Genomic DNA, 144,179 nt, shown 5'->3' on the forward strand with positions numbered 1-144,179 from the left:
CTGAATTCATGGGCACAGGCTGCAATGGTGGGCACAGTGAGGATGAATTCACAGGCACAGGCTACAATGGTGGGCACAGTGATGCTCCAATCATGGGCAGAGTGAGGACACAATGGTGGGCACAGTGAGGCTGCATTCATGGGCACAGACTGCAATGGGGGGCACAGTGAGGCTGAATTCACGGGCACAGTGAGGCTGCAATGGTGGGCACAGTGGTGCTGCATTCACTGACACAGTGAGGATGCAATGGTGGGCACAGTGATGCTGAATTTATGGGCACAGTGAGGCTGCAATGGTGGGCACAGTGAGGCTGAATTCATAGGCGCAGGCTGCAATGGTGGGCACATTGAGGCTGCATTCACGGGCACAGGCTGCAATGAGGGCACAGTGAGACTGAATTTACGGGCACAGGCTACAATGGTGGGGACAGTGGGGGGGCTGAATTCATGGGCACAGGCTGCAATGGTGAGTGCAGTGAGTCTGCAATCATGGGCACAGACTGGAATGGGGGGGCACAGTGAGGCTGAATTCATGGGCACAGTGAGGCTGCAATGGTGGGCACAGTGGTGCTGCATTCACCGACACAGTGAGGATGCAATGGTGGGCACAGTGATTCTGAATTTATGGGCACAGTGAGGCTGCAATGTTGGGCACAGTGAGGCTGAATTCATGGACGCAGGCTGCAATGGTGGGCACAGTGAGGCTGCATTCACGGGCACAGGCTGCAATGGGGGCACAGTGAGACTGAATTTACGGGCACAGGCTACAATGGTGGGGACAGTGAGGCTGAATTCATGAGCACAGGCTGCAATGGTGGGTGCAGTGAGTCTGCATTTATGAGCACAGGCTGCAATGGTGGGAACAGGTAGGCTGCATTCACAGGCACAGTGAGGCTGAATTCACAGTCACAGTGATGCTGCATTCATGGGCACAGTGAGGCTGCATTCATGGGCACAGTAAAGCTGCATTTGATAAGCACAGTGATGCTGCATTGATGAGCACGGTGAGGCTGCAATGATGGGCACAGTGAGGCTGCATTGATGGGCACAGTGAGGCTGCAATGATGGGCACAATGAGGCTGCATTGATGAGCACAGTGAGGCTGAATTCAGGGGCACAGTAAATCTGCATTTGATGGGCACAGTGATGCTGCACTGATGGGCAGTGCGGCTGCATTCATGGCAGCGAGGCTCTAATAATGGGCACAGTGAGACTGCATTCACAGGCACTGTAAAGCTGTATTTGATAGACAGTGAGGCTGTAATGATGGGCACAGTGAGGCTGCAATTCATGAACACAGGGAGGCTGCATTTGATGGGCACAGTGAGGCTGCAATTGATGCGCACAGTGAGGCTGCACTGGTGGGCACAGGGAGGCTGCATTTGATGGGCACAGTGAGGATGCATTTGATGGGCACAGTGAGGCCGCATTTGATGGGAACTGGTGAGGCTGCATTAATCTTCTGTATCTCAGACCTCTAACCATTTCTTGTAGCATGTCTGCATTCTCTTACCATCTTTGGTATGATGTCCTCAGTCTCTAACCATCTCCTGTATCATGTTCGCAACCTCTGACATCTCCTGTATCATGTCTGCAGTATCTGAGGGAGTCTGGAGAGGAGTCAAGAATGGGAGCACCGCTGGGATGGGGGTCATGGGAGAAGTCAGATGTGTGTGGACTGTGGTGAGGAGATTATAGGATAAAACCAGAGCAACCAAGCTGGAGCCAACTGACTGAGCACTGCATGGTGCACCTGAGAGGAGGTTGTTGACAGCGCCGCTAGGCTAGTCTGAGGGGGTCACTGATGTAAGGGGGGAGTGAATATGATAATGTAAGGGAGTACTGATATAAAGGTTTCCGCCTTATATCAGTAATTCCCCCTACCTTAGTGTATTCTTTCTGCGTAAAGTGGTCCCACGTTTCGAGTTCCTGGTGTCCCCCTTGATGATTGACCACTTTTAACTTGAATTTGCTATATATATATATATATATATATATATATATATAGCCCTATGTTCTTTCATATCTGTCTTATCTATATATAATACACTCTACAAATGTGCTTCAAAATACAACTACGCCAGAGTTACGAACATCCGACTTGCAAACGACTCCTACTTACGAACAGGAGGCGGCATGACGCCTCTGCCAATCTGCGCTTGCGCAGCGACTTTTCAACGGCGGACACTTTCGTCAGGACATCAGAAAACTTGGGGACTTCCTGTACATTGTTTTCCCTTTCATGAACAAGAAAGTTATGCTGTTGGGCTGGTATGAAATTTTTTCCAGGGCTGGTTTTTAGTCCCAGTCCAGCCCTGGATGCAGCTGGATGAGAGCCACAGAGCCCTCCAGTGGTATGTATCCCAATCATGCCCTTGGATAGCAGATGACAGCCCAAGGGAAGGCTTTGGCTATGGCAGCCTGGAACTGTTGTACGTGAAGCTGACAGGGGACCATAACTTTGGGAGTGATTTTGAGTGGTGGTTGGATGAAATCATGGATTTCAGAGAAGAGATACTGAATGTCTCGTAAGTGCACTGGAAGATATAAAGTTTCTGGCTATTCAGGAATGGGAGCTGGAGATCGCTTACAGATGGCTGCTAGACTCAGCGACCGAGCTGGGCTCCCTTTGCCTGGGACTATCAAGACGTAGCAGCCGAAAGTCCTGAAATCTCAGCTGAAGTGTCAGCAATGGATTTAATTGACTTTTCATCAGAGGATGTTATTGATGATAAGTCACCTGCAAAACTTTTAGAAATTCCAGAGACTGGGGATTTAATAGACATTTCTGTAGAGGAGGAACCACCTAGCGAAAACCCAGCAGAAGTGCTGGCAGCAGGACAGGGTACTGCAGACCCCTGCTCTACACACATGGTAGTTTTGGAAGCCCAGGTGAGGAAGTGGTGTTTCTTCTTCCCCAGTGGATTGCAGAGATGCAGAGAGGGGAAGCAGCCAGTCCCCCTCACCAACAAGGATTCATGCACCTGGGAGATGGCACCAGAGAAAGGGCATCCTAGCAGCAGTTTAAGCACTGGCAACTGGACAGAGGGTCCAAGACCTCTGCTCCACACCTGCAGCAGTTCTGGAGGCCCAGGGAAAGTAGTTTGTCATCTTCCCTCCCCAACAGTCAGCCAGAGTGGAAGAAACTGTCTTCCCTCCCCAACAGTTAGCCGGAGCGGATAATGTGATCACTGAAGCGCTAACAGGGCAGAACACTACTGGCCTCTGCACATAACAATCCACTCTGCAGGAGCTCCAGGGAGAGAATTCAATTGGCACCTCACAACTGCAGTTCGATCTTTTGTCAGTGGATGGGACTGCGGTCTCCATCTGTATACCCCAGAGATGCTGGGCAATTGCCCCAGATCCCCAACAGCATGATGGAGTAAGCCCAGCCACCCTGTCTTCTTTTCAACGGTTGAAAGGACTCCAAGGAGAAGGGCCACTGCGTACTTTCCCTCAGCAGCAGGTATGTTCTGTGAGAGAGGCAGAGGTTGGTTGGGTGAGTAATTCTCTGTTTGGAACATTTTCTTAATGTGTGTGTAGAGGCATTGGGGCACTGGAACTACGGACTATCTTTGGAGTCAACCCGTCTGGGATCTCGTCCTGTGTTAGTCTGTTGCCAAAAGGGGAGAGATGTGACGGAAGTCACTTTGGGCAGGGAGGGCTCGTGGAACCCAGAATCCCTTGGAGAGGTTGGGAAACCCTTGTTTCAGCTGCCCATGCGCCTCCTATTTCTAAGTTACCCTGCATCTATTAGGTGCACAGAGTGACCAAGAACCCCAGTCTGATCTGTACTAATGTCTGCCTCGGGAGAAAAGTATTATGGGATGTGTATGTGTTTGCTGTGAGGAGGGAGGGGGGAAATTCCTCCAACAGCTCACCCTGCTGATTGGATAGTCTACTCCGCCCTAAATGCAAAGGGAGGGGGGATTGTCCTGAGTGTTACCTGTGTACCTGTGTTTCAACAAACAGGCCATGTTCAGCAGCCAAAATGAGTACTGCCTAGTTCTTGGCTGTCAGCGGTTGACTGACTATCTATATGCAGACTGGAGGAAGTGGTATATAACGAAAGCACTCAAGCGGAGTGTGGGACGTTACAGTTACAATTTAATTGCCGTTACAATGATGATCATTGTAATAGCAATGTTTTCAACTGTCATGAATGGGTTACATTCATGACAGCTGTGATTACTAGCGATTTGTGATTGGCTACAGCTAATAACAGGGTACAGGGTACAGTGATTGGCCCAGATACCATGTGATAGCTTTGGGCAACTCGCATCATCACTCAGGAAATAGCCGCTTTATTGACATTGTAATCATATGATAGCATGATAGATGATGTGTTAGCCTTCGGCAGCCGAGTACCAGGATATGCAATCTGCTGTGTTCAATGGACACAGTGATCGTGGGCAGTACAGCCAGCCCTCCTTTATTAGGCCTGGGCCCCATCAGTTGAAAAGTAGGGCCCGGGCACGTGTTGAGCAGGAGGTCCGGCTGTACTGTCTTATTGCAAACATAGATTCTCTTCTGCCTGTCCATGCAGCACTGCCAGCGTCTCCTCTTCTTTCCCCCTCCAGCTGTACTGTAGGGATTGGTTATAGCGCATGTGCCCCTTCCATCTGCTGTCCAGGCCCCCCTGTGTGCCCCTTTCCCCCACAGTGCTACCGGCTTCCCTCCTCTCATCCCCCGCTAGCAGCTGCTGCGAGAACACAGGGGGGTGTTTTAAGATGTAGCATGAGGGAATAGGCGGGTAAATATGTAATTTACTGGCCCCTTCTTTTACCAAATGAACACAGTGTGCCATCTGTATCAATTACTTCCAGTCATCACTGAAGCATAGTAAACTGTGTTTATTATGCTTCAGTTTGTGAATGAGCAGAAAGCCTCAGAGCACTTCCTAATCATTCATCTGTACAGCTGAGGCTAAAGAAAAAGAGACTGATAAATCAATTTCCTCAGACTTTTGGATTGGTTAAGGGGGCCATGTCAGGTAGGCTGTATGGAGCCCCATGATTTCTAACAGGATCCCTGGAGGGGCATTTCTCTACAGGCTGAGAATACAGATTTCCCTTCAGAGTGGGGCTTTAACCACTTGCTGACCAGCCGTCATCATTATACTGCGGCAGGTCAGCCCATTCCAGCGAACCGTCATAGCTATATGTCGGCTCCTTTAAGTGGGATAGTAGATGCATGCACCTGCCCGCTGCAGTACAGGGGTGCCGATGCTCGTGACTGGCAGTCTCGATGACGGCTGGCCATGAGCGACAGCGGGCACGAGAGGCAGAACAGGGACGTGTGTATAAAAACACAAATACCTGTTCTGTTCTGAGAGGAGATGCAGATCGTGAGTTCCTAATAGCTAGGAACCACAATCTGTCATCCCCTATAGTCAGTCCCCTCCCCCTAGAGTTAAAACACACAGTCAGGGAACACAGTTAACCCCATGATCGCCCCCTAATGTTAACCCCTTCCCTGGCAGTGACATTTATACAGTAATCAGTGCATTTTTATAGTATTGATCGCTGTATAATTGTCAATCGTCCCAAAAATGTGTCAAAAGTGTCTGATGTGTCTGCCATAATGTCGCAGTCATGATAAAAATCGCAGATCGCCATCATTACTAGTAAAAAAAATAATAATAATAAAAAGTCCATACATCTATCCCCTATTTTGTAAACGCTATAACTTTTGCTCAAACCAATCAATATACGCTTATTGCAATTTATTTTTTATTTTTTACCAAAAATATGTAGAAGAATACATATCGGCCTAAACTGAGAAAAAAAAAAATTAGGGGTATTTATTATAGCAAAAAGTACAAAATGTATTTTTTTTCCAAATTGTCGCTTTTTTTTGTTTATAGCACAAAAAATAAAAACCACAGAGATCTAATACCACCAAAAGAAAGCTCTACTTGTGGGAAAAAAGGGGCGTAAATTTTGTACAGTTTCGGGTACAACATCGCACGACCGAGCAATTGTCAGTTAAAGAGACGCAGTGCTGTATCCCAAAAAATGCTCTGGTCATTGAGCAGCCAAATCGCCCGGGGCTGAAGTGGTAAAAAGCACAGATTGTGAAACAATGATTAAAAATTGTAACGTTTAATAGTGTAAATTTTTATCATTTTTAATCATTGTTTCACAATCTGTGCCTTTAAAGTCCCACCCTGAGGGGAAATCTGTATTCTCATTTAATAAGGGTTGTTGGCCATTTTTTAGCAGATACAACCACCACCTCCAAATTTTTGATATTTCTCTACAGGCTGGATGACATACTTGTACATAATCCAGCCTGCCTGTGCTGGATGCCTGCAGTAAATTTACTGTGGGCAGTCAACAAGTGGTTAAAGTGCAACGTTTTTATTTACAGCATCTCCCAAAAGTGAGTACACCTCTCACATTTTTGGAAATATTTTAATATATCTTTTCATGTGACAACGCTGAAGAAATTACATTTTGCTATAATGTAAAGTAGTGAGTGTACAGCTTGTATAACAGTGTAAATTTGCTGTCCCCTCAAAATAACATACAGCCAATAGGCCTCATGCCCACGGACGTTTATAAAAACGAGCTGTAAAGCTAGTAGTGACGTCTGGAAAAAGCGGTGTTAAAAACACGATTTTTACCGTGTTGTGCATTAGCGTTTATACGTGTTTTTGTGCGTTAGCTTTAAGTAGCGTTTTTTAAGAAAAATACATCTCTCGGCTATAAAGTTACCCACAATGCCAAAACCAAACCCAAAAAAAAAAAAAACGCTGGAGCTCTAAAACGGACAAAAACAGAGATTTTTTGCCGTTTTTTACAGCTCTAGTGCCGTGCCTCAGAACGCCCTGTTTTTTGCAGTTTAAAAACTCCTATGCCATTTACAGCTCAAAAACGCCATGGTGGGCATGAGGCCATAGGCTAACATGGAGAGGCGTTTTTATGCTGCAAAAAACGCTCATAAAAGCGGCTGTAAAAACGTCAGTGGAATTGAGGCCTACGTGTCTAAACCGCTGGCAACAAAAGTGAGTACACCCCTAAGTGAAAATGTCCAAATTGGGTCCAATTAGCCATTTTCCCTCCCCGGTGTCACGTGACTCATTAGTGTTACAAGGTCTCACATGTCAATGGGGAACAGGTGTGTTGAATTTGGTGTTATCTCTCTCAATCGCTCATACTGGTCACTGGAAGTTCAACATGGCACCTTATGGAAAAAACTCTCTGAGGATCCAAAAAAAAGAATTGTTGCTCTACATAAAGATGGCCTAGGGCCTAGGCTATGAGAAGATTGCCAAGACCCTGAACCTGAGCTCCAGCATGGTGGCCAAGACCATACAGCAGTTTAATCGAACAGGTTCCACTCAGAACAGGCCTCACCATGGTCAACCAAAGAAGTTGAGTGCATGTGCTCAGCATCATATCCAGAGGTTGTCTTTGGAAAAATAGACATGAGTGCTGACAGCATTGCTGCAGAGGCTGAAGGGGTAGGGGCCTGTCAGTGATCAGACCATACACTGTCACCCTCATTTAGGATTAGGATTTTTCAGACTGGTTTGTATTTGGTTTACTGGACTAAATTTTAAAATATTAATAGCATTACAGGCATACATAAATTGAGCAACATAATATTTTGTCTGATAACTTGTCCAAACATTCTGAAATATTATTTAAACAAAATTATATAATATTTAACCAGCTACAACAATATGTAACTCAAAGTAGAGGTTCAAGTACTGTATATGTTTTGTGTATGTTTTCAAATAAAACAAAGTGTTCTAGAGTTATAACAGGCAGCTGCCTACAAGGGGTTAATGTCGGCTGTGCTGTTATGCAGCTATCTGTCTCAAGCTGTGCTGTTTCTTCTATCTGTGTTCATGTCTTCAAGTTTACTACACCAGCCAGGTGCAAATTGTTACAAGGTAGACATGTGGTGGATCTGAGGAATTGATTGGCTATTTTCCAGAGAACCACATAAAAGGGTTTCACTGAGATGCCCATGGGGCATTGACTGCGAACCACTATCAGCATGTAGGCCAGGGGTGCCCAACCTTTTGATGAGCGAGGGCCATCGAAGCGACAACCGGTCGCGGGCCAAAATGAGTGTAATGGGCGGATGACAGGTCTGTATCTACGCTGCATATGCAGAAAGGATATGGACACAGCCCATGCTACTCTATGGGCCCTCCAATTGAATCTGATTGGAAGGGGACGGTTCCCTTTCTGTGTTTTATTTTTTTATTTTTTTAGTGTATTGGATTGAAGGTAAGCAGGGGTAAATGGACATAGAGGTGAATGGAGGGTCGGATTGGGTTCTAAGGCTGCTTTCACACTGATGCACCTGTGGCTTTCCTGCAGGTTAGCTGCACTTTGCCATAGACTTCTATTATATCCCAATGGTATAGTGCACGTTCTGAAAGCACACCAAACCCACAGGTAATAACAGTCTATGGCTCAGTACAAGTAACCTGTGGGTGCAGGATTAGTTTAACAGTCTAGTAACCACTGAAGAACAGATATGCCCATATATACACTGATTTCAGTAACAAACACACCTTTAACCACTTCAGCCCCGGACCAATTAACAGCCTAAGGACCAGAGGTCTTTTTACAATTTCGCACTGCACTGCTTTAACTGGTAATTGCTCGGTCATGCAGTGTTGTACCCAAACGAAATTTGCGTCCTTTTCGTCCCACAAATAGAGCTTTCTTTTGATGGTATTTGATTGCCTCTGCGATTTTTATTTTTTGCGATATAAATGGAAAAAGACTGAAAATTTTGAGAAAAAAATTTATTTTCTACTTTTTGTTATAAGAAAAATCGAATAAACTCAATTTTAGTCATACATTTAGGGCAAAATTTATTCAGCCACATGTCTTTAGTAAAAAAAATGTCAATAAGTATATTTATTGGTTTGCGCAAAAGTTATAGCGCCTACAAACTAGAGTACATTTTCTGGAATTTACACAGCTTTTAATTTACGACTGCCTATCTCATTTCTTGAGGTGCTAAAATGGCAGGGCAGTACAAACTCCCCCAAATGACCCCATTTTGGAAAGTAGACACCCCAAGGAAGTTGTGGAGAGGCATGTTGAGCCCATTGAATATTTTTTTTTTTTGTCCCAAGTGATTGAATAATGACACAAAAAAAAAAAAAAAAAAAGTTTACAAAAAGTTGTCACTAAATGATATATTGCTCACACATGCCATAGTTATATGTGGAATTGCACCCCAAAATATATTCTGCTGCTTCTCCTGAGTATGGGGATACCACATATGTGGGACTTTTTGTGAGTCTAGTCGCGTACGGCACCCCGAAAACCAATCACTCCCTTCAGGATTTCTAAGGGTGCAAATTTTTGATTTCACTCCTCACTACCTATCACAGTTTCGAAGGCCATAAAATGCCAAAATAGCACAAACCCCCCCCAAATGACCCAATTTTGGAAAGTAGACACCCCAAGCTATTTACTGAGAGGCATGTTGAGTCCATGAAATATTTTATGTTTTGCCACAAGTTGCAGGAATTTTACAATTTTTTATTTTTTTGCACAAAGTTGTCACTAAATGATATATTGCTCACACATGCTATGGGCATAAGTCAAATTACACCCCAAAATAAATTCTGCTGCTTCTCCCGAGGTATGGGGATACCACATGTGGGGGACTTTTTGGGAGCCTAGCCACGTACGGGACCCCGAAAACCAAGCACTGCCTTCCGGATTTAAATATAAAATGCTACCAAAAAAAACTGTTAGCGATCGCAGGGATCAGGCCTGACTCTGCGATCGCTGCAGTTATGTGTTTAGTGTTTTGTAAGTGACAGTGATCGATCGATACTGCACTTGGGTGGGCTGGGCAGAGGGGCAAAACGCAGGTGCCAGCAGGTATCTGGGCTGATCCCGCTAACAATGCGTTTTTTGGAACCCTAAACTGCTGGGGATGCTAGTATAGATCTGATCAGATCAGATATTGATCTGTTCAGATTCTATACCACTACGGGAGGTTTATGATTTGCATGTGGGTGTTAGCGGTACTGGCACTAACCTAGCGCTGCCTGGGGCGATGCAGACCCTGACCCTAAAACCTAATTGATATCACCCGCCGGGTGATCAGGGGGTTAAACCTTTATTGGGTAATAAATGGTGGGTGCCCTGATGCTATAAAAAGCAAACTAACCAGAGTCACCCGTATCACTTATACAGTGATCACTGGTGAAAGGGTTAACTAGGGGCAATCGGGGGTTTACATTTTTATTAGGTAGTATATGGGGGTCCCTGGCGCTATATAAAAACCTGACGGGGAACCTAAATAACTAACTGGCTAACCAGCGTCTCCAGTGACACTTATACTGTGATCGCTGGTGAAAGGGTTAACTAGGGGCAATCAGGGGGTTAAAACCATTATTGGGTAGTATATGGGGGTACCTAGCGCTATAAAAACATGGCGGTGAACCTAAATAAAAACTAGCTACCTAGCGACACTAGTGACACTAATGCAGCGATCAGAAAAACGGTCGCTTAGTGACACTGGCAAAAGTGGGGGATAAGGGTTAACTAGGGGCAATCAGGGGGTTAAAACCATTATTGGGTAGTATATTAGGGTACCTAGCGCTATAAAAACCTGGCGGTGAACCTAAAAAAAAAACTAGCTACCTAGCGACACTAATGCAGCGATCAGAAAAATGATCGCTTAGTGACACTGGCAAAAGGGGGTGAAAGGGTTAACTAGGGGCAATCAGGGGGTTAAAACCATTATTGGGTAGTATATCGGGGTACCTAGCGCTATAAAAACCTGGCAGTGAACCTAAAAAAATAACTAGCTACCTAGCGACACTAGCGACACTAATGCAGCGATCAGAAAAATGATCGCTTAGTGACACTGGCAAAAGTGGGGGATAAGGGTTAACTAGGGGCAATCAGGGGGTTAAAACCATTATTGGGTAGTATATCGGGGTACCTAGCGCTATAAAAACCTGGCGGTGAACCTAAAAAAATAACTAGCTACTTAGCGACACTAATGCAGCGATCACAAAAATGATCGCTTAGTGACACTGGCAAAAGGGGGTGAAAGGGTTAACTCTAGGGGCAATCAGGGGGTTAAATCTTTATTGGGGGGTGATAGGGGGCTACCCTGGACCTAACACTAACTGCCCTGACAGTTTTTACTTTTACAACTGACACTGAATGCAGTGATCAGTAAATAAATGATCACTGCAATCAGTGACACTGTGACTGGGGGGGGGGGGGGTTTGTGTGCCTGTGTGTGCCTACATGTCAGTGTAGTGTTGGTGCACACTTACTTTCTGTCTTCTCCTCGTAGTCCGGTCAAAAAGACCGCCCCGAGGAGAATGACATCACTTCCTCCTTCCTGTGTATACAATACACAGTGGGAGGAAGCTTCTCATTGGCCAGGAGCGATCGAGAGGGGATGGCCAGAAACCAATGGCCATCCCCTCATCATGGATCGCTCCTGCAGCGAACTGGACCGCCGTATACAGCGGGAGGGTGTCCGATCGGACCCCCCACCCGCTGGAAGGCAGGCACGTACATGTACGCGCTTGTGCCTGCCTGTGCCATTGTAATGACGTACATTGGAAATACGGCGGTCCTTAAGTGGTTAATAACAGTCTTCCATTCAGTTTATCAGGGCTGTTGCTGTCCCAGGCAGAGTGCATTTAGTATTGAATGTGACAGGAGCTGGTGCTATACAGGAAGCATCAGCTTATGCAGCTCTGCTCTGCAGCTTCTTACTATCTCTACCACCAGGTCACAACACTGATGCTCTGGGATGGTGGGTCGGCAACCTGTGATCTGGGCTTGTCAAACCACCATCCCAGAGCAGGAGGTTGCGGGCCACATCAGAGGGCTCCGTGGGCCACATGTGGCCCCCCGGGCCACTGGTTGGGCACCCCTGATGTAGGCTGTCACTCTGTCGGTCTGTACCCTCATGTGGGGGGTGGCAGTTGGAGTTCCCTAAGGGGCTGAGAACTCTATGAACTCTTAACTGCTAGCTGTGGATTATTTGCCTTAAAGGACACTTGCCTCTAAAGGACTATGGACTCTCTGCTGTTATTCAGGATATGACCACTAGAACACCTCTGCACAAGAATGTGTGTGAGAAGCTGCTTTATAAGAACCGTATGTTTGCCTTTCTTTGCTAAAGTTACAGTTAACTGTTAATTGCCTGGCCTGAAGTCTCTCAAACGGGTTCATGTGCAGAATATTTAAAGTGGAGGGCCACCCTGAAAAACAAAAGTACATTAAAATGTTGCAAAAAATCTGACAAAAAAAATGAATTTTTTTTTTTTTTAAACTTGCCAGAAATGCCTGTTGCTAGGCATATCGTCCTAATCTGCCTCTTCATACTCCGCGGTGATCTTCGGTCTTCTCTCCTCCATGCAGCGTCTTCTGGGGAATGGGGCGCTGTGTGTTCTGGGAACTGTGTGTCCCAGAACACAGCACGCCCCATTCACAAAGCACTGCGAGCCTCGCGCATGCGCAGTAGGAAATGGGCAGTGAAGCCGCAAGGCTCCACTGCTTGTTTCCCTTAGTTGGAATGGCAGCGCCGGGACCCGAGAGCCAAGGGACGGATCAGCCTCGGGCGGCAGACATCGTGGGTGCCCTGGACAGGTAAGTCTGCTTATTAAAAGTCAGCAGCTACAGTGTTTGCAGCTGCTGACTTTAAAAAAAAATTTTTTTAAGTTGGCCCTTCCCTTTAAAGAACAGGGCTTATAACAGAACAAATGGACTGAGCTAGATGAAGATACAATACATTGGTCTAACACACAGAGTAATGTCTGGTGGAAATTAATGTGTTGTTGCTAAGGATTACAGTGTTTGTGTCACATTCAGGGCAGCCAATCAGCCAGGAATTGGGTGAGCTGGATTGGTGGAGCCTGGTACAGGTGCAGCGGTACTGGCCTCAAAATGTTGCACACCTAGACGTGATATCCATGTAAGGGAGAGAAAGTAGTTAGAAGTGAGCTGCAATGCCACTGTTAAGGGTCGGTTTACACTGATGCAACATAGGATCCAACTTGTGGGACCCTAAGTTGAATGACATGTGAAATTGTCTATGAGAGCTGTCTTAACTGATACTAGACAAGTCTGTCTGACTTTAATACGACTTCAGTGACACAGCGGCCAAGGTATCATGACCAATCATAGAGCTCACAAGATATTATGTAAGCAAACTGTCATGAATGGCTTTCATTCATAAACAGCTTGCTTACTGTTCGCATGCGGTGATTGGCAGGAAGCACTTTTTTTTTTATTTTTACATACTGTCGCCAGTCAGTATCCCTGATCACCACCACACCAGTCATATGATAATGCTGTACTGCACTGGTGACAGTATGTAAACAAACAAAAAAAAATTTTATTTAATTTCTTCTTTAACAAAATATTGTGACAAAAAATTACAACTTATTACAAAAATTACAACTTCAGAAAACGTGCTATGCCTCTTACTAATTACCAAAAAGGGGTCATTTTGGGAGGGTTGTACTGTCCTGGCATTTTAGGACCTCAAGAAAAGAGGCTGTCAGTACATGAGGATTGATCCATTTTCAATCATACCATAGTTTGTAGACTCTATAACTTTCACGCAGACTCAATAATATACACAGTTTGGTTTATTTTTACAAAACAAATGTTGCAGACTACATTTTGACCTAAATATATGAAGAAAGATTATTTGTTTGCCAAATTGTATAACACAAAATAAGAATACCTTACTGTTTTTTTACATTTATATAGCAAAAAATAAAAAACCCAGGGGTAATTCAATACCACCAAAAGAAAGCTCTAGTTATATGGAAAAAAAAAATTATATACATTTCATTTGTATACAGCGTTGCATGACCGGACACTAGGCAGTTAAAGTAGCACAGTGCTCAATAGCAAAAAATGCCCTGGTCATGAAGGAGGTAAAACCTTCTGGTGTCAATTGTTTAAATGAAGTGCTCCTTTTCTCCTTTTTTATCCCTTGTTGTGTTAATTTCTGCTGAATTCCTGCATCATTTAGGACCTCAAGAAAAGAGGCTGCAACGACCTCCTGTCTACAGGCATTCCAGCGATAGCTGCATGGCATTTTCTAAGATGGGTTACCTGATAGTGACAACAGTAAATCATGCCTCTGTAATGTTTAACTGTCTCTGGTCTAGCCATAGTACATAAACAGCTGGATGGTATATATGTATATATTAGGGCTGTGGAAATTAAAGATTAATTCCTCGATTAATCGATTAATTTTTTTGATCGATCAAAATTCTTTTGATCGGGACTCACCTCTCTGCCGGCTTCCAGGTCTTCAGGGTGTTCTGTTGGAGATCCAGTGATGTCACGGACATAGACGTCACTGGACTCCTCCCCCTTCCCCAAGTGTCTCCGTCTGCTAACCAAGGGAAGGGGGGGAGGAGTCTGGTGACGTTGAAGTTCTGATTGAACGTAATGTGTATGGGGGAGGAGCTACGCATGACGTCATCTGCTGCTGCCCTATGGAACTAACATGATTGTCGACTTTACATGCTGTGTTTTTATCATTTTTATGTGAGTAGTTTGTGTTTGAACACAAAATTCAATCTTATACTTAAGTGGTGAGCACTTAGATCTTTTCTTTCTACCCATGACCTGGCATCCTTGCTGAGATCTAAGGAGACGTGAGAGAAGTTTATGGTCCATGTTAACCCCTTTTGATACCTGCTTGCATGACCACCTGTTTGCACAGGGGTCCATGCCATAAGGTGAGAGTGATTAGTTAGACCAGAGGTTGGAGGGATTGTCATGCTACTGTGAAAAAAATAATTACTTATGTCACTGCTACAGTTGGAATTTAAAATGTATTTGTGTGAACTGTGAAGTTAAGTCCTGGATTGTGGAAACTAACTAGTGTCGGGTGATTGTATATAGTGTATACCACATTTACCACTGACTAAAGCAGAGTTGAAATGCAAGGAGATCAGCTAAAAGTAGTTGGATCTGTATGTGCGTTATAATTAATCAAAATTTGTTGATTAATCGATTTTAAAAAAATGTGATTAATTGAACACGAAAATTTTAATCAGTAACAGCCCTAATATATATATATATATATATATATATATATATATATATATATATATATATATATAGCCCTAATATAAATATATATATATATATATATATATATATATATATATATATATATATATATATATATACACACACACACACACACACGTAATACCCACACCAGTATGCGCTATGATGGACACAAGTGAAGACAATCCATCTCCACTTATGGCCCTGCCAGAGATCCAGAAGCTGACATCTAAGCCCTTGTACACACGGTCGGACATTCCGACGGATAATGTCCGATCAGACCGTGTTGTCGGATAATCCGACTGTGTGTGGGCTCCATCGGACTGTTTCCGTCAGAATATCCGATGGACAAAGTTTTAGAGCTGGGCTATAAAACTTTCCGACAACATGATCCGACCGGACTTTGTCCGATTGTGTGTAGAGAATTCCGATCGGACAAAGTGCCATGCATGCTCAGATCAAATTCCTAGACCAAAGCTATTGGCTACTAGCCTGAACGTAGTCCAGTCGTAATGAAATAACGTCATCACGTTACGTACGATCGGCTTTTCCGACAACTTTGTCCGACCGTGTGCATGCAACACAAGTTTCAGACAAAATCCGACGGATTTTGTTGTCGGAATGTCCGACCGTGTGTATAAGGGCTTACAGTAAACCGAAAAAGGTAAAAGAACTCAATCTTGATGTGTTGCATGAGGAGGACAAAAAAAGGAAATGTGGTCTAGACCAGCCTCAAAATTAATGGCAGGGGGTTACTAGGGGGTAGGAGCGAGGGCAGAGTCTACCTAAACATATGCAGCACAGCTACACTGTTTGCTGGATAGCATGAGCATTTCACAGACTTTATAATTAACAAACAGTAATTTAGCTTATGTAATAACCAATATACACACATATAGACAGTTTATATAAAATTATTTTATATTTTTACAGATAACTGGACAATGCTAAAATGAAGTCAAATAGCTGGAAGTCAAAATGCTGGAAGTTTCTGTCAGCCTTTCTCAGTCGCTTTTTTTTTGGTGTACATGGGATCTTTATGATATCTTGTACTGTGGAAGAGACGAAGAATAACAATTACATGTATCTGCTCTGTATTATTCTCCTCTTGTTCATTGAGATGGCCATCACACTGACATTAACAGAGAAAGGAGAATGGAAATGGTAATACCATATGTAATAGCATATATAATTATAATGCAAAAAAAAAAAAAAAAGACAGCTTAGTTGTCATAAGTTAAACAAATATACATGAATGACTATGCCTCATTAAAAATGTAGTAATATGCAATAATATTTGATAATATGTGAAACATTGATAAAATGTGGCAATTCAAGAATCTATACAGCAAAAATAGACAAATATGCATGAATACCTATCCTTAATTAAAAAAAATACACAAAACAAAAATTGCAGTAATATGTTAATATGTGATAATAAGGTCTCTGTGTGGGGAAGCCCAACCAATATTTTTGAATCAGTGGAGATATATAAAGTTGTCTCAGTTCATTCTAAACCTCCCGCAACCTATTCGCTCTATGAATGAAGCAAAACAAAAAATACCTGCAGCATAGTATTTCTCAATTTTATAAAGCTTTTGTGATCTTGCAGAATGGAGGAGGTAGATTTTACACTCCTTACTAGATGGCACTATACATCAGTATAATTATACGCTATGTACACGTCAAATTTATTGTGTTGGAGAGAATGTGGAAGTCGAGCAACACATGGGCATATATGGTGGTCCTGCCCTAGGATTCATCCGTTATGAGTGTTGAAAGCAATTTCTTTGATACAAGGGGAAGTAATCAGACCTGGACCATTGGCATTCTTATTTCATTGCACAAAAGGTATCAATAGGTCAATATAGGGTGTGCATAACCCCAAATCTTTAATCCCATTTTACTGGAGAAAGCAATCTATACCTACAATTTCCAAACGGCTCCGAAAGGTCTTTGTTTAATGGAAGAATTAACACGTAGGAATAAGGGGCTGATCAGAAATTTTTTAAGACATGGGCAAAAATGGTATGAATCTAAAACTACTTCGCTGTACTATGAAATAATTGCAGATTCCTAAGTAAAGCATGACAAAACGAGATACATTAAATAACCTTTCGTTATTTGGGTTTTTTATCGCAGGGCAACCTATAGTTGGTGAAATTGACTTCTTGTATGCCCGTATAGGGGAGCATTAATATGTTTTCCTCCAACCTTTGGCCTCAAATGGTAAAGAATTTGTGAAGAATAGTAAAGATATCATATCAATGTTACTGGAACAGGTCATAAATGAATCCACACTATTGGTGACAATCAACGTGGAGTCATTGTATGCAAATATTAAGCAGGATGATGCCCTTAATGCATCCAAGTGGGTCTTGCAGGGGCTTACATATCTCAAACAGACACAAATTAGTTTAATATTAGATGGACTCTATATTGCAATGTTTTTGCCAAAATGTAACCAAATAAAAAGGTGTGGCTATGGAAGCTAGATATGTCCCCAGTATAGCCAATATTTTTCTTAATAAATGGGAGGAGGGGGAAGTTTCTCTAAGGTATGGCCTGATTTGAGATGTTATCGTTGACATACCGTTGATAATATCCTGCTTGTATAGGTGGGTTCAGAGGAGAGGCCGATTTCCTTCATAAATGAACTAAATAGGAGTAAGTATAACATCAAACTTACTGCCAATTGGAGTGATAAAGTGGTACAATTTTTGTATTAAGAGATTTCTAAGGTTAACCACTTAACAACTGCCCATAGCCGATTAACGGCTTTTGGGGGCGGTTGTTTAACTCTGAGAGGCCGTTAATCAACGGCTTCCCAGAATTCTGCTCTCGCGCGCCCCCTGGTGCGCGCACACGAGAGCATCCGTGACCCCTGGATCACGGTAAACAGACGCTCGTCGCGGCCGTTTACCAAGTGATCGCTCCGTCAAATGACGGAGCAATCACTTGTAAGCAAACCGGCGTCATAACATGACGCCAGTTCCTCCCTCCCCTCTCTGTACCGATCGGTACAGCGGAGGGGAAAGAGATAGGTGTCAGCAGCGCTGTGGGCTGCATCTGCAGTGCCCACATCGCTGCTCACCGAAATTTAACCCCTCAATTCCCTGCCAATACTCTGCAATACCCTGCCATTACTCTGCAGTACCCCCCAATACTCTGCAGTACCCTGCTATTACTCTGCGATACACGCCAATACTCTGCAATACCCCGCCAATACCCCGCCATAAATTGCCATACCCAGCCATACTTGGAGATACCCTGCAATACCCAGCCATACATGGAGATACCCAGCCATACTCGGTGATACCCTGCAATACCCAGCCATAGACGCTCCCCCACCCCTCACCGCCCTCCGGTGCTTCTACCAACTCGCCAATACGATCAAAGCCAGAATCTTTTTTTATTTTTTTATTTCAGGCTTCCCAGCCTAGAGGTGAGATGTGGGGTCTTATTGACCCCCCAGATTTCACTGTAAAGAGGACCTGTCATCCCATATTCCTATTACAAGGGATGTTTACATTCCTTGTAATAGGAATAAAAGTGATCAAAAATTTATTTTTGGGGAAAAAAATGTCAAACTAAAATAAAGTAAAATGAACAATAATTATTTTTTTTTTTAAAGTGCCTCTGTCCCCATGTGCTCGTATGCAGAAGCGAACGCATACATAAGCCCCGCCCACATATGAAAACTGTGTTCAAACCACACATGTGAGGTATCGCTGCGAACGTTAGAGTGCGAGCAATAATTCTAACCCTAGACCTCCTCTGTAACTTAAAACATGTAACCAGTAAAAAAAATTTAAAGCATCGCCTATGGGGATTTTTAAGTAGCGACGTTTGGCGCCATTCCACGGGCATGTGCAATTTTGAAGAGTGACATGTTCGATATCTATTTACTCAGCATAACTTCATCTTTCACTTTATGCAAACATTGGGCTAACTGTTTTTTTGTTTTTTTTTTTAAGCACAAAAAAAACGCGTTTGAAAAATTGCTGCGCAAATACTGTGCGAGATAAAAATTTGCAAGGACCACCATTGTATTCTCCAGGGTCTTTGCTAAAAAAAAATATATATATATTGTTTTGGGGTTCTATGTAATTTTCTAGCAAATAAATGATGATTTTTACATGTAGGAGAGAAATGTCAAAATTGTCCTGGGTGCTCCAGAACGCCTGATGGCGCTCCCTGCATGTTGGGCCTCTGTATATGGCCACGCTGTGTAAAAATCTCACACATGTGTTATCGCCGTACTCGGGAGTAATAACAGAATGTGTTTTGGGATGTAATTTGTGGTATGCATATGCTGTGTGTGAGAAATAAACTGATAATATGACAATTTTGTGGGAAAAAAAAATCTTGATTTTGCAAAGAATTGTGGGAAAAAATGACAACTTCAAAAAACTCATCATGCCTCTTACTAAATACCTTGGAATGTCTTCTTTCCAAAAAAGGGTAATTTGGGGGGTATTTGTACTTTTCTGGCATGTTAGGGTCTCAAGAATTGAAATAGGCCGTCAGTACTTCAGGTGTGATCAATTTTCAGATGTTGGCACCATAGCTTGGGGACTTTCACAAAGACCAAATAATATCCACCAATTTGTACTTATTTTTACCAAAGATATGTGGTGGTATGAATTCTGGCCAAAATTTATGAAGAAAAATTACTAATCTGCTAAATTTTATAACAGAAACGAAGAAAAATTCATTTTTTCACAGAATTTTTGGTCTTTTTTCTTTTATAGCACAAAAAATAAAAAACTGAGAGGTGATTAAATGCCACCAAAAGAAAGCTCTATTTGTGTGAAAAAAAGGACAAAAATTTCATATAGGTCCAGTGTTAACTGCTCCATTAGCTGGGGGGACAACTGGGATCTTTGGGGTGACAGGATGTTTCCCGTCACAGAAAACACCCGCTCACTCTGCACACTTGGCAGGACAGTAGCTCCTTGGCAATATCTGCGAGGGCAGGCCACTCCTTGCTCTTCTCCTGCCAAAACAAATTGGATCTGTGGTGGGGTGCACTGGTGGGGCTGACAAATAGGACATGACAACCTCCTTTGCTGATATGCGGGTCTCTTGGGCACACTATGCTGGAGGTTTCCATTAGGGTGTCAAGTGCCTCAGCCAAGACAAAAGATGCGCCGCTGGCAGGATCTCTACTCACTTCACCAGATGATGCATGGGAGGGGGGTGTTCAATATCTTCTTCCTCCTCTCCCAGCCTTACCATCTGCCTTTCCCTCTGACGCACCCTGTTGATTAGTCTGTCTCGCCATGTTGTCAGAGCACTACACTACACTGCACAGCCATTTTGCCCTTGATGCGAGGGTCACACATGGCAGCCAGCATCAGTTCTGGGCAAGAGGCGGCCAACTCCTGCGTGCGCCTGCCCAACTCCATCAGAAATGTGTTTAGCAGAGCCAACACATCAGGTTGAGGGCCACCACCAGGCAAAGGTTCCTCAGCCGACTTGAACCGCTCCAATTTGCTCTGAAGGTGGTTGAAGAATGGGAGCACATGACCAATGCTTCCACCTAGTCCCCACATCCTGTTTTAGGCAGTGTTCTGGAAGGCCTGCCTTCCTCTATTCCACCCTGAGGAGGTGGCTGTCCCTCACACTCCGATGGAAGTGTCCAGCCATCTTCCGACAAGAGTCCACCATGTTGGACAGCCTTCCATCGCCACCAGAAATGGCCTCCACCAACCGAAAACTATCAGTTACCACCTGGTGGAGAAGGTGGGCTGAGAAGCGCACACCCACAAAGGTGCCATCCCTTAGAGCCTTGACCATGTTGCGGCCTCCATCAGTGACAACATAGCCAATCTGGTACAAAGAATTACCGCTCTAAGGTAATGACTTCTCCCAAAACAGCTGTCTCCACAATTCCACAGGGTGCTGGCTCTGTTTGCAACAGGAACTGAAGTAGAAAAGATGTAGCTGGATAGCCGCACTCCGAATTATTCAACTTTATTTCAAAAATGTAATTAAAATCATAGCATCTAGGCTGGTAAACAGACTAACAGCACAGCTGCTGACATGTTTCACACCGAACACGGTGCTTAGTCATAGCTGACTCTGACTAAGCACCGTGTTCTGTGTGAAACATGTCAGCGGCTGTGCAGTTAGTCTGTTTACCAGCCTAGATGCTATGATTTTAATTACATTTTTGAAATAAAGTTGAATAATTCGGAGTGCGGCTACATAACCAATCCGGTAGTTGCATTCTACCTGTCCAAACCACTGCAACAACATTTTCTGCAGGGCTTGCAGGATGTTTTGCGCTGTGTGCTTTTCATCAAGCACCTCAGCGTGCAGGAGGAAGGAACGGTGCCCCTGTTTGTCAACTGCTGACGAGAATCCAGATGTTTGAACTACATCATGGGACACCTTGGTCTGCCACCAATGTGCCGTCAGGAACAGGAAGGCATGCTGGGCACTACACGCACTCCACAAGTCAGTGGTCAGGTGCACTGATTGTCCACCTACCCTTCCAATCTCCTCCTTGAGCATTCCAACACAAGACCTGTATAAGGAAGGTCTTGCGTGATGGCACACGGTACTGTGGTGCAACAGCCTGCATTAATTGCTTGAAGGGCTCACCTTCCACCATGTTGAAAGGTGCTCCTCCAACTGCAATAAGCTGGCCAATCAGGAATGTTATTTTATGTACCTGCGTCAAGACATACCCTTACTCAGAAAGCCACCAAAATCTTCCAGGAGGGTGGCCTGGCTGGTATGGATTGGATGCGGGATGGCAACAGCATTCTTTTCTGCCTTATACTGGCTGGTGGTGCTGGCACTCATGGTGGCTGTGGCGGTGCCACTATGGGTTCCCCTTTTGGTGTTTGGAGGAGTGGCCATAATACTTTTCTCCCCTAACAGCACTGTGTGGTGGTGCACGCACGTGCTGGTTCATGCCACTATTAATGAGATGCCCTATGTCTCGGCCCCGGCTGACCTCCCTGCCACAGTGATTACATTTTGCCTTCTGACCAACACCAATTCTTTTAAAATGCTGCCAAATGCTGGAACGTCAGCCACCACCATTGACACTGCCTGATGGAATCTCTTCCACTGCAGTGGTCACACTCTCTTCCTGAGGTTCGGCAGGAGCAAGAGGAAGAGACCTGAACATCCCAGGTATTTTAGGTGCTGTGATGGATTGAGGCCTAATGGTTGCATTGGCCCATTCTGATGCTGGAGGCTTAGAAAGCACTTGGGCGGGGGTCTTTTCAGAAGAAAGAAGTAGTGAGGACTGAGGGGAGATACTTTCTGGGCTGTCGGTGGTGCCAACATGGGTAGAGGGCTGGAAATTAAATTTTTCTACAACAATGTCAGGAAAACCTGCTTCCACCTCGCCAAGGGAACAGTGATCATTAGAAGCAGTAAACTCTGTCTCCTTGCTGATCGCTGCCAAGCTCCCTGTAGTGCTGATGGTGATGGCACTGGCAGCAATGGTGGTGGTGACATCATCATGAGCCTCGGCCTCCTGACATGTTTCCTGCTGCATGGCCAGGATCTCCAGCTTTGGCTGCATAAATGTATGTGCACTGGGAACGCATTTGGCCTGCCCAATCATGGCTCAGGGAGACTAAGTCCATGCTATAAATGGCTGCTTACATAGCATGTGTAGTGTTGTTGGCGTGGACAGAGCGATAGATTGAGCTAGATTAGGCAGGCAATTTGGTTAGTGGCAGTGTGTTTAATATACACACACACACACACACACACACATATACACTACCTCACAAAAGTGAGTACACCCATCATATTTTTGTAAATATTTTATTCTATCTTTTCATGTGACAACACTGAAGAATTTACACATTGCTACAATGTAAAGTAGTGAGTGGTCAGCTAGTATAACAGTGTAAATTTGCTGTCCCCTCAAAATAACTCAACACACAGCCATTAATGTCTAAACTGCTGGCAACAAAAGTAGTACACCCCTAAGTGAAAATGTCCAAATTATCCATTTTCCCTTCCCCGGTGTTATGAGACTCGTTGGTGTTACACGGTCTCAGGTGTGAAAATATGTTAAATTTGGTGTTATTGCTCTCACTCATACTGGTCACTGGAAGGTCAACATGGCACAGAACTCGGAGGATCTGAAAAAAAAATAATTAATTGTTGCTCTACATAAAGATATATATTCACAAAAATCCACAACAAATCCTACTGTGTAAACGTCCTAACCGCTTACATATAATGCATATTGTTATGTTCAAACAGAAATAAAATAAAATACAATCCTGTGCAAAACCTGCAATTCAAAGTGACATTTCTGTGCAAAAAAATCCAACATATATGACTGGTGGATATTGTTGTTGTGAAACTGGGTATAGAAATATGCATATACTGTCCTTAAACCCTGATGTATAAAACAAAAAGTCCAATAAAGTGACAATGTGCTCCTTCAAATTGTTCTGTTTTTCTTGGAAAACAGTGCCCCATAAGAAATGCACTCACCGATATTATTCACCCCACCTGTGAACACAGGACAGGAAGTTTCCTCCCACTCTACAAGCTGCACAGTGGCTAATACTGTGAAGGTGAAATACCTCCTTCTGGGGTGAATAATAGCGGTGAGGGCATTGAGGGCAGTATTCCAACATGATAACAACCCCAAACACACCTCCAAGACGACCATTGCCTTGCTAAAGAAGGCGAGGGTAAAGGTGATGGACTGGCCAAGCATGTCTCCAGACCTAAATCCTATTGAGCATCTGTGGGGCATCCTCTAATGGAAGGTGGAGGAGTACAAGGTCTCTAACATCCACCAGCTCCATGATGTCATCATGGAGGAGTAGAAGAGGACTCCAGTGTCAACCTGTGATGCTCTGGTGAATTCCATGCCCAAGAGGGTTAAGGCAGTGCTGGAAAATAATGGTGGCCACACAAAATATTGACACTTTGGGCCCAATTTGGACATTTTAACTTAAGGGTGTACTCACTTTTGTTGCCAGCAGTTCAGACATTAATGGCTGCGTGTTGAGTTATTTTGAGGGGACAGCAAATGTATACTGTTATACAAGCTGTGCTCTCACTTCTTTACATTGTAGCAAAGTGTAATTTCTTCAGTGTTGTCACATGAAAAGATAGAATAAAATATTTACAAAAATATGGAGGGGTATACTCATTTTTGTGAGATTATATAATATATATATATATATATATATATATATATATATATATATATATATTCATATTCTGCATTCAGTGGCGCCTATATATACAGTGCATTCAGTGGTGTACAGTTTCTAATACACTTCAGGCGGTGTACACAGTATATAATTCAGTGCAGTGGTGTACAGTTTCTAATACAGTGCCGGTGGTATACACAGTATATAATACAGTGTGTACAGTTTCCAATACACTTCAGGTGGTGTACACAATATACAGTTTCTAATACAGTGCAGGTGGTGTACAAAGAAAATAACACCAAAAAAAAACCCATCATGTCCGGAATTCCACCAAGGAGAGGCAGACGCTCACAGACCACTAAAAGAGGGCAAGCAGCCTCTGTCTACAGTAAACAGTGGTGGTTGTGGACAAGGTGCATCCTCTGCAGGTGGCTGTGGGGCACGCTTGTCTTTTTTTTTTGCTGCTGGCTGTGTCATTGAGCCGCAACATGCAGAAGAGTTGGTGAAGATGTCCTCATCCTCCTCATCCTCTGTCACCCAGGCTCATGGTAGTTTGCCTTCCAACGCAGCTGCCAAAGTGGCCTGTTCCACTGACTCCTTGTCCACAGTTACTCCTTCCCGTAACCCCACCATCATGTACGAAGGAGTCACCAGAATTCTTCGACCATAGTGTCGGTTACATGCTGCTGGAGGATGCACAGCAATTTGAAGGCTCCAATGTTGGTTCCCAGGTTGAGGAAGGGAGTAACATGAGCCTAGAGAGAGGGGGTCCCACAGAAGGACAAGAAACTGCAGCATACTGCTAAGTTTGCTCCAGTGATAAGCAGGGAATAGGTGATGAGGTCACTGACTGTACTTGGGTGCCTGAGAGAAGTGAGGAGGAAAGTGAGGAGGGGGAGGAGGCAGAACTCCAATGAGGCAGGATGTCCTCCAGGGGACAGCCACCCTATTCCATCACACCACAGAGCTCCGCAGGTGCTGGGTACTGCTGTCTCCCCAATGACTTGCAAAAGTTTCTTGGTGTGGGCTTTTTTAGCTTGGCCAAATTGCTAGCACTGCAACTGCTGCCTTTTCAGCTGGTAGACGCTGCCCCCTTTCATGAATTTGTGGAATGTGCTGTACCACAGCGGCTGGTTACAAAACTGTATTTCTTTTCACGTAAGGCCGTTTCGGCTTTTTACCACCATGTGGAAGGCAATGTTTTGGCCTCGTTGAACAGGGTGGTCAGCAGCAAAGTTCATATTACCGCTGACTCATGGTCCAGCAGGCATTGGCAGGGTTGTGACCTTTCTTTGACAGCACACTGCGTAAATCTTCTGGCAGCTGGGAAGGATGCAGGGTTCAGTGTTGTTGGAGCTTGTTCCACCACCATGCCTCCAAAAAGCTGGTGGTGATTTTGCCACAGCTCTCTGCTCCACCCCCTCCTTTTCTTCTTCCTCTATGGCCTCTTCTGCAGAATTGTACTCTGAATCAGCAGTGCTCCGTAAGTATTCACGTGGCTACGCAAGTAGTCAGGCTAAAAGATGCCATGCAGTGCTTAAGTTGGTCTGCCTAGGGGACAGGACCTCTGCCCCACACACACTGATGTCAACTACTCCTTGCAGCCAAGATTGGAGATCATGCAGACTGACTATGCGAGTTCACTCTGCCTGACTAACACATGTCCAGACCAGGGGGAGGCCTGGGACCTTGTTAGTCGACTTTTGAGGGGGGAGAAATGTGACAGACCTAGCCGGGACAGAGACTTTTGGAGCGGACTGAATGTTAGCCTCTTGCATTGCGATTATGGGCCCTGGCATTTGAGGGAACGGTGCTCTTTGTGAACTGTATGCCTGGGGACCCCTGAGGTGGTGTTACTTTGGATTCAGAAGCACAGACTCTGGGAACCCTGTATATGCCATATTAGAAATAGTGGCTGATTCATAATGCTGGGACAAATACTGTTAGGAGATGCTGATGTCAACTCCAGCCACCTGTCTGTCTGTTGTCTGCTATAATGTAAATGCATCTAGTATGACTTCTCACAGCTTCTAAGAGTCTTTCACCCATTGTTGTTTGTGCTAATTAACCCTGCAATTGTATGAAGGAGTTTTGTGTTGAGATGTATGATAATGTGTATTGTAGTTAGGGAGTCACATCGGCTGCTTTAAGGGATTAGTTAATTAGCTCATGTTAATTTATGTTTCTAGCTACAGGTGTATTGTTAGATTAGTACGAGCAGGAGGTAGGAACCTCCTCTTTAACTGTATTTAAGACTTGTATTCTTGTTCTAATAAACAGTCTGATGTTTTACCCTACACTGAGCTATGACTAGTGAATGGGAAGGCTAAGGGGTCTTGGATTGTGTGGTACCAGACAGAGGAGTGATACGGTGGACAGACTCATCTTGAGTACGGGGGGTCCGTCACAATTGGCTGGCAGCGGTGGGATGTCTCCTGCAGTCTGGGACATCCAAACCTGCAAGGCATGCGGAAGCAACATCGGTGACCAGTGGCAGAGCACACCATGCTCTGCTGGGGGGGATGTGATCAGCAACTCTGGCAAGAGACGCTAAGCCAGGATTTGCACCATCAGGGGAAGATCCTTCCCTCCTCCACAGAGATGTACCGGACACAGTAACGTGCACGAGAGGTGTTCCTGAGGGAACGACCGTGCGATGAGTGGACCTCCCCGAAGAGGCGTGTGACCTGGAGGAATTGGAGTTCCTGGTTGAGCAGGAATGGGAGCTCTAGGTTGCCTACGAGCGGCTGTTTGGCGGTGATCAGCAGCCCGGAATGTCTCCCGTTGCCTGGGAGTGTCTAGAAGTAATAGCAGACAGTCGCAAAGATGCAGAGCAAATGGGGCAAGGGGTGCCCCTATGTTTTCCTGTCCTAACTGCAATGGAAGAAGCAGCGATGATACAGAGGGCACTGCAAGTGCTAGAATGCACCGGACAGAGGAGCTATACAGTGGACAGACTCATCTTGAGTATGGGGGGGGTCCGTCACACTAGGCCTACAAGATCTCCTGAGGCAGGCCACAAAAGTCTTTGGCAATTTCCGCCAGTCATGCAATGCCAGTGCTTGGCTGGCTCACATTCAATGGGAATGCAACCTGCCCACCAATCGCCTCATTTGTGACTTACCCACCAGGTGTAACTCAACATTGGCAATACTGCAGCAGCTGCACATACAGCAGAGGGCCATCAATGAGTACCTGTGCGGGTATGGCACCACGACAGGATCAGGAGAGCTTCGCTTCTTTTCGCCACGCCACTGTACCAAGGATGCATGTACTGTCCTGTCACCATTTGAAGAAGCCACAAGGATGGTGAGCAACGACAATGCATGCATCAGTGACGCTGTTCCTCTAGTCTTCCTGCTGGAGCACACGCTTTACGGATTCATGGACAGGGCACTTGAGGCAGAACAGCAGGAGGAAGAGGAGGGCTTCCTTTCCGCTCAATGTCCCCTTTCTGCAGATAGCATTCCTCCTGGGCTGCCAAACCCCCAGGAAGAAAAGGAGGAGGAGGAGGATTGTGTCAGCATGGATGTAGAGGATAAATGCAGCAGTCTTCAAGGGATGGTTTTCAGTCCCCAGAAAACCAAGGAGTTGTACGTGCCTGGGAGGAGGTAGTTATGGATAATGTGATCCTTAGTGACCCAGAGTCAAATGTCTCTGAAAATGTATGCTGCATGACCTCCCTGATTCTGGAAAACCTGCAAAAGGACCCTAGGATTTGCGGTATCAAGGAGAGGAATCATTACTGGCTGGCAACCCTTATTGATCTACATTACAAGGGTAAAGTAGCAGAACCCTGGAGGGGGCACCCTCACCATGTTGAGGGCAGGCAGCCTGGTATGGTTGTTTAGGAGGGGGGGGGCTCGCTCGTCCCCCTTTTCCTGGCCTGCCATGGCTGCTTGATCAGATAAGGGTCTGGTATTGATTTTGGAGGAGACCCCCACACCATTTTTTTTTAATGTTGGCATGGAGTTCCCCTTAATATCAGTCTGGTATGGACTTGGGGCAGAACATAGATTTTTATCTATATTGCCGAGATCCGCCAATACATTACAGCCTCGAGCAATTTTAAATTACATTTTTTTCTTTTGGAAATGTAATTTTGCTGCGGCACAACAAAACACATGAGAAACATGCACCACTCTACAGGCATACTAATGCCCCATACACACGATGGTCAAAAGTTCATGGAACTTTTGTGTGACCGTGTGTATGCACGGCAAGCTTGAGCGATCGTGCGCGCGTGTTGGCGCCAGGCGGGCCATTTAACTCAGTCTGTCACATCCAGTTCTTTCTGTCTGATCTACAACGTGCGAGTATCCTGATTCTGAGAATCGGCCTTCTGTGACCCGTTGACCCGGCTTGTCTACCTACCACTCCTGCTATCCGCCTGCATCTGATCCCGGCCTGTCTAACTTCCCCTCTGCTTGATCCTTGGGTACTTCTGCTGCCGGCTTGTCCGACTATCCACCTGCTTGATCCTTGGTACCTTCGCTGACTGCCTGACCTCCGACCCAGCTTGTCTGACTGCTCTGCTGCCAGCCTCTTGTTCCGGTGCCCGTCTGCTGCTCTACCTCCAGTTGTGGTTCCAGCTCCTACCTGAAGTCCTGCTTCCTCCTGAGTTCCTGCATTGCTGTCCCAGGTCCAGCTACCCGACCTGCTGCTCTGCTTCAGCTTCCTGCACCTGCCTGCTGATCCTGTTCCTTCCTGGTCCCAGCCATCCCCTGATCCAGCTGGGGGTCCTGCTATGAGTTCTTCCTGGGCTCCAGACCCCGCTGCTGCTGTTGATCCTGCCAGGCACTCGTGCCACTCCAGACTCTTGTACTACCTGTATACCCTACCAGGGCCCTCGAGTTGGAGCCGCAAGAGAGGTCTCTTCCTGCAGGTCGGGCTCTACCACCAGGTACGTGACAATATTTAAAGGAATATTTCATTTTTGTTTCACTTTAAGCATTTTAAAAACTTTTTTGCATTGATACATGTCCCCTGAGGCATTACCCGGGTCCCCAAACACTTTTCATGGCAATAACTTTCATATAAGCCTTTAAAATGAACACTTTTTATTTTTCACATTCGCGTCCCATAAACTTTAACGGTGTTCACATGTTCGCACAAATTATTTGTCTGTTCGCATGTTCTGGTGCGAACCGAACAAGGGGGGTGTTTGGCTCATCCCTAATCATCAGTGCCCTGATTACAATAAAGCGCCACCAGTGCCAGCAATACGTACCCACAAGTGCCAGCAATCAGTGCCTATTAGTGATGCCAGTCAGGGCTGGCTATCAGTGCGGCCTATGACCGCGCAATTTTCATTCAAAGTGCAACAATGCTGAAAGCTAAAAAAAAAAAAGGAAATGGACAAATTAACCACTTCAGGACCGCCGTATTGCCATTGTACGTCAGCACAATGGCACAGGCAGGCAGAATCACGTACATCTACGTGATTGCCTTCCAGCGGGTGGGGGGTCCCATCGGACCCCCTCCCGCTGGATACGGCAGTCCGATTCGGTCCAGGAGCGCTCCGTGATGAGGGGATGGCCGTTCGTTTTCGGCCACCCCCTCTGGATCGCTCCTGGCCAATGAGAAGCTTCCTCCCCTGTGTATTGTTTACACAGGAAGGAGGAAGTGATGTCATTCTCCTCGGGGCGGTCTTTTTGACCGGACTACGAGGAGAACAGTAAAAGTAAGTGTGCACCAACACTACACTGACATGTAGGTACACACAGGCACACAAACCCCCCCCGATCCCCCCCCGATCGCCCCCCGATCCCCCCCCCGCCCCCCCTCCCCCCCCAGTCACAGTGTCACTGATTGCATTGATCATTTCTTTACTGATCAATGCATTCAGTGTCAGTTGTGACAGTAAAAACTGTCAGGACAGTTAGTGTTAGGTCCAGGGTAGCCCCCTATCACCCCCCAATAAAGATTTAACCCCCTGATTGCCCCTAGAGTTAACCCTTTCACCCCCTTTTGCCAGTGTCACTAAGCGATCATTTTTCTGATCGCTGCATGTGTCGCTAGTGTCGCTAGGTAGCTAGTTATTTTTTTAGGTTCACCGCCAGGTTTTTATATCGCTAGGTACCCCGATATACTACCCAATAATGTTTTTAACCCCCTGATTGCCGCTAGTTAACCCTTTCACCCCCTTTTGCCAGTGTCACTAAGCGATCGTTTTTCTGATCGCTGCATTAGTGTCGCTACAGTCGCTAGGTAGCTAGTTATTTTTTTAGGTTCACCGCCAGGTTTTTATAGCGCTAGGTACCCCGATATACTACCCAATAATGTTTTTAACCCCCTGATTGCCGCTAGTTAACCCTTTCACCCCCTTTTGCCAGTGTCACTAAGCGATCATTTTTCTGATCGCTGCATGTGTCGCTAGGTAGCTAGTTATTTTTTTAGGTTCACCGCCAGGTTTTTATATCGCTAGGTACCCCGATATACTACCCAATAATGTTTTTAACCCCCTGATTGCCGCTAGTTAACCCTTTCACCCCCTTTTGCCAGTGTCACTAAGCGATCGTTTTTCTGATCGCTGCATTAGTGTCGCTACAGTCGCTAGGTAGCTAGTTATTTTTTTAGGTTCACCGCCAGGTTTTTATAGCGCTAGGTACCCCGATATACTACCCAATAATGGTTTTAACCCCCTGATTTCCGCTAGTTAACCCTTTCACCCCCTTTTGCCAGTGTCACTAAGCGATAATTTTTCTGAACGCTGCATCAGTGTCGCTAGTGTCGCTAGGTAGCTAGTTAACTAGGCTCCCAAAAAGTCCCCCACATGTGGTATCCCCGTACTCGGGAGAAGCAGCAGAATTTATTTTGGGGTGTAATTTGACTTCTGCCCATAGCATGTGTGAGCAATATATCATTTAGTGACAACTTTGTGCAAAAAAAAAAAAAGTTTGTAATATTCCCGCAACTTTTGGCAAAATATAAAATATTCCATGGACTCAACATGCCTCTCAGTAAATAGCTTGGGGTGTCTACTTTCCAAAATGGGGTCATTTGGGGGGGTTTTGTGCTATTTTGGCATTTTATGGCCTTCGAAACTGTGATAGGTAGTGAGGAGTTAAATCAAAAATTTGCACCCTTAGAAATCCTGAAGGTGGTGATTGGTTTTCGGGGTGCCGTGCGCGACTAGACTCCCAAAAAGTCCCACACATGTGGTATCCCCGTACTCGGGAGAAGCAGCAGAATGTATTTTGGGGTGTCATTTCACATATAACAATGGCATGTGTGAGCAATATATCATTTAGTGACAACTTTTTGTAAAAAAAAATGTTTATTTTTTTTTTTGTCATTATTCAATCCCTTAGGACAAAAAAAATAAATATTCAATGGGCTCAACATACCCATCAGCAATTTCCTTGGGGTGTCTACTTTCCAAAATGGGGTCATTTGGGGGGGATTTGTACTGCCCTGCCATTTTAGCACCTCAAGAAATGAGATCGGCAGTCATAAATTAAAAGCTGTGTAAATTTCAGAAAATGTACTCTAGTTTGTAGACGCTATAACTTTTGCGCAAACCAAAAAATATACGCTTATTGACATTTTTTTTACTAAAGACATGTGGCTGAATAAATTTTGCCCTCAATGTATGACTAAAATTTAGTTTATTCGATTTTTCTTATAACAAAAAGAAGAAAATATCTTTTTTTTTTCAAAATTTTCGCTCTTTTTTCATTTATATCGCAAAAAAAAAAAATCGCAGAGGCAATCAAATACCATCAAAAGAAAGCTCTATTTGTGGGAAGAAAAGGACGCAAATTTCGTTTGGGTGCAATATTGCATGACCGCGCAATTACCAGTTAAAGCAGCGCAGTGCGAAATTGCAAAAAGACCTCTGGTCCTTAAGGTGTTTATTGGTCCGGAACTGAAGTGGTTAATATAATCATAAATTCAATGTGCATTTTCAATATTTTGTTTAGAATCCTTTACTGGCAATGACTGCCTGAAGTCTGGAGCCCATGTACATTACCATAGACTGGGGCGTGGAGAATAAGGTGCTCTGGATAACAAGGAGTCTTTAACAAAGAGTACATGACTGGCTCTTGAGATGTGGTTAATGCACCACAGCAGCACACTATATAGGGAAGAACAAAGCAGAGAAGAAGGCACTTCTAAGTGCAGTAATAATTTCAGCGCTCTCACACTTTGAATGACAATTACTCAGTCATGCAACACTGTACCCAGCTTTTTCTTGGTGGTATTTAATCACTAGTTTTATTTTTTATGCTATTAATAAAAAAGGAAAATTTTGTGGAAAAAAAAAATGCCTTTTTCTTTGTTTGTCACACCAATTTCCAAATTAGTAATTTTTCTTCATATACATTTGGCCAACATTTATACTGCTACATAGCTTTGGTAAATATAACCTAAATTAGTGTATATTATTTGGTCTTTGTAAAAGTTAGTCTACAAACTATGGTGCCAATCGCTGAAAATTGATCACATCTGATCAGGCCTTCAGTTCATCAGGTGTATCTCATTTCTTGAGACACTAGCAAGTCAGTAAAGTACAAATACCCCCCCCAAATGACCCCTTTTAAGAAAGTAGACATTCCAAGGTATTAAGTAAGTAGCATGGTGAGTTTTTTTTAAGTTGTAATTTTTTCCAACAATTCTTTGCAAAATTAAGATTTTTTTTATTTTTTATAAAATTGTCATATCAGGTTATTTCTCACACACAGCATATGCATACAACTTGCATCCCAAAATACATTCTGCTACTCTTCCACACTTTTCATTGAACAGAGTTTGGATAACACAGGGTTAAATGGAAAGGTCATAAATTAACTGCACATTATCTGGACAGAATGCTTAGGGAGATAGTGATGTGTTCCTGCTTAGGAGATGTATGTTAGCTTGAGGGGGCTGCAAACTCTGCAGGGCTCAAACACACACTCACTGCTATTCCAACCCTTCACATATTTCCACATAAACCTCCTGGCATTAAACGTTGCTAGGTATTGTGCTCAGCTTACCGCCACAAACTGATGTTCCTCCCTCAGCTCACCTCTCTCCCTGCATGTCCTGTGAGCTGAATAGCTGTGCTCCTCTTCTGGGTTCTCTCATCATATGGCACTGAAGATAGAGGAGGGGGGGATTCAGCGGGACACACAGAGCAAGTATGCAGGAGACTGGGGGTGGTGGAGATGAGGAGACAGAAAAATCAGGAGGGGCCAGAGGGGAGGAGTGCATCATGAGAGGTCTGACTAAATACAATCTCTTAGCAGCAGGGACCTGATCTGGTCAGGTGTGTGGCGCTTACTATTGCGAGCTGTGTCGGCGGTTGCTGGTGTAGCACCTGCCACACAGCTCGCATACTTCAAAGTTTTGCAGGACACGGCTGCTAACGGAAACTGAGTTCCTGTTGTGGAAAAAGTACAGGAACTCTATTCCCACGCGTTCCTGCAGGACTTGAGCCCTGAATGTAAGCATGCACATCTCATACCTGAAGGATGCTGAGGAGTTAAACAATTGCTCTAGTAATCAATACCTCTACAGTGATCACTGCAATCTTCTGGATTCTGTGCATAGTGGTTGCCCCACTGCACACTGACCACAGGGGGAAGCTCCCTAGACACTGCCACCATTCACAAAACGTCTAGTATTTTTTTCAATGAAAGTAAAGTGTTTAAGGTGAGCACCTCCCTGTGTGCAGTGGGGCAGTCACTCAGCACAGGACCAGGATGATTCCTGCGATCACTATAGTAGTGCTGACTACTACAGTGATTATCAGCTTCCATATCAGTCCCTCAAGTATGGGATATGCATACTTACATTGATTCTAACTGAGATAATATAAATATTTGCAATTAAAGTGGTTGTAAACCATTACAACACACTTTGACCTACAGGTAAACCTAGATTAAGGCTTACCTGTAGGTCAAAGAAATATCTCCTAAACCTACACGGTTTAGGAGATATTTGCCAAAAGATAGGTACCGCTGTCTTCGGCACATTCGCCGTAGACAGCGGCACGCAGGCGCACTGAGTGCGGCACCCGTCAACGGCGATATGCCACGCGTGGCGGCTCCCATGCGCATGCGTGTGAGTGACGTCATCCCGGCTTCGCCGAATCAGCGGCGGCGGAGCAGCGAGACCCACCGAGAAGATGGATGCGCCGGACTACAGGGGACAGCGGTGACATCGCTGGCTCCTGTGTCAGGTAAGTGACACATAATGGACTACTATATGATGCATAGTAGTCCATTATGCTTTACCTTTGCAGGGAATGAAAGAGGAAGTAAACTCATCAGGGTTTACTTCCTCTTTAAGATTATATCTGAGGTTCAGCTTTAAATCAGGCTCTTTTAAAGTGCATGTTTCTCTAAGTTTAAAGTGTAAGAGTTCAGCTTTTTTTTTCCTAAAGTGTAGCTTTCCTCATCATTAAAGGGGTTGTAAATCCTCATGTTTTTTCACCTTAACCACTTCAGCCCCGGACCAATTAACAGCCTAAGGACCAGAGGTCTTTTTACAATTTCACACTGCACTGCTTTAACTGGTAATTGCGCGGTCATGCAATATTGCACTCAAACGAAATTTGCATCCTTTTCTTCTCACAAATAGAGCTTTCTTTTGATGGTATTTGATTGTCTCTGCGATTTGATTTTTTATTATAAATGGAAAAAGAGCGAAAATTTTGAAAAAAAAAATATATATATATTTTCTTCTTTTTGTTTTAAGAAAAATCGAATAAACTAAAATTTTAGTCATACATTGAGGGCAAAATGTATTCAGCCACATGTCTTTAGTAAAAAAAATGTCAATAAGCGTATATTTTTTGGTTTGCGCAAAAGTTATATCGTCTACAAACTAGAGTACATTTTCTGGAATTTACACAGCTTTTAATTTATGACTGATCTCATTTCTTGAGGTGCTAAAATGGCAGGGCAGTACAAGCCCCCCCAAATGACCCCATTTTGGAAAGTAGACACCCCAAGGAAATTGCTGAGGGGTATGTTGAGCCCATTGAATATTTTTTTTTTTGTCCTTAGGGATTGAATAATGACAAAAAAAAATATATTTTTTACAAAAAGTTGTCACTAAATGATATATTGCTCACACATGCCATAGTTATATGTGGAATTGCACCCCAAAATATATTCCACTACTTCTCCTGAGTATGGGGATACCACATGTGTGGGACTCTTTGGGAGCCTAGTCGCGCACGGCACCCCGAAAACCAATCACCACCTTCAGGATTTCTAAGGGTGAACATTTTTGATTTCACTCCTCATTACCCATCACAACCCCCCCCCCCAATGACCCCATTTTGGAAAGTAGACACCCCAAGCTATTTGCTGAGAGGCATGTTGAGACCATTGAATATTTTTTTGGGTCCCAAGGGATTGAATAATGAAGAGAGGAGAGAAAGAAAGAGAGAGAAAAAGAGAGGAGAGAGAGAGAAAGAGAGAGAAAAAGAGGAGAGAGAGAAAGAGAGAGAAAAAGAGAGGAGAGAGAGAGAGAGAGAGAGAAAGAGAGGAGAGAGAGAAAGAGAGGAGAGAGAGAGAGAGAGAGAGAGAAAGAGAGGAGAGAAAGAGAGAGAGAGAGAAAGACAACTATTTTTGGTTTTTATATTTTATTTTACTTTTTTACACTTTTTTTGTAAACTGTAACGGTTCGGGTCTCTCAAAATGCGATGGCATCTTGGGAGACCCTGTGTTAGTGTGCCTAGCCTGTGAAATGCTGTACCCTACGCTAATACTTCACTAGTTCATGGTAGCGTTCAAAACACTCACCAAGGCAAAGACCAGGATTGCCAGGACAACGTGGACAATAACAATGGGTGTCACGCCTATATCCGCGCTTGGTACAGACACGACATCTTCTTTGGCGGGCTCGTTGGGTAGGGGTACTCGGGAGGGCATAAGCATAATGCCTCTCATGCAGCCGGCTTACTGCATTTGGTTGGGAATGGTGAGGTGCAGAACTGTCTGGATACAGAAGCTCTGTGAAAACCTCTCTTTGGAAGAAAAGAAAGGTTAAAGTCCCGCCTGAAGCTTTGTATAGCACAAAAGCATTCAGCAAAGCCAATTGAAATAAGTAAGCAGACACTCTTTTGTACCAGCGTCTGGCCTTACGGGAAACTAGATACAGCGCCAACAACTGGTCATTGAGGTCCACCCCTCCCATATTTTTGTTATATTCGTGGACACAGAGGGGTTTCTCCACAATACCAGTCGCCGTAGAAATTTGGACCGTCGTGTCTGCATGAAGGGAGGTAAGAACGAAAACATTCTTATTATCCCTCCACTTCATAGCGAGCAAATTATTACACCGATAGCAGGCTCTCTCCCCCAGCCTAAGACGGGAATCTACAAGCCGTTGGGGAAAGCCCCGGCGATTAGGTCGCACGGTGCCACATGCTCCAATCTGATGATCAAATAAATGACTAAACAGTGGCACGCTGGTGTAATAATTGTCCACGTACAAGTGGTACCCCTTTCCGAATAAGGGTGACACCAAATTCCACACTATCTTGCCAGCGCTTCCTATGTAGTCAGGGCAGTTCTCCGGCTCTATGTAACTATCTTTACCCTCATAAACCATAAAGCTCCATGTATAGCCTGTGGCCCTGTCACAGCACTTAGAGCTTGACCCCGTATCTGGTACGCTTGTTGGGAATGTATTGTTTGAATGACAAGCGACCAGTAAACTTAATCAGGGACTCATCAACGCAGACAACTTGATGGGGAGTAAACAAGTCTGCAAAACGTTGGTTGAAGTGGTTTATGAGGGGCCGAATTTTGTAGAACCGATCGTATTCAGGGTCTCCACGATGACGACAAAGTTCATTGTCACTGAAGTGCATGAACCGCAAGATCTGCTCGTATCGTTTCCTGGACATGGAGTTAGAGAACACGGGCATGTGGTCAGTCGGATGCGTGGACCAATAAGCCCGCAACGTCATGAATTTATGTGTGCCCACGTTGAGGGAAAGGCCCAGAAAGGTCTTAAATTCGGAAACCGTAACTGGTTTCCAATCTCTGGCAAGGGAAGGCAACTGGGGATTAGCGGCGATGTGTTGACCAGCATATAAATTAGTTTGGTCCACAATAGATCTATAGAGATCTTCCGTGAAATACAGAGAATAAAAATCAAGTGGCGTAAAATCATCTGTATCCACCTGAATACCGGGTTGGGCAGTGAATGGGGGGGGAAGTACTGGTGCTGCAGAAGTGGTGGGCACCCAATCAGGATTGGCAAATTCTGCAGGAAGGACACTATGGGAACGACGGGCCTGCCTTTGTCTTCTTCTTGGTGGCAGCGGGACACTACTTGTGCTTGCCACCTCGCCAGCTTGAACTGCACTTATGGGACTCGCCACGTCACCATGTGATACTGCAGTGCTGGATGTACGTCCAGGGTGTACTAGGCCGCTGGTGCTTGCCAGTTCACCAAAAGGATGAGTGGCGCTAGTACTGGCTCTATGCTCCATACGAGGGACTTGCGGTTCCTGCACCTCAACAACATCAGAAGATCGGGGTCGGGTACGCCTGACGTTAGCAGGGACCTCATCTTCGTCGTCAGATCTATCTGTTATGGAGCTGCTGTCCTCTACAGGTTCGTATTCTGAGCCTGAATCTGACAGATCAGTGTCTTCCTCTTCACTATCTGTCATGCGCAGAAACGTGTAGGCCTCTTCACTAGTGTACTTTCGCTTTGCCATTTTGGGCTCTAAATTTTAGGGGTACACTAGTGAGACTCACAGGTAAAAAAAAGCACCTAGGCTGTCAGCGACTGTATCAAAACGCTAAAAAAAAAAAAAAACTGTTAGCGATCGCAGGGATCAAGCCTGACTCTGCGAACTCTGCAGTTATGTGTGTTGTGTTTTTTAAGTGACAGTGATCGATCGATCGATACTGCACTTGGGTGGGCTGGGCGGAGGGGCAAAACGCAGGTGCTAGCAGGTATCTGGATTGATCCCTCTAACAATGCGTTTTTTTAGAACCCTAAACTGCTGGGCACGCTAGTATAGATCTGATCAGATCAGATATTGATCTGTTCAGATTCTATACCACTAAGGGAGGTGTATGCTTTGCGCGTGGGTGTTAGCGGTACTGGCACTAACCTAGCACTGCCTGGGGCAATGCAGACCCTATCTGACCCTAAAGCCGAATTGATATCACCCGCCGGGTGATCAGGGGGTTAAACCTTTATTGGGTAATAAATGGCGGGTGCCCTGATGCTATAAAAAGCGAACTACCTAACCAGCGTCACCCGTAACACTTATACGGTGATCACTGGTGAAAGGGTTAACTAGGGGCAATCAGGGGGTTAAAACCTTTATTGGGTATTTATATGGGAGTACCTGCCGCTTTATAAAAACCTGATGGGGACCTAAATAACTAACTGGCTAACCAGCATCACCAGTGACATTTATACAGTGATCGCTGGTGAAAGGGTTAACTCTAGGGGCAATCAAGGGGTTAAAACCTTTATTAGGTTATATAATCGCAGTACCTAACGCTATAAAAACCTGGTGGTGAACCTAAAAAAAAAAAAAAAAAAAAAACGATCTTCCTAGCGGCACCAGTGACACTAATGCAGCGATCAGAAAAACGATCGCTTAGTGACACTGGTAAAAGGGGGTGAAAGGGTTAACTGGGGGCAAACCTTTATTAGGGGGGGTAGGGGGCTACCCTGGACCTAAAGGGGCCTAACACTAGCTGCCCTGACACTTTTTACAGTCACAACTGACACTAAATGCAGTGATCAGTAAATAAATGATCACTGCAATCAGTGAGACTGTGACGGGGGCCGATCGGGGGGTGACTGGGGTGAAAAGTGTGCCTATGTGTACCTATGTGTCAGTGGACTGTTGGTGCACTTATTTGGATGTCTTCACTCCTCGCCGTCCTGTCAAAAAGACCGCCACGAGGAGTGTGACATCACTTCCTCCTTCCTGTGTTTACACTTCCACAGGGGAGGAAGCTTTTCATTCGTCAGGAGCGATCGAGAGGGGATGGCCAGAAACCAATGGCCATCCCCTCATCCCGGATCGCTCCTGAAGCGAACCGGACCGCCGCATCCAGCGGGAGGGGGTCCGATCGGACCCCCCACCCGCTGGAAGGCGAGCATGTACATGTACGTGCTTGTGCCTGTCAGTGCCATTGCACCGACGTACATTGCCATGCGGCGGTCCTTAAGTGGTTAATGAATTCTATGCATTAAGGGGAAAAAAAAAAAAACACCTGGCAGTCATCGCGCCCCCCACCCCCCGTTTTACTTACCTGAGCCCCTTCATCGCCTCTGCAGGGATGCAATATCCCTCTCCCCACAGGGTCCCCGCTCTTGATTGGATAGATTGATAGCAGTGCAGCCATTGGCTCCCACTGCTGTCAATCAAATCCAATGACATGGGCGCCGGGGGGCGGGGCCGAGTCAGGCATTTGTGTCTGGAAGCAAATGCTGGATTCGGGAGTGTGCCCGCAAGGTAGCCCCCTCAGGAGAGCGCTCCGCCTAGGGGGTTATCTGATGCAGGGAGAAGCCACGAGAGCCACTGAGGAACCCCAGAAGGGGATGTTCGGGGCCACTCTGTGCAAAACTAGCTGCACAGTGGAGGCAAGTATGATATGTTTGTTATTTAAAAAAAGAAATAAAAAAAAATCCTTTACAATCACTTTGATGTACCACTGTTGTAGAAAATAAAAAAGCATTACCTATATTCTAAAGCAGGCATCACCTCAACACCCAATTTCTTCTGCAGAAAACTCCTCCATGACTTCTCGGTATATGCCCTGCAGGATGGGAAAACTGTTAGTAGAGCGAGTATGGGTTCACACCGATGTGGATTTCCCTGCATCCAATTCACATAGCAGGAGAATGTAACCGCCTCTCTATGGAGCTGGTTCACATAGCTCCAGAGCGGGTCCGGAGCGCACTGCACAGTAACACTGTGGGGGTCATTTACTAAGATGAATGCGCTGCACCAGTTCATAACTTAATTGGTGCACCTGATAAATAATTTATTGAGCGTGTGAACCTGCACACTCATATGCGCAACAGCAATAATAATATGCCATTGATAATAGCGCACGCCGTATCATTAAGAGTCCATTCACACAGGGGCAACACGACTTCCAGTGTGACTTTGGGAGGCAACTTGGACATGACTTGAGTATGAATCACAGCGCGTCTGCAACGCGACTTACAACATGACTTTAAGGCCAGGCAATTTTAATTTTAAATAAAAAAACTGGCATGGGTCCCCCTCAAAAATCATACCAAGTCCTTCAGGTCTGGTAAGGATTTTAATGGGAGCCCCGCACCGAAAAAAAAAAAAAAAACCTATGCAAATGCATTTACGTTTCTTAATATTTACTTTAGATTTTGCGCAGTGAATCAAAGCATTTGAATGTGCACAAATTCCGCTTGCTTAGGGTATAAATTGACCTCACGCAGTTCTAAGTGTACTTGCAGGCGCAGCAGGCTTGTTCAGAAAAATTTACTTTATCATTCTATTTTGGGCATATTTGTTACTTGGCAGTTATTACTATACTTCCTCACATCACCCCCATAATATTGGCACTAACAGCTTCTTTCAATTTTGAGTTGAAGAATGCGTGTGCCATGTCTATAGTGGCGCACTGATCGCCGCCTCCGAGTATATTATAGTAAATGGGGAATTGCGTTGTGTTGCAGGCGCAAAAGTCTCAGGAAGCACTTCAGCAGCTGACCTCATTAAAGCACACATGCTGTACCTGCCTCCAGGATATTGCTTCTCTTAACATGTCCCCCCTTCTAGCCCTGCACAAATCTTGTGCCTGTACCCCCCTCATACAACACCCCCCCCCATGAGACCTGGAGAGATTGTGCCTGTACTCCCATCAGACTCCTGTTGACACCCCCCTCCAGCCCAGTCCGTCATTGCTTGAATGACAGTACCTGAGATATGCGACAGCAGAAGCTGACGATCTTTTACAAGGATTCTTCACCCCTAACATCCAGAGCTCAGGATGTACATTAGCTTTGAATGCGATCAGGACTGCTGGAAACAATTGGAGAGCAAGGTATTTACAATTACTTTTTTATTAAAACAGTTTGCATTATAATATTTATATTGTAAGGGTTCGCATAAACAATAAAAATATCTAAAAACAATTAAATGTTGATTAAAAAAAATGAAAAAACTAGCTGTCCTGTAAAAGAGTAAAAATACCTGTGCTTTCTGTGGTTCTGATTGCTGGCGGCTATGTCACTACAACCCTGCAGGAACACAGTGAAACATAACGGATAGCAGATGGAACCATGGTGGGCAGCGGGAAGTTCCAAACATGTGAAACACCCTGAAATGTTGGATAATGAAGATTCTGATACTGATTCATAGTCTGTTCTATTACAGGTTCTCACCCATGGTGTTTATCTATCTGTGTGCGGTTATTCCTTCCATCTTTAAACTGGAACTTAAACTCATACATTTGGCACAAAAAGAGAGCAACATAACAAATACAACATGTGATAATAATCAAGGAATGGTATGTATCAGATAATGACGTGTCCATAACCTTTCAAATTGCCAAGAATGTATTCTATGCACTATGACTGTCTCTCTTGGGTGGCCAAAATGTAGATAATGCATCAGGGAAACCAAAAGATTAAAAGAATGTTCCTGTATAAGGCACCATGCACACTAAACACTTCAGCAGCAGTTTTTGAGCATTTTGTTCTACTTCTAGAAGCAAATAGTGTTATCCTATGTTTCAATGCACACGATTTTAGTCTAGAAGCGCTTTTGGAGCTTAAAGTGTAAATTCAGGCAAGAATTAATTAACTCTAAACCTGCTTTCTGCCACATTCTAAACCTAATTTATCTAACCCTAGAAAGCAAAAAAATCGCTGTACTTACCTATTCTGCAGACAATCCAGTTTTCAGCAGTGAAAACTGTGTATAGGAGAAGACCGACAATGGCTATAAAATGGTTGGAAAATTACGTCACCAAAAGACTTACTATCGGGCTTCTGTTGTCGGCTGACTCTCCTGCACACGGCTATACACTGAAGCCATTGCTGACAGCTGATGCTGGGAGCAGACCGGATCGGCTGCAGAATAATGGAAAATGTTATACTTACCTGACAGTAATTTTCCTTTCCTGATGCAAAGCATGACAGCATACACAAATGGGGATAGGTTCCTCCTCTCTCCCCATCAGGACTGGTTATACTATATTTAACTAGATGCTGAACGCCGGCTGTCAAATGACGGCCAGGCGGCGCACCTATTGTGGCGGGAGGCCGTCATATGACGGCCTCCCGTTTAATCAGGGAATGCGCACGATCGTGCGCACGCATCCCTGTTTCTTCGTTGGCGGCGTGTCATGGAGACACCGCTCACCACCGAAGGGGGTGAACAGCCATTGGTTATGGCTGTTTACCACGTGATCGGCTGTGATGAAGTCACGGCCGATCACACCCCAACCGTGATCTGCGCATGCACGTCGGTGGCGGCGTGTTCCCCGGGAACACTGCTCGTCACTGACGCTGGTAAACAGCCATTGGCCATTATGCCTCGCAGATTATACGTTGGGGTGTTTGCTTTCCAAAATGGGGTCATATTCTGGGAAATTCCATTGTTCTGGTACTCCAGGGCCTTCAAAAGTGTAATAAGTGGTTGAGAAATGAGATGCGTCATTTTTGCTTGTAGAACGTCTGAAGGTACTACATCAATGTTGGTGCTCTGTATGTGGCCAGGCTGTGTAAAAGTCTCACATGTGGTATCACCGTACTCGGGAAGAGTAGCAAAATGTATTTTGGGGTGTAATTTGTTGTATGCATATGCTGTGTGTGAGAAATAACCTGATAATATAACAATTTTGTAAAAAAAAAAAAAAATAATAAAAAAAATCTTGATTTTGCAAAGAATTGTGGGAAAAAATGACAACTTAAAAAAACCTCACCATGCTACTTACTTAATACCTTGGAATGTCTACTTTTTACAAAGGGGTCATTTGGGGGGTATTTGTACTTTCCTGGCTTGTTAGTGTCTCAAGAAATGAGATACACCTGATGTACTGAAGGCCTGATCAGAAGTGATCAATTTTCAGTGATTGGCACCATAATTTGTAGACTATAACTTTCACAAAAACCAAATATATACTGTGGGTTATTTTTACCAAAGATATGTAGCAGTATAAATTTTGGCCAAAATTTATGAATAAAGATTACTAATTAGCAAATATTTATGACAGAAACAAAGAAAAAGGCATTTTTTTCACAAAATTTACGTTTTATTTTATTTATAGTACAAAAAAGAAAAAAACCACTAGTGATTAAATACCACTAAAAGAAAGCTCTATTTGTGTGGAAAAAAGGACGCAAGTTTCATATGGATACAGTGTTGGATGACTGAGTAATTGTCATTCAACTGAAAGCTGAAAATTGGTCTGGTCAGGAAGGGGGGTGTAACTGCACTGTATTGAGGTGGTTAAATAAGTCGCCTCCCCCTAGGCGGTATTCTCGTAACTATACTTAAATGCGAAACGCACAAGGGAGGGACCTGTATGCTGTCTATGCTTTGCATCAGGAAAGGAAATTTACCGTCAGGTTTAAAAAGTATAACATTTTAAATTTTCCTGACACAAAGAATGACAGCACACACGAATGGGATGTAGCACGCCCACAAAACCTATAAGGGAGGGCCATGCTGAAGCATTTGAATTAACATATCATTAGGTTAGAACTGAAGTCGATTCCCTTGCTTCCAATGTTGCCTGATTGACTTTGCAATAGGCAAAAAAATGGTTTGTAGTATATGAACCTGGTTGGTATCCTATAACATTCCGGACCTCTGAATTTTGCCGATGAGCACAGTCATCTGATAAAGTGAGCTCTGCACTAGATTGAGGACTTTATCTTCTTTCTATAAGCCCCTTAGGCTACTCTGACCCGGGATAATGCTGTTGTCCTAGCGGACAGTGCAAGTCTTCTGGTATTGCCAAACCTGAAGAGGCCAATGTCTGACCTTCTAGAGAAGGACCACTTCCATGTATTTCTTCCACAAAGAGTCCATTACTCCAGCTTGTGGCGACGCTTGATATTTTAGTTTTGGCATGCCGGAAGGGTGATGTCTTGACCCAGAAGCAAAGATGCAGACCTTCGTCTGGTGCTGTTGAAGAAGAAACCAGAGCCATTTTGTTTATGGTAGCAATAAGGTAGTTTACTGCTTGGATCTCTGAAAGCGTTCTCAAAGACGTGATATCCTTAAGAAATACTACTTTGAAGTAGTCCTGTTCAGAAGAATTACCCTAGTTGCAGTCGGGAGCAGAGGATTTATCCTGAAATTCTGCAAGATTTTCCATGTTCTAGTATACCTGGAGTTTGCCGCAGATTCCTCCAGCTTCCACAAGGTTTCAAATAACGAAGGCAAGATCCCGCAATGTGCCTTTCTAACATGGTCTCCCAGTTGCTAAATGTAATGTGACTGAATATGGATACACTTGGCTCTGCTATGCAAGGTCTGAGATCTCAGGAAGACAAAAATAGGAGGAACTTGGGCCAAAGACTGTACTTTGAGGACACCATGCCGTGTAAGGCCACCAGATCATTGCCCTTATCCCAGCTGTACGACTACAGATCCTGGTTGAACTAGACGGACTTGTGTCCTTTTTTCAACCTGCCCAACCATGCACTATGATCCTGATGAGGGGCTTAGAGATCATGAGTCTGGTGGCTATACAGGCTAACCTGCTGACCTGGCTGGATGTTAGTAGATCCACTGCTTGCACTTCTGGGAAGCTCCTCTTGCAGGAATGACTTCCATTCCTGACCATTGTGTTTACTGCCAGGTTGAAATTCATTGAACTGCTTGTTGGTATAGGGCAGCCATTATCAACCAGGGTTCCATGGACCCTTGGAGTTTCTCCAGAGGTTGCTAGGTTCAGCATCAAAGCCAGCAGCATGGCACAAAATATTTTTTAGCTGTCTCTATGGGTGGCATTCTGAGCATGCTTTTAAGGGGAACATTCTTCCTATTGACCACCCTTGACATCCAAGGCTTCGTATTTTACTGTATCCGATAGAAAGTTCTGAGACACTAGATGAGACACAGAGCAATGAGATGGGACAGGTTTTACCGTTGGCAATCCTGAATAGGAGATGCCTCTTGCCATGACAATAGGAGATTACCTATAGCCATCTGTTTGGAGCATACTCCTAGGCTCCTAGACTGTGTTGCCCAAATGACCTCCCTACTTGGGAATCACTGCTGTTAGACACTTCATCCTCCACTGGCCTATGTCATTGACTTGAGCTAGGAGGTCACCGAGGTAAATAGACTTTAATGATTGTTATGTCTGTAAGTTTATGAACGTTGATAAGATTAACTATCCTTAGCCACCATCGATGGGACTAGTCTTATATGTGGGGTAATCTTCCCTGGAAATAGGAAGCAAAATCTTTCATTACCTTAGAAGGCCAGTTTATGATGTTCTTAATCATCTTGACCATTTGAGACCATGGGATAGAGCTAGGACTTGCCCCCACATAAGTCTTAATACTGTCACCCTTCGTGTGGGCAACTCTACAGTATTCCCTTGAACGTCTAAAATGTCATTATTATAATGAGATTAATTGGCCTTCCCTCTGAATCAGGGTTTGCCAGGACCTGGAGGATGTTGAGCCACCCACATCTATTGTCCACATAAGGAACCTGCATCCCTTGCTTCTGCAAGACGCCCACTACTGGAAGCAATGTTCTGGAAAATGTGAAAAGGTCAATGGTTGCTGAATGTGCCTGCAGTGAAATTCTCAGAAGCCTGAGTGTAGCAAAGTGTGCATGTACCCATCAGCTAGATCTACGGAACTGTAGTGGTTTTATCCAATAGTTTTGAGTGATTGTTCTCAATGACTCCATAGGACGTACTGGATCTTGATCCTTTGTTACACATCTTGCCTGAATCTGCTTTCCAACTGACCACAATGGACCGATTGTTCCCACTGGACAAGATTTGGTAAGATTTGCTTAAAGCCTTGAAAGCTCTAAAGAAACATAGTGGGAATTAGAGGAGTGGGAAGAAATTCTATTGGCTTCCTTACTGGCGCACAAAGCAAAAAAAAGGTACCAGTTACTTACCGGTAGCTGTCTTTCTGGGAAATCTTCCAGGACGGCACACCTGAGAGATGAGAGGCTCCTCCCTACAGGAAACACAATACATAGACAGCTGTTTTAAGTCTCCACCCTTCCCCTTGATCCTCAGTTTGTAGAGAAGTAACTCCTTCTTTAGTGCAGCTAGCTAGGTCATAACTGATATATAAATACAGAAAGGACAGGAACCCCCTTTACTGTTGTGTTTTACTGATGTACAGCAAAACAAGGCTATAAATACTGTATTTTCTGGCGTATAAGACTACCTTTTACACTTAAAAAAAATGCCCAAAAATCGGGGGTCGTCTTATACGACGGGTATACAATGCTGCCCGATGGATGTCAGCCCCCAAATGTCTGCTAATACTGTATGTGGCTTCAGCTACAAACAGTATACGCCGTTGAGCCAATCCCGGCGAGCAATGTATTCTATTAATACACAGCCTGCTTGGATTGGAGTAACAACCTCTGCCAATCCGAGCAGGCTACCTAGAGTAGCCTGCTCGGAGAGAAAGAGAGAAAAAGAGAGAAAGAAAGAGAGAGAAAGATAGAGAGAGAAAGAGAGAAAGCGAGAAAGAGAGAAAGGCCTCTTTCACAGGGGGTGGATCAGTAATGATCCGCCCCGTGATGATCCGCTCGCTCAGCGGGGATCGCTCCGTTGTCCCCGCTGAGCTGGCTGCGGACAGGGCGGTCTCCGCACACTGTGCAGGGACCGCCCTGTCAGCTCTCCATTCTCCTCTATGGGGATCGGACGAGCACGGACCGTCTGTCCGTGTTCGTCCGATCCGCTCTGCAGACGGATAGAAAAATAGGATTTTCCTCCGTCTGCAGAATCGGACTGTTGCGGAGGCGGACGAAATCGGGTGTCTGCGGATGCTCATCCGCAGACACCCGCTATCCCGTAGGGATGAATGTATGTCCGTATTTCATCCGCAAACGGATGGATGAAATACGGACATACCATCCGCATGTGTGAAAGGGGCCAAAGAGAGAAAGAGAGAAAGAGAGGCTGATCCAAGCAGGCGTTGTATTCATTAAAATAATACACCACTCACCATACTTCCCTGGGTAAATCCATTCACTAATCTCCTACTACTATACATCCTGCTGTTTGCCTTTGAGGTCACAGGCACCCAAGAGGGACAGGTAAATCTAGGACATATGACAGGGGGGTTATTAAATGCATTTTGGTGGACAATTCCCATAGAATGTAACCCAAAAGTGGTATAGGTTTGGTTAGTGAAAAATTCTACTTTCCAGTGTTGTGGCATTCAATAGATCTCTGTTTGTGTTATTATTGTTTGATTTACTTTATGACATATCACAGCATGGCGGATGAGTAGTTGGCATTCTTGCTTTGTGTTTTTTAATGGTTCTAATGTTTTTTTAAATGGTGTTGCCTCAGAAGGGGGGTAGTCTTATACCGCGAATATTGTCTAAAACCTATGTTTTCACTTGAAAAATAGGGGGTCGTCTTATACGCCCAGTCGCCTTATACGCCGGCAAATACGGTATAAAGAAGACAGAAAGACCCAAACTTCTATGTTGCGTATTTCTGACAAACCACCAAATACAGTTATAAGATCAATAAGAACACCAACTCCCGTGTTGTGCATTTCTGCTATGCCACAGGGTAAAATATGGAACACAAGACAATCCTTTCTGTCATGCACTTCTGCAGTGTAGTACAGATAGAACCAACACTGAGAAAGGACACAAGCAACCTGCAGCATTGTGTTTTTCTGAAACAGAAAGCACCAACAAGCTTCAATCTTGAGTATTTCTGCTGTGCAACAACATAAAAGCAGACACTGAGGAAAATGACAGACAGCCTTTACAGCTGCAATATTTCTGGTCTGCTGCAAAATAAAACAACAACGCCATGATGAGTATTCCTGCTGTGTAGCAAAACCTCAATCAGAAGGGACAGATAAGTTTAGGGTTCCCACACCCGTGCGACCCAACCTGCGACTTGGGACTGCTAGACGCATGAGAAGTCATACACTATGGCTTCCAATAGGTACCATTTGTGTCTGGGGGACTCCAGCAGTCCCCGATTCCTGGATCCACAGACCTCAAGATTACACAGGTCGCAGGGAAAAAAAATAGCAATTTTCAGGTCGAACAAGTAAGGGGTCCCCAATGCTGTGACTCCCTGGAGGATTGCAGCCAACAAACCCCTGCTGTGTATCTCCAAGATGCAGAAAAGTAGATCAATGAGAAACACTGCTCACTGCTGTACCTGATATACAAACGATAAGGCAGTAAATATAGGACCATGCAGGACACAAACATTCAATCTTTGTGTATGTTTGATGTGTAGCAATATACCAATACTGAGCGGAGATGCCACCATCCTCAATGTGTCTCAGCTGAGCAGCAAAAACAAAATCAGAAAAAAGACAAGCAATCTTCACTGCTGTGTCCTTTCTGATATGCAGCCAATAAGGTAGTATATGGGACATAAAGGACAGACAACCTTCAATCTTGTATATGTCTGATGTGCAACAATATAACAATTCTGAATAGAGATAGCACATCCATATTGAAGCGATTTGGCCTTGCGACTCAACATGTCAAATCGCATGGCTAAAATCAGCACACCACCACTTTGTGGTGCTACATGGATTACCAAAGGCAGTATATGTACTACACCTGGCAGGGGTTCAATTTGTATTTCTGCTATGTAGCCCAACAAATTTGAACCATCAATTTTCACTGCTGCCTTTCTGATAAGGCAGTAATACGGGACACAAAACCTCACAGACCTTAATCCTGTATATGTCTGATGTGCAACAATAAAACACTCTGAATAGAGATAGCACATCCATATTGAAATGATTTGTCATGCGACTCAACATGTCAAATCGCATGTTTAAAACTCGGCAGCCATTGCCGTTAATAGCACTGTCTGAATCAGCACAACGCCACTCAAATCAGCACCATCAGACTTCACTGCAGCCTTTCTGATAAGTAACCAACAAGGCAGTAATACAGGACACAAAGCCCCACAGACAGACCTCAATCTTGTGTATGTCTGATGTGCAGCAATATAACCATTATGAGCAGAGATGTCACCAAACTCAATGATGTGCATTTCTGCTGTGCAGCACAAAACCAGAAAGTACAGACCACCTTCACTGTTGTATTTTTCTGATCTGTAGCCAAACAAAGCAGTACCTTTAAGATCTAAAGGACAGCAAACAAGCTTCAGTGCAGCACATTTCTGATGTACACCAATATAGCCCTTATGAGCAGAGATGTCACAAATCTCAATGTGCATTTCTGTTGTGCCACAAAAACATCCCAGCAAGGACAAACCTTCACTACTGAGGTCTACTGGTGTGCAGCCAATGAGGAGTCATGGTCTATCCCTTTATGAAATAACCAACAGGCAATTTATTTCAAAGGCATAGCCTGTGCTGTAGATACTAAACCTTCACCACCAGTGAAGGAACAAATCCTAAAATGGTTGGACACCCTACTATTAGTAGTTGTTGTCCTACCTTACCTCCATAGACTGATCAAACACTAGCCAGCACATACCCAGGTAGTGCTGATTAGCAACTAAAGTCTCAATGAGCCCAGCCCTAGAGACCAATTTAAGACAGCCTCTAGAAGAGGTGGTTACCAATTTAGCCTGGGGGGGTAAATAGCTATTTGCAGGCTTCAAACAAGCAGCTATGTAGCTCTTCCGTAGGTTTGTACAGAAAATCTTCAATTAAAAGGATGTAGGAAGCGATCTATGGTGAATCGCCCTTAGATTTGCCACTGAGTGGATTGTAGCCCAAACCAATAAAGGTACCAGTTACTTACCGGTAACTGTCTTTCTGGGAAATCTTCCAGGACGGCACACCTGAGAGATGAGAGGCTCCTCCCTACAGGAAACGCAATCAATCGACAGCTGTTTTAAGTCCCCACCCTTCCCCTTGATCCTCAGTTTGTAGAGAAGTAACTCCTGAACCAGGTTCACAAGGGAAATCATTCCTCATAGGTACTCACCTTCTAGTGTTCTAGAATTTTCCCTCCTCCAACGGGCGGGAAGTAGGCCTGCCGTCCTGGAAGATTTCCCAGAAAGACAGTTACCGGTAAGTACCTGGTACCTTTCTCAAGTCATCTTCCAGGACGGCACACCTGATAGGATAAACAAGTACCTCAGGCCTACCATAGGGTGGGGCCACTGCAAGACCCTCTTGGCGAACCTTGGTTCTGCAGTGAGCTTTACCTCCACTCCATACGCTCATATGCTTGATGAAGGCATCTTAGCTGGATCATGCGGCTGATCTGCAGGTCTGCTCCACAGATGTTCCTGCCTTTTCCGCTTTGGATGCAGTATCTAGGTGAAATGGGCTCTTAAAAATGGAATCAGAAAACATGTTAAACTTGTAGGCTAGCAATGTTGCCTATCTCACACATCTAACAACCATGGTCTATTGTGCCTGTAGGTGCTACTTGGAACCACTAAAAAGGTAAATAAGAGACCTGTGTAAGACAAGGACACTACATTAATCAATAAGAGGGCCTGTCTTAACACTACCCTGTTGAGGGAAATAAAACTGCAAAAAAGGGGGGGGGGGGCCCGACAGACAATTTTTTTTTTTTGTTCCTTTTTATCTTTTTGTCAGCAAAAGACTAAAGGGAAGCCTACTTAAGGGAAATAGATTAACAGAAGCTTGAACCCTGGGTTTAAGGCATGCCCAATCTATGTCCTTACTTACGCCTGAGAGCCTACTTCAGGAGATTAAAGTCCCTAGCAGGAGTAGACTACCCATATTGCTACGTCTAGTTTTGCTAAAAGGGCGAAATGAAGGCCATGCACCGAGCCGAAACCTATTCGATCGGGTATACATCTTTATACTTCATCCTCAGGCCCTAATACTCCTCTGAACAGAACTCTCCAAGTTCTTACTAAACAGGGCGATTCATTATCCCCTTTCTCCAGTGTCCCATAACCCTAAAGGGCTTCAACCCTAGGAAATGGTTCTGGCATCCCTGAATGTAAGTGGTCAAGGTTTTCTGACATGTGGCACCTGCAGCCCGAACTCCTGGCCCCTCCATGGAAAAGAAGGTTGAAATACAAAAAGGTGATACATGTATTATTAATATCACAAATAAAAAGATCATAGATTGTGGGCACGGCACAATAGATTTAGACAGAAAGGACACAAGCATAGACAACAATGTTGTGTGCCTGAGTGTGACTAGCTAAACCAATATATCAAACATGGGAAGAGACGCAAATCTGAACCTCAATGTAGACAAACAGTCCTCACAGTCTGGTTTTCTGATGTGCTGCCAAGACGTAAAAACATTAAGACTCAAGCAAACCCTAAATGCTGCGCAGGGGCGGACTGACCATTGGGCCACTAGGGCACTGCCCGAGGGCCCTGTGCCACTAGGGGGCCCCATCAGGGTTGCCAGCCTCAGTAAAACCACTGAAAGTATGTAAAAATCTGTGTATTTTTACATCTGTCTCTCCAGTACCTTCTCAGTCAATAGAAACATGTCTGTTTATACTGTGTGATTGTATACTGTGCGTCTGTGTTTGTGTATACTGTGTGGCCCCATAATGTCTGATTGCCTGGGGGCCCCATAAGTTGTCAGTCCGCCCCTGATGCTGCGTATTTCTTTAGTGCAGCTAGCTAGGTCATAACTGATATATAAATACAGAAAGGACAGGAACCCCCTTTACTGTTGTGTTTTACCTATGTACAGCAAAACAAGGCTATAAATATAAAGACAGAAAGACCCAAACTTCTATGTTGTGTATTTCTGACAAACCACCAAATACAGTTATAAGATTAATATGAACACCAACTCCCGTGTTGTGCATTTCTGCTATGCCACAGGGTAAAATATGGAACACAAGACAATCCTTTCTGTCATGCACTTCTGTAGTGTAGTTCAGATAGAACCAACACTGAGAAAGGACACAAGCAACCTGCAGCATTGTGCTTTTCTGAAACAGAAAGCACCAACAAGCTTCAATCTTGAGTATTTCTGCTGTGCAACAACATAAAAGCAGACACTGAGGAAAAAGACAGACAGCCTTTACAGCTGCAATCTTTCTGGTCTGCTGCAAAATAAAACAATAACGCCATGATGAGTATTCCTGCTGTGTAGCAAAACCTCAATCAGAAGGGACAGATAAGTTTAGGGTTCCCACACCCGTGCGACCCAACCTGTGACTTGGGACTGCAAGACGCATGAGAAGTCATATACTATGGCTTCCAATGGGTACCATTTGTGTCTGTGCGACACCAGCAGTCCCTGATTCCTGGATCCACAGACCTCAAGATTACACAGTTCGCAGGGAAAAAAATAGCAATTTTCAGGTGGAACAAGTAAGGGGTCCCCAATGCTGTGACTCCCTGGAGGATTGCAGCCAACAAACCCCTGCTGTGTATCCCTAAGATTCAGAAAGGTAGATCCATGAGAAACACTGCTCACTGCTGTGCCTGATATACAAACGATAAGGCAGTAAATATAGGACATACAGGACACAAACATTCAATCTTTGTGTATGTCTGATGTGTAGCAATATACCAATACTGAGCAGAGATGCCACCATCCTCAATGTGCACACAGTAGCTTGGTCTCTGCCCATCCTTGAATGTTTTTTTAACCAGAGTAAAGTTTATTGAGCATACATAAAAAAGAAGACTACATAGCAATACTCAAACAAACAAAAAAAAAAAAAAAAAAAAAAAAAAGGGGGGGGGGGGGGAGGCACAACAAGCGCCAAGCACCATAGAAAAAGACACAGTCCATGTCCAGCAGGATTGACTAGAAAATACAGTATACACAGTAGCATGACCACAGGTAATACACATATACATATAACAGAGTCTCTAGGCAAATTTATTAAAGGGGAATACTGCCACCAACCGCGCACAACATTTATCCCGTACAGCAATGAGGACTATTCATCCATTCATCCCAAATCTTATGAAATTTCATAGGGCAACCTCGGTTGGCATAAATGAGTCTTTTATAGGGTAGAGTTTGGTTAACAGCCCTCTTCCACTGCTGGAGCGTTGGGGGATCAGGTCTAAGCCACAATCTGGCTATCTGCATCCTAGCAGCAAAGAGGGTCTCCTGTAGGAATATTCTAAGATATTTACTTTCATCTTGAAGGGGAAGGAGACCGAGTATACATTGTCGTGGGCAGAGTGTGAGGGGGGACCCCATATGGTCATGTAGGAACTGGATTATTTGAGCCCAATACCTCTGAATGGGGGGGCAAGTCCAAATGAGATGATAGAATGTACTGGCCGGGTCGCCACAACGGGGACATACAGGGTCAAATCCTTGTCTGTACTTAGATAACCGCCCAGGGGTGATATAGGCTCGATGAAGCACATATAAGTGCGTCAACCTATCCGACATTTTGGGGGACACCTCCGTCGATACCGATAGTATCTCTCCCCACTGCTCATCCTCCATCGGGCCAACATCAACCTCCCATTTAGGTTTGAGATTATATGCGTGGGTCGTAACCCGAGGAGTGAGGAGGAGTGCATAAATAATGGAAGTGAGCTTATAAGAGTCATTGCCAAAAACCAGGCCCGCCAGGGGGGTACTCACCAGGGGCGGAGGCGAATTCCCGAATTGAGCCTGCAAGGCGTGGCGGACCTGCAGGTAGCGGAAAAACACCTGATTCGGGAGGCCAAACTCGTCTTTAAGTGCCTGGAAGGTCTTAATACCCTGAGGTGTGTAGAAGTGAGATACATAGATAATCCCCTTACATATCCACAGCTTATAATCCGGAATCCCCAGCAGCTCCGGGATATCATAGTTATCCCAGAGAGGCGTATGTGCATGCAGAGGGGGTGCCCCAGACCTAGACCGCGCCACACTCCACAATCGGCAGTGGTGCGCAATCATGGTACGCTTACAGTTCGTAACAGGGCTAGCTCTATGTTTGCAAAAGAGTATTTGGAAGGGGTGCGCAATGATATCTGCCACCGAGGTGCACACCAGGAGGGAGTATCTCAGCTTGTCGTGCGTGTTCAGGTAGTAAAAATGAGAGAGCTGGGAGGCCAGGTAGTACGTCTCTAAGTCGGGAAGTGCAGCGCCGCCAAGACGGACCGGACACTTGAGGGTCTGCCAGGCCAGCTTGTGCCTGGAAGAGCCCCAGACAAAGGAGTTAAGGATCGATTCCATATCTCGGAACAGCCGCGACGGTATACGGACTGGGGCATGCCAAAAAACGTAGAGGAGTTTGGGGAGAAGAATCATTTTAAAAAGACCCAAGCGGCCCATGACCCCTAGGGGGAGCCTGGACCAAACCTGGGTCTTCCGCTTCAGCAGGTGAAAAAGGGGCTCGAGGTTAAGATTAATGTAGTCTGTAAGGGAACGAGAGCAGTGAATGCCGAGGTACTTAATGCGGTCCGTGCGTTCGAGAGGCAATGAGGCCTGCGTACACGTAGGGGCGGCGAGGTCGATAGGGAGAATTTGTGATTTAGACCAATTAATGCGGAGGCCCGAAAAAAACCCAAAACGACCAACCACCTCCAAAACCGCCGCCAAGGAGGGGCCGGCATCCTCCAGATATAGCATCATGTCATCCGCATAGAGGCTAAGTACCTCCGACAGCTGGCCCTTGCGGAGACCGTGGATATCCGGGTGTGCCCTGATGGCCAGAGCCAGGGGCTCCACCGCCAGCGCGTACAGCATGGGCGAGATGGGGCACCCCTGGCGGGTGCCCCTTGTCAAAGGGAAGGGACTAGAGATCTGACCATTGACGAGAACTCGGGCAGTGGGAGCCTGATAGAGAAGCTGTATCCAGCGCACAAATTTAGGGCCAAAGCCATAGCTGTGTAAGCACTCCCACAGGTACCCCCACTCCACCGAGTCGAACGCCTTTGCGGCATCTAGACTAACAACCACCCTAGTACCCACGTTGTCATGGGAAGCCTGTAGATTCATAAACAGTCTGCGTAAGTTGAAGGCCGTGTTTTTGCGGGGCATAAAGCCGGTCTGATCAGTGTGTATGAGATGGAGTATCACCTTATTAAGTCCGAGGGCGAGGATTTTGGCCAAAATCTTCACGTCCAGCTGCAGGAGCGAGATGGGACGGTAGGAGTCAGGGTAGAGAGGGTCCTTGCCAGGCTTAGGGATGAGGACAAGCAACGCTTCATTCATGGAGCGGGGGAGTACACCGGTGTCAAAAATGTGAGCGTACAGCTGGCGGAGCTTAGGGAGTAGGGTCTCCTGAAACTGATTATAAAACTCCCGAGGGAGGCCGTCTGACCCTGGGGCCTTGGAAGGTGGCAGGCATGCTATAGCCTCCGCTATGCATTCCTCGGTAATGGGAGCCTCCAAAAGCTCCACCTGCGAGTCAGTGAGGACAGGGAAATCCACCGTCTGCAGCAGGGCACGCAAGTCGTCCAAGGAGCCAGAGGCCTCAGAAGTGTACAGGTCAGCAAAAAAGCGCCGAAACTCCTGAGCTACCTCCTGTGGATCCGACAGCGTGATTCCCGCCGCAGACATAAGCTGGACCACAACCGGGGGGCCGTGATCCAGGCGAGCCAAGTAAGCCAGCAGACCCCCTGCCCTCTCCCCATATTCATAGACTTTTTGTTTGGTGAAAAAAAAAAAAAAAAAAACCTTTCTCCCCGCTCTATCCAGGTGTAGTTGGTCAGTGAGCCTAGACTGCTGCCGTAGTTTAGAGGAATTGGAGGGGGTGGGATGCGCCAAAAATGCGCCTTCCAGCTCCACCAGCAGCTTTTCAGCTTGCTGGATAGCGAGCCCCGAGGATTTCTTAAACTGGTTAATGCGCATGGACATAAACATACGGGCATGCAATTTAAAAGCCTCCCAAACCAGCCCGAATGGTGCAGAGTCCGCATTTGTCTGAAAATAATGAACCCATTCCCTCTGGACAGCCTCCAAATCGGGGAGAGCCGTCAGCCAGAACGGGTTCAACCTCCACAAACGGGAAGCCGGTGCGGAGGGCAGGCGAAGCCGAGCCCAGCACGGCGAATGATCAGACAAGACCCTAGTCCCAATCCCTGCATCCAAAAGACACGGAAGCAGGGTAGGGGAAAACAGGATCAGGTCTATCCTGGACATTGCATCATGCGCTGGCGTAAAACAGGAATACTCCCTGCGGGAGGGGTGTTTATACCTCCAAACGTCCGTCAGAGCAAACTCGGCTAAAAAATTGCCGAACCTGGTCCGATCCGGGGGAGAGGAGGGGGCCTGGGAACGGGTGAGTCTGTCCAAGGCAGGGGACACTACGGAGTTAAAGTCACCCAGCCATAGCGACGGCAACGTGGGATGCCGCAACATAAAATTAACACCATGTTGGAGGACCTCAAACTGGAAGGGTGGGGGAATGTAAAAAGCTAATAGCAAAAATTCAAGACCCCCTGCCGTGATGTGCAGAAATAAATAGCGACCCCGCCTGTCAGAGTGTAAATCGTGAAGGCAGAACTGAACGGACTTGGCTACCAGGACAGCCACTCCGCTGGAATTATTAGTAAAGGGGGCATGGTACATCCACCCCACCCAAGGTTTTTTAAGGGAGAGCTGTAACTGACCCGTGATATGTGTCTCAGTAAGTACCATGATGTCAGCCCGCATCTGCTTGAGGTGGGAGAGCACCGCAACCCTCTTTGATTTTTCCCGCAGGCCACGCACGTTCCACGTGACTACCTTAAGGGTCGCCATAACAATTGGAGGGTGCAATGCAGGAATAAGGAGACAGATGGTGACCATACAGACCCAGCAACCCCCATCAGGGAGCCCCTGCGAGGGAAAGCAGACAGGGCAGACACGCCACCACCACCCTGCGCAGGGGCTGCCCGCTCAGTATATACCAAGGTCAGGGACAGCCTCCGCAGTATTGGAGGCACGGGGGCGAGCAGCGGGACAATTGGCAGACATGGATTAGAAAATACAAACATAAAAAAAGCATGGTGCATAAACATTAAACAGAAACTAAAACTGGTAAAATAGAGCAGAACAGTGCCTACACTGGACCGGCAAGGCAGGCAGAACACACAGTAGCCCACTAACCACAGGGGAACTGAGGCCGGCCAGGGAAACACACTTTGAAGTGACAGGAAGGGCCGTGCCCGGCCATCTCGGTCCGCAGGAGGAAAATCCAGATCCGCAGGGCGAGAGTGGCCAGACACATTCCCAGTCGGGAGAAGGGGCAAACGAGAGTCAACTGTGCTGTGCAGCCGGGTAGGGGGACACGGCATGGAAAAGTCTCAGTCAAAACTGGTGTCCATTTTCCCGGCTGCCAAAGTGTCTAGGGAACAGTGGGACCCATGTGTAGCAAAACAAAAAGGGGGAGAACATGCGACTGAAGCGTGGGCATGCAGATGTTGATCAGAGGCACACAGGAGCATGAACGAGGCAGCCAGGGATTAAGGAAAGGGAGGGGGCCAGCAAAACAAGGGAAGTTGGCAGAAGTGCAAAGTTACTCACTGCATGGGGTAAAGCCGGCCATCATAAGTAGACATCGCAGCCAGGGCAAAGTCACGCAGAGGCCATCAGTCAAGCAGGGGCATCATCCGGGCGTTGTTCCAGCCAGGAAAGAGCAGCCGAGGGATCCTCAAAAAAGTGAGCTTTGCCATCACGCACTACTCGGAGCCATGCAGGGAACATCATAGCGTATACCAGGTGGCGGGTGCGGAGCTGGCGCTTTACTTCCGTGAATTGAGCCCTCTTCTTCTGGATCTCCGCGGAGAAATCCGGGAACACCGCAATACGCTTATCTTCATAGGGGATGTTACCTTTTTCCCTGGTGAGGCGTAGAACCGCGTCCCGGTCACGGTAATTGAGCATTTTCGCGATGAAAGTGCGTGGTGGAGCACCAGGAGGCGGGGGTCTAGAGGCCAGGCGGTGGGCACGCTCGACCGCAAAGGTAAGTGAGAAGGCCTCACGACCAAAATTGGCTATCAATAGACGCTCTAGGAATGCTGGGGGGTCATTGCCTTCCGCCTTCTCAGGCAGCCCCACAAAGCGAAGGTTGGAACGTCTCATCCTGTTTTCGAGCTCGTCCTGCTTAGCTAGGACAGCGGAGAGCTGGTGCTGCATTCTTTCGGCGGATATTTGGAGGGGGGGGGGATGTCATCCTCCACCTGGCCCAGCCTGCGCTCCGTCTCCCCGACCCTCTCGCGCAGCTTATGCAGATCCTGGCGAATGAGGGAGATGTCGACCTTCACCTCCTCAATCCTGGAGGTGAGAGAAGTGCGGCAGAGGGTTACAGCCTCAAGGATACGTGCCGTGTCGCCCGAAGGAGGATTGTCAGCAGCCGGGCCCGGAGCGACGCCATCTTCCTCCACGAGGTCCGGGGCATCTGCACGGAACCTTCCCAGCTTCGCGAGGGCTCCCTGGGACTTCTTCGGCGGCGACATTCGGGCACGCGGTGCTCCCGATGGAGATAGTGCAGTTCACCGGGTGAAGGAGCCGATGGGGTCCGCAAGGATGAAAGAACGGATAAAGGGCAGCCGGAGCTCACAGAAAGAGCGTCCTACTCCATGCCGCTGCAGGCCACGCCCCCCCCCATCCTTGAATGTTAGGTCAGCTTTTAAACATCGTGAAGCAACTTCAGATTTCTAGCAGCTGGGTTAATAGGGCCGGTAACCTAGTGCACCTGCTGACTAGGGGAGCTTCTGAATCCACCAACCACTGCCCAATTAATAACTTGTTCAGTGGTATACCTGGCCTGTAAGTAACTTTGTATCTACCAGGTCCCCTCTGTATGCTATCATCCCTACTAATGTACCACAACTGGGCATATAGGGAGAGGCTGGCAACCTACTGCTGCGATAACCACAGTGTGCTGTAAGAGGGAGCTGTGGCTGGTGGTTTTAGCAGTGGCGTCTACGCTATTTGTATCCCGACCCCAGGTTCTGCATTGCACCAGTCAGTATATACACGGGGAAGGGGGAGCAATGGCCTACCTACCTCTTTCTCATCTGAGGTGGTTTAGGCACACTCGTTCCTCTGCACCACCTGTCCACCATACAGCTTCTCTGATGTAAGAGGGAGCTGCAGCTGGTGTTTTTAGCAGAAGCTTAAGGGCTATTTGAATCCAGACCCCAGGTTAGATCTCAAATGCCCAGAAACCCTCTGGCTGGAATTGGGGATTTTGCAGCTAAATTCCCACAGCAAAAGGAAAGTACTCACCGTTGTCTTCCTCTTTTTGCCACAGCCAGCGGGCTTGCTTTTCCATCCTTATGGTCCACACGCAAGGAGGATAGCCGCCAAAGTGCTCCCCCCCCCCCAACTGCTGTCCCCATAGGGAGGTGCCAGGTTAGGCTGTGTCCTGCACTGTACCAGTCAGTCTATATACATGGGGGGGGGGGGCAATGCCTTCCATTCCTCATTCCCATCTTCCCATCTGAGGTGGTTAAGACAGACATCCACCATAGTAACTGGTGCCTCCTCGCTCTAGAGAAAGGAGGATGTGGGCGCCTGCTCCTACTGACTCTCAGCCTTCCCTCCTGGGTAAGAACACCGCCGCCATTTTCCCGAAGTTTGAAAATGACGCGGGTGCTTGTTGCCACGCCCTCTCCGGCAGCCCACGCGAGCTACCGGGGACCCAGGAGTCGGGGACATGATCCCCCTGGAAAGAACCGATGGCCAGCACCCCCATCTGAACAGCCACCTGTACAGGTAAGGAGGGGAGACAGGATAATGGCCCCTGAAGTTCTGGGTACACCACTGTACCCAGGGTCCTTCAGCTCTCAGGGGGGCTCTTCCAATTTCTGCTGCCCCCCCTGAGGAAAAGATAGGGGAACCCCCCAGGAAGGACAAGAATATCCTACCAGACCCAGAGGCTTCCCAAGCTTGTGGTCTGGCTCCCAGGGGGAGACCACCAGCCCCAGGCTTCGGGTCATTTGGAAAAAAAAAAAACAGTTTCGCTGTGTCGGGAGAAACACAATCAAAAACTGAGGATCAAGGGGAAGGGTGGGGACTTAAAACAGCTGTCGATTGATTGTGTTTCCTGTAGGGAGGAGCCTCTCATCTCTCAGGTGTGCCGTCCTGGAAGATGACTTGAGAAAATTATATATAAACACATTTAAAGTAACACATTCATGTGTAAAAGTCCAAAACAGGTACTGAAAGTTCAGTGAATCCACAACAAATCTCCCTCCACCTCATTCAGCAGAGATAAGGATAGTAGGTGTCTCATCACCGTCACCCAACACGACAGACCCTTACCATCAGTGCAACGATAATGCACAAATAGAAAATCCACTCTGCTCCACTACTCCTCACAAGCAGTACGCTGGAACTAGAAATCTCTCTAGTCATGAACAGATATTTAGATTCCCATGCAGTTCAGCAGTCATGTGGATAGAGAAAAATAACAACGCTCATTGCACAAATATCTTAAGAAACGATGCCCAATTTATTAAGGAAAAACAATTCCACTCACATTTAAGTTGATTAAAACAGGCAAACAACAGTGATAGTCCCTGTAGTGCAGTCTGTCCAGGTCCCCTGTTAAGCCAGGCTCTGCCCAACGTTTCATCACTCAAAGTGCATCATCAGGGGCCCAGCCAGACCATCTCCTGTCATTTTTAACACTTTTGTCACTTTTTTGGTGAAATGGTAGGGGTACAAAACCCTTACCATTTCACATGGGGGGAGGGCGGGATCTGGGGGTCCTCCGGATTCTGATAAGTCCCCTGCCGCAGACCCCCACAACCACCGCCTAGGGTTGTGGGGATGAGGCCCTTGTCCTCATCAACATGGGGACAAGGTACTTTGAGGGGCTACCCCCAAAGCATCCTCCCAATGTTGAGGGCATGTGGCCTGGTATGGTTCGGGGGGCGCTCTCTCGTCCCTCCTCTCTTTTCCTGTGGCCTGCCAGGTTAGGTGCTCGGATAAGGGACTGGTATGGATTTTGAGGGGGACCCCCATGCCATTTATTTTTTTGGCACGGGGTTCCCCTTAATATCCATACCAGACCTGAAGGGCCTGGTATGGAATTTCGGGGGACCCCCAAGCATTCTTTTTTTCTTAATGCTAATGCTTGCTAATGACCTGTGTGTAATGCAAATAGCCTTAAAAAACCCATTGAAGACATACAACATTAGAATCCTACTATAGCTTGTAGTCAAAATATTCGACCGGGAATGTATGAATGCAGCATCATAAGTGAGTTTCGCTGCTCCGTCGAATCTTCTTTAAACATTCGACAGACCATAAGCCTTTAATGACAGATTTGACCTTAATTCATTAAATAAAAACGAATTTCGGGAGTAACTAAAATTTTATTTTTCAGACTAAAATGAAATTCCGAAACGAAATATTTCAGTCTGCACATGTCTACTAATCAAGAGGAGCAGACTTGAGCTTAGGCAATTAAAGACGATCATGGATCTTCCAATCTTTTCTCTAGCTCTTCTCAGGCCCTGCCACCAACTCTTTGTTCTGGGCCTAGGAGACTAGCCTAATGGATTAGTCTCCAATTCCATCTTAAATCATATTCCAATCGACTTAGAAGTGGTATATGCCATCATTGGGATACGACATAGGGCTTGACTAGCCCCACAGAATAGTAGGATGAACAGCCTACTGCCTCCATAGTGGTTACACTGCCTTACTGGTCACTCTAACTTCACTCATGGACCAAACATCACAAGGCGTATTACTGGCCAAGTTTGCCCTCAACTCGTCTGCTGAGAACCAAATAACCTTGGCTACTGAAGTTCACTCAAACCTAGGCCATACCATAATCCTTGATGGTAGTATAAATCTTCATTTGCATTGCTGTTTTCCTGTTTCCACAAAGGATATTGCATCATCCGCTGGCAGACTGGCACTTCTGGCTGGTCTGACAAAGATTACTTGGCTTGGCCAACTGCCTCTGCAGTAAGAGTTGGGCTTTACAGAGGGGATCTTGCCTCCTCTGCTATCATGAAGACACATCTGGTCAATCTGTTGAATGCTCTTTGGCCTGCTGTCTTTTGAGGCAGGGGGTACCCCTTAAACAGACTCAGCTGTTTGATTAGCTTAGTACCTGAGCCTTAGCGACTAGACATCCACCCAGTCAGTTTTCACTTGAGTGAACACATCTGCCATTGCGTTTTACTGCCGCCTGATGTGCAACTTGGCATAGCATCTTGGCGGGCATGTCAGCTCACCACACTCCCCATTCTGCCCAGGATGGTCCTTATGCTTTCTTTTAGCCTGCCCCTTCTGGCAGCACTTTGAATGTATAGCAGTTTTAGAGCCAAACAGGACCTGTGACTGTTGGAAGAACAAGTTGCCACTTTCCTTTGGGGAGTGGTGCTGGTACTTAAGGGCTGGAGAGTTTTACAATCCATACTGCCCATGCACTCTTTGTCTATGGAAGCATACCTACCTGACCCTCACCTTACTGATCATGGCTGGTCTCTGGGAAGGTTATGGATCAAGATATGAGCTGCAGGTTTGTGGTCATAATAAAATACCTGGCAGTACTGGCTAGGACATAGCCTTAAATATAATATCAGTGGCTATCCACACACCCATTTGCAGACATTGAAGCAGCAAATGGATCTATATGCTGTCAGCAAGGGTTAAACCCTTTGACAGAAGCAATTACAGATAGTAGTGTACTAAACCAACTACTTAAAGAGGAAGTAAAGGCAAAATATATTTTTTTTAAAGCATACCCTGTAAGGCAAAGGCATAATGAGCTAGTATGCATAGCATACTAGCTCATTATAAATAACTTAGCTGAGAACGAAGCCCCAGAAGCGGTCCTCTGTTTTCCTCTTCACCGCTGCCATGGATCCCGGAGCGACTTCCGGGTCTCGCGGCTCCGGCGCTGTGATTCGCCAGAGCCGCAATAACGTCACTCCCGTGCATGCGCACGGGAGCCAACACAGCGTATCGCCGCGATCTGCGGCCTGCCCCAGTGCGCCGCTGCCTTCGGGTAAATATCTCCTAAACCGTATAGGTTTAGGAGATATTTCTTGGACTTACAGATAAGCCTTAATCTAGGCTTACCTGTAGGTCAAAAGTTGGTTGTAAGGGTTTACAACCACTTTAAAGCACTGTTACCTAAAGCAGAACACTTTTTTTTTTTTAAGCTTGTATTTACACATAACAAATAGGTTAATGCATAGCAAGCATTAAACACATTGCACCTAAACGCAGACCTTACAACGCATAGCAGCAACACAATGCATAGCAGTGGCATCCATATTAAATCATTATTTTGTCATATAAGCAGCGCAATGAAGGGTTAATATACCTGGCAGGATCACCTACACTAGGCAACTGCCCTGTAAAGGTTAAAAACCAGCAAATCCAAGCATAGAGCATTGCTACAGTGATCCAAAACCTGCAAAGCCAGGCATTGCTGAGTCAATAGAAAGACTCAACTTTGCAGCACTTTAGTAGCCTTATAGACAGACACACAAACCTGAAGCAAATGAAACAGACAGAACTATACACAGCAGTTTAACCTACTTTGGCAGCTTGTATACTAACAGCATAATGATTCAGACACACCATGACAGCCCATGGAAAGATTACCTGTTCTGTGCAACACCCTTCCTTGACTGGCTCTAAGCGGGGGATGGGAAAGGCTCCATACCTGAGGGGTGGACACCAATGCATTCCGAGGCAGCCACTCCCGGCCACTGCTACAGTGGGCCAGAAGTTACCCCAATATCATCTCACTGCTCCCTGCTGACTGAAAGCCACATCCAGCCACAGGAAACAGACAAGGAGCCATCTTGGAAGGGGCATCCCTGACCACAAAAAAAAAAAAAAAACTTCCAGCATCTTTGCAAGGGAAACCAACATATCCAAAGCCAAACTAACAACAAAATGTGTGTGTGGGTCCACAACTCACCAGGGAGGAGAGACTGGATCCGTCTCAACTGACCACAAGACAGAACTGTTTTACCTGCATCCAGAGACCAGTATCCCAGCCCCCCAGTATCTGGACCTGAGAGGGGGTCTCGCTCGTATTGGAAGCTTTACAACCGAACAGAGGGGCTTCATCACAGGAAAGAGGCTGAACCTGTATGGCTGGCCAGATGAATCCGGCAGGTGAGAGTAAAAATAAAAATCTTTATTAATTCACAATTATAACCATTTGAGGAAAAAAAAAAAAAAAGAGAATACCGCCTAGGCGGAGGCGACTTATTTAAATATAGTATAAACAGTCCTGATTGGGCGAGAGGCAGAACCTATCCCCATTCGTGTATGCTGTCATGCTTTGTGTCAGGAAAGGTAAGTATTGCAATTTTTGCTTTACAGGGTTGGATAGATTAGGTTTAGACAGAGAGCAGGTTTAGCGTTAGGTTTTGTGTGAACTTCCACTTTCAGCTTCTAGGAGCAAAAAAAAACAAAACAACTTTTTGCATTTTTGGGAGCAGAAAAAAATGCTAAATGCTACTAACTGCTGCTAAAACGCTATTATGAGCATTTTTCATCCAGCGTTTTTCTGGCAGTTTTTTAGCCTAAACTTGTCAGCTGACCATGGAAAAGGTATTGAGTAAAGGAACTCTGACGCTTTTCTAACTCTTATTTGTAGCAAGCTTGTTCTGGGCCTGTAACTCAACAATACTGAAATCAGACAAAGCCAGGCATCTAACATTTTCCTAAAACAAAATACAGTGATAACAATCAGTGAAAAGTAACCCACTAAAATGAATTATACAATAAGAGCAACAAATGGGAATAATGCTGCACAATCAAACACTGTAAAGGGATTCCACAACACCCCAAATGAATATTCAAACATAAATCAGTGTAGCGCAGCAATAAAAAAAAACAATTGCAATTAATAAACATTCCAAAAAGTCCCATAAAGGTGTGATAGCATACACATCCAACAAACTGTGAATACAGGTCCTTCTCAAAAAATTAGCATATTGTGATAAAGTTCATTATTTTCTGTAATGTACTGATAAACATTAGACTTTCATATATTTTAGATTCATTACACACAACTGAAGTAGTTCAAGCCTTTTCTTGTTTTAATATTAATGATTTTGGCATACAGCTCATGAAAACCCAAAATTCCTATCTCAAAAAATTAGCATATCATGAAAAGGTTCTCTAAACAAGCTATTAACCTAATCATCTGAATCAACTAATTAACTCTAAACACCTGCAAAAGATTCCTGAGGCTTTTAAAAACTCCCAGCCTGGTTCATTACTCAAAACCGCAATCATGGGTAAGACTGCCGACCTGACTGCTGTCCAGAAGGCCATCATTGACACCCTCAAGCAAGAGGGTAAGACACAGAAAGAAATTTCTGAACGAATAGGCTGTTCCCAGAGTGCTGTATCAAGGCACCTCAGTGGGAATTCTGTGGGAAGGAAAAAGTGTGGCAGAAAATGCTGCACAACGAGAAGAGGTGACCGGACCCTGAAGAAGATTGTGGAGAAGGACCGATTCCAGACCTTGGAGGACCTGCGGAAGCAGTGGACTGAGTCTGGAGTAGAAACATCCAGAGCCACCGTGAACAGGCGTGTGCAGGAAATGGGCTACAGGTGCAGCATTCCCCAGGTCAAGCCACTTTAGAACCAGAAACAGCGGCAGAAGCGCCTGACCTGGGCTACAGAGAAGCAGCACTGGACTGTTGCTCAGTGGTCCAAAGTACTTTTTTCAGGTGAAAGCAAATATTGCATGTCATTCGGAAATCAAGGTGCCAGAGTCTGGAGGAAGACTGGGGAGAGGGAAATGCCAAAATGCCTGAGGTCCAGTGTCAAGTACCCACAGTCAGTGATGTCAGCTGCTGGTGTTGGTCCTCTGTGTTTTATCAAGGGCAGGGTCAATGCAGCTAGCTATCAGGAGATTTTGGAGCACTTCATGCTTCCATCTGCTGAAAAGCTTTATGGAGATGAAGATTTCATTTTTCAGCACGACCTGGCACCTGCTCACAGTGCCAAAACCACTGGTAAATGGTTTACTGACCATGGTATTACTGTGCTCAATTGGCCTGCCAACTCTCCTGACCTGAACCCCATAGAGAATCTGTGGGATATTGGGAAGAGAAAGTTGAGAGACGCAAGACCCAACACTCTGGATGAGCTTAAGGCCGCTATCGAAGCATCCTGGGCCTCCATAACACCTCAGCAGTGCCACAGGCTGGTTGCCTCCATGCCACGCCACATTGAAGCAGTCATTTCTGCAAAAGGATTCCCGACCAAGTATTGAGTGCATAACTGAACATAATTATTTGAAGGTTGACTTTTTTTGTATTAAAAACACTTTTCTTTTATTGGTCGGATGAAATATGCTAATTTTTTGAGATAGGATTTTTGGGTTTTCAGGAGCTGTATGCCAAAATCATCAATATTAAAACAAGAAAAGGCTTGAACTACTTCAGTTGTGTGTAATGAATCTAAAATATATGAAAGTCTAATGTTTATCAGTACATTACAGAAAATAATGAACTTTATCACAATATGCTAATTTTTTTGAGAAGGACCTGTATATTGTGAATAATAAATAAAGCAATGTAGACTAAATCTTCCATTAATCTGTGCACATAATTATGTACTTCCAAGCACACCGTGCCTACTCTCCTCATGCACAGTGAGAATCCATCACCAGGTGAAGGGCCTGCTCATCTCCATACAAATAAAAATCGCTTCTCTCTTTACACCCGGGCAAATCTCTCCACTCCTCCTCAGTCACCCAGACTCAGCTCATGTGTAACAAAGCAAAAAGGACAGGCATAGTCTATCCGTAACAACTCCTTTATTAAAGTCCCACTTAAAATGACACTTATAATAAAGTAAACGATACACGCTTTACAAGCAATATTGTCTGGCTCGACACCTCTATCGGCGCAACTCCAGCGTAACTTCACCAAACTCGACTCCTCCCCTATTAATTGCATTTGTTTTTTTATTGCTGTGCTACACTGATTTATGTTTGAATTTTCTAAAACAGGCCAGTAATTGTAGCACATGTACTTTTCTAACTAAGAATCACTTTAATAAGATCTAAACTCAGTTTCAAGCAAGATGTAGACAGGGCCAGATTAACATAGGGGCTATTGGAGCTGCACCTCCAGACCCCTACCATAATAGCGGTCCAATACATTGATTCTAGACACAATTAGCGGCAGCGAACTGCTGGCCGCTACATTGCCTTGCAGACACTAGACAGCTGAATTATAGGCCCAATATAGACATTGAGCCAGCCAGCTGGCACTACATACATTGCCTTGCAGAATGGCCTCTTGCGGTGCTGTACCAGTTCACCTTGGCTGAACGTGTTCCTCCCCTTGGAGTCCAGCACACTTCCCTATCAGGTTGAGCTTGACCTCCCGGCCTTTGTGACATCATCCAAAGGCTGGCCAGAGAGGCTAGATGGGAAGGGAGTGCGGGCGGCGCTGGTACGAACAAGCAGGAGGAAGCACTATACAACAACTGCAAGTAAGCTCTGCATGGGGAAGGGGAAGTCGGGCAGTTAATAAGTTGCTATCTTTTTGTGCAGCTCAGTGTACTGGCTGAAGTAAACTCTTGGGGAGGGTGGAGGGTGCTATCAGTGCCACCTATTAGTGCCCATTAGTGCAGCTCATCAGTATCACCTATCAGTGCCAGTGCCACCTATCAGTGCAGCTCATCAGTGCCACATATAAGTGCTGCCCAATCAATGCAGCCTATCAGAGGCTATCAGTGCTGCATATCAGTGCAGCTCATCAGTGCTGCCTATCATTGCCACTTATCAGTGCTGCCTATCAGAGCCCATCAGTGTTGCCTCATAAGTGCCGCTTTATCAGTGCCCATAAGTACCGCCTATCAGTGCAGCTCATCAGTGCCACCTATCAATGCCAGTGCCACCTATCAGTGTTCATCAGTGCTGCCTATTAGTTTCCATCAGTGCAGCCCAACAGTGCCGCATATTAGTGATGCCTCATCAGTGCCCATAAGTGCTGCCTATCAGTGCAGCTCATCAGTCCTGCCTATCAGAGCCCATTAGTGCTGCATATGAGTGCCCAATATTAGTGCTGCCTCATCAGTGCCACCTTATCAGTGCAACCTCATCAGTGCTGCCTTATTGGTGCCCATCAGTGTCGTTTTATCAGAGCAGAAGAAAAATTATTTTTGTACAAAATGTTATAAAAAAAATTAAGAAAAACATTTTTATTTTCAAAAATGTCAGTCTTTTTGATGTTTAGCAAAAAATAAAAAACTCAGTGGCTTAATCACTTAAAGACCGGGCCTATTTTTCAAACTTGTTGTTTACAAGTTAAAATAATTTTTTTTTGCTAGAAAATTACTTAGAACCCCCAAACATTATATATTTTTTTTTCTAGCACCCTAGAGAATAAAATGGCGGTCGTTGCAATACTTTTTGTCACACCATATTTATTATTTTAATAAAAAAATAAGATAACAGTAAAGTTAGTCCAATTTTTTTTTTATATTGTGAAAGATGATGTTAGGCCGAGTAAATTGATATCCAACATGTCACACTTTAAAGTTGCACCCGCTTGTGGAATGACGACAAACTTATACCCTTAAAAATCTCCATATGTGATGTTTAAAAAATTCTACAGGTTACATGTTTTGAGTTACAAAGGAGGTCTAGGGCTAGAATTATTGCTCTCACTCTAACAATCACGGCAATACCTCATATGTGTTGTTTGAACACCGTTTTCCTATTCGGGAGCTACTCACGTGTGCGTTCACTTCTGCATGCAAGCTCAGCGGGACGGGGTGCGTTTTAAAAATAATTTTTTTTATTTCTTTATTTTACCTTTTTTTTTTTACATGGTTCTTTTTTTTTTTTTAAAGTGTCACTTTTATTCCTATTACAAGGAATGTAAACATCCCTTGTAATAGAAAAAAGCATGACAGGACCACTTAAATATGATATCTGGGATAAAAAGATTGTGAAAGATGATTAAATACCACCAAAAGAAAGCTATATTTGTGTGGAAAAAAATGATAAGCATTTAATTTGGGTGCAGGGTTGCATGATTACACAATTGTCATTCAAAGTGCAACAGCGCTGAAAACTGCCTTGGGCAGGAAGGGGATAAAAGTGCCTGGTTTTGAAGTGGTTGACAAACTCTTGAAGATGTTTCTAAAAGTTTAAAGTATAACCAAAGGCAAAATGTTTTAGTTTTCGATAGTTAAGATGAATTAGAACACCTGTCAGTTTTTATTGTTGTCTGTGGCCCTGTTAAATAGATCCCCCCTCTCTATTTTTCCCGTTTAGCATTATCATTGAAAGTGAAAATAAAAGAAAATCCAAAATTTTGGGTTGTCCCCAGAAAAGTAATTGAGGGGAAATCTTCCGATTGGGACACTAGTTCTGGTGACCTGGAGGCCCCCAAGAGATTTCCTTAGCAGGGCTTTCCTCTCAATTCCTGATTGGCTATGGGACTAATGGCCTGTGCACATGACCGGTTTTCCTGTCGGAATAAACTCCTGAAGGTTTTTCCAACAGAGTTCCGACTGTCTTGCGTACACCCAATCACACCAAAGTACAACCGTCAAGAACACGGTGACGTATAGCACATACAACGGGACTAGAAAAAGGAAGTTCAATAGCCACTGCGCCACCCTTTGGGCTCCTTCTGCTAATCTCGTGTTAGTAGAAGTTTGGTTAGAGACGATTCGCGCTTTTCAGACTACTGCTTTTTCAGATAGTTTTACTGCTGTTCAGTTTGTGCTTGTGAGTTTGTATCTGGTTTTCAGTGCATGTAGCCAGGTCGTATCTGTTTTTTGGTGCGTTCTTGTCCGCTCGTTGCTGATTTTCAGCTCGCTCTTCACAGGCCAAACATCGTATTAAATGAGCCTTCACAGTGCGTTCTGTTCAATTCGTTCTGACCAGCCGACCATTTTGAAACCATGTTGCAGGTACATTCTCGTCTTACAGTTCATGCTGTGTGTGGGCTTGGTGTTGGAGTTCATACTTTGCCCAAAGCCCAGTCCATGAACAGGGCGAGGAGGAGTTCATGGACCAAGAATTGGTTACTCCAGCGTGACCAATTCTCGCACATGCTTCTGCTTCGTGAGATCCAGGGGAATAATCCTGATGTGAAAAAATTTGTGAAAAGGAAAGCAAACAAACCCGCGTTATGGTAGTAAGTGTATGATACTAGATTAGGTCAAAGGTGCTGCCGTCCCTATACCTCACACCTCCCAAAGGAGGCCGTGAGCTACAACTGATTATAAAAATTTATATACTGAGGGACCCAGGCGCTACCTATAATAAATGTATTTCTAGGTATATATAAAGCTCTAGGTTAATATAAACTCCTAGCTGCTAGTATACCATAAAGAAAACACCACTAGTAGAGGTTATCACAAAAAAAGGTACAAAATATGTATAAAAATATAAAGTAGTATAGGTATCTGATAAATACTGACACTTATCAGCAATATCCAATATAAGTATAGAAAATTGTACGGCTCTATCCCACTAGGGAGTACTAGACCGACTCAACGAGAATTCTACAAACCTTTGTCATAAATCCTCTAAACAGTAATGCAGTGTGTGGTGTATCTACATCAAATTAATGTTTGTATTACACTGAGGAGATTCAAACATAAATTAATTATGTGAAAATATAAATATAAACAAGTGCAAAATAATACAGTAGAACGATAGCTGAAAAAATGTATACCTCAAGTGTGACCAAGGAGGTCACAACTATAGTATGTGCTAAGCCAAATAATAATACTAGTAATAACGTTTGGCCATAATAGTACTAGACCAAGAGGTAAATATACAAAGCCAAAAACTGGAATGTGTTAAATATAAATATAAAATAGAATAAAGTGCATAAGGATCAAGGGTGCAAAAATGCAAATATGACTTAAGGTGCAAACAAGTACAAAAAAGCAATATAATGCAAAACAATAACCTCAAAATACACAAAAAATACCACTGCATGTGCTGTGACTAATATAAACGTCCTTAAGAAATAAAAATAAAAGTAAAAATAAAAATAAAGTCCACTTCAGAATGGTTGGCAGAAAGTAATTATATGTACTGTAAGTCTTCAAGCAGGTGAGACTTTAAAGTGACTGGTGCTCATACAGATAAATCGGTGACTTCTGTGCTCACCCCCTCACATCCCCACTCACCAAATACATATGCCCACGGGGGGCAAATGTGCGTGTCTGTCTCAAGGTGCAGAAATTGGTCAGCCCAGAGAGCGCGTCCACCCTTTTCTTCTTCCTCTGATATACATGTATTCCCGTAGAGCCGGTGGTTACAGGTCAAGATGTCCTCAGGGAGATGGAAAAGATCCCATAGTGTAGTAACTTCAGGTCACAAAAACTTTTATTCAAAATTTAACTTTATTTATTTGTAGACCGGAATCCGGTTCAAAATATATAAAAAATTATATATAATTAAAAAAAAAAAAAACAGCTTTCAAGTCTTGCAAGACCATAACCCCAAAAATAGGGAGGTACATATCACACAAAGAGATTATATCAATTCAGTCCCAGAATGAAAATAACTTGCATTACAGGAATGATAACAAGCAAAAAATCAAAAACAAAATAAAAATATAAAAAATGTAAGATATATATATATATATATATATATATATATATATATATATATATATATATATATAAAGTCCGGGCCAGAGACCACACAAACCCCACAGGGTAATCAGGTACAGTCTACGGGGGTCATCAATAAAAATTGCCCATCCACAGAGGTACCAGTGAAACCTCCAATGCTGTCACCATAGGGAGGGCCACCCTCCGTTAGCACTGAGAGAAACAGTAGTATTCGTCCGCGGTCTATGTATAAAGGACGAGCAGGGGAACAACTAGAGGAACGAGCAGGAAAGTGGCGTGCATTCCAAGCTGCGTTCCACTCAGTTCGCCAGACCGGAAGTGACGTGGTGTGCATGGCTACGTCATACGCGTTTCGTCATGGACGTCTTCAAGCGACTATCTTCAGCAATTATATTCAGCGATTATATTTTTATAGAATAATCCTGATGATTTCAGGAACTTTCTCCGGGTGACAGACCCCATTTTTCACCATCTGTTGGCTTTGCTCACCCCTTATATTATGAAGCAGGACACCTGCATGCGGCAAGCCATCACTGCAAAGTAGAGTCTCGTCGCCACCTTGCGGTACTTGGCGACTGGGAGAAGTCTACAGGACCTCAAGTTCTCTACAGGCATCTCTCCCCAGGCTCTGGGGATCATTATTATAGACCTGTTCTGCCATCATTCAAGTCCTGCAGAAGGACTATATTAAGGTAAGTTTGATCCTTTAAAATCACATTATATGTATTTAATGTTTGCTAATGTATTGTATTTATTTCATCATTCCCTAATTACCATGATTGGAATATGCTGTGAATGTCTCCTTTATCCTCATGCATGCTGTAAGCCTTTTAAATGCTCCTTTTTTGACCACCATGCATATTTGCCTTCACTAACTAGCATGCTATCCTGGGCCGATATACACCTATAGCCTAGTCCATTAACAATGTATTTTGTCAGCGCCATTGTATTGCTTTACCCAAAACACCCCCTAAAATGTGTACAAATGTTATATGTGTCCTTAAATTCAGCCAGAGGCTTTTTTTTGGCTCCCAAAGTCACCTCAAACCCTCCCGCCCCCCCTAAAAATGTTACAATGGGCCATTGGGGGGGATGGGGAATATGATAAGTGGACCTTAGATTTTTGTCTGGAAATACTCCTTTAAAAAAATGTTATGCTGGTGTTGGCAAGAATGTTTTTGTTTAACCACTTGACCACTGGGCACTTAAACACCTTTAATAACCAGACCAATTTTCAGCTTTCGGTGCTCTCACATTTTGAATGACAATTACTCAGTCATGCAACACTGGACCTATATGAAATTTTGTCCTTTTTTTCACACAAATAGAGCTTTCTTTTGGTGGTATTTAATCACTGCTCGGTTTTTTATTTTTTGTGCTATAAAAGAAAAAAGACCAAAAATTCTGTAAATTAACGAATTTTTCTTCGTTAAAATTTAGCAGATTAGTAATTTTTCTTCATAAATTTTGGCCAAAATTTATACTACTACATATCTTTGGTAAAAATAAGTACAAATTGGTGGATATTATTTGGTCTTTGTGAAAGTTATAGAGTCCACAAGCTATGGTGCCAATATCTGAAAATTGATCACGCCTGAAGAACTGACGGCCTATTTCAATTCTTGAGACCCTAACATGCCAGAAAAGTACAAATACCCCCCAAATGACCCCTTTTTGGAAAGAAGACATTCCAAGGTATTTAGTAAGAGGCATGATGAGTTTTTTGAAGTTGTCATTTTTCCCACAATTCTTTGCAAAATCAAGATATTTTTTACTTTTTTTTTTTTTTTCTTTTCACAAAATTGTCATATTATCAGCTTATTTCTCACACACAGCATATGCATACCACAAATTACAACCCAAAACACATTCTGCTATTACTCCCAAGTACGGCGATACCACATGTGTGAGACTTTTACACAGTGTGGCCACATACAGAGGCCCAACATGCAGGGAGCACCATCAGGCGTTCTGGAGCACCCAGGCCAATTCTGACATTTCTCTCCTACATGTAAAAATCATAATTTATTTGCTAGAAAATTACTTCCCAATCCCAAAACAGTATATATGTTTTTTTAGAAAAAAAATAATTTTGTGCTTAAAAAAAAAACACAGTAAAGTTAGTTAGCCTAATTACGCCGAGTAAATAGATACCTAACATGTCACTCTTCAAAATTGCACACGCTGGTGGAATGGCGCCAAACGTCGCTACTTAAAAATCCCCATAGGCGACACTTTAAATTTTTTTTGCTGGTTACATGTTTTGAGTTGCAGAGGAGGTCTAGGGCTAGAATTATTGCTCTCGCTCTAACATTCGCAGCGATACCTCACATGTGTGGTTTGAACACCGTTTCATATGTAGGCGGGACTTACGTATGCGTTCACTTCTTTATGCGAGCACATGGGGACAGGGGCGCTTTAAAAAAAAAAAAATTCTTATTGTTTATTTTACTTTATTTTAGTTTGACATTTTTTTTTCCTCAAAAATAATTTTTTTGATCACTTTTATTCCTATTACAAGGAATGTAAACATCCCTTGTAATAGGAATATGGCATGACAGGTCCTCTTTACAGTGAGATGTGGGGTCAATAAGACCCCACATCTCACCTCTAAGCTGGGAAGCCTGAAATAAAAAAAAAAAGATTCTGGCTTTGATCGTATTGGCGAGTCGATAGAAGCAGCGGAGGGTAGCGGGAGGGGGGGATGTCTATGGCTTAGTATTGCAGGGTATCACCGAGTATTGCAGGGTATCACCGAGTATTGCAGGGTATCACCGAGTATTGCAGGGTATCACCGAGTATTGCAGGGTATCACCGAGTATGGCTGGGTATCTCTGAGTATGGCTGGGTATCTCTGAGTATGGCTAGGTATCTCTGAGTATGGCTGGGTATCTCTGAGTATGGCTGGGTATCTCTGAGTATGGCTGGGTATCTCTGAGTATGGCTGGGTATCTCCAGGTATGGCAATTTATGGCAGGGTATTGCAGAGTACTGGCTGGAATTGTACTGCAGAGTATTGGTGGGTACTGCAGAGTATTGGCGGGCATTGCAGAGTATTGGCGGGCATTGCAGAGTATTGTCTGGCATTGCAGAGCATTGGCAGGGAATTGAGGGGTTAAATTTCGGTGAGCAGCGATGTGGGCTCTGCAGATGCAGCCCACAGTGCTGCTGACACCGATCTCTTCCCCCTCCGCTGTACCCGGTTTGTTTACAAGTGATCACTCTGTCATTTGACGGAGCGATCACATGGTAAACGGCGGCGATGAGCGGCCGTTTACCATGATCCGTGATGCGCCGGGTCCTATGGACCCGGCGGTCACAGACGCTCTCGAGTGCGCGCCCCAGGGGGCGCGCGAGAGCGGAATTCTGGGAGGACGTCATATGACGGCCTCCCAGAGTTAAACAACCGCCCTGTAGCCGTCATTCGGCTATGGGCCGGTTGTTAAGTGGTTAATCTGTGCAATGTTATGTGCAAAAGTACTTTTTTTTTCTGTTTTGACTCCACGGTTCCCTTCAAAGCCACAGGAATGCCAGACTGTGGCCTCCCATTTTGCCAACTGTTGGGACTTTCCCAACTGTGGAGAGGCTATAGATGGGATCGTGCCACCACCCCATTCGGGGTCTTACTATTACAACTATAATGGCTTTAATAATATAGTGTTAATGGCAGTGGTGTCAGCACAATATGAGTTCCTCTATGTGGACGTGGGGAAGAATGGCCGGATGGAGGAGTCTTTGCCCAGACTGAGTTTTACCAACGTCTCCAGACTGGTGGCCTGGCATTGCCATCTGATGCGAACAACATGGAAGGACTCCCCTAAGTCTTTCTTGCTGATGAAGCGTTTGGTCTGGGCGAGCACCTGATGAGGCCAATCCCCCAAAGGATCCTCACCCTGGAGACAATGTTTTTTAACTGCTGGCTGGCCAGAGCGAGAAGAGTTGTTGAGAATACCTTCAGGATAATGGCCAGCCGGTTCCATCTGTTTCTGACAGCAATCCATATAGCGTACTACAAAATCAACCATATTGTCTTTTTAGTTGAGGCCGGACTTCCTATTAATCCCCTGATGGGCCTGGATACTGGCCTTACTGGCTAGGCCCCCCAAAGCGCCCGTGAAATTTGGCAGAAATATGTAAATTATTTTATGGGTAGGGGGGCCATTGCTATGCCAGACAATGTCTAAACAAATTTTTAATAAAAAAAAATGATCTGATAAAATCTTGATTTTTCTTTGTTGCTTGTGTTTGTTTTTGGCTGTCTCCTATGTTCTCCTAGTGCACTTGTAGTGTCAAGTGGATTTTCCTTTAGTAAATAAGCCCCATTGTCACTGTAAACACAAAATTACTTAAAAAACTGGTATTGACCATTGAAATAAGAAGCCACACATTTTTGATGAACAAAGTTTTTACTCTGTGCACATTCACACATGTGCGTTTTCAAAATTTTGGGTAAAAAAATTTATTTTTGTATTTTTTGACATTTTGTTTTTTTGTTCAAAATAGGCATGTTTAATAACATATAAAACTCTGGAACTTACAAAGTTCAACGTAGAAAACCATAACGCAATATCAGACATTATAGTATGTCCTAAATGTCTGGATATTGCCTTCATCAGATGGGCTGATGTCACCCCCGTAAAAGACTAATTTTGAAGATGCACACAATTTGGGAGTCAAAATGGGTATTTCCTTCCTGATCCCATGTTTAATGTCAACACGTGTTATCTGCCATCATGGGGGATCAATGGATGTGTTTTGGGGGTGAAACCCCTTCCTCTCACCTACTTCATTTGGGAGGAAGGGGTTGCACCCACAAAACATGTACATTGAAATCCCCTGATGGCTGATAGCACATGTTGACACACTGTGTGCATCTTCAAAATCTGGCTTTTATTAATTACAAAAAAAGTTGGTTTAGAACAATAATTAAAATGTTTGCATTTTCAAGAACTTTTAAATTCTCCCCAACTCATCAATCATGTTCTTCATTTGTTGTTCAAGAAAATTTAGTTTGTTTCTTATGATGTCTATTTCACAATTCCATGTCATGATGTCCTGGATTAGGAGTTGTGCACTTGTACTTGTGAATTTTGGAGCTTGCTCTTCCACAGCCAGCAAATCACTTAAAATTTTTGGGAAAAACATGTATTATAAATATGCAGGCATACATATATTACCTGAAGCTGGGGTGTCAGACACTCACCTGTTGTGGTGACAAGTTTGCCCACTTTCTCCACCTCTCCTTCCTCCAGATCCTCGGGGTATGGGTTTTTTTTTTTTGGGAGTTCCCCTTCTTTGTCAGGTGGGGGGTTCCTGGTATCCTCTGTTGAGTGGTGTCCTCCAAGTCTTTGGTCCCCTATGAGAATGAAACAAAAGGTATACTTTAGCACACAGATACTGTATTTAGGCATGACCAAATGTATTTAACCTGTATCTGCCCAAAACATTGTATTAAATGGGCGAACAATGTTTCCTACGACCGATTACTGTGCCCACTAACCTGAAACTTGCCATTTTAACCACTTGAGGACCGCCGTATTGCCATTGTACGTCAGCACAATGGCACAGGCAGGCATAATCACGTACATCTACGTGATTGCCTTCCAGCGGGTGGGGGGTCCGATCGGACCCCCTCCCGCTGGTTACGGCGGTCCGATTCGGTCCAGGAGCGCTCCGTGATGAGGGGATGGCCGTTGGTTTTCGGCCACCCCCTCTGGATCGCTCCTGGCCAATGAGAAGCTTCCTCCCCTGTGTATTGTTTACACAGGAAGGAGGAAGTGATGTCATTCTCCTCGGGGCGGTCTTTTTGACCGGACTACGAGGAGAACAGTAAAAGTAAGTGTGCACCAACACTACACTGACATGTAGGTACACACAGGCACACAAACCCCCCCCGATCCCCCCCCGATCGCCCCCCGATCCCCCCCCCGCCCCCCCTCCCCCCCCAGTCACAGTGTCACTGATTGCATTGATCATTTCTTTACTGATCAATGCATTCAGTGTCAGTTGTGACAGTAAAAACTGTCAGGACAGTTAGTGTTAGGTCCAGGGTAGCCCCCTATCACCCCCCAATAAAGATTTAACCCCCTGATTGCCCCTAGAGTTAACCCTTTCACCCCCTTTTGCCAGTGTCACTAAGCGATCATTTTTCTGATCGCTGCATGTGTCGCTAGTGTCGCTAGGTAGCTAGTTATTTTTTTAGGTTCACCGCCAGGTTTTTATATCGCTAGGTACCCCGATATACTACCCAATAATGTTTTTAACCCCCTGATTGCCGCTAGTTAACCCTTTCACCCCCTTTTGCCAGTGTCACTAAGCGATCGTTTTTCTGATCGCTGCATTAGTGTCGCTACAGTCGCTAGGTAGCTAGTTATTTTTTTAGGTTCACCGCCAGGTTTTTATAGCGCTAGGTACCCCGATATACTACCCAATAATGTTTTTAACCCCCTGATTGCCGCTAGTTAACCCTTTCACCCCCTTTTGCCAGTGTCACTAAGCGATCATTTTTCTGATCGCTGCATGTGTCGCTAGGTAGCTAGTTATTTTTTTAGGTTCACCGCCAGGTTTTTATATCGCTAGGTACCCCGATATACTACCCAATAATGTTTTTAACCCCCTGATTGCCGCTAGTTAACCCTTTCACCCCCTTTTGCCAGTGTCACTAAGCGATCGTTTTTCTGATCGCTGCATTAGTGTCGCTACAGTCGCTAGGTAGCTAGTTATTTTTTTAGGTTCACCGCCAGGTTTTTATAGCGCTAGGTACCCCGATATACTACCCAATAATGGTTTTAACCCCCTGATTTCCGCTAGTTAACCCTTTCACCCCCTTTTGCCAGTGTCACTAAGCGATAATTTTTCTGAACGCTGCATCAGTGTCGCTAGTGTCGCTAGGTAGCTAGTTATTTTTTTAGGTTCACCGCCAGGTTTTTATAGCGCTAGGTACCCCGATATACTACCCAATAATGGTTTTAACCCCCTGATTGCTGCTAGTTAACCCTTTCACCCCCTTTCACCAGCGATCACAGTATAAGTGTCACTGGTGACGCTGGTTAGCCAGTTAGTTATTTAGGTTCCCCGTCAGGTTTTTATATAGCGCCAGGGACCCCCATATACTACCTAATAAAAATTTGAACCACCTGATTGCCCCTAGTTAACCCTTTCACCACTGATCACCGTATAAGTGTTACGGGTGACTCTGGTTAGTTTGTTTTTTATAGCATTTTATATTCAAATCCGGAAGGCAGTGCTTGGTTTTCGGGGTCCCGTACGTGGCTAGGCTCCCAAAAAGTCCCCCACATGTGGTATTCCCGTACTCGGGAGAAGCAGCAGAATTTATTTTGGGGTGTAATTTGACTTCTGCCCATAGCATGTGTGAGCAATATATCATTTAGTGACAACTTTGTGCAAAAAAAAAAAAGTTTGTAATATTCCCGCAACTTTTGGCAAAATATAAAATATTCCATGGACTCAACATGCCTCTCAGTAAATAGCTTGGGGTGTCTACTTTCCAAAATGGGGTCATTTGGGGGGGTTTTGTGCTATTTTGGCATTTTATGGCCTTCGAAACTGTGATAGGTAGTGAGGAGTTAAATCAAAAATTTGCACCCTTAGAAATCCTGAAGGTGGTGATTGGTTTTCGGGGTGCCGTGCGCGACTAGACTCCCAAAAAGTCCCACACATGTGGTATCCCCGTACTCGGGAGAAGCAGCAGAATGTATTTTGGGGTGCAATTCCACATATAACCAAGGCATGTGTGAGCAATATATCATTTAGTGACAACTTTTTGTAAAAAAAATTTTTTATTTTTTTTTTTGTCATTATTCAATCCCTTAGGACAAAAAAAATAAATATTCAATGGGCTCAACATACCCATCAGCAATTTCCTTGGGGTGTCTACTTTCCAAAATGGGGTCATTTGGGGGGGATTTGTACTGCCCTGCCATTTTAGCACCTCAAGAAATGAGATCGGCAGTCATAAATTAAAAGCTGTGTAAATTCCAGAAAATGTACTCTAGTTTGTAGACGCTATAACTTTTGCGCAAACCAAAAAATATTCGCTTATTGACATTTTTTTTACTAAAGACATGTGGCTGAATAAATTTTGCCCTCAATGTATGACTAAAATTTAGTTTATTCGATTTTTCTTATAACAAAAAGAAGAAAATATCTTTTTTTTTTCAAAATTTTCGCTCTTTTTCCATTTATATCGCAAAAAAAAAAAAATCGCAGAGGCAATCAAATACCATCAAAAGAAAGCTCTATTTGTGGGAAGAAAAGGACGCAAATTTCGTTTGGGTGCAATATTGCATGACCGCGCAATTACCAGTTAAAGCAGCGCAGTGCGAAATTGCAAAAAGACCTCTGGTCCTTAAGGTATTTATTGGTCCGAGGCTGAAGTGGTTAAAATGTCCTACAGTAAAGAAAATCACATGGCACAGCATGCAAGTAATAAAGAATCGGAACGCGCGACAACTACTTACTTTTTCTAAGCACTCTCTTGATCCTTCTATACTGATCCAGCTCCCTAAGTTTCAGGTCTGACCAGCGTTTCCTTATTTGCTCCTTTGTTCATTGTACCCCAAAATTCATGTGCAGACTCTTCACAACTTTTGTCAGAATTTTGGCCTTTCTCACATTCGGGTTTAGGTATGGTCCATTCTTCCCATCATAGTCGGTCATCCTCAAGATGTCCACCATCTCAAGAAAGGACATATTTGTATCCTTAAATCGTCCTCTTCGGGATCGGGACGTTTCTGCCTTCTGGGCTTTCCTCCTCGTTACGCTAATCACCAGTGTTGGACATCTTACTTTAAAAAAGTAATTAGTTAAGTTACAAATCACTTCTCCCAAAAAGTAATTGCATCAGTAACTCAGTTACTACATTGGAAAAGTAATTAGTTACTCAGCAAAGTAACTGTGACTTTTTTTTAATATTCTATAATGCAATCACGTTCTATAACATCTTTAACCACCTCAATACAGGACACTTAAACCCCCTTCCTTCCCAGACCAATTTTCAGCTTTCAGTGCTCTCTCACTTTGAATGACAATTACTCAGTCATGCTACACTGTAACCAAATGATTTTTTTATCATTTTGTTCGCACAAATAGAGCTTTCTTTTGGTGGTATTTATTCACCACTTCATTTTATTATTTTTTGTAATATAAGCGAAAAAAGAACGAATATTTTGAAAAAAAAACTAAATTTTCTACTTTCTCTTTTAAAAGAAACCAAAATAATCTAATTTTGGAGAAAATTTAGGCCAAAATGTATTCTACTACATGTCTTTGGTAAAAAAAATCCTGATAAGTGTATGATCATTGGTTTGTGTGAAAGTTATAGAGCCTACAAGTCATGCTATGCATTATTGAAAATGTATCAATCCTAATGCACTGATGGCCTATCTCAGTTCTTGAGGCCCTAAAATGTCAGGACAGTACAATAACCCCCCAAATGACCCCTTTTTGGAAAGAAGACAGTCTGCGGTATTTAGTAAGAGGCGTAGTGAATTTTTTGAAGTTGCAATTTTTCCCCCACAATGCTTTGGAAAAATTAAGAAATATATATATATTTTTTTTCTTCACTAAATTATCATATTTACAAGTTATTTCTCACACATGGTGCAGGCATATATGCAATTACACCCCAAAATACATTCTGCTATTCGTCCTGAGTATGGAGATACCCCATGTGTCAGACTTTTCCACAGCCTGGCCACATACAGAGGCCCAACATCCATGTAGCACCATCAGGCGTTCTAAAGGCATAAATTACACATTTCATTTCCTGAGTACCTATTACATTTTTGAAGGCCCTGGAGCACCAGGACAATGGAATTACCCACAAAGTGACCCCATTTTGTAAAGAAAACAACCTAATGTATATTCTATGAGGCATAATGAGTCTTTTGAACATGTAATTTCTTTCCACAAGTTTTTGGAAAATGTGGAAAGAAAATAAAAACCTATTTTTTTTTCACAAAGTTGTCAATTTAGAAGATCTTTCTAACACATAACATGTACATAGCCAAAATGACACCCCAAAATACATTCTGCTACTCATCTTGAGTATGGCGATACCCCATGTGTCAGACTTTTCCACAGCCTGGCCGCATACAGAAGCCCAACATACAAGTACCACCTTCAGGCTTCTAACATATAGCATGTACACACCATAACGGCTACACACCGTAGCACCAGGGTAAAAAAAAAGCTCACCTGTGGTTTTAGCAGGCAGGGACACCGTTCCAGAGCAGTCAAATCATTTTCTAGACAGCCAAGGGAAATGTCCAGTAATTGTCCAGGCAGCAGACAGATATGTCCGAGTCTCCAGACCCTAATCCGAGAAAACGAAAAACATGGAGAAAAATGTTTTCTCCACTCTGAAAACTTTTTCTGGAGCCCCTCACATGTGAGACCCCTGTGCTGTACAGTGGCAGGGAAAATGATCAGTTCAGGAGGCAGGCAAAAGGCATGGTCATTTAACAGGCCGAGGTCAATTCACTTTGAAGGCAGAAATATGTTTGGCAGAGCATTGTCATTTAACAGTCCGGGTCATACACAGAAATGGCAGAAAGTGGAAACTGGAAAGAAATCATCTTCACTTTACTAATAGTGTAGTGAAGTATGATAGCTTCGATAGCAAGTTCCAATGCAGAGGCCTGGCTGGGAGGGACAGTCTGGACAGTAGTATCGGGTGTCGCGGCAAATTCCTCTACTTGTACACACACAGCATTTTTTTGGGCGTTTGCGACCTGTTTGGGTAGGAGGGAGGATGTCGGGAAAGTGCCTTTCATGGAGTCTGGCTACTGCATCAGAGCGAATTAGTTGAGTGAGTTGGCCATGGGGATAGACAAGGGCTGTGATAACATCTTCTTGGAATCTTAGATAGGTCAGGGAACTTTGGGTGCTCTTAGAAAAAATAATATATGAATTGAACATGGCCAGTTGCATCAAATAAACGGCGACTTTCTTATACCAAAACCGTGATCTCCTGGTGGCCAAGTAGGGCTGCATCATCTGGTCATTCATATCCACCCTCCCATGTATAAGTTATACTCGTGGATACATTTTGGCTTCTGGATGGGGCCTTTTTCTTCTTTGCAGTTCCACCAAGGTGTCACTGTGTATTGTGGAAAGGATGTAGACATCTCTTTTTTTATCTCTCCACTTCACCGCTAGTACCTCGTCAGTCCGCATACTGGCCATTTCACCCTGTTTTAATTTCTTGGTGACCAATATCTGTGGGAAGCCTTTGCGGTTGGTCCGTGCTGTCCCACAGGCCACAGTCTGCTTTAGGTATAGATGGCGGAAAAGTGGGAGACTTGTGTAGAAATTGTCTACATATAGGTGGTAACCTTTCCCAAGCAATGGTTGGATCAGCTGCCAGACAATTTTGCCACTTGTTCCCATGTAGGTAGGGCATCCAGGGGGGTTTAGCTGTTGGTCTTTTCCCTCATAAATTATGAAGTCATATGTGTAACCTGTGGCCCTGTCACACGCCTTATAAAATTTTACCCCACGTCTGGCTCTTTTACTGGGCATGTATTGTTGTATTCCAAGTCGCCCAGTGAAGTGTAATAGGGATTCATCCACACAAATATTTTTATCAGGGGTAAACATCTGTTTGAAACTGGCGGAAAAAAAATTGATTAGGGGCCGAATTTTGAATAATTTATCGTAACTGGGATGATTTCGAGGGAGGCATTGGGCATTGTTATTGAAATGTAAAAATCTCATGATCATCTCATAACGGTTTCTGGGCATAATTGATGAATAGACCGGCATGTGGTGGATAGGTTGGGTAGACCAGTAGGAATGGACTTCATTTTTTTTTGTTAGCCCCATGTTGAGGGTTAGGCCAAGGAAAATGTTAAATTCTTCCACGGTGAGGGGTTTCCAAAAAAAAGGACAGGCATAGGAAGAACTTGGATTGTTGGCTATATGTTGGCTGGCATATAGATTACATTGCTCCACAATGTCGGTTAGGAGATCATTGGTAAAAAATAAATGAAAATAATAAAGTGGGGGTACATTTTCCGTCTGTATCTGAGGGCCTGGCTGGGATGTAAAAAGGGGAATAACAGGTTCTACTGACGTATCGGGCAGCCATGTTGGATACAGCAGAACATCTGGAAGGCTAGTATAGGCACTGCCTCGTTGATGGGATGCTCCGTTGATAGTATCTGGCCTATCTTCAAGGAAGGTTGCAGAACTGCTGGTGGATGCCTGCCTATCCCGGAGTGCTGCGCTGCTGGTGGATGCCTGCATATCATCCTGGAGTGGTGCGCTGCTGTTGGATGTCTGCGCCTGCTCATTTCTCCCGTTTCTCCTTGTTAGGATTCTGTCTTCCACAGTTTCCATCTTGGAGCCACTGCTTTCCACTGGCTCATAATCGCTATCCGAGTCTGACGGAGAGAGTTCCCCGCTACTCTCGTCCGACATACTCTGGAGATTCTGGAAAGCCTCCTCTGCGCTGTACGACCTTTTAGTCATGTTGACGGGCAGATGTCAGATGGCGGGCGTCAGATGCGCCTGATGGCGGGCGTCAGATGCGCCTGATGGCGGGCGTCAGATGCGCCTGATGGCGGGCGTCAGATGCGCCTGATGGCGGGCGGTCAGATGCGCCTGGTGATGGCGGTCAGATGCGCCTGGTGATGGCGGTCAGATGCGCCTGGTGATTGCGGTCAGATGCGCCTGGTGATGGCGGTCAGATGCGCCTGGTGATGGCGGTCAGATGCGCCTGGTGATGGCGGTCAGATGCGCCTGGTGATGGCGGGCAGATGCGCCTGGTGATGGCGGGCCGATGCGCCTGGTGATAGCGGGTCAGATGCGGCTGGTGATGGCGGGTCAGATGCGCCTGGTGATGGCGGGTCAGATGCGGCTGGTGATGGCGGGTCAGATGCGGCTGGTGATGGCGGGTCAGATGCGCCTGGTGATGGCGGTCAGGTGCGCCTGGTGATGGCGGGCAGGTGCGCCTGGTGATGGCGGGTGGCTGATGTGTCAGATGGCAGGCTGATGTGCCCGCTGTTCTGTATGACAGGTGTTTTTGGGGACACTGTGTTTTTGGGGACACTGTGTTTTTGGGGACACTGTGTTTTGGGGGACACTGTGTTTTGGAGGACACTAGCTGGGAGATCAGTGGGTAAACAGCAGACAAACCGCTATAAACTCACTGATCTTCCCGGCTGAAGCACAGATTTCTCTTCCTCTCCTCACTGACAGGTTCTGTGTGAGGAGAGGAAGAGATGAGAGCAGTTACAACTGCTCTCTATTTACATTACATGACGACTGTGATTGGACACAGTCGTCATGTGATCAGGAGGGCCAATCACATGGCCCTCCTGTTGTAGTCTGCTCTCCAGTCTCCGGGGGTCTCAGGCAGATCGGGATTGCGCCGCTGCGCGGGCACGTGGCGGCGTGATCACCGGTTATCTGCCACCCATCCCCCTTTGTTTACGTTACGATGGCTGTGATTAGACACAGCCATCGTGCGGATCAGGAGGGCAAATTACATTGCCCTCCTGCCGATCCGAGATGCCGCGTGTGCGGGGGACACGCGCGCATCGGGATCGCGTAGCTGCGCGGGAGCGCGCCCGTGCTATCCCGCTATTTTGACAGGACGTTCAGGAACGTCCTGTCAGGAGTAGAGAGCTCCCACCCGGCCGTTTATATGCAGTGGCCGGGTGGGAAGTGGTTAAAATCAAAGATGTTTATATTAACTGATAGAAGAATAAAAACACTATATACAGTATTTTAGAACATTTGGTATTTATTTGAACCCAACTCAATAGATTGCAGCCTGCCATATATATGAATGATATGCATATAAACATATAAAAAGTTAAATATTACAACTAAAAGTTACAGAACACTATCCAACTCTTAACTATTCAGTACAGTAACAAAATGAAATATTGAAAATAAATAATGTTCACACACTTTGCATTAAAGTGCAAAACTAAGAATAGTTAATAGAATAATAAGAAACAAAGGAAAATCTGGCATTTAATTTGTGTAATTATCTGTATCTGTATAATTGTTTTAAAAGAAACAAAGGAAAACCTGGCTATTAGTGCAAATCTCTGTAACTGTATAGGCCTACTGCACAATAAACAGAAGTTTTGTTACTGTACCGAATAGTTAAGAGTTGGAGAACACTATCCAACTCTTAACTATTCAGTACAGTAACAAAACTTCTGTTTATTGTGGTGTGCAGTTGGCCTAATATACAGTTACAGAGATTTGCACTAATGGGCGGGTTTTCCTTTTTTTCTTTTTAAACAATTATACAGATACAGATAATTAATTGCACTAATTAAAGGCTAGATTTTCCTTTGTTTCTTATTACTAATAAGAAACAAAGGAAACTCTGGCCTTTAATTAGTGCAATTATCTGTATCTGTATAATACTGCACAATAAACAGAACACTATCCAACTCTCCATGTAGATTAACATGTTCGTTCTCAGTGAAAATGAACGATACATTAAAGGGATTGTAAGGTTACATTTTTTTTTAAATAACAAACATGTTATACTTACCTCCACTGTGCAGCTCGTTTTGCACAGAGTGGCCCCGAACCTGCTCTTCTGGGGTCCCTTAGCGGCTGTCTCTGCTTCCTCCCGCAGGTGCTTCTCACGTTCATGCGAGCTCCCTCGCATGGTGAGAAGCACCTGCGGGCACGCTCCCGTGATACAGCCAGCGGCTATAGCCGCTCGCTGTATCCCACAGCCCCACCCCCCGGCGCTCCGTGTCAGTGGATGTGATTGACAGCAGCGCGAGCCAGTGGCCGCGCTGCTTTCCAGCCATCCACTCCAGCCAATCAGCGGCCAGGCTGAGTGGTGAAGATGAAGTCGGGGACGAGCGCGGGACTTTCGAGGGGTGAGATAAGTAAAACGGGGGGCTGGGGGCGCAGGCACTGTCAGATGTTCTATGCATTAAGGTGAAAAAACATTTACCTTTACAACCCCTTTAATCTATACTAAAATACTCCTCCTCTAACAATTAAACCAGTGGTTGTAGTGTTGTAAGCCACTGCTGGTCTTCTAAACACCTGGACCTCAGAGATATCCAGATCAGTGGGATACCAGTTTCGGGATAAGGAGTTTATATGCCTGTTACCCCATCTGGGGTGAGGCGCTCTGGTGAGTGCATATACAAGAGGGGGAAGCTGAAGAAGGAGGGGAGCACTAAAAAGTCACCTTTTTTCCCTGCTGTATTCGCACATTCTTTCACTTGTGGACTGTGGTGGCTGTTGTTTAAGATTTTTATTTTTATTTTATTTTTTGAAGATATATTTTCTTTTTTACTCATCTTTTTTCTGGAGACTCACATTTTGGACAATTCATTTATTGTGGACATTATATTCCTTATATTTGCACTTTCTTATTATATATATATATATATATATATATATATATAGATAAGTTCACAGTATAATTTTTTATTCACTTTATTAACTTTTTTTATTATACTTCTTTATTATATATTTAATTTATTATTATTTTTTTCACTTTAGGAGGGCATATATATATATATATATATATATATATATATATATATATATATATATATATATATATATATATATATATATATATATATATATTATATATTATTTGCATATAAACGATTTATCACACTTTTTCTAAGATTGATTCCTATTGTGTTTCTTCATAATTTTGACACAAATTTTCTTGCCCTTTTATGTCATTGCACTTTTTATATATCTGATGCACTTTATTATCTTCATGATACTAACATTTTATTTATAGTGATATTTTTTATATACATACCTTTTTAGAGGTATGGGTAGGATATATACAGCGTTTGAGTATACGGTGCTTCTTTTATTATTTTGGAACAGCGCCACTATCCCTTGGTACTTGAGGGAGGGTGGCAGCAGTGATGTTGAGGGGGGTGGCAGCGGTAGTACTTGGGAGGGGCAGTGGAGATGTTGAGGTGGGTGGCAACTGTGGTACTTGAGGGGGGTGGCAGCGTTGGTACTTGTGGGGTGGCAGCGGTGGTACTTGAGGGGGGGCAGTGGAGATGTTGAGGTGGGTGGCAACGGTGGTACTTGAGGGAGGGTGGCAGCAATGATGTTGTGGGGGTGGCAGCGTTAGTACTTGGGGGTGGCAGCGGTAGTACTTGGGGGTGGCAGCGGTGGTACTTGAGGGGAGGCAGTGGAGATGTTGAGGTGGGTGGCAACGGTGGTACTTGAGGGAGGGTTGCAGCGGTGATGTTGAGGGGGGTGGCAGCAGTAGTACTTGGGGGTGGCAGCAGTGATACTTGAGGGGGGTGGCAACGGTGGTACTTGAGGGAGGGTGGCAGCGGTGATGTTGAGGGGGTGGCAGCGGTGATAGTTGGGGGGTGGCAGCGGTGGTACTTGAGGGGGTGGCAGAGGTGGCACTTGAGGGGCTGGCAGAGGTGGCACTTGAGGGGCTGGCAGAGGTGGCACTTGAGGGGCTGGCAGAGGTGGCACTTGAGGGGGTGGCAGTGGTGCTACTTGAGGGGGTGGCAGCGGTGCTACTTGAGGGGGTGGCAGCGGTGCTACTTGAGGGGGGGCAGTGCTGGTGGTGTATTGGGGGTGGCAGCGGTGGTACTTGAGGGGGTGGCAGCAGTGGTACTTGAGGGGTGGCAGCGGTGCTACTTGAGGGGGTGGCAGCGGTGCTACTTGAGGGGGTGGCAGTGCTGGTGGTGTACTGGGGGTGGCAGCGGTGGTACTTGAGGGGTGGCAGCAGTGGTACTTGAGGGGTGGCAGCGGTGGTACTTGGGGGGGGGGGTGGCAGTGGTGTACTTGGGGTGGCAGCGGTGGTGTACTTGGGGGGTGGCACCGTGGCAGGTAGCGGTGGTACTTGGGGGGTGGCAGCGGTGGTGGTGCCATCCTCTCCCACCACCACCTCTGCCGCTTACTAATCCCATTCCCCACCACCACTGATCTCATCCCTATCCCCCCATCACCTCTGTTGTACAAGTGATGGTGGGTGGGTAGGGATGGGATCAGTAAGAAGTAGAGGTGGTGGAGGACTTGGGATGGATCGATTGCACTGCAATTCAAATTGTCACTTACTTCCATGCCTCCAGGGATGCCTTTTCTCATGGGGAGAGAAAGAGACCCTCCCCTTCACTCGATTGGTGTCAGCTGGTCAGCTGACTTTATTTTTCAGTGTCTCCCCCGCCTCCCTACATTCTCTTTCTCTGGATGGGGCGGTCCAGACAGTCTCTCTCAGCCTCTACTCAGCCCCATGGCCGACCAAATGGCCAGGCAGCGCGGCCACTGCGGGCCTCCCGGTACTGTCTACCACACACACAGCACAGGCATAATGGTGGGCCCCTCACACTGGCAGACAGGCGGGCGGCGGGCCCCCCTGACCCTGAAGTGGCGAAACTGCTATTCTACAGACTACAGTGTAGTGGCAGTAGATGTAATTGCGGTAATGCCGCCCAAGAAATGGGAACGGCGTTAACATGAGGGGAAGAGTAATCAGTTAGATTACGCATTACCCTCTAAAGTAACTGCGTTAAGTAACGCCGTTTATTTTAACTACATCACTGCCAATCACACACCTGCTGTGTCTCCACCATGTCGCTCCTACTGCACGCCGAAAAGAACGGGAGGGGAATACACTAGAAAGAATGTCAGGGGCAGGCGACGCATGCACAATGTATATAAAGTAACACGTTTGTGTCGTACGTACGATCGGTGTGCTTAGGAAGGAGGAGGAATGTTCTAATGAAGGTAAAATCTTAACTTTGGTACATCAGTGGCCTATACTGCTTCAAGATTGAGGCCTATATTGGGATAAGATTATGAGAGTTTAGACTGACGTTAGTGTTTCTGTCTTGTGTATTGTCTTACAGAAAATAAGAATCACTTTAAGGACCCAGAATTTATGGCCAGTTTCATTGACAAGTACAGGGAGATGAGGAATTTTGTGTGGGGGGGGGGGGGGGGGTGAAACACGGCTTATATTATAATAAACAAGCTAGGAGGTCAATGCTGGAGAAACTTATGGAATTTGTGAAGTTCCCAATGCAACTATCGTGTTCTTGGAAAAGAAAATTGGGATCTTGAGGAACCTGTATTAGAAGGAGCATAATAAGATCCAGAAATCACTCCGATCAGGAGCATCAGCAGCACAAGTGTATGTCCCCAGGCTGTGGTACTTCAACAAACTGTGGTTTCAGGATGACCAGACTGAAGGCAGGGAATCTCTTTCTACTCTTCCCTGCAACCTTCCCTCCACCCTTCCCTCAACCCCAACAGAGGCTGACGAGGAACAACCCGGGCCTTCCATCCTGGAAGATGTGGATGTGCCCAGCTGGAGCCAGGTATATTATTTTTAGACATATTTATTGTCCTAATATTAATAAGGTTAACTAAATGTTATAATTGATAACAAATTAATGATTTTAAAAAATTAACCACTTCAGCCCCGGCCTATAGACTTATGATGCCCACAGATGGGATCTTCCATCCTGGGTGGGCATCATATGACGTCCACTGATTCCCGGCCGTCTAGGGGGCGCACGTGCGCCGCCGGCAGGACGTGCGCACACCCGCGACATCACTCAGGACTCGGTGCGTGTGCCCGGCGGCCGCGATGTCCGCCGCGCACCCGCGATTGCCCGGGCACACAGCAGGACTGTGGATCTGTGTATGTAAACACACAAATCCACGTCTTGTCAGTGGAGAGGAGACCGATGGTGTGTTTCCAGTACAGAGGAACACTGATCGGTCTCCTTCCCTTGTAGGTCCCCTCCCCCCACAGTTAGAATCACTCCCATAGGGAACATATTAACCCCTGCAGCTCCCCCTGGTGTTAACCCCTTCCCTGCCAGTCACATTTACACAGTAATCAGTGCAATTTTATAGCACAATCGCTGTGCAAATGTGAATGGTCCCAAAAATGTGTCAAAAGTGTACGATGTGTCCGCCATAATGTCGCAGTCATGAAAAAAATCGCAGATCGCCGCCATTACTAGTAAAAAAAAATGCCATAAATCTATCCCCTATTTTGTAGATGCTATAACTTTTGCACAAACCAATCAATAATGTTAATTGCGATTTATTTTTATTTTTTTACCAAAAATATGTAGAAGAATACGTATCAGCCTAAACTGAGGAAAAAATTAGTTTTTTTGTTTTGTTTTTTTAAATTGGACATTTATTATATTTATTTTTTTCAAAATTGTTGCTCTTTTTTTGTTTATTATAGCGCAAAAAATAAAAACCGCAGAGGTGACTACCATCAAAATAAAGCTCTATTTGTGGGGAAAATAAGGACGTCAATTTTGTATGGGTGCAACGTCGCATGACAACGCAATTGTCAGTTAAAGCGACGCGGTGCCAAATCGCAAAAAGTGCTCTGGTAAGGAAGGGGGTCAAATCCTCCGGGGCTGAAGTGGTTAAATATCAATAGACAGTAGTGGCTAAAAATGTTTGGGACAAGAATAAAAAATGCTGGGGTCATAATGATAGTCTTTCCTATTTATAAACATTCAATTTGCAAGTCATGAGATGAAAATTGTGTGTGATTGATGAAGGATAAAACTAAAACTATGTCCCTTTTTTATACACAGGATGAGCTCAGCCAGGAAGAGGATCTGGAAAGTGGCAGCTGCTAGGAGGAGGCCATGCCCAGTGGTAGCCAGGAGGCGGGCGAGTCCAGTGGCAGCCAGGAGGTGGCTGGTCCGGTTTGATACTCACCCAATCCCAGGTGCCTCCCCTCTGCCTTACAACCAAAAGGCCCAGGAAGGGGACAATAATGGAGGAGGCAGCACTGGGCCTCATTAGGGAAGCAAGCGATGTCCTCAGGAGCCCCCCCAACACTGAAGAGGCCTATGGCTGCTATCTAGCCACAAGATTTCTGAAATTGGATGAGGGCCAATGCCTCCTTTGTGAGGGAATTATTTTTGAGGCCCTTCAGAAGGGGTTGAGGGGCCAGCTGACTGAGAAAAGCCACATATAGGAGCAAGCCCATCCTCCTCTTCTTTCTCCTCCTCCTGCCACAAGTCCACCACCAGAGCCACAGCCTCCAAGGAAGGGTGCAGGGAAGGGTGCAGGGAAGCGTGGAGGGAAGGTTGCAGCGAAGAGAAGAAAGTGATGGCCTGGATTTAGTCTGGTCTGACAGAAGAAGCAGGCTGGTGTAGTACCACAGCCTGGGGACAGATATGTCATCTGCTGCTGGTCCTAATCTCTGGGAGTCCTGGACCAGATTGGGCTCCATATTATATGGACTCCTCAAATTACCAATTTTCTTTTCCACAGACTTGATGTGTGCCCTGGGGGCCAAAAGGCTTCGCAAATTCCAAAAGTTTCTCCAGCGTTGCCTTCCTCTTTATTTGGTTACCCAGAATAAATGGAGATTTTATTTTCTGAGTAGGCAGGTACATTTCTAAAAGACAATGTCAAATTAACAAGGGACACCAACCTCCTTGAGGTTAATAAAAAATACAAGCTATTAATGTTATTGTGGTAACTTTACACACAAAAAATAAAATTATATATGGAGATCAGTAGAATTTTTTTTTTTCAATAATCCAAAAAAAAGGAGATCTTGATGAAATTAAAAAAAATAAAAGATGACTATAAAAACTAATTGTAAACATTATTATGGAGGTCGTGACTTAAAAAAAATAGAATATTATTAATGAGATCAGGAGAAATAATGAAGTAACAAATAAGTTTGTGAGAACTGTGTATGAATATGAGCAGAAAAACAACGTCATTCTTCTAACATTAAAAGAAAAGAATGCGCTGCATTAAACGATCATAGAATTTGCTGCATGAGGAATGTGCTAGCTCCATTATGCGCGCTAGTTTTACCACACCAAGCGCTTCCATCTCGTACTTGCTTCAAAACATGTATCGTTTTTGGTCCGTCAGAACAGCATACAGACGAGCGGTTTTCCCGATAGGAATTGGTTCCGTCAGAAATATTTAGAACATGTTCCATTTCTAGGTCCTTCAGAGTTTTTGACATAAAAAGTCAGATGGGGCATACACATGATCGGAATATACGATGCAAAGCTCCCGTTGGACTTTTTCTGTCGGACATTTCACTTGTGTGTACGCAGCATAAAAGTGAAGGTACATCTCCCCAATGGGACAAAGATGATAAAAGTAAACCTTTTGTGGGTTGTAACTCTTCCTTACTCTATCCAAAATGAAAAAAATAATTGCTTATAGTTCTACTTTAACTTTTATTTTTTATTTTTTTACCTTAATGCATTCTTTGCAGTAAGGTAAAAAAAAAACTTCTGTGCCACAGAATTCCCTCAGTCCCTTTATACTTACCTGAGCCTGATCCTGATCCAGCACTGTGCATGAGAGCAGAAGCTCTCTCTGTTCTCTCCCTCCTCACTGGGCAGTTTGATAGCAGCGGGAGCCATTGGCTTTTACAGCTGTTATTCAAATTCTGTGACGAGGGAGCGGGACGGGGCCTTGCCATGCTATCTGTGTTTTTAGACAGGCATGCGTATTATTGCAAAGAAAGAAAAAAGGTTTACAATCACTTTAACGTTTTTTTCCTTTACACTTTTCAAACAGATAAAACAAAATGCTTTCAATGGTTTATTAAAAAGACCAAAAGGCAGCATATAGTAGACCTTCACTGTTGGGGTTTACATACACTAGAGTGTTTAGTCCCGGTGCATGGGGTTTCGTCGGTGCGGACAGAAGTCACAGGTGTCCCATCCAGCCCTGCTGCTGGCAACCTGTTGCACTCCATGATAGGCTGAAAGCTGCTGCAGCTGAATGGTGCACCTAGCAGAATGAACATTTCAGGCAGTATGCCCTCAGGGATGAACATCCGTAATGCAATAAGTGTGCATTCCAGGCCTTTGTCCCTGAGCTAACAACTGAAGTCCTCCAAAATAAAGGGCAATTTTGCTGTAATGTATACCAAAGAAATCCACAGTTTTAATACGAATATGTTCCAAAACACCCTGGAGCTTGACATCACTTCACAATGGAAAGCAAGCCGGCTCCTTGGATTTTGCAATTTTATTTGTCAGATTCTAATTTTAATAGAGTTGTATGCAATGGATCTTGTCTCACTCTGTGTTTTTACATGTAGTTATGGTGTAATGAGGTGGAAAGTATTTGGATTTGTTTTTGCAGTTTACTACAGGCCTGTCTCTATATGAAAGGAGATCAAGTTTCCTGAGAATTTGGGAGAATCTGAAGATCTTTTTTTTTTTAGAGAAACCTCCACATGCAACAGAGCTCTTTGCTACAATGTATACCAAAGAAATTCACAGTTTTAATACTAATGTGTTCCAAAACACCCTGGAGCTTGACATCACTTCACAATGGAAAGCAAGCTGGTTCCTTGGATTTTGTAATTTTATTTGTCAGATTCTAATTTTAATAGAGTTGTATGCAATGGATCTGGTCTCCCTCTGTGTTTTTACATGTGGTTATGGTGGAATGAGGTGGAAAGTATTTGGATTTGTTTTTGCAGTTTACTACAGGCCTGTCTCTCTATGAAAGGAAATTAAGTTTCCTGAGAATTTGGGAGAATCTGAAGATCATTTTTTTTCGAGAGAAAGCTCCACATGCAACAGAGCTCTTTGATTTCATTTTCTAGTGGTCAATGAGATCTGGTGAGTGATTCACTTTAAAGCGGAACATAAGAACGAAAGCACAAGAAGCTGTTTTTGTACTTGATTTATGACAATTGCACTTAAATAGATACTTTATCAGCACAGGGACTGTGAACTACACAAAAATTATCTATGCACTTGGTGTTAATCATTTTAAGTCTTTATTTATAATTACATTTGTGGATGTATTGCTATATTTAGATGAGAAGAAGGGTCGTTAATTCATACACATGGATGTGTAGAGTATTTATTAGTTGCATAAATAGTGGATTTTATTGGAGCACTTTATTGTAGCACAGTTGCACTTTAAATATTTTGGAACACTTTAGTATTAGATAGTTGCATAGAATTGTGGATTTCTTTGGTGTGGAACAATTGCACTTTATATTTTGAGGCATTAAATTATTGGCACTGCTATCTATTTCCAATCATATTTGCAATTGCTGTAAGAGGGAATACACCCACTAGCAGCTGCTGAGGTCAAGTTGTTTTCTGTACATTATTAGCATGGGTGCATATTGTTTTATTATTTGTCCCTAAGTGCATATAGACCTAAACATTCATACCATTAGCTGCACCCTCCTGCTCTGTCCAGCCGCAACATTTGTCATAAAGTTTGACAGGCCACTGGCAACAGGCAGGATGGGACACCTGTGCCCTCTACCAGAGCTCCATGCACCAGGGCCTTAGGTGTTCCTGTCCAACCCCATCTTTACTTATTTGAAAAACTGTTTATATGTTTGTTAATATTATGTTCATTCTAATTTGCCTTAATGTTCTAATCTTTCTGAGAAGTTCCAGGAGAAATCCACTCTTCTCCAAGTTTTGGAGCAGGTACTGATCGTAGTCCTGATACTGGGACGCTGGTTGATGCCAAAAGGTGGCCTGAACAGAGAACAGCTTTCTCAGCTTCTCCTGATCTACCTTGGGTTAGGGGCTGACATACTGGATATTTTACAGCTAATCAGAGAAAAGAAAGTGAACGCTCATGCAACTGTAGCCATTGTAGGCCTGTGTCTCTTTTGCTGGACCATCACACAGTTCGCAATTGTGCTCACACAAGAGGAACCAGCACCAAAGTCTCAGAAAACAAGCATCACAGACAAGTCGTTGTCATTATCAGATGTTAAAATGCACAAAATGTCTCTTTGCAGCTCTCTCGAAGTACAAAACTTCCTTATCACTGTTGCAATGCACGATGGACCATTTCTTGTTTATCGAGTTTACGTGGTAATTTTACTTGGAGAAGTTAACGATTCTATCATTTTCTTCATTTTTAAAAACATTTTAAAACTTATATTAGAAACGTACAGGCTTTGTGCGCTACTATACAAAGATAGATGGGATAGGAAAAAATATGAACAAAATGAATAAAATAAAATCTTAGAACTGGGAGTTAGGGAAGGGGGAAGAGTGCATGAAGTTTTGACCAGTAGTATATAAACAGGGATGACCTATGGGAGTGTCAACGTCATGTTATTTATGAAGTAGTGATATCCAGCAGAGCTAAATGCATTCACCTTTAGGGGCGGTTCACACAGGGGCAACCCGTCAGGCGACTTAGCCGCCTGACAAGTCGCATCCCGCTCTATGCAATGGAACCGTTCTAATCGGAGCGACTCAAGTCGCTCCGACTTAGAAAAAGGTTCCTGTACGACTTTTGGGGTGACTTGCATTGACTTCTATACAGAAGTCATTTCACAAGCCGCCGCTAAAGTCGGATCCCGGTCGCCTGAGGCAGTCGCGCTGCAAGTCGTGCTGCCTCAGTGTGAACGGGCTCTTAGTAGCAAGAGACTAGCATGAATCTATTTCTGTATTTTGCCTTATTTGCATTCAGCCAGTTGTGACTCCTGACTAGTAGGGGGTCCTAAGTCAGTACAAGGGAGTACAAAGTATTAGTATTGATTAGAGGCATACACTGCCTCCTACTTGAAGAATTACTTTCACACCTTTTAGTAACCCTTACCTGACTGTTGTATGTTGACAAACTACCCAGAAACTGACCCTCTTTGTCTGTCTAACTGGTATCTTAATTAAACTGCATTTGCATGTTGCATTTTCATTTGATTGACTTATGGCATTTTCAGTAGTTAGGGTGGCCATGTTGTTGAATTTGTAATTGACTGAACAACAAGAACTTATTTAGTTTGATGATGTACACTATATTGTCTAAAGTATTTGGACACCTGCCTTTACACGCACATGAACTTTAATGGCATCCCAGTCTTAGTCCATAGGGTACAATATTGAGTTGGCTCACCCATTGCAGCTATACCAGCTTCAACTCTTCTGGGAAGGCTGTCCACAAGGTTTATTAGTGATTCTATGGAAGTGTTTGACCATTCTTCCAGAAGCGCATCTGTGAGGTCAGGCACTGATGTTGGATGAGAAGGCCTGTCTCGCAGTTTCCGCTCTCATTTATCTCAAAGGTGTTCTATCAGGTTAAGGTCAGAACTCTGTGCAGGCCAGTCAAGTTCCTCCATCCCAAACTCCTCATCCAAGTCTTTATGCACCTTGCTTTGTGCACTGGTGGGCAGTCATGTTGGAACAGGAAGGGGCCACCCCCAAACTGTTCCCACAAAGTTGGTAGCATAAAATTGTCCTAAATGTCTTGGTATGCTGGTGCCTTAGGAGAGTCCTGACCTCAACCCGCTAGAACACCTTTAGGATGAATTAGAGTGGGGAGTCCAACATCAGCATTTGACCTCACAAATGCACTTCTGGAAGAATAGTCAAACATTCCCATAGACACACTCCTAAACCTTGACAGCCTTCCCAGAAGAGTTTGAGTTCTTATAGCTGCAAAGGGTGGGCCAACTCAATATTGAACTTTATGGACTAAGCCTGGGGTGCCATTAAAGTTCATGTGCGTGTAAAGGCAGGCATTAGAATCCTTCTACTAAGAGATATTTCTCTACAGAATCACTGGAAGGCAATATTGCAAGAAGAAAACCTTATGTCTCCCATTGTACTATGCTCAGTTTTATTTTACTTCATTACCTTTATGGAGTACACAAACCACGTCTGGAGGGTAGGAGTTCCATGTTACACAAAAATCGCATGCTGTATCTTGGTCTTCAGGAGACTTTTAATATTTTGGGGTAAATATTTGTTATTGCTTATGGAAAGTTATCTTCAGAAGCACTAAAAAATTCTATTTTTTCCAAACTTTCTATCTCACTTCATATGTAAAACTTGCAAAATAAAACATACAGTATATACTTAATGTGATGGTCAGTGGTCCAAAATGTTAGGTCATATAGTATTCAAACCTGCTACCAATTTAAAGATCTACCTATCCTAAAACAAAAAAAGGCTAAAATGTTGGCAGAAATGCAAAGAAATGATTTTATGCAAAATCTCCAAAAAACTAAAGGATAAGTTATCAGCAGATTGTGGGTGCCATGCAGGACTCCTGCAGACTGTCAGTGTAAGCTGTCTGTAAGCTGTCTGCATGTACATCGTAAAAACAGGTGGAATATGTAACACTTTCCCAAAGGTGAACTTATCCTTTAGGCTGCTGGTCCTCAAAGTGGTTGTAAACCCTTATGCCGTGTACACACAGCCGGAATTTCAGTCCGATGGGAGCTTTTCATCGGATTTTCCGACCATGTGTATGCCCATCGGTCTTTTTCTATTGGCATTTCTGACGGTCTTTAGATTGAGAGCCTGTTCCTAATTTTTCCGCTGGGAAAACGGATCAGATTTTTCGATCATGTGTATGCAATTCCGGCACGCAAAATTCCGACGCATGCTCTGAAACAATTCCACACATGCTTGGAAGCATTGAACTTCCCTTTTATAGTGCCGTCGAACGCGTTGTATGTCGCAATGTTATTGACCGTCGGAATTTGATGTGACCGCCTGTAGGCAAGACAAGTCGAGCAAAATTCTGTCGGAATTCCGACTGGAAAACCATCAGAGCTTTTTCCGACAAGAATTCCGTTTGTGTGTACGAGGTATAACATACCACTTTTACCTACAGGTAAGCCTATAATAAGGCTTACCCATAGGTACTGGAAATATCTCCTAAACTGTGCATATACGCTTGTGCCGGCGCCATTGGAGCATGCGCACTGACGAAAGGGCACGTTTCTATAGGGCCTGTGCCGTGACCGTGGGCTCCCGTTCTGGCCAGTCGCAGAGCCAGAAGGAAGAGGGGTGAAGATGGATGCAGCCACCAGCAGGGACTTCGGGGACATCACAGGCTTCGTTTGCAGTTAAGCGGCACATAATTGGCTAGTATGCAATGCATACTAGCCCATTATACTTTTACTTTTCAGGGAACAAAAGAGGAAGTAATACCCATTAGGGCTTACTACCTCTTTAAAGCTACCCTGTCAGGTTGAAAATAGAAGAAATATCTCTGCAACAGAAGGAGTATTGGTTCCCAGTCCAGGGCTGGACAGACTCCACACCTCCGCCCACTCCACCTTAGATCTCTCCCATTGGGCCAATACATTTGCCCTGGTAGGTGTATGGCGGCACTTTCACCCTAATAGTCATGAGTACATGTGTCAATCCACTACTCATAGGACCATCTCCCGCATTGATGTTGCATAACCATCTGTTTTTATAGTGAATGCACTCTGTCTACATTGCATTTCTGACCACACTCCCCTTCTGATGCAGCTGCATCTTTTAGTGACGTCAGAGAGATGGTTTTTGAGGCTTTCCATGTTCTGGGCTGTTGATCCAAAGTTTCAAGAACCCATTACTGTATGAAATTATTGGGTACCAAATGAAGATTCCACCTCTCCTCAAGTGATGCGGGATGCTTTTAAATCTTAAATGAGGGGTGAATACATTACTCATATTTCTGCATCCCAATGGGGGTTGGCTGCCTCACTGGAGATACTGGAGGCAGAGGAGGCTTGGCTGGAAGCAGCATATGTTGAGGTTCCGGACCAGGCTCATTATGTGGTTCTGGAGGGGTACCAGTTGAGGCTGTCTCCTCTCCCCTAGTTTGTTTGTCCTGGCTCTTGAACCCCTGGCTATCTAAGCCCTTGTACACACGGTCGGATATTCTGGCAACCAAATCCGTTGGATTTTGTCCGAAACTGTTGCATACACACGGTCGGACAAAGTTGTCAGAAAATCTGATTGTACATAACACAATGACGTTATTTCATTACGACGGGACTATGTTCAGGCTAGTGGCCAATAGCTTTGGTCTAGGAATTTGATCTGAGCATGCGTGGCACTTTGTCCGTCGGAGTAGGCTACACATGATCGGAGTATGTCCGATCGGAGCATGTTGTCGGAAAATTTTATAGACAAGTTGGAAAACTTGGTCCATCGGATATTCCTACGGAAACTGTCCGATGGAGACCACACACGCACTCGGATTATCCGACAATACGGTCCGATCGGACACATTCCATTGGAATCTCCGACCGTATGTACAAGGGCTTAGAGATTCCCCAGGGATTCAAGGTCTTTGCATTGGACAGCTAGAGGAAAAATTGTCGCTTTATGCCGACGATGCCTTGCTGTATTTACAGGATGAAGGCCCCTTATTGTTAGCAACCTTGGAGCTGTTTGACACTTTTGGTACATACTCTGGCATTCATATTAATTGGTCTAAGTCTGTTCTGTTTCCTCTAGACTCTGGGGCCAGGCGGATGGCTAGTGCTTCTCCTTTGCACTGGGTGGACAAGTTTTAGGCATTTGGGCGTGCAGGTATCATGGGATCTGACTGCCTTTACTGTTAAAAATGTATACCCCCTGCTTTTGCTACTCCAGGAACAATGTGCCTTAGTTTTTTGGGACACATTAACCTCATTAAGATAATAAAGGATACTTGTGCGCACAACCAAAAAGCTCCTACCTAAAAAAGCCACTAATAGAAAGATTTGCCGGGAAGCTGCCAGCATATAAGAGTGATCTCTGCACAGTTAAAGATAAATTCATAAATACTATGTGGCGCTACCTTACTTCCTATAATCATTAAATAATATGTGTATATAAAAAAATATTAATATCAATTATCACATAAAATAATTCACATCAATAATAAAGTGCAATTGATCATAAATGTGAAAACTTATTTCCGTAGTAGTGTGCAATTTCGGCTAAAACAAAGTGCAAATCCACAAATTAAAGTGCAACTCGTATATCACAATATTGTGCAAAACAGCTGGATAAAGTGCAAAATGCTGGTAAAGTAATTTCCAAAGTGCATCCGTGTATCACAATAATAATATAATCATGTGACCGAATACATTTCTTAACAAGTCCCAAAATAATGAATAATCTTCCTAAAAATTTCCAATTGATCATGCAAAAAATGGGTGCAATTCACTTCGGAGTGCACCCCTTGTTTCCCCCAGCCTCTCACCTCAAATAGCAGCCACTACAGGCCATATGACACTGTATATACACTGGCTGTAGATTTCTCCTCCACTCCTCGCAGGTTCAGCCCATCATATGTTAACATATGCCATTGATATTCAAATCCATGTTAAATAGTAAGGGAGAGAGGAAAAGGGGCTCCAATATGACAGGCTGAACCTGCGAGGAGTGGAGGAGAAATCTACAGCCAGTGTATATACAGTGTCATATGGCCTGTAGTGGCTGCTATTTGAGGTGAGAGGCTGGGGGAAACAAGGGGCGCACTCCGGAGCACATCGAACACTGATGCACTTTGGAAATTACTTTACCAGCATTTTGCACTTTATCCAGCTGTTTTGCACAATATTGTGATATGAGTTGCACTTTAATTTGTGGATTTGTACTTTGTTTTAGCCGATTTTGCACACTACTACGGAAATACGTTTGCACATTTATGATCGATTGCACTTTATTATTGATGTGAATTATTTTATGTGATAATTGATGGTATTAATATTTTTTATATACACATATTATTTAATTATTATAGGAAGTAAGGTAGCGCCACATAGTATTTATGAATTAACCTCATTAAGATGATGATCTTGCCAAAATTTACATATGATTTTAGAAATTTGCCCAGTGTGGGTTCCGAGTTCCTTCTTTCAGGAGATAGACTGCTGTGTATGTTTATTTGGCATGGGACCCTTCCCTGATTGTCGAAATCCATCATACAAACTCCCAATGCTCATGGACCATCCTGGTTACTTTCTATTGGTGGTTTGTTATATTCAATGCTGCGGTCTGTCTGGAGGCTGCATTTCTGGTCTCACTTTCGGAACTCTGGAATTTGATATACAGAGGACCTATGCCATGCTTCCTATTCCTACTAAAGCCACCTTATGGGTGTGGGGAGCGGCTAGGTGCAGATCTATTCAGGTAAATCATTGGTCCCCCGCTCAACCCCTGTGGGGGAATTCTACCTTGGCTCACTTTCCACCTCTCTCGGAAATTTCCGATTGCTGGACTGGATGTTTTTTCAGTACTTTCAACTGCGCCATGCCATCAGGTATCAGATCCTTCATGTGCCTGTCCTCCAAGCTGACCCAACTGAGGAATTGCTAGATCAAGATGACCTGAGCAACCCTTTTCCTGCTCTATGTCAGGTCACCTTGAGGCCAGGTGACAGATGCACACCGTAGGGATTAGGAGTGCACCGCAAGGTTGTGGACCCTACGGCTGACTGCTGCTGACGGAGGTCAAGGTGATAGGAAGGCAGGGCCGCCAGAACACCAAGATGGATCCCACCGGGGATAGAGCGTAAGATTTCCTGGGGCGCGGAGTCTAAGAGCCAGCAGGTGTTCACCAGAGCCTCGAGTGGTGAGGATGGACTTGGCTGCAACTGGCTCCAGGTTGCGACCCCCAGGGTCCCCCAGCTCACACCCACAGTAGGCAACAGGAGGATAGGGATGGTGAGGGACAAAGCCAAGGTCGGGGCCACAAGCAGACAGGAATAGTCGGGAACACGCCAAAAGGTCAGGATCACAGGCAAACTGGGATGGTCAAGGACACGCCAAAGTCGGTAACGGAATAACAGCAGAGCACACGGCAGGTAACAGGAAGCTAACACACAAAGGTTGATCAGCAGGGCTGGCCTGCAGTGCACAGGTTAATAAAGAGTTCTGTGATAGGAACTAGGGTGGAGCCATGCCAGAGGATGGATTATAAAAGCAGTCAGGTGAGGGTCGGCTGGTCTCTAGAAATAAACACATGGAGACAGGTAAGCAGACAAATTCTATTGCATAACCATGACACTCTATATGCAACTCCCCTATGTACAGACTCTCTGAAGGAAACACAGTTGTGGGATTTGTTGAAGTCTAACATCCCAGTTCTTGACAAAGGACTGGGAGAATTGCCTGGAGAATGGTCTAAATTGGGTAGTTCCTCCAGGGATAAATTGATACAAATTTAATTTCTTAATAAGGTCTAGTACACAATAGTACAGTTATATAGGATTTACCCTAGGCGTACATCTACTTACGGTGAGCCTGCTTTACACAGGTACCTACAGTATATACACATGTTCTGGGAGTGCCGTAAAGTTTCTCAGTTTTGGTTGAAGGTGTTTGATCTCCTTAATTCTGACATTCAGCTAAGCCTGAAGAACTTGCCTTTCTGGGTATCCATGATGATGACCAAAGACCGCAACTTATAAAACTATTAATCTTATTTGTTATATTATGCAAAAAGGAAATCTTGTGTAAATGGTATAAAGAAATGGGTTGGTTTGGTCACTAATAATAATTAATAAGAAAAGGAGAGTTGGGACTTTAAATAAGATGTGTGTTTGCACAAATTAAAGTGAATACACAATATTGCATATGTTTACTCATGAATTGCACATGAGACATGGTACATTACAGATATAATGAGCTGATGTGCATATATTTGACAATAAAAAAAATGACCAAGAAAACCAAAGGGTAATACACTGCAACATCCTGAGATAACGACAGACCAGTCCTGTCAGGAAAATAAGGAACTAACTGAAGTGACTGAATAACAAAACGAAACCAGAGGGAAGTAAAAGGAGTGGGTAGCTGGTGATCCTAGTGGTGGTGCTATGGCTGACACGTGTGTTCCAAAGGGTGTGCAGCATGAAATGAGAAACCATGTGCAATAACAAAATACATTTTTTATTGTCGATTATATGCACATCAGCTCGTCATATCTGTAATGTACCATCTATCACAGTGATGGTGAACCTTGGCACCCCAGATGTTTTGGAACTACATTTCCCATGATGCTCATGCACTCTGCTGTGTAGTGGAGCATCATGGGAAATGTAGTTCCAAAACATCTGGAGTGCCAAGGTTCGCCTTCACTGATCTATCATGTGCAATTCATGAATAAACTTATGTCATTTTGTGTATTAATTTTCTTTTGTGCAAACACACATCTCATTTTAAGTCCCAACTCTCCTTTTCTTGTCTTGTGTAAATGGGCCTTGGTTTCTTTTCCTACTGTATCATTATGGGAGTCCATGATAGGTTAATTTATACAGTGGTAGAGCAGCATCTATCTTAACCATGGCTGCCCCTGGAAGTGTGATAATGTCTTGCTCCCTTGGACATCTCAATAGTAGACTTGGCTGGGGTTATTTCTCATGCCACATACATGCTACCGGACTTTCTGGCAGAAAAGGTCTGTGTGTGGGCTTCATCTGACTTTTTTCTTCAAAAATTCAGATGGACCTAGAAATAGAACGTGGTTCAAATCTGTCTGACGGATCAATTTCTATCGGGAAAACCATTCGTCTGTATGCTGGTCCTACGGACCAAATACGATGCTAGTGCAGCTATTGGCTACTGGCTATTGAACTTCCTTTTCTAGTCCCGTCGTACGTCATCACGTTCAAAACTAACAGACTTTGGTCCGTTCGTGTGTGGGCAAGTCCGTTCAGTAGGAAGTCTGTCAGAACTCCATCGGAACGACCGTCGGACCTTTGCTGACAGAAAGTCCGGTTGTGTGTACACGGCATTACAGAATGTTGGTTGGGATGTCCCCCCCCCCCTCTTTTTTCCTTCTCACTTCTCTCCCTCCTCCAACCCACCTACCTCACCTACTCCCCATTTTCATGATGCTCTTTAGGTATTGAATGGCTTCTCTTGAAATGCTCTACATTGTCCTATTTGACTTTACGCTCATCACTGTTATGCTGTTGAACTATTGTGTGCAGTTATGCTCTGGATTGTACCATGTCAACTTATTTGTTGTTTTTTTGTTCTTTTGTACTTTTATGTTATATAATTTTAATAAATGAATCCTGCTTGGTAAATGTAAAAGTACTCTATGAATGTATGCATTTGAATGTGCCATTATGTACTGTTGTTGCATTTAAATGATTGTGTTAATTTCCTTTTTATGGACTATAACTTTACATGTACTCTTGCAGCAATATACAGTGCCTTGCGAAAGTATTCGGCCCCCTTGAACTTTTCAACCTTTTGCCACATTTCAGGCTTCAAACATAAAGATATAAAAATTTTATTTTTTGTGAAGAATCACCAACAAGTGAGACACAATTGTGAAGTGGAACGAAATCTATTGGATTTTTGAAACTTTTTTAACTAATAAAAAAATGAAAAGTGGGGCATGCAAAATTATTCGGCCCCCTTGCGTTAATACTTTGTAGAGCCACCTTTTGCTGCGATTACAGCTGCAAGTCGCTTGTGGTATGTCTCTATCAGTTTTGCACATCGAGAGACTGAAATTCTTGCCCATTCTTCCTTGCAAAACAGCTCGAGCTCAGTGAGGTTGGATGGAGAGCGTTTGTGAACAGCAGTTTTCAGCTCTTTCCACAGATTCTCGATTGGATTCAGGTCTGGACTTTGACTTGGCCATTCTAATATCTGGTATACGTTTATTTGTGAACCATTCCTTTGTAGATTTTGCCGTATGTTTGGGATCATTGTCTTGTTGGAAGGTAAATCTCCGTCCCAGTTTCAGGTCTTTTGCAGACTCCAACAGGTTTTCATCCAGAATGGTCCTGTATTTGGCTGCATCCATCTTCCCCTCAATTTTAACCATCTTCCCTGTCCCTGCTGAAGAAAAGCAGGCCCAAACCATGATGCTGCCACCACCATGTTTGACAGTGGGGATGGTGTGTTGAGGGTGATGAGCTGTGTTGCTTTTACGCCAAACATATCGTTTTGCATTGTGGGCAAAAAGTTCGATTTTGGTTTCATCTGACCAGAGCACCTTCTTCCACATGTTTGATGTGTCTCCCAGGTGGCTTGTGGCAAACTTTAGACGAGACTTTTTATGGATATCTTTGAGAAATGGCTTTCTTCTTGACACTCTTCCATAAAGGCCAGATTTGTGCAGTGTATGACTGATTGTTGTCCTATGGACAGACTCTCCCACCTCAGCTGTAGTTCTCTGCAGTTCATCCAGAGTGATCATGGGCCTCTTGGCTGCATCTCTGATCAGTCTTCTCCTTGTCTGAGCTGAAAGTTTAGAGGGACGGCCAGGTCTTGGTAGATTTGCAGTAGTGTGATACTCCTTCCATTTCAAAATGATCGCTTGCACAGTGCTCCTTGGGATGTTTAAAGCTTGGGAAATCCTTTTTGTATCCAAATCCGGGTTTAAACTTCTCCAACAGTATTACGGACCTGCCTGGTGCGTTCCTTGGTCTTCATGATGCTCTCTGCGCTTTCAACAGAACCCTGAGACTATCACAGAGCAGGTGCCTTTATACAGAGACTTGATTACACACAGGTGGATTCTATTTATCACCATCAGTCATTTAGGACAACATTGGATCATTCAGAGATCCTCGCTGAACTTCTGGAGTGAGTTTGCTGCACTGAAAGTAAAGGGGCCGAATAATTTTGCACGCACCACTTTTCAGTTTTTTATTTGCTAAAAAAGTTTAAAATATCCAATAGATTTCGTTCCACTTCACAATTGTGTCCCACTTGTTGGTGATTCTTCACAAAAAATTAAAATGTTATATCTTTATGTTTGAAGCCTGAAATGTGGCAAAAGGTTGAAAAGTTCAAGGGGGCCGAATACTTTCACAAGGCACTGTAGTTGGAAGTGTATGTCTCCACTTATCTGCCATTTAGATACTGTATGATTCTTTTAATCACATTAGCTCTTTAAATATACAGTATAAATATGGGGTACCTAGCAACTTTGCAAACAAAACCGCATACCTTTTGTCTTTATTGTTCCTGTGCTTTTACAGCTGCCATCACATCCCCAGACTAGTGTTTCTGCATCTCCAGACAAGAAGAAATAAAAAGGCAAATCTTCCACATATCTGGTAGTTTCAATGCCATCACAGCTATAAGCCATACATTGAGATTTTAATGCTGCAAAGCACTTCTGTAACCACTGGATATAACAAACTGCTAAATGTAGACAGACACTGTGTATGTTTAGCCAACTCCCGCCTATGCTCCTGTTACTGGTGATTTCAAACAGCCAAATGTACTGTACATCTAAAATAATCTCTAATGCCTTGCTTGTTCTCAGTCCTAGTCTGGAGGCTGTTAAACTACTGTGGGGGCCATCTACTTCTAGTAATGTAGCCCAGAAATAATAATATGTGGCTCATGCCTGTGAAGACATTGGATTAGATAGTCACTAACACCTAAATGCCCAAACCAAAGTTTGCAGCACATCAATAGCTGTCAGTTAACTTGCTATCAGGACATTTATTTAGTACACTGTAATAAATTGGAACTAAAATCAAAATTAAATAGCTTTCAAGCTGGCAGGCTATCTATCACAGGAGAATCATTCAATGTCTCTTCTGCAATAAAATAAACCTACGGCCTGCAAGCATTGTTCTGCAGAATGTATACTTATATATTGTAAAGTATATAAAAAGACCCTGCCTGTCACTAACAAGTAGAGCGATTTGACCTGTAAATGGATAGTGAGCTGCTCAGGCTCAGTAAATGGGGGGGGGGGTATTGAAACTAGAGCGTCTAGAGCGCTGGCAGGGGATGGAGCCCATCCTTGTTTCTGCAAGAGCTCAAGGAAAGAAGGGTGACTCTTCAATGCATAGTGCCTTAAAGGGATGAATGAAATAGCAACCTCAGCCTGGACTCCAACCAGGCCACGCCCCAATGTGTTTTGCTCTGCCCTTGGCGTTTAGACACGGGGGATCCCATGTGTCCCATGATTAAGCTCCAAGGGTGGAGTGAAATGTGTTGGGGGCGTGGCCTGGTCAGGGTCCAGGCTGAGGTTCACTCATCAGCGTAGGACACTATGGATTTGGGGCATTCAGGGGTCACCCTTCTTCCCTCAAAGTGGAGAGAAGCGCTTGCTAATGCCTGTACTTACAGGCAGAGGCCTCTGTCGCATGAAATCTTCATTAAGGTGCCATTCTGACCTAGAAGAAAGCATACTTTATTTGCACAGTTAACCCTTCCTGTACTTCCTCTTCTTTATTGCACACCTCATATTTGGCTGCTCTGTAACTTCTCCCAATGGATGCAACAATTCTGTACCGTGGAGCCTGTACCACACTCCACCAGCACAGGCCGACATGCCACCTCACTCCCAGTGACATTATAAGACTTCTCCATGACACAAGAGATCATCTCTCCACATGTTCCCAAGCTTCTCCATTCCCGAGGCCTCTCACTTCTTTTCCATGGCACCTCAGGCTAGGCACATGGGAAACCATGTACCGCTATAATGGTCTCTATATGTGAGGCACCGCTCACTAAAGAGGGAATCAAACTCCCAAACCTCTTACCAGGGCCCTCCATTACCCATGACCTATCACTAAAACACCTGCTGACTGACTGGCTGCTTTAGCACCTTACATTATTCCGGTTGCCCCTAGCAATAGCGACACGGTCTCTTCTCCTTCCACTGCAAGTTAGACACACTTGTAATGTGTCCACACTGACTTCTCTTCACTCCATTTCTAAGTACTGTTCTTTGATGTGCCATGCATGCACCCCTTTAGTGACTTCAGACCAGACAGAGGGATTTGACAACAAAGTTCTTTTGCTGAAGTATCTAAATGTGGCAATGGACAGTTCTCAGAAACATCTTCCATACACATCCCTGTACAAAATCTGCTAAGTGTCCTTTTAGGGTTTTCCTGGTGCTCCCTTGTGCCCAGGAGGTAGGCATACCTTAAATAGGTGAAAAAGTATTTTAGTCCATAAGTCCATTCAGCAGCATATGTCCATAATCCTTGGAACCCCAACTGGGCTCCCACAAGGGGCGGTAAAAGAAAGAAGATTAGCAGACTATGTTCCTATATATGTTCCCTAGATAGAATGTCCTCTTTTTAATGCTTTGTCCAGCAGAGGCTGGTACTCTTCAGAAAAACCTGACTAGCAGAGTTAAATCTTGCTTACCAAACAGCAACACTCCTTCTGAGCATCATCAACTAATTAGTGCAATTTACAGAGCATAAAATACACTTAACCAAGAAAATAATTAATGCAACCAATACAATCATACCTTAGTGAACACCTGCTTACAAACTTGCTGGTAAAAAGCAAAGAACCCAGAAATGCAGCTGGCCTCCACTGATGTCTGCAGCATTATAGCCTTAAAGTTTATGTTAAGTTTTAAGGTGCATTTTAACCACTTCCCACCGAGGCCCCAGCATTCCTTTAACTGTGCTGTTACAATTTCTATTTCTATTGCTATGCTGGATATAGTGTTGCACTATTCCTTTCAGTTAGCAGGGAAAGAACTATAGCTAGGAAAGCTTATGGACTTCTATGCAGAACGTGGAGGATCATGGGAATTGAAGTTCAGGACATCAACCATAGAATGGGGCTCCTAAACCCTTCAACGATAGGACTAGGGTTGCCACCTTTTCTTCAAGCCAAACCCCAACACTTTAGCAATACACAGCAATTTTTTTTTTTGTATTATACACTATAGCATTGTAAAAGATCTGGGACACCTTTGGGTGCCCCGAGGAGAGCAAAAATGCCCCCACTGCCCCTCCTATCCGGGTGTGATAGGGCGGCTGCATGGGCCCCTGGAGCATAGGGAGCTACTGTCTGGTCTGAATAATGTGACTGGGTCTTAGGCGGACTGAAACCTGGGCATATGATTCAAAACCCAGACTGTCCAGGCTAATCTCAAACAGGTGGCAACCCCATATAGGACACTGAGGAACATGGGGAGCATTGGAATAGCTTTTACCGAACCATACCGGAAACTTCTTTATCTTGGCAGCATGGGATTCCATGTAAGCACATCCGCTTGTGTGCACACATCTCTCCACGGGAGATCAAACCTGGAGGGACCGGAACTTGAGGCCTGTGACACCAAGGCAGCACTGGATGGACCACAGCAATCCTATCAGTCTTGTCCTTGCCACAGGGAGACTGGAGCATTCTCTCACTCTCCCCTCCTTAATTTCTCATCACCGGAGCCATTGGTCCAGAGCCAAGGGGCCCTTTTCTACACCACAGGGACTGGCAAGATGGCTCACTGTCCACCATTCACACACTGATTGCAGAGGCTGATTTACTGGAAGCAGGATTCTTAGTCATAGTACCTACACTTCATGCTGGTTTAACAACACTGTTAAGTGCAATTATATGGAAGAAAGACTGATAGCTAATACCAGCCTTTTACCCCAAACATTGTACACACACAAGATGTTGAGGCAAAAACCAAAGGAATAACTTTATTGAACAGAAATACAGTTTTTTTTTATACGTCAAAAATAGGTGCAGTCATCACATGAACAATGCAAACTTCAAACAGCAATCCAATTAACAGCTAATAGTGATCAAATTAAACAGTAATCTAATGAACAGCTAACCGCTAAGAAATTAACCAGGAGGCCAATTAATAGCTAGCCACCTAGACAAGCTTTGATTAGTCAGGGAGTGCCCACCCCAAATAGTCCAGCACCCCAGCATTCAAGAAGAGCCAGGGCTGTCCAAATCTCATTAACCAACTTTTTTTTCTCTGAGTTTCAAGTTGGCAGAGACCATCATGGTTTCCTTAACTGTTAAATTTGGTAATAACCTGTCATTTTGCATTATATAACAGGACAAAAGAAAACACCTAGACTAGTGCCAGAGGCACAGTGAACCCCTCAGGGATTGTTAAATGGACAGACCAGGTGTTAGGTACCTGGTGTTGAAGCCCGACTTGTAGGAGGAGACCTCTCTTACAATGCTGGTTCAGGAGCCACTGGAATGGGAACAGTGGTCTAGAGAGCACAGTGGGTAGGAGTGCCTGCTCGAGTAGGGTCCGCTGGTATCAGTGGCGGAGTAGAGATCCCTCTGGGATTGCTGGATGACAGGTGATGGTGGACCAGGGCTGGCAGAAGACTGAAGTGCTGATGAGTGTAAGCAGCAGTTACAGGAGCCAATGAGAAGAGCTGAAGGTATAGTGGAACACTGGACAAGGCAGCAGGCTGGAGCAAGGTCAGACGGTCCGGGTCAGTAGGCAATCAGACACGTGGAAACAACAGGCAAAGACAGCGTCGGTAAAACAGGCAGAGGTCGGCAATGGATCACAGGCAGAGGTAGTAGCAGGGTCAGGCAGGTCGGGTCGGGTTTAGAGAGAGTAGAGAGGTCAGACAAAGCCGGGTCGGTTCAACATCAGAAGATCAGATACAGGTAATCAGGCACACAGGAGCTGAGACAAAACAGCGCTGCACCAGCGCACTTGGAGAGCCTTTATGCGCTCCGTGGCGGCAAACAGCACTATTGCGCACACACATGTGCCTAACATACGCACATGTGCACGTGCCCACGCATCTCTCAGGCATATGTGCCGGCGGCACGCGCCAACGCCTGATAGTGGGAACGCGCTGAAGCTCAGTTCATGAAGAAGCGCGTGTACGCATGTGCACATGAAAATGCGCCTGTCTATCGCTGGTAGGTCCCTGACACCAGGTGAGACATCATAAGGATAAATGACAAACAGTGCCAAAAAAGACACATATAGTCTAACATCAGATAAAATCAGATGTAATTGCGATACAAAATACCCCCCAAAAAAAACCCGTCATGTATGTCAGACAGTGGCTGCCCTCGTAGAGCTAACGGGCTAGCCTAAGCGCACACAGGGCATGGACACCTTACATGATTCAGGCCATTGTAAGTCTTTCTTCACAGGTTTTTAAGTCGTATAGGTAATAGATTCGACAATGTAAATTTATAATACTAGTATCATAGCAACGTTCAAATCAAGAAACAATGTGTGTATATATATATATGTTACTTCTCATGTAGTTAGTAAGGATTGCATGGTCTTTACTTACAAAATTGCACGAATGGTCATTGCACGTGGCTGGTATGTGAAAATTCCCACTGGTGTATCAGAGGCTGGCAGCTGGAAGATCAGAAGTCCCACAGTTGGGACAATGCGCAGAGGAAACTCCCCAGAAGGGTGAGCCAAACACAATGAGGGAGATGAAACACTTCAAACTTCACAGACGCTATGGAGTGTGAACTCCTGTTGATAAATGTCTGGCAGCTCAAGGGTTTACATGTGGATGTTGGTACATGTTGATCTGTATATATAAACAGATAGTAAGATTATAGACATTATATATATATCATGTAGTCCAAAGCATTATATTATCAAATCATGTTAGATATAAAGAGATGGCTTCATGCCTCCGAAGGACATGTACCGTATTTTCTGGCGTATAAGACGACCTTTTACAGTAAAAAAACATGGGCAAAAAGCGGGGGTCGTCTTATAAGCTGGGGTTATCATATGCCAGCCGTCCGCTGGATGTTAAGCCCTCCGGAACACTCGCCGAGTGTGCTGTAATACTGTATACATACAATATACACCGCTGAGCCAAACCCGGCGAGCGATGTATTCTATTAATGAATACAGCACCTGCTCGGATTGGAGTAACAACCTCTGCCAATCCGAGCAGGCTACATACAGTAGCCTGCTCGGATTGACTGTGAGAGTCAGAGGCGCGGGCTGATGATGTAACAGCCTCTGCCAATCCGAGCAGGCATTGTATGCAATAATAGAATGCATAGCTTGCCGTGATTGGCTCAGGGCAGTATACTATATGTATACTGTGAGACAGCATGTTACCCAGCGCCAACTTGTTTCTGAACATACAGTATTCCCGCAGGAGGGGGTCGTCTTATACAGTGAGTACAGCACAAAACCACCTTTTTAAATCGAAAAGTAGGGGGTCGTCTTATATGCCCAGCCGCCTTATACGCCGGCAAATACGGTAACCACTAATATATGGTAATAAAGTATAAGAATCTACCTGTTGTTCCTGTGCTTCAAGTGTTTGGGTGTAACACAGAGTTCTTCTTCCCAGCTTGGTGCTTACCATTTGGCTGCACCAGGTGGGGTATAAATACACAGATACGATGACCAATCATCTAATCGCCTGTCTGGCAATTGTAAGCAGCTGTCAGTACGATGGACTTGCAGGTACAGTAATCTCAGAAAAGTGAATGCACCCCTCACATTTTTGTAAATATTTTATTATATCTTTTAATGTGACAACATTGTAGAAATGAAACTTTGCTAAAAGTAAAGTAGTGATTGTATAGCTTGTATAACAGTGTAATTTTTCGGTCCCCTCAAAATAACTCAACATATAGCCATTAATGTCTAAACTTCTGGCAACAAAAGTTAGTACACTCCTATGTGAAAATGTCCAAATTGGGCCCAATTAGCCATTTCCCCTCTCAAGTGGCAAGTGACTCGTTAGTGTTACAAGGTCTCAGGTGTGAAAGGGGAGCAGGTGTGTTAAATTTGGTGTTATCACTCCCACTCTCTCATACTGGCCACTGGAAGTTCAATATGGCATCTCATGGCAAAGAACTCTCTGAGGATCTGAAAAAATGAATTGTTGCTCTACATAAAGATGGCCTAGGCCAGTGATGGTGAACCTTGGCACCCCAGATGTTTTGGAACTACATTTCCCATGATGCTCTGGCACTCTGCAGTGAAGTGGAGCATCATGGGAAATGTAGTTCCAAAACATCTGGTGTGCCAAGGTTCACCATCACTGGCCTAGGCTATAAGAAGATTGCCAAGACCCTGAAACTGAGCTGCAGCATGGTGGCCAAGACCATACAGCGGTTTAACAGGGCAGGTTCCACTCAGAACAGGCCTCACCATGGTCAACCAAAGGAGTTGAATGCATGTGCTCAGCGTCATATCCAGAGGATGTCTTTGGGAAATAGACGTATGAATGCTGCCAGCATTGCTGCAGAGGTTGAAGGGGTGGGGGATCAGCCTGTCAGTGCTCAGACCATATGCTGCACACTGCATCAAATTGGTCTGCATGGCTGTCGTCCCAGAAGGAAGCCTCTTCTAAAGATGATGCTCAAGAAAGCCCACAGTTTGCTGAAGACAAGCAGACTAAGGACATGGATTACTGGAACCATGTCCTGTTGCATGATGAGACCAAGGTAAATGTATAGAGAGCCTGTCAGCTTCTGTGGTGGACTCCTCCCCCCCTCCCTCTCCTTTTCACTGCATGATACATGCAGAGCTCGCATAGGACACAGCCCGTCTGTTTTGCTCTCTTCCCTGCATCCTCTTTGGCGGGGGGAGAGAGACGATCAACAACAAGCAGAACAGCTGCAAAGCATTGTGGGATATATAGACCCAAGCACAAATTGCCCAACAGGTTTCTATAGGGGCAAGAACTACAAGGTCCAGCAGGCTCAGCAAGAAAAGAACCAAGGACACCATCTTGTCTGCCAAGGAACAGGGAGACACCACAAGGCAAGTAAAGAGACTGGACCTAGAGGAGAGGTGTTGGCTCTTGGGTCAGTCCACTGTCTTTTCCAGGTATTCACAGCCAGTCGGGACATCCAGCCTGAGAGAGGAGGATCCCAGGTGCTTATCCAGGTGCACCTGCACCGACGGCGTGAAACATTCCAGTGTAAGGTGACCAGTTGTGTTGCCAGAAGAGCCTGCCTGTTCCAGGGCATTCATTTGGGCCTTGACTACAAGATTGGTGAGAGGGCACTTGCCCTTTTGCAAGAAAAAAGGACACGACTACATACATACAGAGTTACTTCTGCCCACACTTGCCAGAACCTGGGTCTCATTGACATTGTGTTAAGCAGTTACAGTGTCCGCCTTGCTATCCGGATTTTGTCAGCATACCACAGTTACACTTTGCCAAGCAGCTTAAGTGCCCCAACTAAAGTGGCTAGCCAAAGATACAAGGCCTCATCCTTCTTCCAAAGGACTGAAGTTGCCTGTGCCATATGTGCACGCGCATGCATACTCAGGGATCTGTCTTTGTAGTATATGTGCTGTGTAGTCTGACTTGAGAGTTAAGCCACTGAACACTGAATTAGGTACAGTGTTTATAGTTGGACCTGTGGTGTTAGGGGAGAGAAGAGAGAGGTCTGACATAATGGAGGGTCATTCTTTTACTTTCCTCCTGCCTGGACTTATAGAACCAATTTAGTAGAGGTAACCAATCCGGTATAAAGTTGCCATATTGTGATTTGTTGCTATTGAGGTGTTTGCCTCTGATCTTGGAGATATTCACAGTTGTGGAATCCCCTGAAAGCAGCCTAAATATAATATTGAGTTATACTGTTCTTGATTTCAGTTTTTACTCTTCGGTTGATTTATTTGGTATATACTGCTACTGTCTGTTAATATTTCACAGAAACCTTACAGTAAAGACGATTTCTTTTTTTTATCATAACGTGTGTGTTTTCATTGGTCCTTGCACTTACACTATTGCCAGGTGTGCCAGAGGGGCTGAGATTGTTCTTGGGGTTGGGAGGTAGAGTATGGAACCAATTATACATAAGCAGCTCCTCTGGGGGTAGCGCTACACATAATAAGTGTGCAGGAGCAGGGCCGTCTTTAATATTGATTGGGGCCCCCTCCCCATGCAGTTTCGCTCTCCACCTGCTCTGAGACGTACAATAAATAGCAGCTAGACTCAAAATCAGTTTACTGAATCAGATCAGGCAGCTATTGCGATTGGTTGCCAGAAGTTTCAGTGTATCATTACCGCTCACTGACTGGTTGCTAGAAGACATAACAGAACACATTACAGCTCACTGGTTAGTTGCTAGAGGTTAGAGGACATGATTTCTGCTTGTTGATTGGTTGCTAGAGATTACTGTGGATATGACCTCGGGGGGCATGATATATATATCAATGCCGCCAGCAGCCTCTATTTACATATGAATGCCGGTAATTTACATGTAAACACAGGGTCTCCAGGTGAGTCACCTGTGACACAGCACAGGACTAAAACCTCAAGGGGTGAAGGAATTTAAACCAGCATAGTTGGCAAGTATGAAGCAGCTGCTTTGGGTTCCACAACAATGACAGGGCCCAGGGCAGCTGCCCCTTTTGCCCTGCCTTAGAAACTGTCATGTGCAGGAGACATGGGACAGCTCAAGCTTTTCTTTTACACCTAATAAATAGATATAACAAAATGCTTCCAATGATAGATTGGACAAATTGGAGAAGTTAATTTTTAAGGCTTAGGTACAGTTTAGGTGTTCAAGTCCTACCTCTTCCTTACTCAACTGAAAAAAAAACTTTATGTATGTTTGTTAATGCTATTTGTGTTCAAATTCGCCTAAATGTTTTAATCTTCCCAAGACATTTGAGGTGTATTCTGCTGCTCTCGAAATTTTGGAGCAATTACTGATCTTAGTCTTAGTGATGGGACACTGGTTGATGCCAAAAGGTGGCCTGAACAGAAAACAGCTCTCTCAGCTTCTCCTGATCGACCTTGGGTTAGGGTCCGACGTGCTGGATATTTTAGAGCTCATCAGAGAGAGCAGAGTGAACACTCATCCAACTGTAGCCATTGTAGGCCTGTGTCTGATTTGCTGGACCATCACACAGTTCTCATTTGTACTTGCACCAAAGTCTCAGAAAACAAGCATCACAATGAAGTCGCTGTCATTATCTGATGTAAAAATGTACAAAATGTCTGTTTGCTGTTCAAGTACAAAGCTTCCTTATCGCTATTGGTATGCAAGATGGATCATTTCTTGCTTATCGAGTTTATGTGGTAATTGTGATTGAGACAGTTACTAAATCTATCATCTTCTTTATTTTTAAAAACATTTTGACACTCATAATAGAAACATACAGGCTTGTGTTACTGTGCAAAGATAGGTTGGATATGAAAAACATGAACAAAATTAATAAAATTTGATTTGTTAGACATACAAAAAGGTTTGAAATACAAATACAAAATACAAAGTACTGACCAGTTGTATATAAATAGGGTTGACTTATTGGAGTGTCTACCTCATTTAGATTTTTCAAGTGGAGCTAAATGCATTCAGGTTCAGTAACAAGAAACTTGTATACAGTATAATCAGTCAGGGTGAAATAATTCAGAAGGATTATCTCTGCAATAGAAGAGGTTTTATTCTCACCTATTTGGTGGCTTATGTCTCCTACCTCATCTCCAATCCAGTGCTGTAGCCTCTGAGAGCTTCTTCAGCATTCCACACTTCCTACACTTCTAGAAGTTAGTGATGGGAAGTCCGGATCTTTAAAATGAATCGGTTCATTTCGAACTGCTCACTGAAATGAACCAATTCAATGAATCGATTCTTCGGTTCACTTGCTGAGTCTACTGACAAGCAAGTGAACCGAAGCTCTGATTCAACCTTCTTAAATGAGTAGAATCAGAAGACTGATTCACACAGAAGGTTGGCAGGTCCTGGTAATGTTTACTTTGATTTAGTTCATCGGCGCAGAGCACAATTGTTGTCAATTGACAATTATTCCATTGTTGTCAGATTAGCGCAGTGTCATGCATTTTGGTGATACACAAACAGCTGTGTTAGGCTGGGTTCACACTTGTGCGATGCGGGAACCCTGCGATTCCACGACGGGTTCCTGCATCGCACCCAACTCGCACGACAGTTCACAACGACATATGCGAACTGCTGGGGAGTGTCATACAATGTTAATGGCACCCCCATTTCAGTTCGCATGTCGCACTGCGAAGTGTCAGTTTGGACATGAATCGGATCGCATGAGTGCTATGCGATCCGATTCTGGTGCGGACCAAAAAAGGGTCCTGTGCGAGTTTAGTCCGAATGCGATACAATTTCAACCATACTATCTGTATGGCTGAAATCGCATTGCACGGACATCGCCTGTGATTTGCACTGCAGTGCGATTTTGCACGATGCAGCAGTGTGAACCAGCCCTGAGCCTACGTTTCCGCAAATTTGATGGATAGCAATGTTACCTGTGAAGTTGCCCCAGAATGCAGGTCACATGCACACAAACCCCGCTTTTCATTTAGGCTCTGTTTCCACTTGTGCAACTTGTCCTGCGACTTGGGACTACAAAGTTGCATGACAAGAAGTACCTGATTTCCAATGAGTACCATTCATATCTGTGCGACGTCAAGTCACAGCGACTTCAAAGTAGTCCCTGCACTACTTTGGTCCCATTGTAATGTGACTTGAGGTCCATAAACCTCCAGAATACACAGGCATGGCTTCAAGTCGCGGCATAATCGTGCAACTTTCTGGCTTTTCAGGCTAACGCAGCCTGAAAGTTGCACAATGCCTGTGTATTCCGGAGGTCTATGGATCTCAAGTTGCATCAAAGTGGGACCAAAGTAGTGCAGGGACTACTTTGAAGTCGCACAGATACGAATAATACTCATTGGAAATCATAGAGTACAAAGTCGCAGGACAAGTTGCACAAGTGGAAATGGAGCCTAAATGAAAAGTGGGTTTTTGTGCATGTGAACTGCATTCTGATGGGCCAACTTCCCAGTTAACATTGCTAGCCATCAGATTTTCCCATAGTCTTTACAGCGCATGCGCAGGAATGATGATCAGATTTTACTACCACTACCATGGGCAAAGTACCCCTGGTAGTAAAATCCAATCGTTAAGGCTATTTTCACACTTGTGCGACTTGAAAGTCAAGTGCTTTTGCCATGATTTTTGCCATGACTTGAAGCAATGTTTGTGTAAGCTGGAGGTCTCTGCCACAAGTCGCATCAAAGTCAGACAAAAGTAGTACAAAAACTACTTTGAAGTCGCACAGATATGAACTGAACTCGTTGGAAATCATGGGGTGTGACTTGTCATGTGACTTTGCAGTCTCAAGTCGCAGGACAAGTCGCATGAGTGTGAAAGGGCCTTAGGCTGTCCGTACCACCTGATCACTGCTGCTACCTCATTGGTTTAGTGTATTGTTTTACTGGTGGTGACTCATGGTTCTTTCAGTGTACTGTGTTCTAAAAACTGATACGATTCTTTAACTCGGTAACTTGTACGATTCTTTAACTCGGTAACTTGTACGATTCTTTAACTCGGTAACTTGTACGATTCTTTAACTCGTTGTACTGTGTACTCCTGGCTCTTGTTTTAAGTTTGTATCCAGTTCCTGAGTATCACTGTGCTTTGAGTCAGCTGATTGGTTGCAGGGAGGGGCCGAGCTCTCTCACTCTAGGATCATATTACCACTGCCAGCTCTGCTGCTCTGCTATGTACTGAGTGCAGAGTGAACTGTTTCAAACGAATCAGTTCACTGAAAAGAATCGATTCATCCAGTTCACTAAAAAGAACCAATTCAAAAGAACGATTCGTTCATGAACTGGACATCACTACTAGAAGTGTTGATTGTCACTGTGTCCCCTGATGCATGCTCTAGTTCAATCATGTCGACCCCTTTGTGACTGTTGTGTCCTGTAGTGAAGTAGGGGTTGGAGGATGGAACCATGGCAGGTAGAGGAAGACACTGACCAACGGAAGAAGTATGGGGCTTGGAAATTCCTTCTGGGTTTTTTCCACCATCAGACTGCTGAGAAAACGTCAAACCTGACTGCTTGTTCAGAGTATCTTCGCTACTTCATTAGTTCTCTCTGCCAACAACTTTAAACAAGAATGAATAGCTGTAAGCACTTTTCTATTCAATGTTATATTAAAGTAATAAATAAAATATGTATGCATATAAATGTGGAAGCATACAAAGCATTTATGCATCAGAATGTGGCATTACGTAATGTTGCTGCATGTAAATGATCATGTTTATCTCCATTAAAGGACTATTAATGACTATACTGTACATGCATTCATGCATTAATAAAGTTGGAAGTGTATTAGATACTGTAATATTCTTTTAATCACATTTGCTGTTTAAATACTGTAAATGTGGGGATTAGGGATGAGCTTTCTGTTCGAGTCGAACATGAGTTTGACTAGAAAATTGGCTGTTCGCCTGTTTGTCGAAAAACTAACATTATGGACTGCTCATGCCAAATTCAAGCGGCGCGTAGCGGCCCATAGTGCTCTGCGGGAGCGCAGTGCATTGCTGTCTGATGATTGGCCAAGCATGTACTATGACCCACATGCTTTGGCCATTCACAGCGCTGTCAGTAAAGAGAGCCATAATTGGCCAAAGGCAGGGTGCCTTTGGCCAATTATGGCTCAGGTGGTTAAGTCCACGTCCCACACAATATAAGGCCACCTGCACGTCGGCCCTGTGTAGTGTGTTGCTGGCGTTGACCGAAAGAGTGTAATTTAATTTAGATTGAGCAGGCAGGTGATTCAGTTAGCTGCAGTGTATTTATTATATATATAATATATATATATATATATATATATATATATATATATATATATATATATATACACATGCAGACATTTGTGTGTGTGTGTGGTCTCCCATAGCAACCGGAGAAAGTCTGTTTGCAGAAAGGAGGAGCTACAGCAGAGATGTGGCTCAAATTCTGAGTGAAGAGGTTTGTGCAAAAGTGTCTGTTGTCACCCCTGGCAACCGTGAAGGAAATTTTGTTCAGCCTGCAGGGGGTGATGGAGAGCACAAGAAACCAGTGGTTTCAAGTTATGGCTGCTTGTGTAAAGTGGTCAGTCTAGAGAAGAAGGCACAGTATCCAGCATCCTGCAAGGGGTATGACCATGTGTGTGGGTCTGCTGTTACCCCTGGCAACAGGAAATCTGTTTGGCCTGCAGGAGATGTTGTAAAATCCAAGAAGGATGCAATGTTGCCCTGTCTCCATGTGGGGCAGGGGGTGATGGAGAGCACAAGAAACCAGTGGTTTCAAGTTATTGCTGCTTGTGTAAAGTGGTCAGCCTAGAGAAGAAGGCACAGTATCCAGCATCCTGCAAGGGGTATGGCCATGTGTGTGGGTCTGCTGTTACCCCTGGCAACAGGAAATCTGTTTGGCCTGCAGGAGATGTTGTAAAATCCAAGAAGGATGCAATGTTGCCCTGTCTCCATGTGGGGGCATTAGCTTGTGAGAGCACAGCAAGAAGGGACAATGCCTTCAATTGAAGCTTCCAACACCTGCCAAATGGAACGGTAAGACTGTTTCAGTTACAAATGTGAGAGAATGCAATTAGGGAGGACCTGTTAAGAACCAAGTTCGCTGTTTGCGGTGCAGTGAGTGGGGGCATGCAGTCTCCAAGTGCCCTTTGTCCCAGGTTCCAGTGCAAAGCTACCTAGCAAAGCAATGGTCTGCATTTGTGCTTGAGAAGCCTGCTCTAAGTGTCAGGAGTGAGCAACAGGCTTACCATAAGTTTGAAAGGAGTGCAGTTGCCCGTAGCAACGGCTATGATGTCAGGTCGGAGGACCGCAAGACAAAGATATTGCCTATAGAGGATTGTGGCAAGTTTAAAGCGACACCGCTTTATAGAAAGAGGTCTACATGTTTAGGAGAGCCAGAAAAGTGCACCTGGGAGAGCACCGTTTCCATTAGCAACCAGAGAAAGGGTATCAATGAGAATGAGGAGCTACAAGGAAGAGGTGCCCCACCATCCTGATAGAGATACCAGTGAGATTCTGCATGTTGGGAGAGTGCCATCTCCCTTAGCAACAGGAGAAAGTCGCCAAGTAACATGCCAGGAATGTGGTCAACTGGGGCATGGGATCTTTTCTTGTCCCAGCTTGTGGAATACAGCTGTTGATATTGTTGCTGGGCTTAACTCTTTGCCTGCAAGCCCGGATTCCTGTGTTAAAATGCTTGCAGTCACCTCTGGCAACAAAGAGGAAGTTTCTTTTGTGCCTGCTGTAGTTTCATCCTGTGGCCACCAGAGAGAGTCGGCCAGTAGTGCAGTACAAGAAACTCAACATACTCAAATGAACATGGCAAGACCTGTTACTCGGATGGGTAAGACTGTTGCTGTTGAAGTCATGGGAGAGACTGACAGTGGGATTGCTCACACTGAAGTGGAAGTGATCTCAGAAGGGAGATCCACTGTTGGTGCAGAAAAAGACTTGCCTCACTGCAGTGCCCTGTCTAGTGGGGAGGCAAGTGTTAAAATTGAATGTGATGATGTGAAATGTACTAAGGAATATGTTCATACTGGTATTGAGTTAACTACATGGGCGTCCGCAGCAGGGGGCAAGGGGGGTCAAGTGCCCCCCCCCCCCTCCGGAATCCCCAAGGTGCTGCAGCCGCCGCCATGCTGCATTTTTTTTTTACTCAGTCCACTGGCGGCTGCATCCTCCGCTCTCTCCTCTGGATCACAGCACTGGCTGGCTCTGTGTTCGGCGGCCACTCTGTAACATGGCCCCGCCCCCCCCAGACCAGCTCGTGTGATAGTAGAGAGAATCAACGTTCCACCTATCACATGAGCCAGTCTGGGGGGGCGGGGCCATGTTACAGAGCGGCCGCTGAACACAGAGCCAGCCAGTGCTGTGATCCAGAGGAGGAGATGCCCATCCGTACAGTCCGCCCTGTGTGCCACAGTGCCTGGATAGGAGGATCGGAGGGGGGGGCTGCAGTGCTCTCCTCCACCACCACACTCTCCTGCCCCCCCCCCCCACAGTGCTCTCCTCCACCACCACACTCTCCCGCCCCCCCCCAGTGCTCTCCTCCACCACCACACTCTCATGCCCCCCCTCAGTGCTCTCCTCCACCACCACACTCTCCTGCCCCCCCAGTGCTCTCCTCCACCACCACACTCTCCTGCCCCCACCCCCAGTGCTCTCCTCCACCACCACACTCTCCTGCCCCCCCTCAGTGCTCTCCTCCACCACCACACTCTGCTGCCCCCCAGTGCTCTCCTCCACCACCACACTCTCCTGCCCCCACCAGTGCTCTCCTCCACCACCACACTCTCCTGCCCCCCCCAGTGCTCTCCTCCTCCACCACCACACTCTCCTGCCCCCCCAGTGGTCTCCTCCACCACCACACTCTCCTGACCCCCCCAGTGCTCTCCTCCACCACCACACTCTCCTGCCCCCACAGTGCTCTCCTCCACCACCACACTCTCCTGCCCCCACCAGTGCTCTCCTCCACCACCACACTCTCCTGCCCCCCCCCCCCCAGTGCTCTCCTCCTCCACCACCACACTCTCCTGCCCCCCCCAGTGGTCTCCTCCACCACCACACTCTCCTGACCCCCCCAGTGCTCTCCTCCACCACCACACTCTCCTGCCCACCACCCCAGTGCTCTCCTCCACCACCACACTCTCCTGCCCCCCCCCAGTGCTCTCCTCCACCACCACACTCTCCTGACCCCCCCAGTGCTCTCCTCCACCACCACTCTCTCCTGCCCCCCCCCCCAGTGCTCTCCTCCACCACCACACTCTCCTGCCCCCCCAGTGGTCTCCTCCACCACCACACTCTCCTGCCACCCCCTCCAGTGCTCTTCTCCACCACCACACTCTCCTCCCCCCCAGTGCTCTCCTCCACCACCACACTCTCCTGCCCCTCCCCCCCCCCCCCCCCCCCACAGTGCTCTCCTCCACCACCACACGCTCCCCCGTGCTCTCCTCCACCACCACACTCTCCTGCCCCCCCGTGCTCTCCTCCACCACCACACTCTCCTGACCCCCCCCCACAGTGCTCGCCTCCACCACCACACTCTCCTGCCCCCCCCCCACAGTGCTCTCCTCCACCACCACACTCTCCTGCCCCCCCCACAGTGCTCTCCTCCACCACCACACTCTCCTGCCCCCCCATGCTCTCCTCCACCACCACACTCTCCTGCCCCCCCATGCTCTCCTCCACCACCACACTCTCCTGCCCCCCCCCCCCAGAGTTCTCTCTTCCCCTGTTCTTGCTGCCCCCCCTGCTCTCCAGCTCTCCCCATCCTTCTCTAGCTGCCATCCCAGTGCTCTCCACTCCCCCGTTCACCCCCAAGTGCTTTCCCCCCCTGTTCTCCCCCCAGTGCTCTCCACTCCCCCCAGTGCTCTCCCCCCTGTTCTCCCCCCACAGTGCTCTCCACTCCCCCCAGTGCTCCCCCCTTGTCCCCCCCAGTGCTCTCCTCCACCACACTCTCTTGCCCCCCACAGTTTTCTCCTCCCCTGTTCTTGCTGCCCCCCCTCTCCAGCTCTCCCCATCCTTCTCTAGCCACCATCCCAGTGCTCTTCCCCCCTGTTCCCCCCAGTGCTCTCCACTCCTCCCAGTGCTCCCCCCTGTTCTCCCCCCCCCACAGTGCTCTCCACTCCCCCCAGTCCTCTCCCCTCCGTGCTCTCCCCCTTCTGCTCCCCAGTGCTCTCCCCCCTGTTCTCCCCCCAGTGCTCTCCCCCCTGTTCTTTCCCCTCCAGTGCTCTCCACTCCCTCCAGTGCTCTCCCCCCCAGTGCTCTCCCCCCTGTTTTCCCCCCCAGTGCTCTCCCCCAGTGCTCTCCCCAAGTGCTCCCCCCCCCCTGTTCTTTCCTCCCCAGTGCTCTCCTCCCCCCCTGTGCTCTCCTCTCCCCCCCAAGTGCTCTCCCTCTGTTCTTTCCCCCCAGTGCTATCCCCCCAAAGCTCTCCACTCCCCCCAGTGCTCTCCCCCCTGTTCTTTCTCCCCCCAGTGCTCTTCAGCTCTCCCCATCACTCTCCAGCCCCCACCCCAGTGCTCTCCAGCCCCCATTCTCCCAGCCCCTGTTCTTTCTGCCCCCCTGGTGCTCTCCAGCCCCCCCCCCAATGCTCTCTACCCTCCGTTCTCTCCACCCGTTCTTTTTGACTCCCCCCCAGCACTCTCCACTCCCCACCCCTGTACTCTCTACTCCCCCTGCATTTTGCCCCCACCCATGTGCTCTCCCCCCATAGTGCTCTCCAGTCCCCCATGCTTTCCACCCCTGTTCTTTCTGGCCCCCACTGGTGCTCTCAAGCTCCCCCCCTTGCTCTCCAATCCCCCATGCTCTTTGTACCCCCCCAGTACTCTCCAGCCCCCGTGCTCTCCACCCCTGTTTTTCTGCCCCCCCCCCAGTGCTCTTCACCACCCCACACTCTTAGCCCCCCCCCCCAGTGCTCTCAGCCTACTGTGCTCTCTACCCCTGTTCTTATTGTCCCCCCCCAGTGCCCTCAAGTTTCCCCCCAGCGCTCTCCGCTCCCCACCCCTGTGCTCTCCACTCCCCCTTGCTCTTTGCCCCCACCCATGTGTTCTCCAACCCGCCAGTATTCTTTGCTCCCCCTTCTCTCCAACTCCCACCCAGTGCTCTCCACTTCCCCAGGACCAGAGGGCAGGCTGACTGGGGCCGGAAAATGAGGACGGCTGAAGGTGCAGGTGGCCAGGGACCACTCCATCTCACAGCAGACAGATCCTCTAGAAGGAGCACCGTCCCCATCCAAAATGAGAACAGACCCTGCCTGCTGCTGGCCATCATGGATATGCTGCTGGCATGCAAGGTACCGTACCGAGCATCAACACACCTTCCCACAGACAGGGACTGCAGACTGGGACATGGGGCACAGGAGGGGCTGCAATGATGGGCACAGTGAGACTGCATTCACGGCACAGTAAGGCCGCGTACACACGGGCGGATTGTCTGCCCAACTATTTTCGTCAGACAATCCGACAGACAGTCTGTCCAACTTTTGAATGAACGGACTTGACCACACACGATGAACAGACAGTCCGCTGAAAGCTTGCACGATGACGTGTACAGCACGTACGACGGGACTAGAAATACGACGTCCAATACACTGCAATGCAACCTTCGGCCGTGTAAATCCTTTCTGAGCATGCGCCATACTTAGTCCGTCCAACTTGCCTACACACGAGCGGACTGTCCGCTGAAACCAAGTTTGGACGGACAAAATTACGGAAATTCCGAAAGACTTAGTCCCCCAGACTGTCCGCTGAAAAAGTCAGCTGAAGCCCACACGCGAGCGGACTAAGTTGGACGGACAATCCTCTCGTGTGTACGCGGCCTAAGGCTGCATTTGATGGACACAGTGAGGCTGCATTTGATGGACACAGTGAGGCTGCATTTGATGGACACAGTGAGGCTGCATTTGATGGGCACAGTGAGGCTGCATTGGTGGGCACAGTGAGGCTGCATTTGATGGGCACTGGTGAGGCTGCATTAAGCTCTTGCATCAAGTCTGCAGTCTCTGACCATCTCCTGTAGCATGTCTACAGTCTCTGAGGGAGTCTGGAGAGGAGTCAAGAGTGGGAGCACCGCCGGGATGGGGGTCATGGGAGAAGTCAGACTTGTGTGGACTGTGGACAGGAGACTATAGGATAAAACCAGAGCCACCAAGCTGGAGCCGACTGACAGCCCTGCACAGTGCACCTGAGAGGAGGTCAGTGAAAGCACCGCCAGGCCAGTCGCGGGGGGGGGGGTCACTGATGTAAGGGGGGAGTGGATACGATAATGTAAGGGGCACTGATATAAAGGGTTTCCTCCTTATATTAGTAACCCACTCCCCTTACCTTAGAGTATTCTTTCTGCAGAAGGTGGTCCCCCCCCACGTTCTGAGTTTCTGGGGTCCCCCTGATGAATGATCACTTACCACTATTAACTGGAATTTGAATATATATGTGTGTGTGTGTGTGTGTGGGTGTGTGTGTGGGTGTGTGTGTGTGTGGTTTGAGGTATTTACGACATGTATCTGTTGGTTCTCTGAATGGAGAGGGTGACAGTTTTACGACAGGCCTGAATATCTGGCCAGGCAACATGAGCCTTGTTTATTGACCTAGCCTGGTTCTGCTTCCTCTGCTGAGATAACCTTTCTTTCCTTTTGAAAATTTTAAAAGCTTTGGATTCCTAAGACAATGGAGGGGGAAGTTAAGATTTTTCTGTAATGTTGGCTGCGTTCCACACATCATGGAAACTAGTTACAACATCTCCTGTCCCGGACGTGATATTGTTACAAGTAACTTCCAATACAAAGTAAAGATGAATTTTCTGTTATATAACACATATGTATTACCAGTGGAAAGATTTTGGTGAGATTATCGAAAAGGGGCGGAGCATGAGTGGCCTTAAAATGATGCCCCCCCTTGGAAAAAGTTCTGTGGACGCCCATGGTTAACTAATGCTGATAATGTGATGCTTAATGAGATAGGAGGGATCGCTATGCAGGATATGCTATTCCCCTTAGCAACAGTAGAGGTGTCCCTAGAAACCTCAAGGGAGCTCTGTGTGTTGGAGCCAGAGGTTGTCCGGGACAATTGTGGTGCCACTCTGATGGATAAGAGGGTACTTGACCTTGCTGATAATGTGTCAAATGGTAAAACAAAAATGACTGAAATTACTTGTGGTGATAATGGGTTACTGCGGTCAGTCACTGCTGACAGCAAAACTCTTCATGAGTTTAATGAACCGCCACCCAACAAGGTGGTGAAGTTATGATATTGCAGCCTGCTGTGTTTAAAAATGTTTTGCCACAGGTTAGTTTAACCACTTGCTTACTGGGCACTTAAAGAGGAAGTAAACCCTTCCAAACAACTTGGACCTATAGGTAAGCCTAGATTAAGGCTTACCTGTAGGTCCAAGCAATATCTCCTAAACCTATATGGTTTAGGAGATATTTGCCCGAAAATGGGCACCGCTGTCTACGGCGCATGCGCCGTAGACAGCGGCGCGCAGGCGCACTAAATGCGGCAAATCCAAGAATGGATTTGCCAAATTTGTCGACTCCCGTGCGCATGCGCGGGAGTGACGTCATCGCGGCTTCGCCGTATGACAGCAACGGAGCTGCGAGGCGCGACTCCCGTGCGCATGCGCGGGAGTGACGTCATCGCGGTTGCGCCGCTGTCATTGGTCGGAGCTGCGAGACGCCACCAGCAAGATGGACGCGGCGGACTACAGGGATCAGCGGCGACTTCGCTGGCTCCTGTGTCAGGTAAGTGACACATAATGAGCTACTATGCGATGCATAGTAGTCCATTATGCTTTACCTTTGCAGGGAAAAAAAGAGGAAGTAAACCCATCAGGGTTTACTTCCTCTTTAAACACCCTTCCTGCCCAGACCAATTTTCAGCTTTCGGTGCTCTCACACTTTGAATGACAATTACTCAGTCATGCAACACTGTACCCAAATGAATTTTTTGTCCTTTTTTTCCCACAAATAGAGCTTTCTTTTGGTGGTATTTGATCACCTCTGGGGTTTTTATTTTTTGCGCTATAAATGAAAAAAGACCGAAAATTTTGAAAAACGCATATTTCTTTGTTTCTGTGACAGAATTATGCAAATTATTATTTTTTCTTCATAAATTTTGGCCACAATTTATACTGCTACATCTTTGGTAAAAATAACCCAAATTAGTGGATATTATTTGGTCTTTGTGAAAGTTAGAGAGTCTACAAGCTGTGGTGCGAATCGCACAAAATTGATCACATCTGATGTACTGGTGGACTATCTCGCTTCTTGTAACCCGAACAAGTCAGGAAAGTACAAATACCCCCCAAATGACCCCTTTTTGGAAAGTAGACATTCCAAGGTATTTAGTAAGAGGCATAGTGAGCTTTTTTATGTTGTCATTTTTTCCCCACAATTCTTTGCAAAATTAAGATTTTTCATTTTTTTTTTCCTCCACAAAATTGTCATTGTAATAGGTTATTTCTCTCACATGGCATGTGTATACCACAAATGACACCCCCCAAAAAATTCTGCTACTCCTCCTGAGTATTACAATACCACATGTGTGGGACTTTTTCACAGCCTGGCCACATAGAGAGGCCCAACATGCAGGTAGCGCCATCATGTGTTCTAGGAACATAAATTACACATCTAACTTGTTGACTATTTATTACACTTTTGAAGCACCAGGACAATGACACGTGACACGTGACACTGATAACAGATGGCACTGATACGTGGCAATGATGACACTTATACGTGGCACTGATGACACGTGGCACTGATGACAGATGGCACTAATATGTGGCACTGATGACAGATGGCACTTATACGTGGCACTTATATGTGGCACTGATGACACGTGGCACTAATGCGTGGCACTGAAGACACGTGGCACTAATACGTGGCACTGATGACAGGTGGCACTAATACGTGGCACTAATACGTGCCACCGATGACAGATGGCACTAATACATGGCACCGATGATGCGTTACACTGATGACAGATGGCACTGATAAGTGGCATTGATGACACGTGACACTGACAACAGATGGCACGTGACACTGACAGGTGGCACTGATGACAAATGGCACTGATACGTGGCACTGATGAAAGATGGCACTAATACGTGGCACTGATGACAGATGGCACTATGTGGCACTGATGACAGATGGCACTTATACGTGGCACTAATGACAGATGGCACTGGGGACAAATGGCACTGACAACAGGTGGCACTGGGGGCAGGTGGCACTGGGGGCAGGTAGCACTGGGGGCAGGTAGAACTGGGGTGGATGGCACTGGGGTGGATGGCACTGGGGCAGGATGGCACTGGGGCAGGATGGATGGCACTGCTGGAGGAGGATGGATGGCACTGCTGGGGGAGGATGGATGGCACTGCTGGGGGAGGATGGCACTTTTTTTTTTTACTTTTTTTTTTTATCAAAACAAAGGAAAGCAGAACAGCTGCCGCTGCAGCCGTTCATCTCTCCCCTCTCACACTCTGTCTGTGTGAGGAGGGAGAGCGGCGCTGAGAGATGATCTCATATGTTTACATATGAGATCATCTCCCATTGGACACGCCGATCGCACTGTAAACGGCCGCTGTGATTGGCCGTTTACAGCGATCTGTGTTTGCCTGTCCCCGGGGGACACGGCGAACACAGAACTTCCGCGATGCTCGCCCGCGGCGGCGCGCATTGCGGAAGTAAACATTAGGACGTCCAGGGACGGCCTCCCGGACGAATGCGCCTGCCCTACGGCCGTCATTCGGCTATAGGGTGGGCGCGAGGTGGTTAAACAAAAGTGATATGTGCAATGTGCCTGATGTGGAGCACTGTGTCTCCTTCGGCAGTTGGAGCGGTACTGCGTAGTACCTCTGATGGGAACGGAGAGAAAGTAGACTGGGACAAATGGGCAACAAGTCTGTTGGCTTTATTGAAAAATAATTCTGAAGGTAATAGTAAGCTGGACATTATTGTTGCTGTGACAAATGGAGAGGCTGCAAAGCCAGTAGACACTGGTGCATTGGCTGTTGCAGAACTTAACCCCCTCCAGGCGGAAGGATCAGAAAAGGGCGCATGCATAGCAGAAGTTTTGTCCGCAGCAAAAGAGATGAGTAATGTTGAGTGTCAGGAAGGTGAGATAATGGATCGGGACTTGGAAGTGCTCAGTATTGCTGAAAATGAGAGGATGAGTGTGACACATGCGATTTGCAGTGCTCATGGGGAGCCACAAGTTTTGTCAGTTGCTTCTGAGGTGGAAGTCTCTATGAGTGTCTCGGCCTCTCAAACCTTAGCAAATGAGCCCCTCCACGTCGTTGGTAAAGGAAAAGTCTCTAGGGTTCTGTGTTTAGATGTGGTATGTCTAGAAATAACTGAGATGTTGTTAGAATTGGTGAAAATCTTTCCAATGTACATCTGCATGTATCCACAGCAGAGGGGCGACCTGGTACTGCGTAGTACCAATCGGTGGAGGCAGGTGGTACAGGCGATGTTAAAGCGGAGCTCCACCCTAAAGTGGAACTTCCGCTCATTGGAACCCTCCCCCTCTCCGGCGCCACAATTGGCACCTTTCATGGGGGAGAGGGGTGCAGATACCTGTACAGTACAGGTATTTGCACCCACTTCCAGCATAGATATCCCCAGAATCTGCGGATATTTATGCCACTTTTTGTGGGTCCCCCGCTGTCTGCTGGGAAACACACGGATCCCAGAGACAGCGGGGACCATCCTTATTGCACAGCGCGACTCACGCATGCGCAGTAGGGAACTGGGAAGTGAAGCCGCAAGGCTCCACTTCCTGATTCCCATACCCAAGATGGCGGCGGCAGCACCCGAGAGACGATCGAGAGATCGGCTTCGGGTGCCGACATCGCGGGCGCGCTGGGCGGGTAAGTGTCCTTATTTTAAAAGTCAGCAGCTGCAGTATTTGTTGTTGCTGACTTAAAAAAAAAAAAAAAAATGGCAGAACTCCCGCTTTAAGCAATGTTGATAAAATTGGTTACTGCACTGTTGGTTACTTTTGTGGAAAGTTGTCTCACAGTTGTTTGCGACAGTGCTTCCAGCCGCAGTTATGTGCGGAAGGCGGTCAGGGGAACTGTTAGAGGAATCAGAAATAATAGACATTGTGGAAGTCTCTCTGTATGCTGGTGTGGTGGGGTGCATTCCTGCTGGTGCGGTCCGAGGTGTGGCTGAGCAGTGGTTGGTACATGGAGCGTGTACTGTCTCACCTGCTATTCCTCATGTAAAGGAAGGGGCCGGAGAAGACGCATCAGTAGTGGGAATTCAGTCCATCACTCGCAGTGAGGTGCAGTTTGAGGTACCCAGAGACACTTTGACAGGAAATAACAGTGTTGGTAACTGTAATGAAAAAGTGTATGAGAAGCACTGTAGAGCACTGTCGGACAGCTCAGAGTTATTGGTTGAGGTACCAATGGACACAGAAATGGTTAAACAGATTGGTGTGGAAAAATGTGGCGAAAAATTTGCGTTGGTAGGACAGTCGCTATTGGAGTGTTGGACAACAGGGGGCGATGGGAAACTGCGGGAATGTCCCATAGGGAGTAACTGCTTGCCTGTAGATCAGGGTTCTCAAACTGGCGGCCCTCCAGCTGTTGCAGAACTACAATTCCCATGAGGCATTGAAAGGCTGACAGTTACAAGTGTGACTCCCATAGGCAGAGGCATGATAGGACTTGTAGTTCCACAACAGCTGGAGGGCCGCCAGTTTGAGACCCCTGCTGTAGATGGTCCCTCCCTAGACACTGTCCTAGCAAACAAGGTGAAAAGAGGTCCTGATTATAATGATAATATTGAGTTGAATAACTCCTTGTGGAACATTGCTATTGAGGTTAAACAGAAGCATGTGGTGTTGCTCTACGATGATTTGGTTGCCAAGGGTAACCACACAGGGGTTAGTGAACCTGAGAAATGGATGTTGTTGGTTAGTGTTGCGTCAGGTAGTGAGAGGGGTCAGTCCCTGATGGGTTTCATGGAAGTGGGTCCCCAACAGTCCCAGGAGAGTAGGTCTATGGGAGAAAAGAACAGGGAGGGAGGGTCCCGTGGCCAAAAGGTAGAAGGGATAGAGAGATTAGTGGGACCCGACGGTTTGGGAAGAAGTGCTGGTGGAAGCACACCCAGAAGAAGATGTGGGTGGAGTGCCCCTTTAGAAGAAAGGTTGGGCAGATTAGGACTCCTGCTGCTGATAGTTGGCACAGAGGTGCCAAGGTGGAGTGCTGGTGGAAATATACCAGGAAAAAGAAATGGGCCGATGCAGCTAATGGCTGGCCAAGAGGTGTCCCATCCATGGTAACGGGTTTATGTGTTCCTCCCTCCGGTTCGAAATGAGGGGGGAGGATATGTGGTGGTAGGACCCTGTGCTACCTGGAGGATTGCAGGTTTACACCAGATTTTGGAGAGACAGGCACAATGATTGCACAGCTGTGTGCTGGGCTATTTAGTTTTGACCTGGCTATGGCTGAAGCCGCGTACACACGTGGCGGACTGTCTGGCCAACTTAGTCCGTCAGACAATCCGACGGACAGTCCGTCATACTTTCGAATGAACGGACTTGCCCACACACGGCACTTTTTGAGCGGACTAATACGGCGGACTAAGTCCGCCATACTATCCGCCCTACTTTTGAAATGAACGGACTCGCCCACACACGCGGAGGAAAGTCCGCTCATTTCTAGTGCGTCTCCAGGTAGGCGGGGCCCACGAAGGAGACGTCGCTGACCCCGCCGCCTGGTATGGACTTAAAGGGGAACCCCAAAAATCAGCGTGGGGTCCCCCCCAAGTCCACAACAGACCCTTGTCCGAGCACGCTACCCGGCCAGCCAGGAAAGGGGGGCGAGCGAGCGCCCCCCCTCCTGAGCCGTACCAGGCCGCGTGCCCTCAACATGGGGGGGTGCCCTGGGGAAGGGGGGGGCCGCGCGGCCCCCCCACCCCAAAGCACCTTGTCCCCATGTTGATGAGGACAAGGGCCTCTTCCCGACAACCCTGGCCGTTGGTTGTCGGGGTCTGCGGGCGGGGGGCTTATCGGAATCCGGGAGCCCCCTTTAATAAGGGGGCCCCCGGATACCGGCCCCCCACCCTATGTGAATGAGTATGGGGTACAATGTACCCCTACCCATTCACCTGTGAAAAAAAGTACAAAAAAAACACAACACAGGGTTAAAATATTTTATTGCACAGCTCCGGGGGTCTTCCGTCTTCGGGGGTCTTCTCGCCGGACTCCTCCGCTATCTTCTTGTAGCTCTTTTGCTAGCGGAGGAGTCCAGCTTTCTTCCTCGCCGCCGGCCTCTTCTCCCGACTTCGGGGGTCTTGTCCCCCTCTTCGGTTCTTCTTCTTATAACTCTTTTACAGGCGGTGGCCCGGTCTTCTGTCGCCGCCGCCGCCGCCTTCCGTTCTTCTTCTTCTTCTCCAGGAGATGTTGCCTCGACGATCTCTCCGGCCGGAATGCCAGGGACGCGCTCCGCTGCCACTTATATAGGGACAATGGGGCAGTGTCACAAGGCTTTATGTCACATGGGTTGGTCACATGGGTCCGGCGAGAAGAACCCCGAAGACGGAAGACCCCCGGAGCTGTGCAATAAAATATTTTAACCCTGTGTTGTGTTTTTTTTGTACTTTTTTTCACAGGTGAATGGGTAGGGGTACATTGTACCCCATACTCATTCACATAGGGTGGGGGGCCGGTATCCGGGGGCCCCCTTATTAAAGGGGGCTCCCGGATTCCGATAAGCCCCCCGCCCGCAGACCCCGACAACCAACGGCCAGGGTTGTCGGGAAGAGGCCCTTGTCCTCATCAACATGGGGACAAGGTGCTTTGGGGTGGGGGGCCGCGCGGCCCCCCTTCCCCAAGGCACCCCCCCATGTTGAGGGCACGCGCCTGGTAGGGCTCAGGAGGGGGGGCGCTCGCTCGCCCCCCTTTCCTGGCCGGCCGGGTAGCGTGCTCGGACAAGGGTCTGTTGTGGACTTGGGGGGGACCCCACGCCGATTTTTTTTCGGCGTTGGGGTTCCCCTTTAAGTCCATACCAGGCGGCGGGGCCAGCGACGTCTCCGTCGCGGGCCCCGCCTACCTGGATACCCGCTCGAAATGAGCGGACTTTTCTCCGGGCGGGAAAAGTCCGCTCATTTCAAAAGTACGGCGGACTGGCACACACACGGGCTGGTTTGTCCGCCGAAATGCGAGTCCAGCGGACAGTATTTCCAACATTCCGAAATACTTAGTCCGCCAGACTGCACGCTGAAAAAGTCCACTGAAGCCCACACACGAGCGGACTGTCCGCTGAAATGTGTTTCGGCGGACTAAGTAGGCCAGACAGTCCGCCCGTGTGTACGTGGCTTCAGTGTTCGACCCAACAGACAGTCTGTTTGAGTCTGAAAACCTGATAACCCCAATCTTAAAATTCTATATATGCATATATACACATACATACACACTCAGTATATATATATATATATATATATATATATATATATATATATATATATATATATATATATATATATATATATATATACACAGTGCCTTGTGAAAGTATTCGGCCCCCTTGAACTTTTTCTTTTGCCACATTTCAGGCTTCAAACATAAAGATATAACATTTTTATTTTTTGTGAAGAATCACCAACAAGTGGGACACAATTGTGAAGTGGAACGAAATCTATTGGATTTTTGAAACTTTTTTAACTAATAAAAAAATGAAAAGTGGGGCGTGCAAAATTATTCGGCCCCCTTGTGTTACTACTTTGGAGAGCCACCTTTTGCTGCGATTACAGCTGCAAGTCGCTTGGGGTATGTCTCTATCAGTTTTGCACATCGAGAGACTGAAATTCTTGCCCATTCTTCCTTGCAAAACAGCTCGAGCTCAGTGAGGTTGGATGGAGAGCGTTTGTGAACAGCAGTTTTCAGCTCTTTCCACAGATTCTCGATTGGATTCAGGTCTGGACTTTGACTTGGCCATTCTAACACCTGGATAAGTTTATTTGTGAACCATTCCTTTGTAGATTTTGCTGTATGTTTGGGATAATTTTCTTGTTGGAAGATAAATCTCCGTCCCAGTTTCAGGTCTTTTGCAGACTCCAACAGGTTTTCATCCAGAATGGTCCTGTATTTGGCTGCATCCATCTTCCCCTCAATTTTAACCATCTTCCCTGTCCCTGCTGAAGAAAATCAGGCCCAAACCATGATGCTGCCACCACCATGTTTGACAGTGGGGATGGTGTGTTGAGGGTGATGAGCTGTGTTGCTTTTACGCCAAACATATCGTTTTGCATTGTGGGCAAAAAGTTCGATTTTTGGATTCATCTGACCAGAGCACCTTCTTTCCACATGTTTGGTGTGTCTCCCAGGTGGCTTGTGGCAAACTTTAGACAAGGCTTTTTATGGATATCTTTGAGAAATGGCTTTCTTCTTGCCACTCTTCCATAAAGGCCAGATTTGTGCAGTGTATGACTAATTGTTGTCCTATGGACAGACTCTCCCACCTCAGCTGTAGTTCTCTGTAGTTCATCCAGAGTGATCATGGGCCTCTTGGCTGCATCTCTGATCAGTCTTCTCCTTGTCTGAGCTGAAAGTTTAGAGGGACAGCCAGGTCTTGGTAGATCTGCAGTCGTCTGATATTCCTTCCATTTCAAAATGATCGCTTGCACAGTGCTCCTTGGGATGTTTAAAGCTTGGGAAATCTTTTTGTATCCAAATCCAGCTTTAAACTTCTCCACAACAGTATTACGGACCTGCCTGGTGTGTTCCTTGGTCTTCATGATGCTCTCTGCGCTTTCAACAGAACCCTGAGACTATCACAGAGCAGGTGCATTTATACAGAGACTTGATTACACACAGGTGGATTCTATTTATCACCATCAGTCATTTAGGACAACAATGGATCATTCAGAGATCCTCGCTGAACTTCTGGAGTGAGTTTGCTGCACTGAAAGTAAAGGGGCTGAATAATTTTGCATGCACCACTTTTCAGTTTTTTATTTGCTAAAAAAGTTTAAATTATCCAATAGATTTCGTTCCACTTCACAATTGTGTCCCACTTGTTGGTGATTCTTCACAAAAAATAAAAATGTTATATCTTTATGTTTGAAGCCTGAAATGTGACAAAAGGTTGAAAAGTTCAAGGGGGCCGAATACTTTCGCAAGGCACTGTATATATATATATATATATATATATATATATATATATATATATATATATATATATATATATATATATATCCACTGTATCTAATTTAGCTATATCTCACTGCAGTCCGTTCTGGTGTGCTTTCTCTAATATACTTCAGGCAGGCAGGTGATTCAGTTAGCTGCAGTGTATTATATATATATATATATATATATATTGTAATGGACGCCGTGGCTGGGTCCTGGAAGGACGCTATATTTCCCCTCTGTTTGGGTTGTGCTCTCTTTAAGGGAATACAATTGATTAACCCACCTGTTAAGGCAGTGTCTTTAAAAAGCAAGACAGGAAGTTGTAGGAGGGTGTGGTGGAGTGTGAGCAGCTTGCTGCTGGTTGAAGAGTGGTTTGCCCTGTGGGAGACTGTAGTCCGTGTAAGGGACTGGGAAAGGCTGACAACCTTGAGAGTCAGGAAGACTAAGGAAGCCGGTGAGTCCAGGGGGCTGGAAAGAGTTGACAAATCTGTTGGGAGCAAGCAGAGGAACTGTTGACAATTGAGAGCCAGGTGGCTTGGTATGTTCATTTGTGTGCTGAATGAATTTAAACCCCTGCATGGGATTACTGGATGAACTAATATTTTGTTTTCTTATAATAAACGTGGGCTACCAGGCCCTTAACCATAAAACGCCTGCCTGATGTAGACTAAAACGTGCATCTACCAATTGTGCTTAATCACCCCAATATTACAAGTGGTGCTCGAATGCGGGCATGTAGACGGTGGAATCCGCGTCCTTGCTCCATGGTGAGTCGCATCAGGAACTACTGCTAGCTGTGTGTGGCAGCCAGGCGAACAGCATTGCGTATACGTTTATTTGATGGACTGTGTTGCATGCAGGTTGTGTACCTGTGAAGGGAGAACCAAACATCAGATTTTTTTTTCTACAAGCTGCTGTGTGCATGTGATTGCAAGGATGAGGCAGTCAAAAAGCAAGAAGTTCATGTTTAACCAAGTTAAAGAGGACGTGAGCTCAGCATGGCCTGAGAAGATGTCTCCACCTTGTAGGGCCAGTCAAAAGGGGCCAGTGAAATGTGAGACAGCGAATGAATGGTTCCAGCAGAATCGCAAAGAGTGGGGTGCACTGCAAGGGGCTGACATCTTGGCCTCTGACTATGTGCAACCCATGCTGCCTACAGAGGAGGTGGGAGACTTCCTTGTACGATTTGAAAAAGTTGCTGTAAAGAGAAAATGGCCTAGGGACCGGTGGCCAAAACTGCTGCAAACCTTATTGCGGATAGAGTTCCGGTCGGTTTACCATTTGATGGATGGGGACCAGGATGACTATCGCAAGTTTAAAGAGGAAATCCTTCTTAGAGGAGAGGTATATCGTATCATGGGCCGCCAGCAATGCTCCAGGACGGGAGAAGTGTCGCCGGAAGACCTAGGATTTGGAAATCCAGAGAAACGTAAAGTTTTCTGTCATGGCCGCTTAGGCAAAGGGGTCAGTCCCGAAAGGAGAGTACATCAGCCTGAATCCTGCATGAGTTATAGCCAACCAGCTTTGGAGCGCAAGTCTGCAGTTACCCCTAGCAACAAGGATCTTGTGTTACCTACAGGGGGCGTCAGTGGGTCCAGAAAGGCTGCAGTTTTGCTCCATGGCCACATGGGGGAGTCAGCCTATGGAGACACCACACCAGTGAGACAACGCACTCAAGTGAAGGCTATGACATCAGCTGCAGGAACTGGTAAGACTGTTTCAGTTTATGATGCTGAACCCAGTGAAGTGGGAGTATGTCCAGTGGGGAGGTCCGCAGTACAAATGGACATAGACTTTCTGCAGTGTGCTACCCAGAGCAGTGGGGAGGCACCGCGTAAAGCCCAAATAGACGCAGGGCTAAAGACTGAAAAGGACATGGGGACTCTGCATATGCCTGCTATGATCCAGCAAATGGCTGGGAAAATTGAGCTAGGGGTGACCAAAACAGTGCTGGTACCATGTTCCCTAGTGATAGCTGCTGCAGGGTTGCCCAGGGAAACTTCCAAGGAGCTTGCAGTGTTGGAGCAGAGAGTTTCCCAGGTCAGCTATGGAGCTGCCCAAATAGGCAAAAGTGCCCCTTTACAGAGAGCAGGTGCTGTGAAGAGTCGCTCAGAGGTTATGGTGGCTCATAAACAAACCACAAAAACAGCAGTTGTGTCTACATGTAATGAGAATGCTAATGATCGTACTAACAAAAGTGATACTATTGCTAAACGTGATGAGTGTAATGACATTGAAACATGTATTTCTTGTAATGTCATATCTGAGAGTGAGGTTGGTAATGTGTTCACTACCAGTGATGAGAGTAGGAGATCTCCCATGACAGGCAGAGGCACAGGATTGTCCATGGAAGTCTCATGGGGTCTCCATGTGTTGGAGTCAGAGGCTGCCCAGGATGGCTCTGGTGCTATGCTGGTGGAACAAGGGGGGACTAATTCACACAGTGAGAGAGTGTGGGCGCAGCCCCACAACCCTACGTGTAGCCCAGTGGGCAAGGGGTTAATTCAGCCTGCAAAAGCTGAGTATACAAAGCTGGATGTGTCTGTAGTGCCACCAGAAAAAGGTGTTCAGAATGGTGTGCTGCACCAAGTTTTAGGTGACGAAGCATCACCCCAATGCAACGTTGATAAAAGTGTGGTGTTACAAAATGATCTGTATAGAAGTGAGGAATGTGCAGTTAAAGCTAATGAATCCCAGGTTTCTGTGCGGCCTTCTACAGCAGGTGATGCAATGCTGTGGAACACCCATGAGGGAACCACAATGGACTGGGACAGCTGGGCCAAACAATTGTTAGCCATGCTGGATAAGGCTAGCTTAAGTAACAAGGGTGTGGACACAACTGCTATGCCAGACAGGGGGATCGCCGACCCGCAGGTGGTTGAGGGCGTCTTGGTCCCTGCAAAGGTTGCTGCCCTCCACTCTGAGGAAACAGTTCAGGGCACTGGCATCGCAGATGTGTTGTCCACAGCCCTACAGCTAAATGATATGGAGTATCAAAGTGATAGTGTGACTTGTAATGACCTGCAGAGGCTCACCAACACTGGTGCAGAAGGGATAAGTGTGAGACATGTGTCTGACAGCTCTCCAGGGGAGAAACAAGCTGTGATGATGAGTACCTCCAAGGAGGATGAGGTCTCTTCAAATGTCTCACCCTCTCAACCTGCAGTCGCTGAGCCCCTCCATGTCTTGGACAGGGTAAAGGACCCTAGAAAGTTCTGGTGTTTAGACATGGGATGTTTAGAGATGACAGAAACTTTACTAGAAATGCTAGAGTTGGTAAAGATGAACTTACTGTATACTTGGGTATCTCCGCCGCAGTTGGACCAGGTGGTGCTGCGTAGCACCAATGGGTGGAGCCAGGTGGTACAGGCAGTGCTGGGAAACCATGACAAACAGTGGAATTGGTGGGACCAATGGTTAACCATTTGGCACAGGATCTCCAGATTCTCTGTGAGCGTACTTCTAGTTATTGATTGGTATGGAAGGCACGCGAGAGAACTGCTTGAGATATCAGAGGTCTCTCCGTCTGATGCGATAACTAGAAACATCTCTGCTGGTGTGGTCCGAGGTGCGGCGGAGCAGTTGTCAGTAGAGGGCGCAGATACTGCCTTACCCGCTAGGCCTCATGAGAAGGAACGGCCCAGAATGGACTCAGCAGTAGCAGAGATGCTTTCTGTCACTGGCCCAGAGGTACAAGTTAAGGTGCCCGGAGACACTATGGGAGAAAGTGTTAATATTGGTTGCCATAACAATGTAATGTGTTCACATGGAAAAAATGGTTTATGCTTGGGTCAGGGTAGGTTGTTAGAACAAGTACCCATGGAGTGTTGGACAACGGGTGAGGTGGAGCTGTGCTATGGTCCCGTCGGATGTAGTCCCTCCTCGGGTCTTCTTCTAACAAGCACTGATGATACGGAAAGCTGTGATCTGTTAAGAGTTCGTTCTGCAAACAATGATTTGGTTGCCATGGGTAACAAGAGAAACTGTTTTGAACCTGAAATACAGATGGTGAAGGGTAAAATGGGTATTTGTAAGTTGAAAGGAGGGCTCAAGGAAGGCAGAGTTCCCCCAAGAAAAGTGAATAAGCCCAGGGACCCCAAAAGAAGAGGAAGGCTGAGTATAGGACAATATAGGAACCTGTTAAGATCCAGGGGGGAATGTTCCTGGAAGCGCACCCGGAAAAAAGGTTGGGCCTACGTGGCTGACAGCCAGCACAGAGGTGTCCCAACCATCATGATGGGTGCTGGTGTTCCTCCCTCCGGATCGAAACACAGGGGGGGGATATGTAATGGACGCCGTGGCTGGGTCCTGGAAGGACGCTATATTTCCCCTCTGTTTGGGTTGTGCTCTCTTTAAGGGAATACAATTGATTAACCCACCTGTTAAGGCAGTGTCTTTAAAAAGCAAGACAGGAAGTTGTAGGAGGGTGTGGTGGAGTGTGAGCAGCTTGCTGCTGGTTGAAGAGTGGTTTGCCCTGTGGGAGACTGTAGTCCGTGTAAGGGACTGGGAAAGGCTGACAACCTTGAGAGTCAGGAAGACTAAGGAAGCCGGTGAGTCCAGGGGGCTGGAAAGAGTTGACAAATCTGTTGGGAGCAAGCAGAGGAACTGTTGACAATTGAGAGCCAGGTGGCTTGGTATGTTCATTTGTGTGCTGAATGAATTTAAACCCCTGCGTGGGATTACTGGATGAACTAATATTTTGTTTTCTTATAATAAACGTGGGCTACCAGGCCCTTAACCATAAACGCCTGCCTGATGTAGACTAAAACGTGCATCTACCAATTGTGCTTAATCACCCCAATATTACAATATATATATACACACATTACAGTCAGTCTCGTGTATGTGTGTGTGTATATATATATATATCTCTATACAGTGGCGGAATTGTAGGGGTCACTGAAATCGCCAAGGCGACCATGCCCCATGCCCTGAGGGCCTCCTGTATATCTCAAGGAGCGGCCGGCTGAGACCGAGCTCCCCGATCTCAGAGTCATCACACTGACTACAACTAAAGTGAAAGCACAGTGTGTGCTCTTTGTCTCCCCCTACAGTGCAGTACCTTGCAGGAAGAGGTAAGATAAAGAAAGCACTGGCGTTTTTGAAAAGACTTTCTGTGTGTGTGTGTGTGTGCATGTGTGTAGATGGCGAGTGGGTGAGGGGCACACTGGGGGCATTTGATGGGCACAGTGGCTGCAATTGATGGCACAGTGACAGCGTTTGAGGGCACAGTTGTAGCATTTGAGGGCACAGTGGCAGTGTTTGGCACAGTGGCTGCAATTGATGGCACAGTGTCAGCGTTTGACGGGCACAGTGGCTGCAATTGATGGCACAGTGGCTGCGTTTGATGGCACAGTGGCAGCATTGGATGGCACAGTGGCAGTGTTTGTTGGCACAGTGGCAGCGTTTGTTGGCACAGTGGCAGCGTTTTGGCACAGTGGTTGCGTTTTGGCACAGTGGCTGCGTTTGATCGCACAGTGACAGCGTTTTGGCACAGTGGCTTGCGTTTTTTGGCACAGTGGCAGCGTTGGGCACAGTAGGAGGGTTGGGCACAGTAGCAGCGTTTGGGCACAGTGGCTGCATTTAATGGCACAATGACAGCGTTGGACACAGTAGCAGCATTTGATGGTGCAGTGGCAGGGTTGGTTGGCACAGTGGCAGCATTTAATGGCGCAATGACAGCGTTTGGGCACAGTGGCTGCATTTAATGGCACAGTGGCAGCGTTTGTTGGCACAGTGGCAGCGTTTTGGCACAGTGGCAGCGTTTTGGCACAGTGGCTGCGTTTTATGGCACAATGACAGCGTTTGATTGTACAGTGGCAGTGTTTGTTAGCACAGTGGCAGCGTTTGTTGGCACAGTGACAGCGTTTTGGCACAGTGGCTGCGTTTTTTGGCACAGTGGCTGCGTTTGTTGGCACAGTGGCAGCGTTGGGCACAGTAGCAGCGTTTGGGCACAGTGGCTGCAATTAATGGCACAGTTGCTGCGTTTAATGGCACAATGACAGCGTTGGGCACAGTGGCAGCGTTTGGGCACAGTGGCAGCGTTTGGGCACAGTGGCAGCGTTTGGGCACAGTGGCAGCGTTTGGGCACAGTGGCAGCGTTTGAGCACAGTGGCAGCGTTTAACGTCACAATGACAGCGTTGGTCATAGTAGCAGCGTTTGGGCACAGTGGCTGCATTTGATGGCACAGTGGCAGCGTTTTGGCACAGTGGCTGCATTTAATGGCACAATGACAGCGTTTGTTGGCACAGTGGCAGCGTTTGATGGCACAATGACAGCGTTGGGCACAGTGGCAACATTTAATGGCACAGTGGCTGCGTTTAATGGCACAATGACAGCGTTTGATCACACAGTGGCAGCGTTGGGTGCAGTGGCTGCATTTTGGCACAGTGGCTGCATTTAATGGCACAGTGGCTGCATTTAATGGCATAGTGGCAGCGTTTGGGCACAGTGGCCGCATTTGTTGGCACATTGGCAGAGTTTGTTGGCACAGTGGCAGCGTTTGGGCACAGTGGCTGCGTTTAGTGGCACAATGACAGCACTTGATCGCACAGTGGCAGCGTTGGGCACAGTAGCAGCGTTTGGGCACAGTGGCAGCATTTTTTGGGCATAGTGGCTGCAATTGATGGCACAGTGGCTCCATTTGAGGGTACAGTGGCAGTGTTTGACAGCACAGTGGCTGCATCTAATGATTTGTTTTTTAAATGTTTGCACGCCCCCCCCCCCCCCCCCAAAAAAATTTTTTAGCACCAGCCACCACTGTTTAGATGTATGTATGCACATTTTATGTATGCACATTTAATCCTGCCCCCCTCCCCATATTAAAGCTGGGCGATTTTCAAAAAAAAAATAAAAAATCTGTGATTTAAAAAAAAAAAAATTTGATTCACAATTGGAATCAAGTTTTTTTTTTTTTGATGGACACCGTGCCAGTCCTGAGGAGCTTCTGGCAGGAGTTTTTAGGTGAGGCCGCGGTGTCAGCGCTGATTCTGGTGGGAAAAAAAAATAGATTTGCTGAAAATTTGAATCGATTTGACCTCTCAACTCGATTCAAGATTCAAATCGATTTTCCCCATCCCTACCCCATATGTGTACAATCAGAACTGATTTTTTTTTCTTGCTTGTTCAAATTACCAGCAAAAGAATGCTGTTCCTCTGGAAAGCGATCTGTTCTCAGATCGCTTTTCAGAGGCATTTGGCAGCTGTTAAAGAGGCACCTGTTTTAACCCCTTAATGTGATTGTAAAGGTTTGCGTTTTTGTTTTTTTTAATAACAAACATGTCATACTTACCTTCACTGTGCAGCTCGTTTTGCACAGAGTGGCCCTGAACCTTGTCTTCTGGGGTCCCTCGGTGGCTCTCGTTGCTCCTCCTCTTATCAGATAACCCCCTAGGATAAGTGCTCTCCGGGGGGGTTACCTTGCAGGCGCCCACCCCCCCTGACGCCCGCATCATTGGATATGATTGACAGCAGTGGGAGCCAATGGCTTAGCTGCTATTAATCTATCCAATCAGGAGCCGAGAACCCCGAGCAAAGGAAGAGCGTATCTCCACATGGTGAAGTTCCAGGGCTCAGGTAAATAAAACGGGGGGGGGGCTGGGGGGCCGGTCACTGCCAGGTGTTTTTTCACCTTAATGCATAGGATGCATTAAGGTGAAAAAACACAAGGGTTTACAACCCCTTTAAATGCATCATCACTATGCTGCAACTGCATGCAATGCACACAGTTGCAGAGTGGTTGCAGTGCAGCCCCATTCCCCTAGGGATGTACTTAAAGGGTACCCTGACTGCAAAAAGATTGAGAAACACTGGCATAGAGGAACCCATCTCTCCATTCCCCCCCCCCCCCCCCTGCAGCCACTGAATGCCTGCGGCAGGTAGAGGTGGAGAAGCGGGGAGGGAATGGAGAAATTGGTTCCTTTACATGCAGCCACCCACTTGTACCTGGGCCCTGTTGTTCTGCCACCAGGCTCGGAGAAAAGGACCCTGTCAGGGGGGCCCTTCATGGTTTCTTGCATCGGGGCCCTGAAGGTTCTAGTTATGCCACTGTCTCTATATCTATGTCCACTGTATCCAGTTTAGCTAGATCTGATTGCAGACCATTCCTGGCGTACTGTTACTAATATACTTTCAGGCAGGCAGGTGATTCAGTGAGCTGCGCGCACACTGAATTCCAGTCTAGCCAAGCCTATATCTGACTGCAGGCCATTCCTGGTGAATGTATTCAAATACACTTGCTGGCAGGTGATTCAGTGATCTGCAGTGCATAAAATATATATACAGTCTCCTACATATATATATCCACTACATTCCAGTCTAGTCAAGCCTATATTATTGCTATTTTTGGTGGTCTTTTCCGGGGTCCGCTATCCCGACCTCATGGCCCTCCTGGTTTGGGGTCTGTGTCGCATGGTCCTGCGCCTCGGGGCCAGCTGGCCTGAGGCTCTGCAACTGAGAGGGTAGGCCCGGAAAAGTCTTGGGGCCTACTGATCCAAGGGTGGTCCTGTGCTGTTTCACCT

The 144,179-nt window shown here is 45.5% G+C and overlaps 1 protein-coding gene and 1 pseudogene across 1 annotated transcript; both read left to right on the forward strand.

Moving 5' to 3' along the window:
* The first annotated feature begins 16,014 nt into the window (after nt 1–16,014).
* On the forward strand, nt 16,015–96,557 carry LOC143934225 (transmembrane protein 26-like). The gene is made up of 3 exons (XM_077457656.1): nt 16,015–16,231; nt 41,570–41,702; nt 95,200–96,557. Exons 1-3 carry the CDS (start codon nt 16,020–16,022, stop codon nt 95,776–95,778), a joined length of 924 nt encoding a protein of 307 aa, XP_077313782.1. The 5' UTR covers nt 16,015–16,019; the 3' UTR covers nt 95,779–96,557.
* A 12,854-nt stretch (nt 96,558–109,411) lies between these two features.
* LOC143932990 (transmembrane protein 26-like) lies at nt 109,412–116,531 on the forward strand (annotated as a pseudogene).
* The last annotated feature ends 27,648 nt before the right edge of the window (nt 116,532–144,179 follow it).

Source organism: Lithobates pipiens, unplaced genomic scaffold, assembly GCF_037356315.1.
Source record: "Lithobates pipiens isolate NorthernLeopardFrog02 unplaced genomic scaffold, aLitPip1_a1.2 Scaffold_27, whole genome shotgun sequence".
In the NCBI taxonomy this organism is placed as follows: Eukaryota; Metazoa; Chordata; class Amphibia; order Anura; family Ranidae; genus Lithobates; species Lithobates pipiens.

What these genes read in the sequence shown, in the direction of transcription:
- LOC143934225 (XM_077457656.1), top strand. Translation starts at nt 16,020, where the DNA reads ATGAAGTCAAATAGCTGGAAGTCAAAATGCTGGAAGTTTCTGTCAGCC. An exon ending in GAGAAAGGAGAATGGAAATG is followed by an intron (nt 16,232 to 41,569) that starts GTAATACCATAT and finishes GTTCTATTACAG; the next exon opens with GTTCTCACCCATGGTGTTTA. An exon ending in GTGATAATAATCAAGGAATG is followed by an intron (nt 41,703 to 95,199) that starts GTATGTATCAGA and finishes CTTTCTGAGAAG; the next exon opens with TTCCAGGAGAAATCCACTCT.